Source organism: Oncorhynchus nerka, linkage group LG9b, assembly GCF_034236695.1.
Source record: "Oncorhynchus nerka isolate Pitt River linkage group LG9b, Oner_Uvic_2.0, whole genome shotgun sequence".
Classification (NCBI taxonomy): Eukaryota; Metazoa; Chordata; class Actinopteri; order Salmoniformes; family Salmonidae; genus Oncorhynchus; species Oncorhynchus nerka.
The window spans coordinates 8,826,111-8,937,472 of record NC_088424.1 but is presented as its reverse complement, the minus strand read 5'-3'; the positions used below and the strand labels follow the sequence as shown (position 1 = coordinate 8,937,472).

Below are 111,362 nucleotides of genomic sequence, written 5' to 3'. Positions count from 1 at the left end.
TCACTGCACCCACAGTTGAAGTCAGAAGTTTACATACACCTTAACTAAATACATTTAAACAGTTCCTGACATCTAGTCCTAGTAAAACATTCCCTGTCTCAGGTCAGTTAGGATCACCACTTTATTTTAAGAATGTGAAATGTCAGAATAATAGTAGAGAATTATTTATTTCAGCTTTTATTTGGAACATCACATTCCCAGTGGGTCAGAAGTTTACATACCCTCAATTAGTATTTGGTAGAATTGCCTTTAAATTGTTTAACTTGGGTCAAACGTTTAAGGTAACCTTCCACAAGCTTCCCACAATAAGTTGGGTGAATTCTGTCCCATTCCTCCTGAAACAGCTGGTGTAACTGAGTCAGGTTTGTAAGCCCTCCTTGCTCGCACACACCTTTTCAGTATGCTTGGGGTCATTGTCCATTGTCCTGCCTCATGATGCCATCTATTTTGTGAAGTGCACCAGTACTTGCGTACTATTTTTTGTACAGATGAACGTGGTACTTTCAGGCGTTTGGAAATTGCTCCCAAGGATAAACCACACTTGTAGAGGGCTACACATTTTTACTGAGGTCTTGGCTGATTTTTGATTTTCCCATGACGGCAAGCAAAGAGGCACTGAGTTTGAAGGTAGGCCTTGAAATACATCCACAGGTACACCTCCAATTGACTCAAATTATGTCAATTAGCCTGTCAGAAGCTTCTGAAGCCATGACATCATTTTCTGGAATTTTCCAAGCTGTTTAAAGGCACAGTCAACTTAGTGTATGTAAACTTCTGACCCACTGGAATTGTGAATAAGTGAAATAATCTGTCTGTAAACAATTGTTGGAAAAATTACTTGTCATGCCCAAAGTAGATGTCCTAACCAACTTGCCAAAACTATAGTTTGTTAACAAGAAATTTGTGGAGTGGTTGAAAAACAAGTTAATGACTCCAACCTAAGTGTATGTAAACTTCCAACTTCAACTGTGTGTGTGTGTGTGTAATATATATATATATATTTGTTGGCTGGTACCGCAGTTACACATCTGAATCACAGGTTCACAGTCAATCGTAGTGCGATGTCATTTATCAACATTGGTTTGAATCCCAACCTATAAGACTATTACTATGTGTTGTAATGATCAATCCAATTTTAAGCAATAGAATATTCATTGTGGCGTGACTCCTAACTTCAGTTTAAATAACATTTTCACTTAGTCATGCATTGATGTCAATGGGAGACTAAGAGACAATTTTACTTAAAGTAGAAGTTAGAAACTTGCAGAAATGTTAATACAAATAGATTTATTTACAAATAAAATATTTCTCAATGTATTTCTTTTGATTGCTTTTATATATTGTTCTCTCAAAAATTAATGTGACGTGACCCATGCAAGTGTGCAGTTTTATGTTTAAGAAATGTTTTTTTTTTTAAGTCGCTCTGGATAAGAGCGTCTGCTAAATGACTTAAATGTAAATGTAAATGTAAAAACATATTAGTGAGGGAGTTGGTAGGTGAAGTTCCTTTAGCTTACTCATGATAAAAAAAATATATATATATATATAATATCTACTATAGATGTTAAATTAAAAGAGGAAATCTGTCTTAACCCCAGCTACCTTTTCTTCCAGGCTGGAGTCTTTAAACATCAGTGAGAAAGGCTTGATATGCTCTCTTCTCAACTTATCACCACTCCGTAAGTCGATGGCACTCTCTATTCCCTTGTTAATTTCCTCAGGACCAGAGTGGATATGCAAAGCTTGTGCGAGATGGTTTGGAAGCAGATTTATAGAATTTCTTGTTAGGGCAGCCAGAGTCTAGGGGAAAGCACATGCAAATATAATACATCTACCTGTCCTGTTTAAATTTGGTTACAAAAATAAGAAAACATACATACACAAATTATAAAAACTCAAGCTAAATCAAAAATGCAATAGTCTCGATTAAATAGACAGGCTCAGAAGTGAATGCATCTCAAACCCGTTCATTTAAATATTTCTGTGACGGCAACAGTTGTGACAACAACAAAAAAGTTAACGTATACACAGGTAGAATACAGTTGTCTAGAATACTTAATGATCAGTATATAACAACACAGGTAGAATACAGTTGTCTAGAATACTTAATGATCAGTATATAACAACACAGGTAGAATACAGTTGTCTAGAATACTTAATGATCAGTATATTGCACATAACAATACAACAGAAACAACAACAAAAAACGAATCTTACCAAATTAACAAAAACATTGTGAAAAAATTTTGAGTGACAAACATGGAGATAGCATACACATCATTTCCTAATTATTATCAAAAATATTCAAAACTCCACAACATTCTTTAACAAAGCTTCTACTGACAATGACTCAATTCCTACTGACACTGACTCAACATGCTGAAAAAACTCCTACTGACACTGAAACAACGTCTACTGAGAATGACTCAACTCCTAACCCTTACTGAGACCGACTTAACTCCTACGGGCACTGACTCAACTCCTACTGGGAATGACTCAACTCCTACTGAGACTAACTCAACTATTACTAACATTGACTCAACTCCTATTGACAATGACTCAACTCATACTGAGAATAACTAACAACAATGCAATTCTTACTGTGACTGAGAGTGTCCTAATTTGCAATCTCCACCAGCCCATAGATAAGGAACTTGTCAGGACGAGACAGACAGCTTTTCTGGTACTGGTGAAATTATGCATCAGCATAATTTTTATGGATACACTGTATATATAAACCCAGCAAAAAAATAAATGTCTCTTTTTCAGAACCCTGTCTTTCAAATATAATTAGTAAAACTACAAATAACTTCACAGATCTTCATTGTAAAGGGTTTAAACACTGTTTCCCATGCTTGTTCAATGAACCATAAACAATTCATGAACATGCACCTGTGGAACAGCTTACAGATGGTAGGTAATTAACTTCTCTAGGATAGGGGACAGTATTCGGAATTTTAGATGAAAAGCATGCCCAAATTAAACTGCCTGCTACTCATGCCCAGAAGCTGAGATATGCATAGTATTAGTAGATTTGGATAGAAAACACTCTGCAGTTTCTAAAACTGTTTGAATCATGTCTGTGACTATAACATAACTTATTTGGCAGGCAAAACCCCGAGGACAAACCAGGTCCCATTGAAAACCAGGTCCCATTGAAAAGGTCACAATCTTTTCAATGGGCTTTCATTGGGAATCCAGATTTCTAAGGGACCTTCTTGCAGGTCCTATCGCTTCCACTGGATGTCAACAGTCTTTAGAAATTGGTTGAGGTTTTTCCTTTGAGACATGAAGTAATACTGTTCAGAATGAGGGTAGAGGGAAGTGTACTCTTTGTTAGAGACTCGTGACCTGAAAGCTAGCTAAACTTTGTTTTCCTCCGGTATTGAACAGATCATCCGGTCTTCAATTTTAATGCTTATTTACATTACAAAATACCTAAAGTTGTATTACAAAAGTAGTTTGAAATGTTTGGACAAAGCTTACAGGTAACTTTGTAGTCATGTTTCGAGAGTTGGAACCGGGATTTTTCTTGATCAAACACACCAAATAAAAATGGACATTTTGGATATATTTCGACGGAATTAATCAAACAAAAATGACCATTTGTGATGTTTATGGGACATATTGAAGTGCCTTCATAGGTAAGGCATGAATTATATCTTTATTTCTGCGCTTTGTGTTGCGCCAGGAGGGTTGAAATTTGATGGTCTGATGGTTTGTTTGTTCGCTTGGGTGCTATCCTCAGATAATAGCATAGTTTGCTTTCGCCGTAAAGCATTTTTGAAATCTGACACGTTGGCTGGATTCACAACAAGTGTAGCTTTAATTTGGTATATTGAATGTGTGATTTCATGGAGTTAAATTTTTATAGTCATTTATTTGAAATTGGCGCTCTGCATTTTCACAGGATGTTGGCCAGTTGGGTCGCTACCGTCCCACATATCCCAGAGAAGTTAAGGTCACAGTTATGCTCATCTGCATGGACGTGCCTTAGGCATGCTGCAAGGAGGCATGATGACTGCAGATGTGGCCAGGGCAATAAATTGCAATGTCCGTACTGTGAGATGCCTAAGGCAGCGCTACAGGGAGACAGGACGGACAGCTGAATGTCCTCGCAGTGGCAGACCACGTGTAACAACACCTGCACAGGATCGGTACATCCGAACATCACACCTGCGGGACAGGTACAGGATGGAAACAACAACGCACAATCCGTCCATCAGTGCTTAGACTGTCCGCAATAGGCCTGTTGTAAGGCAGGTCCTCACCGGCAACAACGTCGCCAATGGGCACAAACCCACCGTTGCTGGACCAGACTGGACCGGTCAAAAAGTGCTCTTCACTGACACGCACGGATTTGTCTCACCAGGGGTGACGGTCGGATTCGAGTTTGTCACCGAAAGGAATGAGCGTTACAACGAGGCCTGTACTCTGGAGCGGGATCGATTTGGAGGTGGAGGGCCCATCATGGTCTGGGGCGGTATGTCACAGCATCATCGGACTGAGCTTGTTGTCATTGCAGGCAATCTCAGCGCTGTGTGTTACAGGGAATAAATCCTCCTCATGTGGTACCCTTCCTGCAGGCTCATCCTGGCATGACTCTCCAGCATGACACATTTTATGTGCGTGATTAGCTGCAAGACAGGAATGGCAGTGTTCTGCCATGGCCAGCGAAGAGCCCGGATCTCAATCCCATTGAGCACGTCTGGGAACTGTTGGGAACTGTTGGATGGGAGGGTGAGGGTGAAGGCCATTCCCCCCAGAAATGTACAGGAACTTTCAGGTGCCTTGCTGGAAGAGTGGGATAACATCTCACAGGAGGAGATGCACTGCAGTACTTAACCTTTTGCGTGTAGGGGGCAGTATTTTCGTTTTTGGCAAAAAAACGTACCCATTTGAAACTGCCTATTTCTCTGCCCCAGAAACTAGAATATGCATATATACAGATTAGGATAGAAAACTCTAAAGTTTTCAAAACTGTAAAAATATTGTCTGTGTGTATAACAGAACTGATATTGCAGGCAAAAACCTGAGGAAAATCCAATCAGGAAGTGCCTCTTATTTTGAAACCTCTCTGTTCCTATGCATGCCTATCCTCCATTTAAAGGGATATCAACCAGATTCCCTTTTCTATGGCTTCCCTAAGGTGTCAGTCTTTAGAACAACCTGAGGATTGATTATAAAAAACGTTTGACATGTTTCTGTGGACATTATGGATATTATTTGGAATATACGTCTGCGTTGTCGTGACCGCTCTTTCCTGTGGATTTCTGAACATAACGCGACAAACAAACGGAGGTATTTTGGGTATAAAAATCATCTTTATGGAACAAAAGGAAAATTTGTTGAGTAACTGGGAGTCTCGTGAGTGAAAACATCCGAAGATCAAAGGTAAACTATTAATTTGATTGCTTTTCTGATTTTCGTGACCTAGCTACTTAATGCTTAGTGTACATAATGTTATGATATGCTATCGATAAACTTACAAACGCTATGATTGCTTTCGCTGTAAAGCATAATTTCAAAATCTGAGACAACAGGATTAACAAAAGGCTAAGCTGTGTTTTGCAATATTGCACTCTTGATTTCATGAATATGAATATTTTTTAGTAATATTATTTGTCTGTGGCGCTATGCTATTCAGCGGTTGCTGATGAAAATGATCCCGCTAACGGAATGGGTAGCGTCAAGAAGTTAATGCAGCTGGTGGCCAAACCAGAAACTGACTGTTACTTTTTGATTTTAACCCCCCTTTGTTCAGGGACACATTATTCCAGTTCTGTTAGTCACATGTCTGTGGAACGAACTTGTTCAGTTTATGTCTCAGTTGCTGAATCTTATGTTCATACAAATATTTAAACAACTTAAGTGTGCTGAAAATAAACGCAGTTGACAGTGAGAAGACGTTTCTTTTTTTGCTGAGTTTAGATCTTTAGTGCTTGCTTTTTGGGATTTTAGGCTGGGTTGCTGTATAAGCACTTTGTGACATCTGCTGATGTAAAAAGGGCTTTATAAATATAAAAAAATAAGAAAATAAATGTGATTTGATTTGAGTCAATCTCAGTAAGAGTTGAGTCATTGTCAGTAGAGGTAAAGTCGTTCTCATTAACTTCTTATGGTATAGGGGACGCTTGCGTCCCACTTGAAAAAAAAACAGGGAAAATGCAAGCGCGGCAAGTTCAAATAATGATTTAAATATCAAACATTCATTAAATCACCCATGTAAGATACTCAAAGCTATACTCGTTGTGAATCCAGCCAACATGTCCGATTTTAAAAAGCTTTTTGGCGAAAGCATAAGAAGCTATTATTTGATGATAGCACAATGTCAACAAAGAGAGTAGCATATTTCAACCCTGCAGGCGCTACACAAAACGGTGAAATAAAATATAAAATATGCATTACCTTTGACGAGCTTCTTTTGTTGGCACTCCAATATGTCCCATAAACATCACAATTGGTCCTTTTGTTCGATTAATTCCGTCCATATATATCCAAATGTCCATTTATTTGACGCGTTTGATCCAGAAAAAAACAGCTGCCAAAAAACGCAACGTCACTACAAAACATTTCAAAAGTTGCCTATAAACTTTGCCAAAATATTTCAAACTACTTTTGTAAACACAACTTTAGGTATATTTAAACGTTAATAATCGATCAAATTGTAGACGGGGCTATCTGTGTTCAATACAGCAAGTAAACAAACCATGCTCCTTTTTAAGTCTTGCGCAACTCTCAATAGTGTAATGTTGTTCCAGGATGTGCTTCTTCTTCATTGCACAAATGAATAACCTCAACCAAATTCCAAAGACTGGTGACATCCAGTGGAAGCGGTAGGAACTGAAAACAGGTTCCTATGAAATATCCCTTGGCAAAGACAATTCAGGGAACATTCAGAGGCAAAAAAATCAATATTCTGAACAGTTAGTCCTCGGGGTTTTGCCTGCTACATAAGTTCTGTTATACTCAGACATGATTCAAACAGTTTTAGAAACTTCAGTGTTTTCTATCCACATCTACTAATAATATGCATATCTTTAATTCCTGGCATGAGTAGCAGGAAGTTGAAATTGGGCACGCTATTTATCCAAAAGTGAAAATGCTGCCCCCTATACGTTAAGAGGTTTAAAGAGGAGTTATTTTCAGTAGGAGTTGAGTCAGTAGAAGTTGAGTCGATCTCAGTGAGTTTTGCATCAGCCTCAGTCTGAATCCATTCACTCTCCAAGATCCCTTCTATTCTTTCCTCCTATACAAGATCCCCTAATTCATCCTTTCCTTGCTTCGTTTCCTTTCCTGCTTTCCTAGATCCCTTTCTATCCTCACTCTGTTTCTTCACCCCCCCCCCCCCGCTCTTGCTGTCCTAGCGGACTTTCTTCCAATCATTTCCTGGGGTATGACAGTTAAACTAAACTCATGAGACATTTACATTCTTCAAGAATCAATGTTTAAGTGTTATAGCGATCCTCTCAAATTCAGAGGTGGAAAATTACTGTGGGAATTAACGGGAATATATGCAAATTAAAATTAATACCATTGAAATAGATGTTTTTTGCATTGGATATATTTACCATATCATATGGAGACAGAAACATAAACCTTTTAAATTATCATAAGTAGACATAATTGCAAATTATTAAATCCTTCCAATAGAAATTTAAAAAACGATTTAGTTAGTAATTGATTTGGCTCTTCACATTGGATGATTTCACTGAACAAGAAAATAAAGTGAATATTGAATGATCCCCAATGATCCATTGCATCTCCCAAAAACGTTTTCAACATACATCTGTAAATTCATACTAAAGCTTTGGTTGTCTTCCTCTCAGGCTTCCATGTCTTCTCCCTGGACCTGCTCAGATGGCTCAAATTTGCCCAGATGGCCACCAATTTGTCAACCCTTGTATTGGTCAACCTGTTGCATGCTTTGGTGTGTGTGTTCCCAAACAAGGACCAGTTGCGTTCTGAGGTTGCTGACGTTGGTGGGATTTGGAGGATGATGGAGGCAACAGGGGAAAGAGCCTCAGATCCACAAAGTCCCTTCCACCAGGTGGCTGATGAGATATGTTGGCACGACTGCCATATTGCATCTCCATCCCAAAGCTCTTGCTTGGAAGTGTATTTCACCAGACTGTCAAGAACCTTGTCCTTATCCAGGCCAAGGTGGCGAGACACGGTAGTGATGACACCATAGGCCTTGTTTTCTGAACCAGACAGGATGATCTTGCCAGCATACTTGGGGTCCAACATGTACGCTGTGGCATGTATGGGCTTCAGGCAGAAGTCTTCACACTTTTTGATGTATTTCATAACTGCAGTTTCCTCTGCTTGGAGCAGCAGTGAAGTGGGCAGGGCAGTACGGATTTCTTCTCTTACATCTGCAAGCAGAGTCTGAACATCAGGCAGGATGGCATTGTCTCCCTCAATCCGTGCAATGGCTACTGCTATAGGCTTCAGGCTGCTTACCAATCTCTCCCAAAATACATAATTCAGAAGGATCCTCTTGATGGGGCTGTCCATATCGGTAGACTGTGATATGGCAATTTCTTGGAGAGACTCCTTCCCCTCCAGGAAACTGTCAAACATGATGACAACACCACCCCAACGGGTGTTGCTGGGCAGCTTCAATGTGGTGCTCTTATTCTTTTCACTTTGCTTGGTAAGGTAGATTTCTGCTATAACTTGATGACCCTTCACATACCTAACCATTTCCTTGTCTCTCTTGTAGAGTGTATCCATTGTTTTCAGTGCCATGATGTCCTTGAGGAGTAGATTCAATGCATGAGCAGCACAGCCAATGGGTGTGATGTGAGGGTAGGACTTCTCCACTTTAGACCAAGCAGCCTTCATGTTTGCAGCATTGTCACCAGTGCAAATACCTTCTGTGGTCCAAGGTCATTGACTGCCTTCAGCTCATTCGCAATATAGAGACCGGTGTGTCCGTTGTCCCTTGTGTCTGTGCTCTTGTAGAATACTGGTTGAGGGATGGAGACGATGTCGTTAATTATTCCTTGCCCACAAGCATTCGACAACCCATCAGAGATGATTGCAATACAGTCTGCTTTCTCTACGATTTGCTTGACCATCACTTGAACTCTGTTGAACTCCAGAAAATGTGTAGATAAAGCATGTCTGGTTGGAGGGGTGTATGCTGGGTGAAGAACATTCAGAAATCTCTTCCATTACACATTGCCTGTGAGCATCAGAGGTAAACCAGTTGCATACACAGCTCGAGCAAGACATTCATCAGCATTTCTCTGACTAGGTTCCTCCATTGAGTAAAACGTCTGATTCCAGGAGGACCATGAGCTGTTGCTATCGATAAAGTGTCTGAGTCATCATTTTCACCTCAAATAGAAGTAGAGGGGCTTTTGTCAAAGGTTGTTGTGAGTGCTGAGGGAACTTTATGCACCTGGCTGCATTCTTCACATATGATTTGGCACATTATTTGCAAATGTACACAGCTTTTCCATCTACATTAGCTGCAGTGAAATGTCTCCACATATCAGATAGTGCCCATGGCATTTTCCTGTAAAGGTTAGAAGTAAATGAGTTTTAAAAAACAAATACAATTCCATGTACAGATAAATAGTTAAGTAGTTAGATTAAACAACTCCTTTGTAAGATAAATGTTTTAAAATTAAACAAAATTAACGCTCCTCAAAATTAACGCAGGCTCAAGCAAGCTAAAACCCACATGGTAGCAAAAACTAACTAGCAGAAATTGTTAACAAGTTAGAATTGGTTTAAACACACTTTGCTTTAGGCTACTATTTACTAGTTCACAAAAAATAATCTATGTAATATAAAATCTATTCACCCCACCCAGTATTATAATCAAAACTTACCAGAAAGCATGTAGTCCTTGGCTCAGACAGTGTAGTAGTGTGGGATCAATAGCATCTCATTAGTGTGCAAGATCTTGAGAATCAGCTGTACATGTGATGGAAAAGTGCACTGCACATGTGACGGAAGAATGCACTGTGCATGCAGAGGGTTGCAATTCTATTGAATTGGGGATAGTTTAACCAAAATATGCCACAAGATCTAGAATTTCCTTATGTGTATCCCACAAAAAGGTTAAATGTTTTAAGCGAACGTTTTTGATGAATTTAAGCCAAATTCCCCAAATTCCCGGGCTTAACTTCCCATTGAAAATTTCCGGGAAAATTCAGGAAATTTACCCGAAAGTTTCCCACACTTTGCAACCCTACTTGCTCTACCAGCTGATCTACTTGGGAACTTTCATAAGGCTGCATTGAGACAATGACTTATCATTGACCAAAGCCCAGATCATTTAATATCTACCATTGTGTCGCTGAGTTGTCATAATGCTTCAGCAAATGTACATTATCCCAGGGGAGCTGGAAGACAATGTAAGTAACCTAATTAATGTCCCTCTTACTGTCCTGAATGCCTCTGCTGATCCTACAGCTATTGTACGCAGAAATCATTTGCATATGAACCAGAGTTATACTGTTAGCACAGAGGCAGTGTGCCATATCAGGAAGTCCACTGTGTGCAGCTCACCCTGCACTAACATTTTTTTATTTATAGTTTTTATTTAACTAGGCAAGTCAGCTAAGAACAAATTCTTATTTACAATGACTGCCTACCAAAAGGCAAAAGGCCTCCTGTGGGGACGGGGCATGGATTAGAAATAGAATACAAATATAGAACAAAACACACATCACGACAAGAGAGACACCACAACACTAGATAAAGAGAGACCTAAGAAAACAAGATAGCATGGCAGCAATACATGACAACACAGCATGGTAGCAACACAACATGACAACATGGTAGGAACACAACATGGCAGCAGCACAAAACATGGTACAAACATTATTGGGAACAGACAACAGCACAAAGGGAAAGAAGGTAGAGACAACAATACATCACACAAAGTAGCCACAACTGTCAGTAAGAGTGTTCATCATTGAGTCTTTGAAGAGATGGAGATAAAACGGTCCAGTTTGAGTGTTTTTTACAGTTCGTTCCAGTCGCTAGCAGCAGCGAACTGAAAAGAGGAACGACCCAGGGCTAAATAACCTGAGCATGTCTACATCTGCTAAGATTCCCAGTAAAGCAACAAAAACAATCAAGCATCCCAGAAAGTGCAAAAAATATCCCACGATAACATATGTATCTTAAGAAACAAGATTCATGAAATCAATAATTTGCTAGTAACAGATCACATTCATATCTCTGAAACTCTCTTATATGATATCTTTGATGATACAGTGGTAGCAATACATGGTTATAAGATCTACAGGAAATACAAAAATGCCTAAGGTGGAGGTGTGGCCATTTTATATTCAAAGACACATTCCTATAAAGCTTAGAGAGGATCTCATGTTATAAGACTTCCAGCGCCGAGAGAGATGGCCGCCTCGCTTCGCGTTCCTAGGAAACTATGCAGTTTTTATTTTTTTTATGTGATATTTCTTACATTGGTACCCCAGGTCATCTTAAGTTTCATTACATACAGTCGGGAAGAACTACTGGATATAAGAGCAATGTCAACTCACCATCAGTATGACCAGGAATATGACTTTCCCGGAGCGGATCCTGTGTTCTGCCTTTCACCCAGGACAACAGATTGGATCCCAGCCTGCGACCCAAAACAAAGACGTCGTAAAAGAGGGAAACGTAGCGGTCTTCTGGTCAGACTCCGGAGACGGGCACATCGCGCACCACTCCCTAGCATACTCCTCGCCAATGTCCAGTCTCTTGACAACAAGGTTGATGAAATCCGAGCAAGGGTAGCATTCCAGAGGGACAGAGACCAACGTTCTTTGCTTCACGGAAACATGGCTCACTTGAGAGACGCTAACGGAATCGGTGCAGATAGCTGGTTTCTCCACGCATCGCGCCGACAGAAACAAACATCTTTCTGGTAAGAAGAGGGGCGTGGGCGTATGCCTTATGGTTAACGAGACGTGGTGTGGTCACAACAACATACAGGAACTCAAATCCTTCTGTTCACCTGATTTAGAATTCCTCACAATCAAATGTCGACCGCATTATCTACCAAGGGAATTCTCTTCGATTATAATCACAGCGGTATATATTCCCCCCCAAGCAGACACATCGATGGCTCTGAACAAACTTTATTTGACTCTTTGCAAACTGGAATCCACATATCCTGAGGCTGCATTCATTGTAGCTGGGGATTTTGACAAGGCTAATCTGAAAACAAGACTCCCTAAATTGTATCAGCATATCGATTGCGCAACCAGGGCTGGTAAAATCTTGGATCATTGCTATTCTAACTTCTGCGACGCATATAAGGCCCTCCCCGGCCCTCCTTTCGGAAAAGCTGACCACGACATTTTGTTGCTCCCTGCCTACAGACAGAAGCTAAACCAAGAAGCTCCCGGGCTGAGGTCTGTTCAACGCTGCTCCGACCAATCTGATTCCACGCTCCAAGACTGCTTCCATCACGTGGACTGGGATATGTTCCGCAGTGCGGCGAACAACAACATTGACGAATACGCTGATTCGGTGTGTGAGTTCATTAGAACGTGCATTGAAGATGTCGTTCCCATAGCAACGATTAAAACATTCCCAAACCAGAAACCGTGGATTGATGGCAGCATTCGCGTGAAACTGAAAGGGCGAACCACTGCTTTTAATCAGGGCAAGGTGACTGGAAAAATGACCGAATACAAACAGTGTAACTATTCCCTCCGCAAGGCAATCAAACAAGCTAAGCGTCAGTATAGAGACAAAGTAGAGTCGCAATTCAATGGCTCAGACACAAGAGGTATGTGGCAGGGTCTACAGTCAATCACGGATTACAAAAAGAAAACCAGCCCCGTCACGGTCCAGGATGTCTTGCTCCCAGGCAGACTAAATAACTTTTTTGCCCGCTTTGAAGACAATACAGTACCACTGACACGGCCCGCTACCAAAACATGCGGACTCTCCTTCACTGCAGCCGACGTGAGTAAAACATTTAAATGTGGTAACCCTCGCAAGGCTGCAGGCCCAGACGGCATCCCCAGCCGCGCCCTCAGAGCATGCGCAGACCAGCTGGTTGGTGTGTTTACGGACATATTCAATCAATCCTTATCCCAGTCTGCTGTTCCCACATGCTTCAAGAGCTCCACCATTGTTCCTGTTCCCAAGAAAGCTAAGGTAACTGAGCTAAACGACTACCGCCCCGTAGCACTCACTTCCGTCATCATGAAGTGCTTTGAGAGACTAGTCAAGGACCATATCACCTCCACCCTACCTGACACCCTAGACCCACTCCAATTTGCTCACCGCCCAAATAGGTCCACAGACGATGCAATCTCAACCACACTGCCCTAACCCATCTGGACAAGAGGAATACCTATGTGAGAATGCTGTTCATCGACTACCATAGTACCCTCCAAACTCGTCATCAAGCTCGAGACCCTGGGTCTCGACCCCGCCCTGTGCAACTGGGTACTGGACTTCCTGGCGGGCCGCCCCCAGGTGGTGAGTGTAGATAACAACATCTCCACCCCGCTGATCTTCAGCACTGGAGGCTGAAGAAATTCGGCTTGTCACCAAAAACACTCACAACCTTCTACAGATGCACAATCGAGAGCATCCTGTCAGGCTGTATCACCGCCTGGTACGGCAACTGCTCCGCCCACAACCGTAAGGCTCTCCAGAGGGTAGTGAGGTCTGCACAACGCATCACCGGGGGCAAACTACCTGCCCTCCAGGACACCTACACCACCCGATGTTACAGGAAGGCCATAAAGATCATCAAGGACAACAACCACCCGAGCCACTGCCTGTTCACCTCGCTATCATCCAGAAGGCGAGGTAAGTACAGGTGCATCAAAGCTGGGACCGAGAGTCTGAAAAACAGCTTCTATCTCAAGGCCATCAGACTGTTAAACAGCCACCACTAACATTGAGTGGCTGCTGCCAACACACTGACTCAACTCCAGCCACTGTACTCTATCATCTACTGCATCTTTATGTAATACATGTATCACTAGCCACTTTAAACTATGCCACTTTGTTTACATACCCTATATTACTCATCTCATATGTATATACTGTACTCGATACCATCTACTGCATCTTGCCTATGCCGTTGTGTACCATCACTCATTCATATATCTTTATGTACATATTCTTTATCCCTTTACAATTGTGTGTATAAGGTAGTAGTTTTGGAATTGTTAGGTTAGATTACTTGTTGGTTATTACTGCATTGTCGGAACTAGAAGGACAAGCATTTCGCTACACTCGCATTAACATCTGCTACCCATGTTTATGTGACAAATACATTTGATTTGATTTTGATGTTAAATACTATTGAAGTAATATGGCTACATGTCCAACTGCCCCACCCAAAAGGAAGCTGCTCTAGACCACCAAGTGCTAACAGTCAGCATCTGAATAATGTGTGAAATGCTTGATACTGTATATTATCTGGGTGATTTAAATATTGACTGGCTTTCTTCAGGCTGCCCACTCAAGAGAATATTTCAGATCGTAACTAGTGCCTGCAACCTGGTTCAGGTCATCAGTCAACCTACCAGGGTAGTTAAACAGCACAGGAATGAAACCATCAACATGTATTGATCACATCTTTACTAATGCTGCAGAAATTTGCTTGAATGCAGTATCCAAATCCATCGGATGTAGTGATCACAATACAGTAGTTCCAAAGGCCAGGCCTAATATAGTGTATGAGGTCATACAAAAAGTTTTGTAGTGATTCGTATGTTGTTGATGTAAATTTGTTGGTCTGTGGCATGTAATGAGAAGCAACCAGATGCTGCACTGGACATATTTATGAAATGGTCATGCCCTGATCTGTTTCACCTGTTCCTGTCTCCACCCCCTCTAGGTGTTGCTTATTTTCCATAGTGTATTTATCTTTGTGTTTCCTGTCTCTCTGTGCCAGTTTGTCTTGTATGTTAGTCAAGTCAACTAGTGTGTTTATTCTCTTCTTGATAATCTTCCCGGTTTTGACCCCTGCCTGACTCTGGACTACTTTCCCGCCTGCCTGATCATCCTGCCTGCCCTGACCTTGATTTTGCCTGCCCTTCGGTACCATTTGGACTCTGAACTGGGTTTGACCCCTGCCTGACTCTGGACTACTTTCCCGCCTGCCTGATCATCCTGCCTGCCCTGACCTTGATTCTGCCTGCCCTTCGGTACCCTTTGGACTCTGAACTGGGTTTGACCCCTTTGCCTGTCCACAACCATTCTATTGCCTCCATACAATATTTATTAATCCAATAGGGCAAGACTCAATCTGCATCCATCTGCCTCCTGTGCCTGCATCTGGGTCTCGCCTTGTGTCATGATAGAAATTGCTTATCCCAGCATGCACCCATTAAGAAAATTACTGTAAAAATGATTAAATCTCCGTGGATTGATGAGGAATTTAAAAATTGTATGTTTGAGAGGGATGAGGCAAAAGGAATGGCAAATAAGTCTGACAGCACAACCGATTGGAAAATGTACTGCAAATCATGTGACTAAACTGAATAAAAAGAAACTACACTATGAAACAAAGACACATGACATAAAGAATGATAGTAAAAAGGCAAACTCCGCTCCATCATTCATTGAATCAGATAGTTCATTCATTACAAAACCCACTGATATTGCCAACTACTTTAGTCATTTTTTTCATTGGCAAGATTAGCAAACTCACGTATTACATGCCAGCAACAAACGCTGACACTACACATCCAAGTATATCTGACCAAATGATGAAAGACAAGCAAGCGTTGTACTTTTGAATTCCGTAAAGTGAGTGTGAAAGAGGTGAAAAAAATTGTCTATCAACAATGACAAGGCACCGGGGTCCAACTTGGATGGAAAATTACTGAGGATCATAATGGACGATATTGCCACTCCTATTTGCCATATCCTCAATTAAGCCTACAAGAAAGTGTGCCCTCAGGCCTTGAGGGAAGCAGAAGTAATTCCCCTACCTATGAATAGTAAAGCCACCTTTACTGGCTCAAATAGCCGACCAATCAGCCTGTTACCAATCCTTAGTAAACTTTGACAACATTTTGTTTAACCAGATGCAATGCTATTTTATGGTAAACAAATTGGCAACAGACATTCAGCACGCTTATAGGGAAGAGCATTCAACAAGCACGGCACTTGCACAAATGACTGATGATAAAAAGATTGTGGGAGCTGTTTTGTTAGACTTCAGTGAGGTTTTTCACATTATCAATCATAGTCTGCCACCGGAAAACATGCGTTATGGCTTTACACCACCAGCTATAATGTGGATGAAGAGTTAACTGTCTAACAGTACACAGAGGGTGTTCTATAATGGAAGCCTCTCCAACATAATCCAGGTAGAATCAGGAATTGCCCCTTACTTTTTTCAATCTTTATTAATGACATGACACGGTTTGAGTAAAGCCAGTGTGTCTATGTATGAGGATGACTCGACACTACACACATCATTACTAAAGTGAGTGCAAACAGTGCAACACTTAAAGAGACTACTTGGGACAAATCATTCACTAAACCCTAAACATCAACAAAATCTTGTAAGAAATAATGTGGGAATTAGCAAGTTGAGGTGACTAAACTGCTTGTGGACTGGGATGGTGGATGGACGTGAGCATGTGCCTCTGGTACGAATCCAGCAACAGAAATATGTTTTGGAGGGGCCTCGCAGTGCTAGCTGTGCCACTAGAGATCCTGGTTCGAGTCCAGGCTCTGTCGAAGCCGGCCAGAAACCGGGAGACCCACAATTGGCCCAGCGTCATCCAGGTAAGGGGAGGGTTTGGCCGGCAGGGATGTTCTTGTGCCATTGCGCGCAAGTGACTCCTGTGTCATGCCGGGCTCAATGCACGCTGACACGTCGCCAGGTGTACGGTGCTTCCTTTGTCACATTGGTGCGGCTGGCTTCCAGCTTAAGAGAACATTGTTTCAAGAAGAAGTAAGGCTTGGCTGGGTTGTGTTTCAGAGGACGCACGGCTCAACCTCTTAAAGATCGGGTCTTTTTTTTCAACTTTTTTTTTTTTTAAATCGCGCAAAATTTCAACGTCCTGCTACTCATGCCAGGAATATAGTACATGCATATGATTAGTATGTGTGGATAGAAAACACTCTGAAGTTTCTAAAACTAGTTACATCATGTCTATAACAGAACGTGTGTAGCAGGCAAAACCCCAAGGAAAACTTTTCACCCCAAAAATAAAAAATATCCCTCCGCCAGTTGTCTGTATTGTCTATGGCAAGGGAAAATAGATAGCGACCAGTTTACAATGCCTACAGCTTCCACACGATGTCGCCAGTCTTGACAATTGGGTTGAAGTTAATCCTTGGTGAAATGAAGAATAAGCACTTCCTGTCATCGGGTACACAGGAGGAAGTTTTGAAAGAGAGAATGTCGACCAAGATTTCAAGACCTGCTGCTATTGAATACAGATCGCCCCGTGATCAATTTGATCGATTATTAACCTGTTAAGACTCTAGGGGCAGTATTTCATTTTTGGATAAAAAGACGTGCCCGTTTTAAGCGCAATATTTTGTCACGAAAAGATGCTCGAATATGCTTGGAATTGATAGTTTTGGAAAGAAGACAGTCTTACGTTTCCAGAAATGCAAAGATTTTCACTGTGAGTCCCTTAGAACAAATGCTTCGGGCAAAACCAAGATGTATGACCGACTAGGAAATGCACAGGATTTCTGAGGCTACGTTTTCCATGATCGCCTTATATGGCTGTGAATGCGACAGGAATGAACGGACTCTTTCTCTTGTTTCCCCAAGGTCTTTGCAGCATTGTGATGTATTTGTAGGGATATCCTTGGAAGATTGACCATAAGGGACTACATTTACCAGGTGTCCCGCTTGGTGTCTGCGTGGCAATCGGTGCGCAAAAGTCAGGTCCCGGTATTTTTCCATTCAAATCTCTGAACAAACCAGGCTACAAGGACGGTTCTTTCAATGGAGAGAAATATGACAAACCACCTTCAGGATTGATTCAAACAACGTTTTCCATGTTTCAGTCGATATTATGGAGTTAATTCGGAAAAAAGTTCGACATGTAGGTGACTGAATTTTCGGTTAGTTTCGGTAGCCATATGCATAGTAACAAAAGGTAACGATGTGTCCTACACAAGAATCTTTCAGGAAAAACTGGACATCTGCTATGTAACTGAGAGTCTCCTCATTGAAACATCTGAAGTTCTTCAAAGGTAAATTATTTTATTTGATTCCTTGGCTGGTTTTTGTGAATATGTTGCGTGCTAAATGCTAACGCTAATGCTAAGCTAGCTATCACCACTCTTACACAAATTAGTGATTTTCTCTGGTTCTAAAGCATATTTTGAAAATCTGAGACGACAGGATTGTTAAGAAAAGGATAAGCTTGAGAACAGGCATATTTATTTCATTTCATTTGCGATTTTTAGAAATCGCTAACGTTGCGTTATGCTAATGAGCTTGAGGCTGTAGTTACGCTACCGCATACGGGTTTGGTCGGACTATGAGGTTAACGTTTACTAATACCTAAAGTTGGTTTACAAAAGTAGTTTGATGTGTTTTTTCAAAGTTTATAGGAAACTTTTATTTTAAAAAATGACGTTGCGTTTTGGAAAGGTGCCTTTTCCTGGATCAGACGGGCTTCATAAATGGACATTTTGGGTATACATGGACGGATTTAATCGAAAAAAAAAAACCCAATTGTGATGTTTATGGGACATATAGGAGTGCCAACAAAGAAGCTCATCAAAGGTAATGAATGTTTTATATTTTTTTTCTGCGTTTTGTGTAGCGCCGGCTACGCTAATTATTTTGTTCAGGTATTTCGGGGTGTTGCATGCTATCAGATAATAGCTTCTCATGCTTTCGCCGAAAAGCATTTTAAAAATCTGACTTGTTGGCTAGATTCACAATGAGTGTAGCTTTAATTGAGTACCCTGCATGTGTGTTTTAATGAAAGTTTGAGTTTTAGCGAGTACTATTAGCATTTGGCGTTGCGCATTTGCATTTCCTGTTGGCTAACGTCTCACCTAGCTCTAAGAGGTTTTAACCTTCACCTCTCCCGAATATGTCCCAGAGTTGCAGCATTGGGACAAAACCGTAACTTCCAATTGGATACCACGAAATTGGGGAGAATATAACAAATAAGTTGTTTTGGGCTCCCGAGTGGTGTAGCGGTCTAAGGTACTTAAATGAACACGGATAGATAATATGAATAATATGCGTGTACATTTCTCATGGTTTAAAGTGGAGGAGAGATTGACTTCATCACTACTTGTTTTTGTGTTGACATGCTGAATGCACTGAGGTGTCTTTAACCTACTGTCACACAGCTCAGACACCCATGCATACCCCACAAGACATGCCACCAGAGGTCTCTTAACAATCCCCAAGTCAAGAACAGACTATGAGCGGTGCACAGTACTATATAGAGCCATTGCTTCATGGAACCCTATTCCACATCAGATATCTGATGCAAGCAGTAGAATGAGATTATTATTTTTATTCTTTAAATACACCTTATTGAACAGCGGGGGACTGTGAAGAAACACAGACACAAGCTTACACATACATGATAAGACAGGCACTCTACACACGTACAAATGGGTTTTGTATTGTAGATAACGTTGAAGTCGGAAGTTTACATACACTTAGGTTGGAGTCGTTAAAAGTCACTCAACAAATTTCTTGTTAACAAACTATAGTTTGGGCAAATCAGTCAGGAATCTACTTTGTGCATGACACAAGTCATTTTTCCAACATTTGTTTACAGACAGATTATTTCACTGTATCACAATTCCAGTGGGTCAGAAGTTTATATACACTAAGTTGACTGTGCCATTAAACAGTTTAGACAATTCCACAAAATGATGTCATGGCGTTAGAAGCTTCTGATAGACTAATTGACATCATTTGAGTGAATTGGAGGTGTACCTGTGGGTATATTTCAAGGCCTACCTTCAAACTCAGTGCCTCTTTGCTTGTCATCATGGGAAAATCAAAAGAAATCAGCCAAGGCCTCAGAAAAAAATTGTAGACCTCCACAAGTCTGGTTCATCCTTGGGAGCAATTTCGAAACGTCTGAAGGTGCCATGTTCATCTGTACAAACAATAGTGTGCAAATATAAACACCATGGGATCACACAGCTGTCATACTGCTCAGGAAGTAAACACGTTCTGTCTCTTAGAGATGAACATACTTTGATGCGAAAAGTGCAAATCAATCCCAGAACAACAGCAAAGGACCTTGTGAAGATGCTGGAAAAGGCACAAAAGGTATCTATATCCACAGTAAAACTGGTCCTATAGCGACATAACCTGAAGGCCGCTCAGCAAGGAAGAAGCCACTGCTCCAAAACAGCCACTGTCCTCTGGTCTGATGAAACAAAAATAGAACTGTTTGGCCATAATGACCATTGTTATGTTAGGAGGAAAAAGGGGGAGGCTTGCAAGCTGAAGAACACCATCCCAACCGTGAAGCACAGCGGTGGCAGCATCATGTTGTGGGGGTGCTTTGCTGCAAGAGGGACTGGTGCACTTCACAAAATAGATGGCATCATGAGAAAATGATGTGGATATATTGAAGCAACATCTCAAGACATCAGTCAGGAAGTTAAAGCTTGGGTCTTCCAAATGGACAATGACCCCAAGCATACTTCCAAAGTTGTGGCAAAATGGCTTAAGGACCACAAAGTCAAGGTATTTGAGTGGCCATCACAAAGGTCTGACCTCCATCCTATAGAAAATTAGTGGGCAGAACTGAAAAAGAGGGTACGAGCATAGAGGCCTACAAACCTGACTCAGTTACTGTGGGGAGAACAAGTATTTGATACACTGCAGGTTCTCCTACTTACAAAGCATGTACAGGTCTGTAATTTTTATCATAGGGACACTTCAATTGTGAGAGACGGAATTTAAAACAAAAATCACATTGTATGATTTTTAAGTAATTAATTTGCATTTTATTGCATGACATAAGTATTTGATCACCTACCAATCAGTAAGAATTGCAGCTCTCACAGACCTGTTCGTTTTTCTTTAAGAAGCCCTCCTGTTCTCCACTCATTACCTGTTAACTGCACTTGTTTGAACTCGTTACCTGTATAAAAGTCACCTGTCCACACACTCAATCAGCATTGAAGATGGGTGGTGGCTTGGTCTTCCAGCATGACAACGACCCGAAACACACAGCCAGGGCAACTAAGGAGTGGCTCCGTAAGAAGCATCTCAAGGTCCTGGAGTGGCCTAGCCAGTCTCCAGACCTGAACCCAATAGAAAATCTTTGGAGGGAGCTGAAAGTCCGTATTGCCCAGTGACAGCCCCGAGACCTGAAGGATCTGGAGAAGGTCTGTATGGAGGAGTGGGCCAAAATCCCTGCTGCAGTGTGTGCAAACCTGGTCAAGAACGACAGGAAACATATGATCTCTGTAATTGCAAACAAAGGTTTCTGTACCAAATATTAAGTTCTGCTTTTCTGATGTATCAAATACTTATGTCATGCAATAAATGCAAATGAATTACTTAAAAATCATAAAATGTGATTTTCTGGATTTTTGTTTTAGATTCTGCCTCTCACAGTTGAAGGGTACCTATGATAAAAATTACAGACCTCTACATGCTTTGTAAGTAGGAAAACCTGCAAAATTGGAAGTGTATCAAATACTTGTTCTCCCCACTGTACACCAGCTCTGTCAGGAGGAATGGGCCAAAATTCACCCAACTTATTGTGGGAAGCTTGTTGAAGGCTACCCGAAACGTAGCCGAAACAATAGCCGTACTGATCCGGCCTCTGCCGTGTCTCGAAGCTGACTGCGGGGCCAGAGCCACAGAACTCGCCTGAGAAGAGGGCTGCTGAGACGCCGGCTGCGTGCAGGCCACAACAGCCAAAGGGACAGAACTCTGATTCTGAGAGCACGACCCAGCGGAGGTGGGCCGCCATGGTCCAGGCTGTGCCCAGGCAGTTGATTGATTAGGACAGGGAGAGGTAGCTGGAGGAACATCCACATCCAACCCTGAGAGTCTTTCTTGGGACTGGAAATATATGTCTATTGCGCTGCACACGATTTAAATGATGCATGCCAGGCTATACCAGAGATAAGGGATTGTTGATATTCTCTTTTGTTGGTGCATTGGGACGGGGGCTTGGGGACGCTGTCTTCAGGGTGGGGACTTGGGGGGGGACTTGGAGAGCTGGTGGCCTGGCGTTTGGGAGCGTCAGCCGCTGGCTGATGGATCACTGGCTGATGGATCACTGGCTCGTTCGGGTGTCCATTTTAACCTTGTGGGAGATCTGTCGACGTGCCCTTGAGCAGGGTGTTTGAGCCTGGTTGCTTCTGTGTGTCGCTCTGGATGTAGTTGAGTGGCTTCACTGCAAGTATATCTCATATATTTTGGAATGTTACATTTTTTAAAATATAAATAAAAGAAGATATGAGGGGCCTCCCGAGTGGCGCAGCACCGCGGTTCTTTTTAGTTATTTAACCAGGCAAATCAGTTAAGAACAAATTCTTATTTACAATGACAGCCTACTGGGGATCAGGGGGTTAACTGCTTTGTTCAGGGGCAGAATGACAGATTTACACCTTGTCAACTCTGGGATTCGATCCAGCAACTTTTCGGTTACTGGCCCAACGCTCTACACACTAGGCTACCTGCCCCCCCAACTGAGAAGAGGGCTGTTGTGGCATCGCTACAGCCTGGGGTTAGATCCCAGGTTGTGTCACACAGGCCGTGACCGGGAGTCCCATAGGGTGGCACACAATTGTCCCAGCGTAGCCCGGGTTAGCGAAGGGTTTGGCCGGGGGGGGGCTTTAATTGGCTTATCGCGCTCTAGCGACTCCTTGTGGTGGGCCGAGCGCCTGCAGGCTGACCCGGTCATCAGTTGAGCGGTGTTTCCTCCGACATATTGGTGGGGCAGTTAATGGGGATCCTTAATATATATGAATACAAATACCAACCCATTGTGGAATAAAGTTTTAACCATTTTGAAACGTCAGCCAGTTGTCATTGGTTAAAGAAACAGATATGAAATGCAACATGACTGCTAACCAGGGACAGACTGGGACCAGGCCCCCCCATTAGACAGGCCCACTGGGCTAAAGATGAGCTATCTTGCATTTGCCTGAATTGCCCTATGGCCAGTCTGTTTCTGATGCCAACTGCTAAAATGCTTTCTACTAACTGCTGGGTGGCTCAGTAAACTACATCTGTTCTGGTAGAAAGAGATGATTTATGTGAAGTTCAATATTTATGACTCACTTAACTTCTCTAAGCACCGCACATTAGCTTTCCATCATTAGCTATCTAGAAAACCAGACAACGGATGACACCCATGAACAAATTACCTTTTGTGAAGCCATTAACGTGGTTGACATGTAGTCATCTGAGTTTGTGTGTGTGTATGTGCACGTGTGTGTGTGTGTGTGAGTGCTTGTTTGAGTGTACGTGCATGTGTGTGTGTCTGTAGGTGTGTGTTCAGTGAAATGTCTGACCAATTGATCTTCATATTGCAACAAATCCCTCATGCCATCACCGCACTTCAACCGAGTACTTGATGTGGCTATGGAAATCCATTACATTGAGAGCCTATTAAAAGTTCATTCCTGGAGGCTGTCTATTGCTGTGTGTTCTAATGGGCACCATTTATTTCATAGTACCTGACGATTCTTCTAGTGACAATCATTGGCGATCATTACAAAAGGATTGAATGCATATCAGGCTTAGCTCATGATCTAAACGGCACAGACTGCATGGTCGCGTAGCTGTTTAGCTATACCCGAAATGGCGTTAAATGATAGTGCTTTGAAACTTTATCACAAAGGTGAAGATATTATTTGACTTTTTGAGACATCCAGACACAATTCTACAATCATTATGCACCCATTCAATTCATATAATTCATTAATCGAGTCATACATTTTACAAGGTCTAACTTTACCAGTCGTGGCCAAAATGTTTGAGAGTGACACAAATATTAATTTTCACAAAGTCTGCTGCCTCAGTTTGTATGATGGCAATTTGCATATACTCCAGAATGTTATGAAGAGGGATCAGATGAATTGCAATTAATTTCAAAGTCCCTCTTTGCCATGCAAATGAACTGAATCCCCAAAATACATTTCCACTGCCTTTCAGCCCTGCCACAACAGGACCAGCTGACATCATGTCAGTGATTCTCTCGTTAACACAGGTGTGAGTGTTGACGAGGACAATGCTGGAGATCACTCGGTCATGCTGATTGAGTTCGAATAACAGACTGGAAGCTTCAAAAGGAGGGTGGTGCTTGGAATCATTGTTCTTCCTCTGTTAACCATGGTTACCTGCAAGGAAACACGTGCCGTCATCATTGCTTTACACAAAAAGGCAAAGATGTTGCTGCAGTAAGATTGCACCTAAATCAACAATTTATCGGATCATCAAGAACTTCAAGGAGAGCGGTTCAATTGTTGTGAAGCCTTCAGGCCGCCCAAGAAAGTCCAGACTTTGAGGATGCAAAGAAGAAGCAAAGAAGCCTCATCTCTCCAGGAAAAACATCATGGACAGAGTGATATTCTGCAAAAGGTACAGGGATTGGACTGCTGAGGAACGGGGTAAAGTCATTTTCTCGGATGAATCCCCTCTCCGATTGTTTGGGGCCTCCGAAAATAGCTTGTCCAGAGAAGACAAGGTGAGCGCTACCATCAGTCCTGTGTCATGCCAACAGTAAAGCATCCTGAGACCAATCATATGTGGGGTTGCTTCTCAGCCAAGGGAGTGTGCTCACTCACAATTTTGCCAAAGAACACAGCCATGAATAAAGAAGGGTATCAACACATCTTCCGAGAGCAACTTCTTCCAACCATCCAGGAACAGCTTGGTGACGAACAATGCAGCATGATGGAGCACCTTGCCAAAACTAAGTGGCTCGGGGAACAAAACATCGATATTTTGGGTCCATGGCCAGGAAACTCCCCAGACCTTAATCCTCAATCCTCAAGAGGTGGGTGGACAAACAAAACCCCACAAATTCTGACAAACTCTAAGCATTGATTATGCAAGAATGGGCTGCCATCAGTCAAGATGTGGTCCAGAAGTTAATTGACAGCATGCCAGGGCAGATTGCAGAGGTCTTGAAAAAGAAGGGTCAACACTGCAAATATTGACTCTTTGCATCAACTTCATGTAATTGTCAATAAAAGCCTTTGACACATATGAAATGCTTGTAATTATACTTCAGTATTCCATAGTAACATCTGACAAAAAAATCTAAAGACACTGAAGCAGCAAACTTTGTGGAAATTAATATTAATATAGAAATTAATATGCCTGTTTTTGACTCAGACACATTGCCCTAGGCCTAGACATACAAAAAAAATAAAGAAAACCTACATTTATGTAAATGACCAGCTTCAGAAGACCGTTTAGATCAAAACAACCAAAACCTGTATGATAGCAGCAGCATACTGTATCTTCTACCACAAAATAGGTAATACTTTGTCACTAAGTTAGATCTCTCACAACGATCAATGTGAGCAAAATAACAAGAGTTCTATGACCAACAAAAATGTGTTAAATCAAGGGAAGCTGTTTTGTGAGGCCTGGCAGATGAAAATGTAAGTCTCTAAAGTGAGAGGGATGAAGGGAGCCGAGTGAGGATGGGAAAGGAGAGAACAAATGAACAAATGAATAATGACTTCTCAGTGGCACAGTGGCACATGATGGGTAGCCTCCTGATGGCTTCTCTTTGATGACATTGGAAGCAAAGATGTGTTTTTCAGAATACTACTCCCTAGTGTTCTTATCTCTATCTGTGCAGGGCTGCTCCAACAACTAGGCCTACACCACATCCTGTAGAACACAACGCCCGTCAGGGAAGAGCCAATCAGACTGCAATGCACACTATAGCTGTCAAAAGCAATCCAATCAGCCAAATAACTGTCAAAGACCAGCCAATCAAAAGAAAAAAGACAACAATATCAGTCCAATAAACTAGCAGAGCCTGCAAATAAATCTCAACATTCAGCAAAAATGGAAATAGAATAATGCCTGTCGATGACGTGTCAAATAAATGTAGAGCATACTAACAATAGTTTCAGTCACTGAGCACAAGCATGACAGCCCAATTCTGATATTTTTTTTTCTTCACTAATTGGCCTTTTGACCAATCAGATCAGCTCTGAAAAAGATCCCCTTCACTATTGATGCATTATATCAACAACATCAAAAGAGCATTTCCAGACACTGAAGTCAGGAGGACTTCGAGTTCGATATCAGCCAGACTACTGTTAGTCAGCACCTCTATTCAGAACACTATCTTCATTTGATTTCATGATTCAGCTCCTAACATTTGTTTGTCTTTCTATCCCAGGTTATGTTACCATGGTTGTAAATAGCTTCCCTTCATGTCTTCTTTCATTCACAACCACAGATCTGAGCAAACGTGGTTGGTGGCAACATTATGCTGCAAATGCATCCTGTCCTTCCTATCGAAGGCCATGAGGTAAATAAGAAAGGCAGGCAGGAAAACTCAATGTAAAGCACTACCACAACAACACATCCACTATTGCATTGTTTCTCAGCACAAAACAAAGAACTAGACAATTAGTAACCAACTGGTAAACATGTGTGTGTTGGTGCGCTTCTCACCGATGTGGCGGGAAACACTGGCCACCTCAGTTTGCAGTGGTGAATAGCAGGTTGTGTCCCACAAAATGCAAGCTCTTTAAGGTGAAAGCCTTGTGGCAGTGGCTTTCGTCATGAAGAGCCAATAGAGAGGGCGAGGCATGAAATAGGGTGTGGAGAGTCAGAGTCGCTCAGACGACATCGGTAGACAGTGAAAGGGGAAAGGAATCTTATTTCACAACTTGGGGACATTCTTGTAGCTATAGATACGGAGTTGTGGTATGGTATGCTTTGTGTGGAGAAGCAAATGAGATTGAACGTAGACAAACAAAATGTCAGGACAGCCTTATAAATCTAACAATTGTTATCAGCAAATATCCGTAAATGGTCAGTAAATATTACAAGCATTTCGTTACACCCGCAATAACAACATCTGCTAACCATGTGTATATGGCCAATAAAATGTGATATTTCAGAAGTATGAAAAACTATTTATGTGCTGCCACTCCATAAGGGCGGGGATAGTAGAGATCTTGATCATTATCGTCCCATCTCCTGGCTTTCACGTCTAACCAAGATTCTCAAATCCTTGGTAAATAAGCAACTTGGCTCTTTTTTTTATCTAAGCATGGTATTTTGAATATAAACCAATCAGGGTTTAGGCCAGGGCACAGCACTATCACAGCAACCACATCAGTTGTTAATGATCTTGTCAATGCTTCGGACATTAAAATTAATTGTGCTGCCTTGTTTATGGACCTGTCGAAAGTGTTTGATGCTCTCGATCATGTTATTGTATTGAACAAGTTATCCTCGATTGGCCTTGGGCTCTGACACCTCTTCTTGGTTTCCCTATTATCTGAGTGACAGAACTCAGGCCATCGTGATTGATGGGTTTAAGTCCATATTTCTTGAAGAAAATAAAGGTGTTCCACAGGGGTCCAATACTAGGACCTGTTCTCTTCACTATTTACATAAATGCTATTGGTCAATCTGTAAGAAAAAAAAATCTATATGTGAATGATGCTATTACGTACTGTGGTGTACAGCAGGTCAGCCACCAGGGGGAGACTCGTCGAGGCAGATGGAGTATACATCACAAGACAATGGCTCCCTCTGCTGGACGTGCCAGGTCTCGACCGGCTCTCCGGCCAGGACTAAATTGGGGTTAGTGAGTATTCAAGGGCTGATTTCTCACCAGCTGTACGAGTCCCATAAATCTGCCAGAAGGGCAGCACACAGGGGAGACATTAAGGGGAGGAAAGGACTCCCGTATAGTTGGGGACGGTACCAGAGGTAACAGGAGGGAGTTCCGTTTTTGATCCCCACAAGATACAGCAAGACCCGGAGCCCAGAAGACGGTATCCCTGTATATATTTATGTTTGTCTGTGCAATATGTGTTGTGCTGTATTTTGTTTTATATTGTATTAGATTGATGTATTTTATATGCAGGGCTCCCTGCAAGAGACACTCAGTGGTGATCCTTGATTAAATAAAAATGTAAATACAAATTGAAACGGCTCCAAGCCATTTCTTAAAACTGACGCCAACAGCGTGCTCATAATGTATGCCAAGGCAGTGAGTGATATTGAGATTTGTTTCCTGGATTTTTTTAAGACAACCTACTGTGTCTTGTGTACAAAATGGCATCGGTGACATGACAAGCATGTAATTGCACTGTCGCAATAAGGCAGGGTGTCGGAGAGTAGCCATTTAAACTACTCTTGTATGTATAACAAGTACAGAAACAAGAGAACATGTACTTTTGCGTGCGCACACACACACACACGTTCTTACCCCAGCAGCATGTTCAGCCAGCTCAGACTCTCAACCACGCTGAAAACAGACAAACTAACAGAGGAAGAGGGGGTGAGAGCCCGGAGGGTAAAAATCACACGAGGGAAAACTTCAGCCCACAGCGAGAGACGTGGCAACATAAAAGACACATCAAGTTGCAGCAGAAGAGCCTTTGATATGCAAAGACAGAGCCTTTTCAAATGACTGTTCCTGACAGCATCTCATTGTGTGAGAAACAAAGGAGTCAGATCTTAGCTGGAATAACATTCCATTGAATTGAAACGCAGCCATGATGGCTACATCATGAAAACCATCTCCACAGAGGTACAGTACAGTAAAGTCAAGTCACTGTTGAATAATATAATATTCTGCATAGAACTTGTACATTCAATGTGCAAAGTGGAATACTTGACACTTGATGTTCTCTCCTATTATGACAGTATGGGGTCGTTCTGTATTCTCACCATGCGTCATTCTGTTCAATTGAGCTTAAGGCTGGTCTAGTGTGTAATGCCGCCTGCAGCACATAGCCATCAACATTAGCGTGGGTAGGAATCCCAGCCTCACCGCTACTCTACATCTCCCTCCCTCTGTCTCCCTTTTCTTTTCAATCTATCAATAAAATAGAGAATAGAGATCTCCTTATAGTTGGTAGTTCTTACATACTGGCCCCATCAGCATAGAATGTGTGTGACATATCTCTAACAAGTGACCACCTGTATGCTAAGACCGATATGTATGATAATGATAATATAAGCCTTTAATGCATGATGTAATAGTAGATTATATGGGGGATATGAGCAGGTGGCAACAGCTAGATCTACTGTAGATCAGATTCAATTGCTGTTTAGCTGCTGAACAGACAGAACGGCCCGACGCAGATGTGCAAGAGCCAGTAAACTGCCGGTGTGTGCACGCGCGTGCTTGGGTGTACACTGAGGAGTAGCTGGATTACATTTTTGCAATCTTCTTCATTATTCATGCAACAAATGGGCCAGTCAAGCGAAACCATGACATACTAGAACCCCAGCATTGAGTTACAGCCAGGTGAACCTCCATAGGGTACTAGAGCACTACACATTTAACATGACATACTGGAACCCCAGCATTGAGTTACAGCCAGGTGAACCTCCATAGGGTACTAGAGCACTACACGTTTAACATAACATACTGGAACCCCAACATTGAGTTACAGCCAGGTGAACCTCCATAGGGTATTACAGGACTACACATTTAACATGACATACTGGAACCCCAGCATTGAGTTACAGCCAGGTGAACCTCCATAGGGTATTACAGGACTACACATTTAACATGACATACTGGAACCCCAGCATTGAGTTACAGCCAGGTGAACCTCCATAGGGTACTAGAGCACTACACATTTAACATGACATACTGGAACCCCAACATTGAGTTACAGCCAGGTGAACCTCCATAGGGTACTAGAGCACTACACATTTAACATGACATACTGGAACCCCAGCATTGAGTTACAGCCAGGTGAACCTCCATAGGGTACTAGAGCACTACACGTTTAACATGACATACTGGAACCCCGGCATTGAGTTACAGCCAGGTGAACCTCCATAGGGTACTAGAGCACTACACATTTAACATGACATACTGGAACCCCAGCATTGAGTTACAGCCAGGTGAACCTCCATAGGGTACTACAGGACTACACATTTAACATGACATACTGGAACCCCAGCATTGAGTTACAGCCAGGTGAACCTCCATAGGGTACTACAGGACTACACGTTTAACATGACATACTGGAACCCCAACATTGAGTTACAGCCAGGTGAACCTCCATAGGGTATTACAGGACTACACGTTTAACATGACATACTGGAACCCCAGCATTGAGTTACAGCCAGGTGAACCTCCATAGGGTATTACAGGACTACACGTTTAACATGACATACTGGAACCCCAGCATTGAGTTACAGCCAGGTGTAAATGTGTAGAACGTGCCGTCCTTGGCCAGCTCTCCCGCTATCTCTCTCAGAATGACCTTCTTGATCCAAATCAGTCAGGTTTCAAGACTAGTCATTCAACTGAGACTGCTCTTCTCTGTATCACGGAGGCGCTCCGCACTGCTAAAGCTAACTCTCTCTCCTCTGCTCTCATCCTTCTAGACCTATCGGCTGCCTTCGATACTGTGAACCATCAGATCCTCCTCTCCACCCTCTCCGAGTTGGGCATCTCCGGCGCGGCCCACGCTTGGATTGCGTCCTACCTGACAGGTCGCTCCTACCAGGTGGCGTGGCGAGAATCCGTCTCCTCACCACGTGCTCTCACCACTGGTGTCCCCCAGGGCTCTGTTCTAGGCCCTCTCCTATTCTCGCTATACACCAAGTCACTTGGCTCTGTCATAACCTCACATGGTCTCTCCTATCATTGCTATGCAGACGACACACAATTAATCTTCTCCTTTCCCCCTTCTGACGACCAGGTGGCGAATCGCATCTCTGCATGTCTGGCAGACATATCAGTGTGGATGACGGATCATCACCTCAAGCTGAACCTCGGCAAGACGGAGCTGCTCTTCCTCCCGGGAAGGACTGCCCGTTCCATGATCTCGCCATCACGGTTGACAACTCCATTGTGTCCTCGTCCCAGAGCGCTAAGAACCTTGGCGTGATCCTGGACAACACCCTGTCGTTCTCAAATAACATCAAGGCGGTGGCCCGTTCCTGTAGGTTCATGCTCTACAACATCCGCAGAGTACGACCCTGCCTCACACAGGAAGCGGCGCAGGTCCTAATCCAGGCACTTGTCATCTCCCCCGTCTGGATTACTGCAACTCGCTGTTGGCTGGGCTCCTGCCTGTGCCATTAAACCCCTACAACTCATCCAGAACGCCGCAGCCCGTCTGGTGTTCAACCTTCCCAAGTTCTCTCACGTCACCCCGCTCCTCCGCTCTCTCCACTGGCTTCCAGTTGAAGCTCGCATCCGCTACAAGACCATGGTGCTTGCCTACGGAGCTGTGAGGGGAACGGCACCTCAGTACCTCCAGGCTCTGATCAGGCCCTACACCCAAACAAGGGCACTGCGTTCATCCACCTCTGGCCTGCTCGCCTCCCTACCACTGAGGAAGTACAGTTCCCGCTCAGCCCAGTCAAAACTGTTCGCTGCTCTGGCCCCCAATGGTGGAACAAACTCCTCACGACGCCAGGACAGCGGAGTCAATCACCACCTTCCGGAGACACCTGAAACCCCACCTCTTTAAGGAATACCTAGGATAGGATAAAGTAATCCTTCTCACCCCCCCTTAAAAGACCTAGATGCACTATTGTAAAGTGGCTGTTCCACTGGATGTCATAAGGTGAAAGCACCAATTTGTAAGTCGCTCTGGATAAGAGCGTCTGCTAAATGACTTAAATGTAATGTAAATGTAGGTGAACCTCCATAGGGTATTACAGGACTACACGTTTAACATGACATACTGGAACCCCAGCATTGAGTTACAGCCAGGTGAACCTCCATAGGGTACTACAGGACTACACGTTTAACATGACATACTGGAACCCCAGCATTGAGTTACAGCCAGGTGAACCTCCATAGGGTATTACAGGACTACACGTTTAACATGACATACTGGAACCCCAGCATTGAGTTACAGCCAGGTAAACCTCCATAGGGTACTACAGGACTACACGTTTAACATGACATACTGGAACCCCAGCATTGAGTTACAGCCAGGTGAACCTCCATAGGGTACTACAGGACTACACGTTTAACATGAGTTTTTTTTTTAAACTGCCTGGAACGATCCAATCAGACAGAGCACCCTCCGGGACCAACAAGACAGTGCCACAGATTTATTACCGGCACTCCTTTCTGGTTCGACTGAATTCAACACTTATTCTAATATTCAAATCTGGATACATAACGAGCTGAGACTGATTGTAACATTGTGGACCATATTCTGAGGCAAAAAAATGACTGATTCAGACCACAATAACACACAATCAAAATACACTGCCAAAATGGTCAAAGGTTGTGGTTAAATCACATTTCCTCGCCTGTTAACGCTCACAATGATATGGTCACTTACGTACTGGTGATTCATATACACACACACATACGATGTAGTTCATGGCTAAAGCCACACGGTACAGCAGTTCACTTTCTGTCCATTCTCACAAACAAGTTCCCACAATACATGGCTAGCACCGCATGGTCATGTGTACCACCACATATAACTTCTTCCACATTTTGTTGTGTTGTAGCCTGAATGTAAAATAGATTGAGACTTTGTGTCACTGGCCTACACAGGTCCCATAATGTCAAAGTGGAATTATGTTTTTAGAAAATTTTACAAATTAAGCTGAAATGTCTTGTCAATAAGTATTCAACCCCTTTGTTAAGGAAGCCTAAATAAGTTCCATAGTGCAAATGTGCTTAACAAGTCAAATCAAATTGTATTTGTCACATGCTCCGAATACAACAGGTAGACCTTACCGTGAAATCCTTACAAGCAAGAAATAAAAGTAACAAATAATTAAAGAGCAGCAGTAAAAACAACAATATCAGTACTGTAATGAATACTAATTAATAACTGGTTCTCACAAATGAGCTAGGTAAAAGGCTTAGTAGAGTCAAAACAAACAATACCTCACAAACAGAATGAATTGAACTAAATACTCACCTGGTTTCATCAGGTGAGTATCTAACACAGGTGAAATCAATGAACAAAAATGAAAGCTCCCCCACACACTGCGGGTTGAGACTGGAAGATAAAGAGGACTGTAGGTGACCGGTTTTAACAGAGACGCATGGAAGGACGAGGATATATTATACTGACGGGGTAACTGGAGGCGGTCTTGAAAGGACAGAGCTTTTTGCAGAGGAGGCGGAGCCGGATGCCTCTGGTAGAGAGCCACACACGCTGTCCGGGGTGAAAGATTGGCGTAGGTCGGCGGCATTTGTCGGCAAAGCGTTTCTGGGTATTAGAGACTTCCTGCAGATGCATGTGAGCGGTCTCCCATACCCGCTCACTACGCCGAAGTCAGTCGTTGATCGGTGGGACAGTACCAGGCTCGGCCTCTCAGGGAAACATGGGGGGTTGGTTACCAAGTCACACTGAAACGGAGTAAGGCGGAGGGATGAATGCATGAGTGAGTTCTGAGTGTATATTCGGCCCAGGCCATATACCGACTCCAGTTGTGTGGAGAGGCAGAACATTGTTGGCGAAGGTACTTCCCTATTTCTTGGTTCAGGCGTTCCGTCTTCCCGTTGGTCTGGGGATGGTACCCGGAAGAGCGGCTGAGGGTAACCCCCAGTCTTTCACCGAAGGCTCGCCACACCCGGGAGACAAACTGGGGCCCGCGGTCAGAGATGATGCCCTCTGGAATCCCATACAGATGAAACACCTGCTGGAACATACACTCAGCCAATTCCATGGCGTTAGGTAAATGAGGAAGAGGAACCAGACACATTTCTGAAAAACGGTCTACTATGACAAGGATGGTGGTGTTACCAGGGGATTCAGGAATGTCTGTGATGAAGTCAACAGCTATGTGGAACCGGCAAAGTTTGATGACCGGAAGGGAGATGAAGAGTGCTTTTGGTTTGGGTACAGATTGGCCAGGAGAGTATGTAATCTCGGATGCCAGTAAGGTCCACCAGAACTTACGGGCTAGAAGTTCGTGTAATGCCCAGATGTCCTGACCCCAAGGATGTGTGACACCATTGCATCAGTTGGGGTCTAACAGCTGCTGGTACGTACCTCCTCCCAACAGGTGTCTCAGGAGGAGCCGGGTCTGAGGCTAGGGCTTCTTGTATGGCAGAGTGAACCTCCCACTGTACCAGTCCCATAAAGCAAGAGGAAGGAAGAATGGGTGTAGGGTCTGAGTTACTGGTCGGAAGGTCAAACTGGCTAAAAGGTCAAAAAGAGAGCATCAGCTTTTTTTTTCTTTCCAGTGATGTAAATAACATGAAAATGGAAGCGTGTGGAGAGAGCCAAGCTGGCTTGTCTGGAGTTTAACCTCTTGGCCTCTCTAATATCTTCCATATTACGATCATCTGTTAGGATGAGAAAGGGATGTTGTGCGCCCTCCAACCAGTTTCACCACTCCAAGAGGGCCAGCTTGATGGCGAGGAGTTCTCTGTTCCCCACATCGTAATTCCTCTCAGCGGAGGATAACTTCCTGGAGAAGAAGTCACAGGGATGTGATTTGGGAGGTGTTCCCACCCACTGAGAGTATTGCACCTACTTCGGAGGCATCCACCTCCAGGGTAAAAGGAAGGGTCGGATCAGGTTGGCGAAGGACAGGAGCTGAGGTGAAGAGGCGTTTCAAGTTGTTGAAAGCAGTCAGGGCAGTATCAGTCCGGGTTTTTTGGCTGGTAAGGGCAGTGAGGGGATCGACTGTAGAACTGAAGTTCCAAATGAACCGCCAAAAGTAGTTGGAGAACCCAATGAAACATTGGTGTTCCTTAACCTTTCTGGCGCAGGCGTTCCGCTAGTGACCCACCTTGAGAACATCTGGTGAAATTGCAGAGCGCCAAATTCAAAAATAGTCATTATAAACATTCATGAAAAATACAAGTGTGATACATAGTCTTAAAGATTAACTTCTTCTTAATCCAGGAGCTTTGTCAGATTTCAAAAAGGCTTTACGGCGAAAGCATACCATGCGATTATCTGAGGACAGCGCCCCGCTTAAAAAAGCATACAAACATTTTACAACCAAGTAAAGGAATTACAAAAGTCAGAAATAGCGATACAATTAATCACTTACCTTTGAAGATATTCATATGGTTGCAGTCACAAGAGTCCCAGCTACACAATAAATGTTTGTTTTGTTTGAAAAAAGTCCCTCTTATATCCCAAAAACTCAGTTTTGTTGGCGCGTTCCTTCAGGGAGTAAATCAGGATGTCATCAATGTAGACGATGAGAAAGGGTTTGATCGTATCCTGGAAAGCCTTGTTCATAAAGGATTGGAAGACGGCGGGGGCGTTAGTAAGGCATGACCAGGTATTCGTAGTGCCCTCGTGCGGTGATAAAGGCCATCTTCCATTTGTCGCCTTCACTTATACGGACAAGGTTATATGCACTTCACAGGTCGAGTTTTATATAGATGTTGGTGCGGCCTATTTGTTCAAGGGTCGCTGGGATCAGAGGAAAAGTTGTTGACCGTGATGTCATCCGGGGAACAGTAATCAATGGGGCGGCAGGGTAGCCTAGTGGTTAGAGCGTTGGACTAGTTACCTCAAGGTTGCAAGTTCAAACCCTTGAGCTGACAAGGTACAAATCTGTCGTTCTGCCCCTGAACAGGCAGTTAACCCACTGTTCCTAGGCCGTCATTGAAAATAAGAATTTGTTCTTAACTGACTTGCCTAGTTAAATAAATGTAAAAAAAAATAAATTAAATACATGGTCGGAGACCACTGTCCTTTTTTCCAACAAAGAAGAAGCTGGACTCAGTCTGGGAACAAGGACTAATTAAACCGTTTGAGTGTTTCATCAATGTAGTTCATTGCCTCATGTTCCAGGATAGATAGGGGGTAAAGACGGCCCTTCAGTGGGGAGTCCCCTAGGCGATGTGGTGGCAGAGGGGAGGCCTTGATTTTGCTGAAGACATTGCAGTACTGGGCATATTCAGATGGTATGGTGGGTGCCACTGCAGGGGCAGAGTCCTCAATGGTGGTGGCTCTGCAGGGTAGGTTGAGACAACTAGTGAAGCAGGTGGAAGACCAGGACAGTAGTTCACCATGTAGATGGCAGGGTCATGACGACGTAGACAGGGGTGTCTGAGGATGAGTGGCTGTTTGGGGGATGAGAGTTCCATGAGTTGAATGTTTTTGGTGTGGAAGACTCCAATCTGGAGGTTGATGCTCTGTGTCAGGTGTGTAATGAAGCCCATGCCCAATGGCTGCCCGTCCAGGGTGTTAATCCTTAAGGGAGGGGTGACAGGTGTTAGAGCAATGTCAAGCCTTTGTACTAGCTGGTGATCGATACAATTACATGCTGCTCCCGAATCTATCAAGCCCTCTAAGTATTTAGTAACCCCCTTCACGGTTATCAAAACTGGGATGGAGAATTGCTTCTGGGAGATATTTAGAAATAAGGACACGCCTACCTGCATGGCAGTGGAGGGACCCTTCTCATATCTCCATTGGGGAGAACAGGGCAATGGCTGAGTAGATGATCTTTCCCTCCACAGTATAGGCAGAACACTTCTTGGATCCGTCTTTGATGTTTGATACACGGGAGGGTAGCATTGCCCAACTGCATCGCCTCTGGCAGACTCGGAAGGAATGACGGAATCATGGAAAGAAGGTTTCAGGTTCCTGGGTTACAGAGTTCTTTGGCGATGAGGTGGTCGATGGAGATGGACGTAAGAATGTATTGATTTAAATCCTGAAGGTCACCTCTACAGGCCAGCTCCGCCTGAGGTTCTATGTTGAGCCCTCTTCGGTAGACGGTAAGTAAAGCAGCCTCTCTCCATCGACTCCCTGCAGACATGGTGCGGAACTTGAGGGCATACTCGGCAGCTGAATTGCATCCTTGTTGAAGTTCTATGAGAAGGTCTCCTTTAGGACGACCAGAGGGAGAGTGATGGAATACCTCTTTGAAGAGGGTGTGGAAATGGGTCTCGGATCCAAGTTCTGTGCTGTTTCAGTCCATATGGCGGTGGCCCAATCCAGGGCTTCGCCTGTGAGTAGAGACAACACAATCCACCCTGTTCTTGTCAGTGGCGAAGTAAATGGGGTTGTGCTCAATGTAATTGCTGCATAGCATCAGAAATCCCAGGTGAATCGTCAAATTTTTCAGGCACGGATATGAATGAAGGAGGGAATTGGAGGGGTAGGGATAGGCTGGTGGAGAAGATGGCAAATTTCCTTCATACACGTCTCTTGCTGGGTTAGGCACCGCTGAATCCATTCCGGTTTTTGGGTGAGGTATTCTGTAATGAATACTCAGGGAGAAAAGGTGTAGATTCACCTGCAGAGCGCGGCAGGTGTTTATTTCGCCTTCTCAGAAGGCAGGAATCGTGATCACAGGCAGGCAATGGTCATACACAGGTAGGCAAACAGGCAGGTGAATCAAAACTAGGATTGAAGGCTATAACTGGGTCTCACAAACGAGCTAGGAAAAGGCTTTGTAGAGACAAAACGAACGATACCTCACAAAGGCACAAACAGAATGAACTGAACTAAATATGGAGCTGATGAGACCAGGTGATTAACACAGGTGAAACCAATGGCTACGTTCAAGAACACAAAGAAACAGAACACAAGGTTGACTAAGAAAATAAATACAGAACCCTACAGGTAGAGTCTCCTCAGTGGGAATAGGCGTTGTTGAATAGGCGTTGTCGTGCCCTCTTCACGACGGTATTGGTGTGTTTGGACCATGATAGCTTGTTGATGATGTGGACACCAAGGAACTTGAAGTTCTCAACCTGCTCCCCTACAGCCCCGTCGATGAGAATGGGGGCGTGCTCGGCCCGCCTTTTCCTGTAGTCCACAATCATCTTGTTTGTCTTGATCACGTTGAAAGAGAGGTTGTTGTCCTTGCAACACAGTAGGCTGTCTCATCGTTGTCGGTGATCAGGCTTACCACCGTTGTGTCATCGGCAAACTTAATGGTGTTGCAGGGACTTTTAGTTGTATGGACTGATAGTGTTTAACTTGATTTTTGAATGACTACCTCATCTCTGTACCCCCACATATCTGTAGGTCCCTCAGTCAAGGAGTGAATTTCAAACACAGATACAACCACAAAGACAAATACGGGCATCTAATTTGAAGATGGGTAAAAGAAAATGTAAAAAACAGACAAGACATTGAATATCCCTGTGAACATGACGTTATTAATTACACATTGGATTGTGTATCAATACAACCAGTTACAACAAAGATACAGGCGTTCTTCCTAACTCAGGAAGGACACTTTAATGTTATGAAAGGAGAAAACTGAGGATGGATCAACAACATTGTAGTTACTCCACAATAATAACCTAATTGAAAGAGTGAAAAGAAGGAAGCATGTACAGAATAAAAAATAGTCCAAAACATGCATCCTGTTTTCAACAAGGAACTAAAGTAATACTGAAAAAAATGTGGCAAAGCAATTAACTTTTTGTCCTGAATACAAAGTGCTATGTGTCACGTTAGTATGAAGGATTTGGAGACAGGCACAGGAATACACAATCTGGGTTTTTAATACACCCCAAACAAAAGAGCGAGGGAAACCTCGAAGACGACAAGGGACGAGACCCGTAACAGACAAAACACGCAGCACAGGCTGAGACAACGCACACTCACACGACCAAAGGACATGGGAACAATAATCGACAGTCCGATGGGGAAACAAGGGGCACATTTATACAAACACAATCAGTGAGTAATTGGACGCAGGTGTGCGTAATGACACAGTTCAGTGCAACCTAGAAGACCGGTGACTTCGAACTCAAACAGGTGAGCAGAATAAGCAGCAGTACTGGGGGGGATCCGTGACATTATGTTTGGGGCAAATCCAATACAACACATTACTGAACTCCACACTCCATATTTTTAAGCATAGGAGTTTTTCAGCATAAAATAGAAACAGGCAAATCGTAGAGGAAAACCTGGTTCAGTCTGCTTTCCACCAGAGACTGGGAGATGAATTCACCTTTGATAAGGACAATAACCGTGGTACAGTTTTGACATAAATCTGCTTGAAAATCTATGACAAGACTTTAAAAAAATGTTTGTCTAGCAATGATCAACAAGCAATTTGGCAGAGCTTAAATATTTTTTTAAAGAATACTGTACAATTCAGATGTGCAATGCTCTTTCAGACTTACCCAGAAAAACAGCAGTAATCGTTGCCAAAGGTGATTCTAACAGGTGTGTGAATACTTATGTAAAGTAGATATTTCTGCATTTCATTTTCAATAAATTATGTTTTAACTTTGTCATTATGGCTATTGTGTGTAGGCGGGTGACAAAAATAATACATTTAATCCAGTTTGAATGCAGGCTGTAAGACAACGATGTGGAATAAATCAAGGGGTATGAATACTTTCTGAAGGCACTCTACATTCTGGTTGTCCATTCTCAAAAACATACAGGCAAATGAGACACATTACAAACTTACCACAATGCATGGCTCCTAGGGGTGCGAACGTTTAAACATTTGAACAACATTAGGTATTTTTTCTAAACGTTAACAATCCCTAACTGAAAAACATTTATTTTTCACTTTTAACAAATTAAAATCATAGTGGTAGTTTTGTGATAAGTGCACTAACAAGCCTTTATCATCATAAAGAGAAACATTTTAAGTAAACAAATACCTAATGCAACAATGCATTAACATTAGTTGGAGGAGATATGCAGTACAGGTACAATGCTGAAAGGAATGACCCAACCCGCTGCTGGCAGGACGGAGCGCTGATTACAGAAATGATTGAAGTTGATATGCAGCCATTGTCAATGGTAGAGGATGTTGTCTTCAATACCCATATCTAGAACCAGATGGGTTGTCTATGAAGACACGTAGTAGTCAAGAACACGGTCAATTGAACTGCATTGCCCCCTAGCAGTCATACACAGAACCACATCTGAATTGTGAACTTGAGTCAATTTATAGTTGTTTTTAAAACGTTTGGAAAAAAACTATATGGCAGTTTAAACATTAAGAGGAATTTGACATTTGTCACATCCCTACCACCATGGCTACCACCACATACATTCTGCTTGCTCACTCTCACAAAAAAAAGGCAGACAAATCAATTGATCCAGTAATACCCACAGACAGCTAACCACATGAACACGGTTAGGGAACGATCAGGACTTACATTCTGCTTGCCCACGATGTTGTCGAAGGGCAGCTCGGGACTCCAGGAGCCCTGGTTGAAGGTGGCGCTGCTGACTCGTCGGTCGGTGCTGGTCGCCTCCTTCATGATGTCCTCGGGCAGCGTGAGTAGGCTCTCTTCGGGCTGCTTGATCAGGTACGTCTCGATGTTGTGGCGGCGCAAGAATTCGTTGCGGTCCTTGCCATGGCCTTCCTCTACCTCGTAGTCACCATTCAGGCAGTCCAGGGACGCCTTGGAGATGTGGATTCGTCTGAGGATGAGGTTTTCATTAGATGGCCAGTAAGTACACTTTACTTTTATTTTGATATGATCTATGCTGCTCAAATTGTCAACAAACTATCAACTGAACATCTGTTGATATGAAATTGTTTGCAAGGGTTACAGTTAGGGTGAAGGTAAGGGTAAAGGTTAAGGCTAGGGTTAGGGTTAGTGGATAGATACTGTAGGGGACATTTTGTTGACAGAACATCTACAAATCATCAATTTGGGACTATCAAAATAGTGTGATACCGATGACCATGCTGTCAAGTCACACTTGCCTCTATCGTTACATTTAATGAGCAATTCAATTGCATAGGTTGTTTACAATAAACGTAACAGTAACTCCAGAATGTTTGATTTGTCTGCTGGAGGCAAGGAAAACACATTTGACCATTATTTGGTTGTAAAATGAACAGCTCCTGAACAATAGTCAAAACGACTAATTTCCAATTATTCCATTCAAAACAATTTCACACATTTAAGTGCATCATCGTAGATGTCACTCCCTGATCTGTTTCACCTGTCCTTGTGCTTGTCTCCACCCCCCTCCAGGTGTCGCTCATCTACCCCACTTATCCCCTAGGTATTCATACCTGTGTTCTCTGTCTGTCTGTGCCAGTTCGACCAGCATTTTCTCAGCACCTGTTTTTCCCCAGTCTCTCTTTCTTGTCCTCCTGGTTTTGACCCTTGCCTGACCACTCTGCCTTCCCCTGAGCCTGCCTGCTGTCCTGTACCTTTGCCGCTACTCTAGATTGTCGACCCTTGCCTGCCTTGAGCTGTCATTTGCCTGCCCTTAACATTGTTACTTCAACACGAGTGTTTGGCCACCCTTGATAAAAAAAAGCATAAAATAATAGCCAATCAGTGTTGAGCTAAATTGCGTGAGCTCAATTGTGAATGGTCCTGGTGCCCCCCAAAAAGTTGAATTGTTGCATTTCGTTGTGTCGTTGTCCTCCGGTGGCTAGCTAGCAAGCTAAAATTGCCCCTTTCCCAAATCTGTACTTGTGGTTTTACTTAATTCCCTGTACTGGCCATGAATTATAATGCAGATTTGGATCCAACCATAAATTCATACATTGTGCCCTGGGCCTGAGAGGGTAGAAGTTCAACATGAAGCTAAACTATATAAACAAAAGTATGTGGACAACTGCTCGTCGTAAATCTCATTCCAAAATCATGGGAACTAATATGGTGTTGTTTCCCACTTTTCTGCTATAACAGCCTCCACTCTTCTGGGAAGGCTTTCCACTAGATGTTGGAACATTGCTGAGGGGACTTTCAGCCATAAGAGCATTAGTGAGGTCGGCACGGATGTTGGGTGATTAGGCCTGGCTCTCAGTTCGGTATTCCAATTCAGGGCTCTGTGCCGACCACTCAAGTTCTTCCACACCGATCTCGACAAACCATTTCAGTATGGATCTCGCTTTGTGCACGGGGGCATTGTCATGCTGAAACAGGAAAGGGCCTTCCCCAAACTGATGCCACAAAGTTGGAAGCACAGAATCATCTAGAATGTCATTGTATGCTGTCGTGTTACGATTTCCCTTCACTGGAACTAAGCGGCACAGCCAGAACAATGAAAAACAGCCTCAGACCATTATTCCTCCTCCACCAAACTTTACAGTTGCCACTATGCATTGGGGCAGGTAGCGTTTTCCTGGCATCCACCAAACCCAGATTTGTACGTCAGACTGGTGAAGAGTGATTCATCACTCCAGAGAACGCATTTCCACTGCTCCAGAGTCTACACCATTCCACCCGATGCTTGGCATTGCGCATGGTGATCTTAGGTTTGTGTTAGGCTGCTCTGCCAATGGAACCCATTTCATGAAGCTCCCGAAGAACAGTTTTTGTGCTGACGTTGCTTTCAGAGGTAGTTTGGAACTCGGTAGTGAGTGTTGCAACTGTGGACAGACAATGTTTAGTTTACGCGCTACGTGCTTCAGCACCCGGCAGACCCGTTCTGTGAGCTTGTGTGGCCTACCACTTCACGGCTGAGACATTGTTGCTTCTAGACGTTTCCACTTCACAATGACAACAATTACAGTTGACCGGGGCAGCTCTAGCAAGGCATACATTTGATAAACTGACTTGTTAGAAAGGTGGCATCATGTGGCAGTGCCACGTTGAAAGTCACTGAGCTCTTCAGTAAGTCCATTCTACTGCCAAATGTTTGTCTATGGAGATTGCATGGCGGTGTGCTCGATTTTATACACCTGTCGGCAATGGGTGTGACTGAAATAGCCAAATCCACTAATTTGATAGGGTGTTCACATAGTAGCCTAGGCTAACGTTAACTAGCTGTCTCATCGTTCCCCATGAAAGGAAGTTAGGCAAGCAAGTATTTTAGTCAGGTAACCTAGTCTAGGACAACAAAAACTAAAAGAGTGTGACCAGAGTATGACCAGACTGATCACTAGGAATAGACAGCGATTTTGGACGTTTGAAAAGGTCCCCAGAACGTCAATATATGCCTTCCTCAGTGCTCACAAAATAAAAACTATTGCCCAACACTGGGAGCTAACTTGTGATGCTCGGAGCTGGAGAGCACTGCTTATACCACTCCATTAGGAAATCCTGGCCAGCTAAACTCTTCTGATGCTGGGCCAATTGTACACCACCTCACAGGTCACGGCCGGTTGTCGCACTGCCTGGGATCAAACCCAGGTCTGTAGTGATGCAGTGCCTTAGACCGCTGTGCAACTAAGTAGGTCAAACCACGAGAATACTTGATGATACTTGAGGGTAATTGTTTTTTTTAAGCCTTCTCCAAACCATAGCCCTAACCTAACCACTCAGAATGAATACCTTCATTTAACCCTTTGAGTTGGTTCTGTTTTAATCCTGTAACCACACAGAGTGAATGCATAAAAAACAGATGTTCATCCATGATACGTCAAATTTCGAAAGGAAACTATGAAAATGTGTCGGTATGACAGTTTTGGCAACATGGCATGCCGTTCTTCTACCGGTAGGGTGACTCGACATGTTTTTTTCTACTTACAAACACACACACACACACACACATAAAATGAGTGTCATGGACAGACAAATTATATTTAGCTTAGGTTGATTAAACAAAATCGTTTTTGATATCTTTAAGTTGTCACTGTATTAGACTAAGCATAAGTGATTTGATGACTTTAAAATGTTGAACTTTAAATGGTGCTGGAATAGGCAGATTCTGTTTCCTTCGCCACTTGCGGTAAATCTCTGTGGTTCTAAATCATTAGTTGTTTAGCAATCCGAAAATGTCGGAAACATGAACTTGACCATGCTGTAGGTCATCTAAATGCAATATGTTTTGTGGACTTCATCCGACAGATGTTGCACTCCGGTTTTGTATTCTGCCACTGTGTGTCTGTTGTCTTCTTGTTGTCTCTGCCTTATGACAGTGGCATATAAACTGACGCGTTATAGATAAAACAACGCAATAATTACAACACCCGTTCCATTTTTTTCCTGGCTTGGCTTCCCCATTGATTTGACCCATGCATCAATACTGGGTTTGAGACAGAACGCTGTTTTCTAGAATGTAGTAGCAAAACAATGTTTAACCTAATAGACAGATCAACTACAGGCCCTCACCTAAGAGTCTAAAGCCATATAACCATGTATCTAACCACTCCCCCTTTTGCATTTTATATTTAGTCCTGTATCTCCGCAGCGCAACGATACATAGAATGTTTTGAGGAATAATCCTCATTATAAACATATTACGCAATTGAATTACATTAAGCGCAGAGGAAGGATCATAACCCACTGTCATCATAAATTCCAACAGCAGATGTTGCCTGAAGCTTTAGATTCAACAACGATAAGTATAGCCGCATCACATTTCCTTGAGGTGAGGAGCAAAATGTCACAATATAACCCTCGGCTTGACTTCCCCTTTAAATTGTAGATTTCATCCCCCAAAAAAACAAAAGCCAATCACATCCAATGTTCCTTTGCTGGTAAACCAATCGCGGTAATAGTCTTTCTAAAGGGCACATGGATTTCATCCCCACTGTAGGACACTCATTTGCTGATGGACTTTCTCAGGGGTTGGGATAATCGCACACTGCAGGGAATTCCCTCGAGGCCGGCCAAAAGGGATGCACTGTATATAGAGTTTTCGCAGAAAAAGGTTACCTGGTATTTACCATGAAATAACTTGGCAAAAAATTATACTTTGGACTCATACTGACATTAGAACACTTTGAGACATTAGACCTTTGAGACCCCCCCCCCCCCACACACACACACACATTCTATGATGCATAGAACCTAATATGATGTCGGACAATAGGCCACAGAGACTTTGAATATGTGAAAATGTAAATGTGTGACTTGTGTACTTTCCAGTTTTCCGTACTGCATGTAATATATGTGTTGTATTTGTGTATTTGTATGCTGATGTCACAAAATGAATTGCCATGTAAACGGACAATAATGTATATTGTATCATATGGAATTATAGAGGGAAACTCATCTGTGGTCATGGAATAGCAGATGTCGAAATTCAATTTGAAATGCAGATTGGATATAATACTTTCATAGTTGTCATCTCACCCAGGGATCCCCCCTGACTCCAGCTTGTTGGCGATGTCCACGTCCCCACGACCACACGTCAAACTGCCACTTTCTCAGTCCCAGCACCCCACACAGGACCGATCCCGAATGGATCCCGATTCGCATGTCGATGTCATGCTTTGTGCGTGATCTTACATATCTAGAGGGAGGAAATAAACAATATGGTATCTATTTATTTGTGGACCTTCTTTACTGTTATCTTTTCCAGTAGACTATAAAGACAATATGATCCTATATAATCACAATTGCTTTCAAGTGCATTTAACAAAGTCACAACACACTTTACAGAAAAACAACACACTTTACTGAAAATATGAAATCCTAAATATAAGGTAATAAAGTAAAAACTGCAAACTATTTATCTCTGATATTTTTAATTGTGTTGTGGGTAAATATAAGAAACTAAACCTTATTTTTCCTGTATTTAGCAAACCATTTGATTTGGCACAATCACTGTGACTGAAACAACATTACTTCAAATTATCAATGGAAAAATAAGAAAAATTCATTCAGTGTTCCAGAATTCAACCGGAAATAGTCCCATTTTATGTTGTATATTGTGATAAAACTGAATAAAGTCAACAATAATCGATTTGTGCAGCATTATCTCACCTTCTAATGTCTTTGTTTATAATTTCATACGCCATATAATTCATGCTTTACTAATATTTACAGTTTCCATCACAGTGTGAAAAATAACAATATATTTCCAAACCCAAGTCTCATTTCATCCTATTTCATGCCTTATAATAACTATGATGAATGTGAGCTGACAGGCACTCAATGATATTCAGCCCAGGTGCATATAATCAATAGGTTTTGAAGTTCACCCTGCCATAGACACCGATGAAATTGTTGTAGCTGTGGCTGCTGATAGAGTTTGAAAATGCTTGGGCTGCCTCCCAAATGGCACCCCTATTCCCTATATAGTGTATGTCATTTGACCAGGGCTCATAATGCACTACTTTTGACAGAGCCCAATGTAGGGAATAGGGAGCCATTTGGGATGCAGTGTCACCAGTGGCACTGATGCTGCAGTAAAGGGGCCATCAGCCAAGAGGCTCTTAGCGAGCGACCTGCTTCTTGTTTGCCCTCCATTCTCTAAAAGGATGGTTGGCGGATTCATTCTAATGGTCTACTACATCACTCTAGTAGCTTAGCTCACACACACAGACACACGCACATACATGCGGACACATACTGTGCATATCTCTCTCTCCATTTCTTTCTTTCCTCTCTCTCGCCATCTCTTCTGTTTCAAACACTATCTATTTTCACATATGCTCTGGCAGGACAATATCAAACAAGAGGACAAACAAACTGCCTATTTACCAGAAGAAAATACCATCACCCTTAAATGTATATACAGTGGCCATCGTTATCCATTATATACGCATAGTCAACAAAAATGTTGTAAAAGCCTTTGAAAATACTTTTACCACGATGTGACAATCATTGTAAGACTCAGTATTATATATTTTTCATTACAAATACAAACATACACTTACAGATGTACACACATTTTTACGTTTACATAAAAAATCATTAAATGTTATCTTTGTGGTAATTATGGCAGATTAATTGATTTCCAAGTATACTTTTTTTTCAAGATGAGTGATGAGAAGAGAATCGTCCAGCCCATTAGGATTTTTTCTTTAATGAGTTGGACGAGAGGGATTTACTCCAGACATCCGAACAGGCCATCATCCCCGTCATTACCAGGTGAAAGAGACAGAGGATTCGCGGAAGGAGATCGGGGTGCCTTGTAAGGATCAGGCAACAAGTGGCTAATCTGCCTTTGCCATTGGTACTATTGGCCAACGTACAATCGCTGGATAATAAAATGGACAAGGTTTCTCTCTCGGTTTCTTCCTAGGTTCTGGCCTTTGTAGGTGCTTCTACGCTTGCTGTTTGCGGTTTTAGGCTGGGTTTCTGTACAGCACTTTGTGACATCAGCTGATGTAAAAGGGTTTTATAAATACATTTGATTTGAGTTGCTGACTCCAAGGAGCGGGACACTAAGCCGGAAGCTTATAAGAAATCCCGCTATGCCCTCCGACGAAACATCAAACAGGCAAAGCGTTAATACAGGACTGAGATCCAATCGTATAACACCGGCTCTGACACTCGTCGGATGTGGCAGGGCTTACAAACTATTACAGGCTACAAAGGGAAGCACAGCCGAGAGCTGCCCAGTGACACGAACCTACCAGACGAGCTAAATTACTTCTATGCTCACTTCGAGGCAAGTAACACAGAAACATGCATGAGAGCATCAGCTGTTCCGGGTAGACTGTATGCTCACACTCTCCGCAGCCGATGTGAGTAAGACCTTTAAACAGGTCAACGGATTACCAGGACATGTACTCCGAGCATGCGCTGACCAACTGGCAAGTGTCTTCACTGACATTTTCAAACTGTCCCTGACGGAGTCAGTAATACCAACATGTTTCAAGCAGACCACCATAGTCCCTGTGCCCAAGAAATCTAAGGTAACCTGCCTAAATGACTACCGACCCGTAGCACTCACGTCTGTAGCCATGAAGTGCTTTGAAAGGCTGGTCATGGCTCACATCAACACCATTATCACAGAAACCCTAAACCCACTCCAATTTGCATACCTCCCAAACAGATTCACAGATGATGCAATATCCATTGCACTCCACACTGCACTTTCCCACCTGGACAAAAGGAACATCTATATGATAATGCTATTCATTGCATTCACTACAGCTCAGCGTTCAACACCGTAGTGCCCTCAAAGCTCATCATTAAGCTAAGGACCCTGGGACTAAACACCTCCCTCTGCAACTGGATCCTGGACTTCCTGACGGGCCGCCCCCAGGTGGTAACGGTAGGTAACAACACATCCGCCACTGTGCTCTTCAACAAAGGGGCCCCTCAAGGGTGCGCACTCAGTCCCCTACTGTACTCCCTGTTCACTCATGACTGCATGGCCAGGTACAAATCCAACACCATCATTAATTTTGCAGATGACACAACAGAGGTATGCCTGATCACCGACAACGACGAGACATACTATAGGGAGGAGGTCAGAGACCTGGCCGTGTGATGCCAGGACAACAACCTCTCCCTCAACGTGATCAAGACAAAGGAGAAGATTGTGGACTACAGGAAAAGGAGGACCGAGCACGCCCCCATTCTCATCGACGGGGCTGTAGTGGAGTAGCTTGAGAGCTTCAAGCTCCTTGGTGTCCACATCACCAACAAACTAACATGATCCAAGCACACCAAGACAGTCATGAAGAAGGCATGACAAAACCTAATCCCCCTCAGGAGACTGAATAGATTTGGCATAGGTTCTACAGCTGCACCATCGAGAGCGTCCTGACGGGTTGCATCACTGACTGGCCTCGGACCGCAAGGCACTACAGAGGGTAATGCGTACGGCTCAGTACATCACTGGGGCCAAGCTTCCTGCCATCCAGGACCTCTATACCAGGTGATGTCAGAGGAAGGCCCTAAAAATGGTCAAAGACTCCAGCCACCCTAGTCATAGCCAGTTCTCTCTGCTGCTGCATGGCAAGCAGTACCAGAGCGCCAAGTCCAAGAGACTTCTAAACAGCTTCTACCCCAAGGCATAAGACTACTGAACATCTAATCAAATGGCTCCCCCCCCCTTTTACACTGCTGCTACTCTCTGTTATTATCTATGCTTAGTCAAACTAAAAACTCTACCTTCATGTACATAAACTTAGCAAAAAAAGAAACGTCCCTTTTTCAGGACCCTATAATTCATAAAAATGCAAATTACTTCACAGATCTTCATTGTAAAGGGTTTAAACACTGTTTCCCATGCTTGATCAATGAACCAAAAACAATTAATGAACATGCACCCGTGGAACGGTCGATCTAAACACTAACAGCTTACAGACGGTAGGCAATTAAGTTCACATTTATGAAAACTTAGGACACTAAAGAGGTCTTTCTACTGACTCTGAAAAACAGCAAAAGAAAGATTCCCAGGGTCCCTGCTCATCTGCGTGAACGTGTCTTAGGCATGAGGACTGCAGATGTGGTCAGGATGCAATGTCCATACTGTGAGACGCCTAAGACAGCGCTACAGGACGGACAGCTGATTGTCCTCGCAATGGCAAACCATGTGTAACAACACCTGCACAGGATCGGTACTTCCGAACATCACACCGACGGGACAGGTAAAGGATGGCAACAACAACTACCCGATTTTACACCAGGAACAATCCCTCCATCAGTGCTCAGACTGTCCGCAATAGGCAGAGAGAGGCTGGACTGAGGGCTTGTAGGCCTGTTGTAAGGCAGGTCCTCACCAGACATCACCACCACAAACACACCCTCGCTGGACCAGATAGGACTGGCAAAAAGTGCTCTTCACTGATGAGTCGCGGTTTTGTCTCACCAGGGGTGATGGTCGGATTTGCGTTTATCGTCGAAAGAATGGGTGTTACACCGAGGCCTTTACTCTGGAGCGGGATTGATTTGAAGGTGGAGGGTCCGTCATGGTCTGGGGCGGTGTGTCACAGCATCATCAGACTGAGCTTGTTGTCATTGCAGGCAATCTCAACTCTGTGCATTACAGGGAATACATCCTCCTCCCTCATGTGGTATCCTTCCTGCAGGCTTATCCTGACATGACCCTCCAGCATGACAATGCCACCAGCCATACTGCTCGTTCTGTGTGTGATTTCCTGCAAGACAGGAATGTCAGTGCTCTGCCATGGCCAGCAAAGAGCCCGGATCTCAATCCCATTGAGCACATCTAGGACCTGTTGGATCGGAGGGTTGAACGCTTGGGCCATTCCCCACCCAGAAATGTCCGGGAACTTGCAGGTTCCTTGGTGGAAGAGTTGGGTAACATCTCACAGCAAGAACTGGCAAATCTGGTGCAGTCCATGAGGAGAAGATGCACCGCAGTACTTAATGCAGCTGTTGGCCACACCAGATACGGACTGTTACTTTTGATTTTGACCCCTCCTTTGTTCAGGGACACATTATTCCATTTCTGTTAGACACATGTCTGTGGAACTTGTTCAGTTTATACCTCAGTTGTTGAGTCTTATGTTCCTACAAATATTTACACATGTTAAGTTTGCTGAAAATAAACACAGTTGACAGTGAGAGGACGTTTATTATTTTGCTGAGTTTAGCTAGCTTAGCTATATTCCTAACTAGCTAACGGTAGCTAGGTGTCTAGCTAGCTTGTTGGCTACAAATAATCCGCACAGACAAAAATTATCTTTGCTATTGTAAATATCAGGCTTGTAACGTTAACAATATTTGTCATGGGCATACACTACACGATTTCACCACGTTGTTGCCGTCCCAGACACATTCTCATGATCAGGGTGAAATCCTAGCTATGAACTTGGGCTACTTATTAAGCATCGTTAAGTATTTCATATTTTTTGTGGTCCACTTAAAGGATGGCTGTAGATTATTATTTTTATTTTTCCCACTGTCATTATTTGGGGGGGGGGGTTCCACATTAATTTATATCCTGAGATTTTAGAGTATTCAGATTTCATTTTTTTTTAAGCGGTGGTCATTGAGTTTTCAATACTGGTCTGGTGTATCAGGAGATTATCTGAAAATGAATTTTGTTTATATGCATGTTTACCAATATCTGTTACATTTGGGTCCTGTCTTTCTGCAAACTGTTCAATTGCCAGTGTCTTGTGTCCTTTCTAAAGCAATTTCATCAGATAATGTATTATTTGTTTTTTATTTGCTTTAGGACATTTACACCAGATTTTTATGACATTTTTATTTCAGCTGGAAAGTTGAAAGCTTCCATTGTTTTGAATAGAAAAGGCCATTCAAGATGGTGGAACGCATTTTCAGCATCAACAGACATTATTGATAAAACTATATCTATTTTTTGCATATTGTATTAAACTGAAACCCTGTTTTATTGATACATATCACGTCTGGTAAGTCTTTTGCCATTCTATTGCTTATAATCTTTATTATTTTAGTATTCAGTATCTAATATTCCTTCTTGGGAGGACCTCTGTTTTTAGTGATTATTTTTTTGTCTGCTGATAATTGCCTCAGATTATTACAGTATTATCAAGGGTTTTTTATAGCACACAAGCCTACGGTGTATCAGGAACCATTATGTTACAGATCCAAACAGCTTCAAGACAACTAGAAACGTCAACCCAGCGTGCTAGAACACAATAATTGCCACACATTCAACTGAAAAATCCTATAGGTTACTCAAACCTTTGCACGGCAACAAGTGTAGCAAGGCCTAAAAGTGGGCGTTTTTTTTACCTGATTGTCTTAATCATGCTGAGGCCCATCTCTACACAGCAATGAGCGTGGTCCTGTCGGGGTTCAGGAAGACCGGACACACAGTAGTAGCAGTCTCCTAAAATCTTAATCCTCAGACAATGGTGCTCCTAGAAAAGAGTGAGAGTGAGAGAGAATGGAGTTAGACTGGAATCCAGGGGAAAACTCTGAAGGATCTTGATTTGATCAACACCTCTTGCTCCATGAGAATGCTTGAATAATCATTGAATTGTACAGGAATGTACAGTATACTCATGCATGCATTTGTTCACGGCAATGAGCAAGTTGTTTTGTCTTGCACCAGAAATGTCTGGACAACAACTTTGACTTTATAATAAAGAGAAATTATAGGCCAAGCAGACTCTGTGCGTCATGCACAAGGACATTGACTCAACTCTGAATTAATTCCCTGAATTACGTTAAAATAACAGACATTCACGTAAACATTACGCTTGTCCATTAAACTGCACTCTATCTGACCTGTTTTTCAATCCAGTCATTGGACTTAATTACGGGTATTACCCTTTGAAAGCATGTTCCATTTAAATTCAGCTTTCTACACTGCATTTGTATCATTAATGACAGCTCTGGGGCTTGAAAATGACACCTTAGTCAGATGTCCAAAACACATTTCTATAATTGCATAGCACCATACCTGCAAGCCTGTCATTCATTCATGCTATCAATATAAATTGGGACCCAAGAGTATTACTGCATTTGCATTCTTCTGTAGTATCTTAGCAAATTCTAGGACAAAGCATGATTATTCATGTCTCCTTGCACGCAGATTTTTCCCTAAATGTCAGTTCTTGCCATCATAAAGTCACGTTTGAAAATGAAATTAGCATAAGCATAAAGTAAACTCACATGGGCTAGACGGTCGAAGCGTGCAAAGAGCTCGTTCAACATTCGCACCAGCTCTTGTGCCGATAGCGTCGTCGAGAGGTTTGTGAATCCTTTAACGTCTGCAAAGAGAATGCTGTAGAGAATATGGAGAAGTCACATTGTCACCATTACACTTCAAAATATACAGATCATTTAGTGAGAAAATAGTCAAAAGGTTTTAATTGATGTAAATCCAGATCAAAATGGTCCAACGTGGTCCCTCCTCGCTTTTGGATGAAACGTTAAGACAAATCTAAACGGAATCTCTGCCCCTCCCGAACTCCAGTGTATGCTCAAACCCTACACCCCGACCCAAGTACTCCATTCTGCCAGCTCTGGTCTCTTGGCCCTCCCACCCTCAGCTCCCGCTCATCCAAACCTTACACCCTGACCCAAGTACTCCATTCTGCCAGCTCTGGTCTCTTGGCCCTCCCACCCTCCAGCTCATCCAAGTAAAAAGCTCTTCTCTGTCCTGGTGGAACCAATTTCCCTCTGAAGTTAGGACAGCGTAGTCCCTGCCCATCTCCCGAAAACATCTAAAACCCTACCTTTTTATCACCCCTGCCTCGTAATTTAAAAAAATCTATATATATGCCCTTTGTGAACTAACACTCACACTTGATTTTTTTCCCTCCAGCACTGACTTTATTGAGGAAAAATGTACTTACCATGACTGAGATATAAGGTTGTCTCACCTAGCTATCTTAAGATGATTGCATTAACTGTAAGTCACTCTGGATAAGAGCATCTGCTAAATGACTAAATTGTAAATGATATCACATTATAAACTACAACCAAGATCACATTTATATGATCCCATGTTTATATGATTGACTTGGTTGAGATATTGCCTTCCTGCTTCTTTAAAAAAATGAAGGGAAACTGATTCTAACTGGAAACATAATTGAGACAACACAGGAGCATTATGGAACTGACAGCATTTTAATTATACTGAACAAAAATATAAACGCAACAGGTAAAGTGTTGGTCCCATGTTTCATGAGCTGAAAAAAAGGATCCCAGAAATGTTCCATATGCACAAAAAGCTTATTTCTCTCAAATGTTGTTCACAAATTTGTTTACATTGCTGTAAGTGAGCATTTCTCCTTTGCCAAGATAATCCATCCACCTAACAGTTGTGACATATCAAGAAGCTGATTAAACGTCACGATCACTACACAGGTGCACCTTGTGCTGTGGATAATAAAAGGCCACTAAAATGTGCAGTTTTGTCACCCAACACAATGCCACAGATGTCTCAAGTTTTGAGGGAGCGTGCAATTGGCATGCTGACTGCAGGAATGCCAGAATTTTTGCCAGGGAATTGAATGTTAATTTCTCTACCATAAGCCACCACCAAATTCGTTTTAAAGAATTTGGCTGTATGTCCAACCTGCCTCACAACCACAGATGACGTGTAACCACACCAGCCCACGTCCTCCACATCCGGCTTCTTCACCTGCAGGATCGTCTGAGACCACACAACGGGACAGCTGATGAAACTGTGGGTTTGCACAACTGAAGAATTTCTCGACAAACTGTCAGAAACCATCTCAGGGAAGCTCATCTGCTTGCTCGTCGTCCTCACCAGGATCTTGATCTGACTGTAGTTTGCTTCATGGAGGATTCCCGGTTTCAACTGTGCTGGGCAGATTGGAGTATGACATGCGTTGTGTGGGCGAGCGGTTAGCTGATGTCAACGTTGTGAACAGAGTGCCCCATGGTGGCGGTGGGGTTATGGTATGGGCAGGTATTAGCTACAGACAACGAACACAATTGCATTTTATCGATTGCAATTTGAATGCACAGAGATACCGTGAAGAGATCCTGAGGCCCATTGTCGTGCCTTTCTTCTTCTGCCTCATTTTTCAGCATCACAATGCATGGTCCCACGGTCCCACAGTTCCTGTCACCCCATTGTCACCCCATTGAGTACGTTTGGGATGCTTTGGGTCGACGTGTACGACAGCATGTTCCAGGTCCCGCCAATATCCAGCAACTTCGCACAGCCATTGAAGAGCAGTGGAACAACATTACACAGGCCACAATCAAACAGCCTGATCAACCCTACGCGAAGGAAATGTGTCGTGCTGCAAATGGTGGTCACAACAGATATTGACTGGTTTTCTGATCCACACCTAGTATCTGTAACCGACAGATGCATATCTGTATTCCCAGTCAAGTGAAATCCATAGATTATGGCCTAATATATTTATTTCAATTTACTGATTTCCTTATACGAATTGTAACTCAGTAAAATCTTGAAATTGTTGCATGTTGCGTTTATATTTTTGTTTAGCGTACTTTGCAAACTTCCCAACTTATAAGAGGTTTTAGAAATCTATTCTATTTGACTCAAAATTCCATGACGTACAGTAAGGCATTGTTGGATGCTGTTCAAAATGGACGACTGTAACTAAGGCTGAAAATGTCAATACAATCAAACTAACATAAACAAGGTGGTTATGATGTGGCTAATAGGCTAGCGCACATGTGTCAAACACAAGGCTTGAGGGCCGAATCGGACACACAAGCGAGTAAACTGTAAATTAATCAACAGTTGAGTCATCTACTGCATGAAATTACAGTCTGATGTGCTTGCATCATTGAATTCAACTTCAATTGCACTGCTTTTATGTGTCCCATTTACAGCACGCAGCGGAGGTAAAGTGTACAGACTCATGCCACAGTCTAGGTTAAGTTTTTAAAGCTTGACAATGAATAACCAAAAAACAAAACCTGCAACAAAACGCCATTCAAAGGAGAAACATGTAGGCCAATTTTAGCAACCTTTGAGCAATAGACTACAGTACATTTTGAGTGCACCACACAGCAATGCTGTGAGTGCCCCATGGTGGCGGTGGGGTTGTGGTATGGGCAGGCATAAGTTAAGTTTAAATGTTACACCAACATTTAGCTACATTTTTGTTATTTGGAGTTATTTAAAAACTTTTTGATTAAGGTCACATCGTATTATTCACATGTGCAATCGTAGTGGCAAAGGCTGGATAACTATTTTTGTTTTAATATGTGAAAATGCTATATACAGCATAAGTGGACATACGTGGATATCAAATAAAATAATGGCCAGTTTGGGTCGCAGTTGCAAGTTATTTTTATTTATTAAAATGCATTGTGTTTTTAAATATGGCCTGTGTGCTGATTGAGTTTGACACCACTGGGCTTAGCATATCAATTTATGTAGCTAGCTAATTATTTAGCAAGCTAAAAACACAGAGCCTAAAATGAGCTAGTTAGCCAGATGCTGGGAGAATGTCATGTCATTGGAAGAGTGGGTGGGTGACAGACTTTTCCCCCTCATATCGTTTTTAGGTGGCTACAGCTAGAGATGCTTGAACGAATGTTATCCACATTTAGCATATTTCTTAGTGAATGTATTTTGGGTGGACAGGAATGCAAGTTCCCATTTAGTTGTCAAAATGTGGGTTCCCATTTAGTTGTCAAAATGTGGCAAGCTGCAGAAGGACGAGCAGTCTACTATTCCCCATGGTTTATCAGTGCAATTGTTACGGACAACTAGCTGAAAAAGTTTAGAGGGTTTATCTAATGTTCCCACATTAGATTTTAGCTCATCTCGCTCTGGCTAGCGTTAATTGTTGTTGATGTGCATAGGCAACTGAACTGAGGGAGAGATAGCCTACCTTTTCATTGTTGTTTGAACAATAGGACTGAAGTTCCAAAATATGAGGACTCCCGTGGTATTTACATATTTGCAGAAATCCATCCAGGTATATTTTGTGGCTTTTGGCCAATGCGTTTTAATGATCTAGTCGCACTGTTGCTACTGATCTAGTCGCACTGTTGCTACATACCTCTTATTTATACACATTTTTGTAATATTTATGAAATGCATAATGATATATTTGGTAGCACTTATTTGTTTTTCCCTTTACCTTCAACCCCATTCGATGTATGGAACGGATGTGGGAGGGACTAAGAAATGTTCATAAGCTCTGACGAAGGCCGATACATAAGCTTATTAAATATCAGTGATACTATCAAGAGCAGTGTGCGGTTTCCTTTTTCCTTATTGCAGTTTCTTTTAATTGTCCAAATCCACGGCCGCTTCCCCACTCTATATTTCTATATAATTTTCACAAATTACTGTACTTCATTCCCAAAAATTCTATGAATTTGTTGTGACGTGACTTTCATTAATCTGATGACTGTTACATATCGAATCAACTAAATATGTTTAATTGTTACTTGATTAAATGAATCATGTAACAATTAACTCATTAGGATTTGTGGCACCACGGAATACATTGGTTAACAAGTTACCATCTTCCGAATTAAACTCTAGATGATATATAAGATATATATTGATAACAGTAATTTATTACCTCATATCAGTCTCATACCCCTTGCATCTGCACAAACCCAAACTTTATTGGTAATTCTGTACCACACAAATTGATTTATTTGTTTATTTACTAACTAATTGATAACACAGGATACACACACACATGGTATGGGTTATTGATTAGAAACTTAATATGATGGAAACAGGTCCCTTGTGCACTAATGACAACATGACTGCTTAATTATCAAAAGAGGGAGGAGTAGAGAGGGGTAAAGGGAGAAAGAGAGACAACACTTGTAACTATGCTCACAGTAATCCTAATACTTTGGCCTGAACCACCACTCGTTTGTGGTAAAGAAATAATGAATGTATTTACGAGTTTGAATATCTTCCTTCGTAGTGTATCTCTGTTGGAACCAGGCCTTCGTGAAAAGGGTTCCGTTGGGCCTTCTCTCAAATTAAGAGTAAGGCTTTAATTGTCCACAAGAGGTCACAATGTCCTTCTTCTTAGTTGTCCATGGCTTCACTGCCTTGTCCTGTTGTCTTAAGAAGGACTAACAGGATGGTGTTTACTTTCACCCATTCTGGAGTCCTCTGAAGACATCTAATCAGCCATGTTGATGAGAGCAGTCAACGACGATTTAAAGAGAGTAACAGGATGGTCCTACTTAAATGTATTTTCTTAGATACTGTACTTAGAATAGCTACTCAGCCGTAACATCGATTGTTAGAGAGGCTACTTTGTCATCCTCACCTCGTGTTGATTTTCAGGGTCATAACCAATCGAGATCTAAGCTGCAGCTTGAGTCCTTCTGGTCTGATATGTTCATTCTCAACTCATCCCTTATATACTCTGGTAAAAAGGGATGTTTCTATTATGCTGACACGCTATCTGCGGTCCCTCGGGCATGGCTACTTACTGGGCAAAGTATCATCAAAACGTGCTTTTAGTTTTCTATCTTAGCAAGGGGGCACTATTTTTATGTTTGGAAAAATGACATTCCCAAAGTAAACAGCCTATTTCTCATGACCAGATGCTAGAATATGCATATAATTGACAGATTAGGATAGAAAACACTCTAAAGTTTCCTATACTGTAAAAATATTGTCTGTGGGTATAACATAACTGATATTGCAGGCGAAAGCCTGAGGATAATCCAATCAGGAAGAGCCTCTTATTTTGAAACGTCTGTGTTCCTATGCATGCCTGTCCTCCATTTAAAGGGATATCAACCAGATTCCTTTTTCTGTGGCATCCCTAAGGTGTCAACAGTCTTTAGACATAGTTTCAGGCTTTTATTTTGAAAAATGAGCGTGAAGGATCACATTGCGTAAGTGGAGAGGTGGGGGCTCTCAGAGTGAGTTGGTGCGCAATTGAGTAAACCGGCCATTGTTCCTCCCGCTGTTATGGAAAAAGCTACACACTCGGTTGATATATTATCGAATATATATTTTAAAAACTAACTGAGGAATGATTATAAAAAACTTTTGACGTTTCTGTGGACATTATGAAGACTATTTGGAATTTCCGTCTGCGCTGTCGTGACCGTTCATTCCTGTGGATTTCTGAACATAACGCGACAAACAAGCGTCGGTATTTTGGGTATAAAAATAATCTTTATGGAACAAAAGGAACATTTGCTGTGTAACTGGGAGTCTTGTGAGTGAAAACATCTGAAGATCATCAAAGGTAAACGGTTCATTTGATTGCTTTTCTGATTTTCGTGACCAAGCTTACTGATGCTAAGTGTACATAATGCTATGCTAGGATTGCTTTCACTGTACAGCATAATTTCAAAATCTGAGACGACAGGGTGATTAACAAAAGGCTAAGCTGTGTTTCAAAATATTGCACTTGTGATTTCATGAATATGAATATTTTCTAGTAATATTATTTGACTGTTGCGCTATGCTATTCAGCGGTTGCAGACGGAAATGATCCCGCTACTGGGATTGGTAGTTAATTAAGATAAGTATTCTCATCATCATTGACATTTCCTACACAACATAAAGGATAAAAACCTGACATATACCGTGTGTATACTGTTCAAGTTACAATATTTTATACCATCACAAAATCAACATTACTTTTCCATAGATCATTCCCCACATCCGGATGCTAGAAATATTGTCCCAGTTTTCACTTTTGGGGCAGCAAAATGTCTCTGTAACTAAGAAACAATCCAATCACCACTGCTAAAGAGCAGAAAAAGTCCTCTGCTGCATACAATTTATGACCGGGCGTGAGGTGTCACAAAACACCCCACATCAATCCCTCCTCCCCTCTGTGGGTGAAAGGGATCTGGTAGACGATGATGATCCATTGTAACCGGATCTTCGAATCCTCACAGGAGAGTCATGACAAATTTATAGTGTACGCTTGACAAACAAAATTCAAATAAAAGAGTCATATTCTTCCTGGGGGTGTATATAAACAGATTCTAATAAGATGTAATGTTGCTAAAATGCTGTCACTTCCACTTAAAATCATATGACAAATGCAGGGCCCAGAGCATTTAAGATTCACAGAGACAAGGTTCAAAACTATAAGGAAATCATTTTCTTCCCTTTAGTGTAAAATGTGTAATTGATACACATGCAACAATGATCTACACATACCGTGACACACCTGGTGATATTAGGGTGGTTGGTTAATCAAAACTCTATTTGTAGAACTGTTTTTCTGGATATGAGCAGAAGGCACAGACCTTTTACAATGTTCAAAATCTTACAATGTATTATTATTCTTTATATTAGACTTTAGGCAATGAAATTCTGCAAATTCTCCAAAATATGTCCTTGTTTAATGGCGTAAATTGTGAGTGATAGTTTGAAGTTTTGATGTCAAATGCAGAATAATACTGAAATGCCATTCTTGCACGCTCTCAACACAACAATGCAGTAACCAATATCAATGTAAAATAAAAATAAAATAAGATAAGGTAGAGTAAAAACGACAAATAAAATTAAGAAATAAGTACATGAGAAAGTAAGAGTAGTTCAGTTCCAATACCATATTTACAATGTGCAGGGATCCCGGAATGATAGAATTAGATAAAGCACTCACACCCATTGACTTTTTTCACATTTTGTTTTGTTATAGCTAGGGTTGCAATTTTTTCGGAAATGTTCCATGGGAATTTGGTAATTTTGCTTAAATTCGTTCAAAAAGTTAGCTTATAACAGTGAATATTTTTTTGTGGGATTCACATATTACAATTCTAGGTCTTGTGGCATATTTTGGTTAAACTATCCCCAATTCAATGGAATTGCAACCCTCTGCATGAACAGTGCATTCTTCCATCACATGTACAGCTTATTCTCAAGATCTTGCACACTAACGAGATGCTATTGAGCCCACACTACTGAGCCAAGGACTACAATACTGGGTGGGGTGAATATATTTTATATGACATACATGATTTTTTGTTAACTAGTAAATAGTTGCCGACAACAAAGTGTGTTTAAATCGTTTTTAACTTATTAACCATTTATGCTAGTTAGATTTTGCTACCATGTGGGTTTTAGCTTGCTTGAGCCTTCTAACTGAGGAGTGTGAATTCACCTGTTTCCATACATGTTTCATTAAAAAAAATGTTTCTTACAAAGGGGTTGTTTAATCTAACTGCTTAACTATTTATCTGTACATGGAGTTGTATTTGTTTGTTTTTTACAAAACAAATTCTAATCTTTACAGGAAAATGCCACGGGCACTATCTGATGTGTGGAGACATTTTACTGCAGCTAATGTAAAAGGAAAAGCTGTGTACATTTGCAAATACTGTGCCAAATCATATGTGAAGAATGAAACAAAGATGCAGAATCATCTGGCCAAGTGCCAGATGACAAAAGTCCCTCTGGTTCTATTCGAGTTGAAAATGATGAATCAGACACCTTATCGATAGCAACAGCTCATGGTCCTCCTGGAATCAGCTTTTTATTTTAACTCAATGGACGAACGTAGTCAGAGAAATGGTTCACCTCTGATGCCCACAGGCAATGTGTAATGAAAGAGATTTCTGAATGTTCTTCACCCAGCATATACCCCTCCAACCAGAGACGTGTTTTATTTACTCATTTGCTAGAGTTCAAGTGAAGGTCAAGCAAATCGTAGAGAAAGCAGACTGTATTGCAATCATCTCTGATGGGTGGTTGAATATTCATGGGCAAGGAATAATTAACTACATCATCTCCATCCCTCAACCAGTATTCTACAAGAGCACAGACACAAGGGACAACAGACACACCGGTCTCTACATTGCAGATGAGCTGAAGGCAGTCAATGGCCTTGGACCACAGAAGGTATTTGCACTGGTGACAGACAATGCTGCAAACATGAAGGCTGCTTGGTCTAAAGTGGAGGAGTCCTACCCTCACATCACACCCATTGGCTGTGCTGCTCATGCATTGAATCTACTCCTCAAGGACATCATGGCACTGAAAACAATGGATACACTCTACAAGAGAGCCAAGGAAATGGTTAGGTATGTGAAGGGTCATCAAGTTATAGCAGAAATCTACCTCACCAAGCAAAGTGAGAAGAATAAGAGCACCACATTGAAGCTGCCCAGCAACACTCGTTGGGGTGGTGTTGTCATCATGTTTGACAGTTTCATGGAGGGGAATGAGTCTCTCCAAGAAATGGCCATATCAGAGTCTGCCGATATAGACAGCCCCATCAAGAGGATCCTCCTTGATGATGTATTTCGGGAGAGAGTGGTAAGCAGCCTGAAACTCCTGAAACCTATAGCAGTAGCCATTGCACGGATTGAGGGAGACAATGCCATCCTGTCTGATGTTCAGACTCTGCTTGCAGATGTAAGAGAAGAAATCCATACTGCCCTGCCCACTTCACTGCTGCTCCAAGCAGAGGAAACTGCAGTTCTGAAATACATCAAAAAGCATGAAGACTTCTGCCTGAAGCCCATACACGCCGCAGCGTACATTTTGGACCCCAAGTATGCTGGCAAGAGCATCCTATCTGGTGCAGAGATCAACAAGGCCTATGGTGTCATCACTATCGTGTCTCGCCACCTTTGCCTGGATAAGGGCAAGGTTGTGAACAATCTGGCGATGTACACTTCCAAGCAAGGGCTTTGGGATGGAGATGCAATATGCAATATGGCAGCTGTGTCAAAATATCTCATCAGCCAACTGGTGGAAGGGACTTTGTCGATCTGAGGCTCTTGCCCCTGTTGCCTCCATCATCCCCCAAATCCCAACAAAATCATCCCGCCTCAGAGCGCAACTGGTCCTTGTTTGGAAACACCCATCATTTTACAGATGTATGTTAAAAATGTTTTTGGGAGATGCGATGGATCATTGGGGATCATTCAATATTCCCTTTCTTTTGTTGTTCACTGAAATCATCCCATGTGAAGAGTCAACTCATTTAATTCAAGTTTGATTTGTAACTAAATTGTTTGTTTTTATTTCTATTGGAATAATTTATTCATTTGCAATTATGTCTACTTATGATAAGGTAACAGGTTTCTGTTTCCATATGATATGGTAAAGATATCCAACAAAAAACAAAAAAAAACATCTACATTTAAATTGTATTAATATTAATTTGCATATATTTCCATTAATTCCTGTTAATTCCCACGGGAAGTTTCCACCTCTGAATATTCCCCAAAATGTGCAACCCTAGGTACAGCCTGTATTTAGAATGGATTAAATTCAGATTTTTTTGGTCACTGACCTACAAATTGTAATTTTTGGGACAAATCCAATACAACATATTACTGAGTACCACTCCATATTTTCAAGCATCGTGGTGGCTGCATAATGGTATGGGTATATGCTTGTAATCTTGTAAACTGGGGAGTTTTTCAGGATAAAAAACAACTGAATGGCGCTAAGCACAGGCAAAATCCTATCGGAAAACCTGTTTGTCTGCTTTCCACCAGACACTGGGATATTAATTCACATTTCAGCAGGACAATAACCTAAAATGGAGTTGCTTACCAAGAAGACAGTGAATGTTCCTGAGTGACCGAATTACAGTTTTGACTTAAATTAAAAATCTATGGCATGGCTTGAAAATGGTTGTCTAGCGATGATCAACAACCAATTTGACAGAACTTGAAGAATTCTGAAAATAATCATGGGCAAATATTGTACAATCCAGGTTTGCAAAGCTCATACAGAGTTACCCTGAAAGAGGTAACTTTAACATGTATTCCTATATAAATGAGATATTTATGTATTTCATTTTCAATACAATTGCAAGCATTTCTAAAAACATGTTTTCACTTTGTCATTATGGGGTATTGTGTGTAGATGCGTGAGAGAAAACATATTTCATCCATTTTGAATTCAGCCTTTAACACAACAAAAATGTGGAATAAGTCAAGGGGTTTGAATACTTTCTGAAGGAACTGTTTGTACAGTATAAGGGAACGGTGACTAAGCATCAGGATATAAATTCAGCAAAAAAAGAAACGTCCCTTTATCAGGACCCTGTTATTCAAAGATAATTAGTTAAAATCCAAATAACTTCACAGATCTTCATTGTAAAAGGTTTAAACACTGTTTCCCATGCTTGTTCAATGAACCATAAACAAATAATGAACATGCACCTGTGGAACGGTCATTAAGACACTAACAGCTTACAGACGGTAGGCAATTAAGGTCACAGTTATGAAAACTTCTGACTCATCTGCGTGAACGTGCCTTAGGCATGAGGACTGCAGATGTGGAAATAAATTCCAATGTCTGTACTGTGAGACAGCGCTACAGGGAGACAGGACGGACAGCTGATAGTCCTCGCAGGGGCAAACCATGTGTAACAACACCTGCACAGGGATGGGTACATCCGAACATCACAGCAGCGGGACAGGTACAGGATGGCAACAGCAACTGCCCGAGTTTCCACCAGGAACGCTCAGACTGTCCACAATAGGCTTAGAGAGGCTGGACTGAGGGCTTGTAAGCCTGTTGTAAGGAAGGTTTCTAAACATCACCGGCAACAACATCGCCTGTGGGCACAAACAAACACACCGTCGCTAGACCAGACAGGACTGGCAAAAAGTGCTCTTCACTGATGAGTCGCGTTTTTTTCTCACCAGGGGTGATGGTCGGATTTGTGTTTATCGTCGAAGGAATGAGTGTTACACCGAGGCCTGTACTCTGGAGTGGGGTGGATTTGAAGGTGGAGGGTCCGTCATGGTCTGGAGTGGTGTGTCACAGCATCATCAGACTGAGCTTGTTGTCATTGCAGGCAATCTCAACTCTGTGCGTTACAGGGAATACATCCTCCTCCCTCATGTGTTACCCTTCCTGCAGGCTTATCCTGACATGACCCTCCAGCATGACAATGCCACCAGCCAAACTGCTCGTTCTGTGTGTGATTTCCTGCAAGACAGGAATGTCAGTGTTCTGCCATGGCCAACAAAGAGCCCGGATCTCAATCCCATTGAGCACATCTGGGACCTGTTGGATCGGAGGGTTGAACGCTAGGGCCATTCCCCCCCAGAAATGTCAGGGAAATTGCAGGTGCCTTGGTGGAAGAGTTGGGTAACATCTCACAGCAAGAGCTGGCAAATCTGGTGCAGTCCATGAGGAGGAGATGCACTGCAGTACTTTAATGCAGCTGGTGGCCACACCAGATACTGACTGTTACTTTTGATTTTGACCCCCCCTTTGTTCAGGGATACATTATTCAATTTCTGTTAGTCACATGTCGTTATGTTCATACAAATATTTACACGTTAAGTTTGCTGAAAATAAACGCAGTTGACAGTGAGAGGACATTTCTTTCTTTTTTTTTTTTTGAGTTTATGATAAACAGAGTAGCAGCAGCATAAATTATGACTGTATGTGTGCGGAGTCAGTATAAATGTGTGTGCATGTTTTTCTGTGTCAGTGTGTGTGAGTGAGAGAGTAGAGTCATGTGCGTGTGCATAGACACAGTAAAAAAATAATGTACAAGAGTCTACTCAGATAGTCCATGTAGCTATTTAACAGTTGTATGGCTTGGGGATAGAATCTGTTGAGGAAACTGTTGGTGTCAGACTTGATGCACCAGTATCTCTTGTTGTGAGGAAGCAGAGAGAACAGTCTATGGGTGGCCAGAGGCTTTCCTTTCACACCGCCTGATATAGTTCCTGGATGTCAGGGTCCTCGGCCCCAGTGATGTACTAGGCTGTTAGTATCACCCTCCATAGTGCCATGCGATCGAGGACAGTGCTGTTGTCATACCAAGCAGTGATGCAGACAGTCAAAATGGTCTCAATAGTGCATCTGTATAACTTTTTGAGGATTTGAGAGCCCATACCAAACCTTTTCAGCCTCCTGAGGGGGAAAAGGAACTGTCGCTGACCTCCTCCCTGTAGGCTGTCTCATCGTCGCCGGTGATCAGGCCTACCACCGCTGTGCTGTCAGCAAATTTGATGATGGTGTTGGAGCCATGCGTGGCCACGCAGTCTTGGGTGAACAAGGAGTGCAGGAGGAGACTAAGCACAGACCCCTGTGGGGCCCCTGTGTTGATTGTCAGCGGGGTGGATGAGATGTTGTCCTAACCTCACTACCTGGGTTTGGCTTGTCATGAAGTCCAGGATCCAGTTGCAGAAGGAGGTGTTCAGTGCCAGGATCCTAAGCTTGGTGACGATGGTGTTGAATGCTGAGCTGTAGTCAATGAACATAATTCTCACCAAGTATTCCTCTTATCTAGGTGGGTGCAATTAAAATTGCGTTGTCTATGGATCTCTAGGGGCAGTTTACAAAATAAAGAATTAGAGTTCTTGGGAACAGGATTGATGGAAGTAATCTTAAAACACTTGGGGATTACAGACTAGGACAAAGACAGTTTGAAAATTACCGTGAATATGCCTGCCATCTGATATGCGCATGCTCTGAGAATGCACCATGGAATATCGTCCAGCCCAACAGCATGTTGATCTCAGAGAGCGAGATCACCCAGTCCTCTGGGTCGTTTAGGGCCCTCATGCATGGTACGGTGTTGTTATTATCGAAGCGTGCAGAATAGGCATTGAGTTCGTCTAGAGGAGATGCATTGTTGGGCAATGCGGGGGCGTCGTAATAACAAATGCTGTCCCCAGTCCACCTGGCCATGCTGCTGCTCCAGTTTCAACTTCCACCTGACTGTGCTGCTGCTCCAGTTTCAGCTGTTCTGCCTTATTATTATTCGACCATGCTGGTCATTTATGAACATTTGAACATCTTGGCCATGTTCTGTTATAATCTCCACCCGGCACAGCCAGAAGAGGACTGGCCACCCCACATAGCCTGGTTCCTCTCTAGGTTTCTTCCTAGGTTTTGGCCTTTCTAGGGAGTTTTTCCTAGCCACCGTGCTTCTACACCTGCATTGCTTGCTGTTTGGGGTTTTAGGCTGGGTTTCTGTACAGCACTTTGAGATATCAGCTGATGTACGAAGGGCTATATAAATAAATTTGATTTGATTTGATGTGAGTGAAATTAATGTGGAAGAAATTAAGTTTGATCCAAATAGGCCTCATCTGATATTCAATTGTCATCACAGTCCTACACTTTCAGGATGAACAACGGCTGTCCTAGTCTACAGTTGAAGTTGGAAGTTTTTCATCCATTCCACAAATGTCTTGTTAACAAACTTTAGACTTGGCAAGTCAGTTAGGACATCTACTTTGTGCATGACACAAGTAATTTTCCAACAATTGTTTACAGACAGATTATTTCACTGTGTCAGAAGTTTACATACACTAAGTTAACTGTGCCTTTAAACAGCTTGGAAAATTCCAGAAAAGTATGTCATGGCTTTAAAAGCTTCTGATAGGCTAATCGACATAATTTGAGTCAATTGGAGGTGTACCTGTGGATGTATTCCAAGGCCTACCTTCAAACTCAGTGCCTCTTTGCTTGACATCATGTGAAAATCAAAAGAAATCATCCAAGACCTCAGAAAGAAATTTGTAGACCTCCACAAGTCTGGTTCATCCTTGGGAGCAATTTCCAAATGCCTGAAGGTACCACGTTCATCTGTACACACCATGGGACCACGCAGCCATCATACCTCTCAGGAAGGAGATGCGTTCTGTCTCCTAGAGATGAACATACTGTGGTGCGAAAAGTGCAAATCAATCCCAAAACAACAGCAAAGGACCTTGTGAAGATGCTGGAGGAAACAGGTACAAAAGCATCTATATCCACATTAAAACGAGTCTTAAATCGACATAACCTGACAGGCCGCTCAGCAAGGAAGAAGCCACTGCTCCAAAACCGCCACAAAGATGCCAAACTACGGTTTGCAACTGCACATGGGGACAAAGATCATAATTTTGGGAGAAATGTCCCCTAGTCTGATGACACAAAAATAGAATTGTTTGGCCATAATGACCATCATTATGTTTGGAGGAAAAAGGGGAGTTTTGCAAGCCGAAGAACATCATCCCAACCGTGAAGCATTGGAGTGGTAGCATCATATTGTGCGGTGCTTTGCTGCAGCAGGGACTGGTGCACTTCACAAAATAGATGGCATCATGATGATGGAAAATTGAAGCAACATGTCAAGACATCAGTTAAAGTTTGGTCGCAAATGGGTCTTTCAAATGGACAATGACCCCAAGCATACTTCCAAAGTTGTGGCACAATGGCTTAAGGACAACAAGGTATTGGAGTGGTCATCACAAGGCCTTGACCTCAATCATACAGAAAATGTGTGGGCAGAACTGAAAAAGTGTGTGCGAGCAAGGAGGCCTACAAACCTGACTCAGTTACACAAACTCTGTCAGGAGGAATGGGCCAAAATTCACCAAACTTATTGTGGGAAGCTTGTGGAAGGCTACCCAAAACATTTGACACAAGTTAAACAATTTAAAGGCAATGCAAATACTAATTGAATATATGTAAACTTCTGAAAAATGTATTTGGCTAAGGTGTATGTAAAACTTCTGACTTCAACTGTATATCCCAAATGGCACCCGTATACCCTATGTAGTGCACTACTTTTGACCAGGGCCCACAGGATAGAATTGACCTGTTAGCTGCCAATTAGGAATTCCCCATGGCAGCTGTCTATGCCCCTTACTGATGACATGCCACTGGCTTTGAGTAACGCCAGTGTGTCTATGTATGAGGATGACTCAACACTATACATGTCAGCTACTACAGCGATTGAAATGCCTGCAACATTTAACAAAGAGTTGTAGTTAGTTTCAGACTGGGTGACAAGGAATAAATTAGTACTAAATATTTAAAAAACTAAATGCATTGTTTTTGGGAAAAATCTTTCACTAAACCCTGAAATAAATAATGTGGAAATTTAGCAATACTAAACTGCTGGAGTAACTCTGGATTGTAAACTGTCATGGTCAAAACATATTGATACAACAGTAGCTAAGATGGTGAGAAGTATGTCCATAATAAAGACCTACGGTACCTTCTTAACACTATCAACAAGACAGGTCCTACAGGCCCTAGTTTCTACCTTCTTAACAAAATCAACTAGGCAGGACCTACAGGCCCTAGTTTCTACCTTCTTAACACTATCAACAAGGCAGGTCCTACAGGCCCTAGTTTCTACCATCTTAACACTAACAACAAGGCAGGTCCTGCAGGCCCTAGATTTGTCACACCTGGACTACAGTTTAGTCAAGTGGTCACGTACCACAAAAAGGGACTTAGGAAAATTGTGATTGGCTCAGAACAGGGCAGCACGGCTGGCCCTTTGATGTACACAGAGAGCTATTTTTAACTACTGGCACACAAATCGGACACCCATGCGTACCCCACAAGACATGCCAAAAGAGGTCTCTTCACCGTCCCCAAGTCCAGAACAAACGATGGGAGGCACACAGTACTATATAGGTCCATGACTACATGGAACTCTATTCCACATCAAGTAACTGATGCAGGCAGTAGAATCAGATTTAAAAAACAGATAAAAATACACCTTATGGAACCGCAGAGACTGTGAAGCAACACAAACACAGGCACAGACACATGCAAACACACACATACGATAACATACGCACGTACACATGGATTTTGTACTGTAGATATGTGGTAGTGGTGCAGCCCAAAACTGATCTATTCCCATAATGTTGAAAAGCACCAATTTAAGCCAGAATAGCCACAGCCTTACCTGACATTCTCATAGCGATGGATATAGATTCTGTGAAACTGGTGCTGGAGGTGCTCGTCATCCACATTTGTCATGTCGTTGATCATCTCCAATACCACAAACCGGGGTAAAACGGACAACACCAGCCTTTCCTGCAAAGAAAAGGAGCATCCTGGTAAATATTTGTAGCTTTTTGGGCATAACCGGGGGAGAAATGTAACCACTCAAAAAAAACTCAAAAAACAGAGCTACAGATGCAGGGACTGACCTTCCATGATGTTAAAATTATAGTTTTAACCATGGTTTCAGGCTATACAGTGTTTCTTTACAAACATCGGAGTAAAAAAAGGTTATATTTGGGGTTTAGATAGGGTACAAGAGTTGAACTACGATCATGCGGTATTTATAAGTTATATTCTTCAAGAATTAATGGGTGTATGTAATTAATTTATACGTTTTTTTTTAAAAATGTAGCGATGGCTGATTTCCCTTTTAAAAAACATCATCCAAATAAAAAATAAAACATCTAATAGCCTTATAAATGCCATAAGCATGTATGCATTTAAGTATGCTCTCATAAGAAACCATAGGCCTTTAATATATGTTTAAAAATACATGCATCATACATTTTTCATAATGTACTTTCATACAGGTGTGTGATGCATTATGATTAATGGATTTATAGCATTCATATGCAATTAAAAGAGACATTGAGCTTTTATGAATGCTTATAGCAAGTCTTATAACACTACGGCGTGATATATTTTCATATCACCTCCACCTTACCTGTCACCCTAGACCCGCTTCAATTTGCATACCACCCCAATAGATCCACAGACGATGAAACCGCCATCACACTGCCCTATCCCATCTGGACAAGAGGAATACCTATGTCAGAATGCTGTTCATTGACTACAGCTCAGCCTTCAACACCATAGTACCATAGCACCATAGTGAAGGTAAGAATCAACATCTCCACTTCGCTAACCCTCAACACTGGGGCCCCACAAGGGTGCGTGATCAGCCCCCTCCTGCACTCCCTGTTCACCCACAACTGCGTGGATAGTAGGCCTGATTACCAACAATAATGAGACAGCCTACAGGGAGGAGGTGAGGGCCCTGGCGGAGTGGTGCCATCAACAAAATGAAGTAGCTCATTGTGAACTTCAGGAAACAGCAGAGGGAACACAACCCTATCCACATCGACGGGACGGCAGTGGAGAAGGTGGAAAACTTCAAGTTCCTCGGCGCACACATCACTGACGATCTGGTGAAAAAGGCGCAACAGCGCCTCTTCAACCTAAGGTGGCTGAATACATTTGGCTTGGCCCCTAAGACCCTCAGAAACCTTTACAGATGACCAATTGAGAGCATCCTGCCTGGTATGGAAACTGCACAGCCTGCAACCACAGGGCTCTTCAGAGGGTGGTACGGTCTGCCCAATGTATCACCGGGGGCACACTGTCGGCCCTCCAGGACACCTACAGCAACCGATGTCATAGGAAGGCCAAAAATATCATCAAGCACATCAACCACCGGAGCCACGGCCTGTTCACCCCGCTATCTTCCAAAAGGCGAGGTCAATACAGGTGCATCAAAGTTGAGACTGAAAAACAGCTTCCATCTTAAGGCCATCAGACTGTTAAATAGCCATCACTAGCTGGCTACCACCTGGCTACTCAACCCTGCACCTTAGAGGCTGCTGCCCTATATACATATACATGGATTCACTGGTCACTTTAATAATGTTTACATACTGCTTTTCTCATCTCACATGTATATACTATATTCTATTCTACTGTATTTTAGTCAGTGCCACTCCGACGTTGCTCATACTAATATTTATATATTATTATTTTACTTTTATTGTTGTGAATTGTTAGATACTACTGCAGTGTTGGAGCTAGGAACACTAGCATTTCGCTACACCCGCAATAACTGCTAAATATGTTGTGATTTTATTACATTCATAAAGCAATATAAATGAATGCTTCTTAGAAAGCATAACCAAAAGCATTTCTCTGCTACAGACCTAAGAAAATAGCAAAATAATAATGATTGTTATGAATTCCCTGCCTGTGACTATTATCAGCACCTCACAGCCCTGAGCTGAACTCCACTCCCCACCCCCCATCACTAGAGCCTGAGAGTCTAGGGGGTACCATAAACCTGCCTCTCTAACTCTCTCTGACCTGTGTGACCTGGGCCCTGATAGGTTGCTAAGGGGAAAGTTGTTAGGGGAAGGACACCTGACAGCTGTTCTGACTGTGTAAGCCAGTGTCTCTTCACTTGGACTTGTGGGATGGAGTGTGTACAAAAGTGAGTTGTTGTTATTGTGTGTTTACGATTTACTGTTCGTAGTTAATGATAATTGCCTAGTTAAATAAAAAAAATAAAAATGTCTGCTTGTCTACCCTTGATCTATACAGTCCTTACCAGTGCTCTTGTATTGGATTCATGCTCATGCTATGCTAATTGTGTACAGCCTATTCATTACTGTTTATCTCCTGTATTACAGAACCACATCCTTCCCACATCTATTCCCTGTGTGTATGGCAATACAGTTTTCTTGTGTGTAACTATGAGGTTGCCTTATTCCCCTCTTAACAGGGGAGGTGCTAGCGGGTCACAGATCAGTTCTAACAGAGTCACTCTCTTTCAATGCTTCTTTGTGCCGTTGCATCAATTCATTTACAACACAATATAAACGGGTGGTTCATTGAACGTGTCACCATTCTAAAAGCATGTGTATGCTACAGACCTTAGCAAATTGTGCTTCTTTTATGGCGTCATTTCCGTCTCACAATTCGAATGCATGTTGAGCACAGGTGGAGAGAGTTCAGATAAAAAGTCTTGAGGGTGCAGAGGATCATGTTGAGGAGCTGAGAGAGAGCAAAGAGCTCAGACAACAATGTTGCGTGCTACGAAAGTGGAATTGAGTGCAAGAAATGAAGTGTCGAGCACAGCATCTCCCTGTTCATGGTATACTTGCCTGCGCTTTCTCAAAATGCAGCAGCTGTAAGCTGTGCTACGCGGTATGATTTCTGTGTGCTCGCAAATCTACAATGACATGCTGGCTTGCTATAATAAGCAGCTCTAGATGAGGGGAAAACAAATATATTTCTATTATCTATAAAGATGATAAAAAAAAGATCATTAGGTACAGTAGCTAGCTAGCTTAAATGCAATAGGTTCATGGTCTGGGTCAGGCTGGTCTGGGAAACTCAAGGACATTCAGTAACTTCAGTAAAAATCCAGTAACTTCCCCAAAATCCCCAGGTTTTCCAGAACTCATAGTTGTAGGAGTCCAGAGTTCCTGCTTATTCCAGGAATATTCCAACCGAGATTTCTGGAAAGTTACTTGATTTTTGAAAACCTAGTCCCAGGGGACGGAACTCTGTGCACGTTTTTCTTCCTTGCGAAAGTTAACAGATTTTTGCATCTACATGGGACAGAAATCATCCACGTTTGTATTATAGAACAAAATCACTAAGTAAGAATGAGATGACAATTCTGCATGATATAGACAATAACATGTGTGGATCTACAGGTAATTGCAAAAGTAAAGGAAACACCAACATGAAGTGTCTTAATGGAGCCTTGGGTCACGACGAGCCAGAACAGCTTCAATGATGCATAGATTCTAAAAGTGTCTGAACTCTATTGGAGGGATGTGACACCATTCGTACATGAGAAATTCCATTCCATGGTTTACATTGTGTTCATGTTCATCATACTATTTAGGCACCCGTGCCCTGTGGATTGGGACATTGTCATCCTATGGGGGGGGGCATCCTATGGCCTGCCCAGCATTTTAGTACATGACCCTAATCATGATGGGATGTTAAAACTTCTTTGGGATAGGGGGCAGCATTTTCACTTTTGGATGAATAGCGTGCCCAGAGTAAACTGCCTCCTACTCGGTCCAAGATGCTAATATATGCAAATTATTATTAGTATTGGATATAAAACACTCTGAAGTTTCTAAAACTGTTTGAATGATGTCTGTGAGTATAACAGAACTCATATGGCAGGCAAAAACATGAGAAAAAATCCAAACAGGAAGTGGGAAATCTGAGGTTTGTAGTTTTTGAACTCAGCCCCTATCGAATTCACAGTGGGATATGGGTTATTTTCCACTAGATGCTAACCGTCTTTAGAATGTTGTTTCAGGCTTCTCCTGTGAAGGGAGGCCAGATGAGAGCTGTTTGACTAAGGGGTCTGGCAGCAGCCTCGTTCTCAGTCACGCGCATTTCACATGAGAGGTATCTCTCGTTCCATTGCTTTTCTACAAACAATGGAATTCTCCGGTTGGAACATTATTGAACATTTATGATAAAAACATCCTAGAGATTGATTCTATACTTAGTTTGACAAGTTTCTTCGACTTATAATCTAACTTTTTGAACTTTTCGTCCGACTGGACTTAAACGCACTTTTGGATTTGTTTACCAAACGCCCTAACAAAAGAAGCTATTTGGACATAAATGGACATAAATGATGGACATTATCGAACAAAACAAACATTTATTGTGGAACTGCGATTCCTGGGAGTGCATTCTGATGAAGATCATCAAAGGCAAGTTAATATTTATAATGCTATTTATGACTGATGTTGACTGCGCAACATGGCGGATATTTATTTTGGCTGTTTTGGGCTCTGAGCGCCATACTCAGATTATGCTTTTTCCGTAAAGTAAAAAAAAAATCTGACACAGCGGTTGCATTAAGGAGAAGTGTATCTATATTTCAATGTATCATGCATGTATTTTCATCAACATTTATAATGACTATTTCTGTAAATTCATGTGGATCTCTGCAATATCACTGCATGTTTTGGAACTACTGAACATAACACGCCAATGTAAAATATGATTTTTGGATATACAGTGCCTTGCGAAAGTATTCGGCCCCCTTGAACATTGCAACCTTTTGCCACATTTCAGGCTTCAAACATAAAGATATATAACTGTATTTTTTTGTGAAGAATCAACAACAAGTGGGACACAATCATGAAGTGGAACGACATTTATTGGATATTTCAAACTTTTTTAACAAATCAAAAACTGAAAAATTGGGCGTGCAAAATTATTCAGCCCCTTTACTTTCAGTGCAGCAAACTCTCTCCAGAAGTTCAGTGAGGATCTCTGAATGATCCAATGTTGACCTAAATGACTAATGATGATAAATACAATCCACCTGTGTGTAATCAAGTCTCCGTATAAATGCACCTGCACTGTGATAGTCTCAGAGGTCCGTTAAAAGCGCAGAGAGCATCATAAAGAACAAGGAACACACCAGGCAGGTCCGAGATACTGTTGTGAAGAAGTTTAAAGCCGGATTTGGATACAAAAATATTTCCCAAGCTTTAAACATCCCAAGGAGCACTGTGCAAGCGATAATATTGAAATGGAAGGAGTATCAGACCACTGCAAATCTACCAAGACCTGGCCGTCCCTCTAAACTTTCAGCTCATACAAGGAGAAGACTGATCAGAGATGCAGCCAAGAGGCCCATGATCACTCTGGATGAACTGCAGAGATCTACAGCTGAGGTGGGAGACTCTGTCCATAGGACAACAATCAGTCGTATATTGTACAAATCTGGCCTTTATGGAAGAGTGGCAAGAAGAAAGCCATTTCTTAAAGATATCCATAAAAAGTGTTGTTTAAAGTTTGCCACAAGCCACCTGGGAGACACACCAAACATGTGGAAGAAGGTGCTCTGGTCAGATGAAACCAAAATTGAACTTTTTGGCAACAATGCAAAAAGTTATGTTTGGCGTAAAAGCAACACAGCTCATCACACTGAACACACCATCCCCACTGTCAAACATGGTGGTGGCAGCATCATGGTTTGGGCCTGCTTTGCTTCAGCAGGGACAGGGAAGATGGTTAAAATTGATGGGAAGATGGATGGAGCCAAATACAGGACCATTTTGGAAGAAAACCTGATGGAGTCTGCAAGAGACCTGAGACTGGGACTGAGATTTGTCTTCCAACAAGACAATGATCCAAAACATAAAGCAAAATCTACAATGGAATGGTTCAAAAATAAACATATCCAGGTGTTAGAATGGCCAAGTCAAAGTCCAGACCTGAATCCAATCGAGAATCTGTGGAAAGAACTGAAAACTGCTGTTCACAAATGCTCTCCATCCAACCTCACTGAGCTCGAGCTGTTTTGCAAGGAGGAATGGGAAAAAAAATTCAGTCTCTCGATGTGCAAAACTGATAGACATACCCCAAGCGACTTACAGCTGTAATCTAGGGCGGTAGGTAAGAGCGCTGGGCCAGTAACCAAAAGTTCGCTTGGTCAAATCCCTGAACCGACCAGGTGAAAAATCTTCACTTGAGCAAAGCATTTAACCCTAATTGCTCCTGTAAGTCGCTCTGGATAAGAGCATCTGCTAAAATTCTGTCTGAGAATTATGTGCTTAAACCTTTAAAATATAACTAGCAAATATATTGTTTATTTTCTAGAAACCTATCATTAGCTATATTAATGTACTCAGCTGATGGTGGGAGTTAGTTAGCTAGCAAACTAGATTAGCTAGCACTTCCCTAGGAGTTTCCAACCTAGCTAGCTAGCTACCTAATTTATGGACTTTTTAAAACCTTTATAGATAATATAAAAATATACATTTTGCACTCGTATCTAGAGCTGGCTAATATAGCCAGCCAGATGATAGTACCGTAGCTAGGATGAATACAATGTGTGACAGTAGGTATATGGTAGACATTTGCTAGATAATTGAGTGATGAAATCCAAAGGAAGGACATCACACCAGAAAACGGTTTATAGCTGAATTGGAAATTACTGAGTGTACCATTACAGGTATCCAGTGGCAAATCTTTAAATAATGAGATCATCAAAAACCTACTGAAATAGCATTAGGTGGAATTAGCGATCTAGCTCTTACCTGAGAAGAAGCGACTTCCTGGGAGTCCACCATGTTGCAAATGGCTAGGTACCAACCTGGGGATGTAAACATCATGTTGTATGGGTCCTGCCTTCCATTTAGCTAGCCAATCAATGTATAACACAAAACAGCACTATGATTGGTCAATAAGTGTGCCTATCATATTTTGGTAACGTGAGAGCAGAGCAGGTAGATGTGTGCTCGACATTTAATTTTTTGCTCTCAATTCCACTTTTTGGGCACGCAACATTTTTCTCTGAGCTCGTTGACATGATCCTCTGTGACCTTGAATTTTTTTTTATTTCAACTCTCTCCATGCACGTTCCACCAATTTCTCCATGCTTCCTTTGAATTATGAGACGGAAATTACGGCATATTCTTTGCAGTGCACCTGTGTCACATTTGATGAACTATAACACTGTAATGAATTTCCTCCTCTTCTTCCGAAGAGGAGAGGCGAAACGGATCAGAGGACCAATATGCGGCGTGGTAAGTGTCCATGGTTCTTTTTTAATACGTTAAGATACACATGAACAACTGACTACAACAAACAAGAAATGTGAAACTCAAACCAGTCCTATCTGGTGCAAACACAGAGACAGGAATAATCACCCACAAACACACAGTGAAACCCAGGCTACCTAAGTATGATTCTCAATCAGAGACAACTAATGACACCTGCCTCTGATTGAGAACCATACTAGGCCGAAACATAGAAATACTCAAATCATAGAAAAACAAACATAGACTGCCCACCCAACTCACGCCCTGACCATACTAACTAATACAAAACACAGGAAATAAAGGTCAGAACGTGACAAACACAAGGCTATTGAAAGACAAAACGCAGCACAATATTAAAACATTAAGTATTCCTCTCATCGTGATGACTGAGTCCCTTTCTCTAAAACTCAGTATCCACTTGAATTGCCATAAACTCTACTGATACAGTCTTAGTGTTTCCAGTAAAGGAGCTAAAACTCAGTCTCCACTTGCATTGCCATAAACTGCTGACACGGCCTGAGTGTTTTACTGTAGTCGCAAAGAGCTCTCAAAACAGAGAGCACCTGCAGAGAGGCGGAGAGATGGGAGAACGAGAGGAGGGGAGATTCTATGGAAAAGAGAGCTATGGTTTTGTTTAATTGATTAGGATCCCCATTAGCTACTGCCCATGTGCAGTGGTATATAGAAGATAGCCCTATTTGGTAAAAGACCAAGTCCATATTATGGCAAGAACTGCTCAAATAAATCTTAAAGTGCAGTCGCAAAACCATCAAGTGCTATGATGAAACTGGGTCTCATGAGGACCACCACAGGAAAGGAAGACCCAGAGTTACCTCTGTTGCAGAGGGCAAGTGCATTATAGTTACCGGCCTCGGAAATTGCAGCCCAAATTGTAAGGATAGACGATGGGAGACGAGAAGCACCAGGGATGGGGGTCGGTTGCTTCACAGTGTTCAAGTAACAGACACATCTCAACATCAACTGTTCAATGGAGACTGCATGCTCGAATTGCTGCAACTACTAAAATATACCAATAAGAAGAAGAGACTTGCCTGGGCCAAGAAACACGAGCAATGTACATTAGATCGGTGGAAATCTGTCCTTTGGTCTGATGAGTCCAAATGAGAGATTTTTGGTTCCAACCGCTGTGTCTTTGTGAGACGCAGAGTAGGTGAACGGATGATCTCCACATGTGTGGTTCCCATGTGGAGGAGGAAGTGTGGTGGTGCTTTGCTGGTGACACTGTCTGTGATTTATTTAGAATTCAAGGCACACTTAACCAGCATGGCTACTACAGCATTCTACAGCGATACGCCATCCCATCTGGTTTGCGCTTAGTGGGACTATCATTTGTTTTCCAACAGGACAATGACCCAAAACACGCCTCCAGGCTGTGTAAGGGCCATTTGGCCAAGACGGATAGTGATGGAGTGCTGCATCAGATGGCCTGGCCTCCACAATCACCCGACCTCAACCCAGTTGAGATGGTTTGGGATGAGTTGGACCACAGAGTGGACGAAAAGAGGCCAACAAGTGCTCAGCATATGTGGGAACTCCTTCAAGACTGTTGGAAAATCATTCCAGGCAAAGCTGGTTGAGAGATTGCCAAGAGTGTGCAAAGCTGTCATCAAGGCAAAGGGTGGCAACTTTGAAGAATCTCAAAATATATTTTGATTACTACATGATTCCATATGCGTTATTTCATAGTGTTGCTGCCTTCACTATTATTCTACAATGTAGAATAAAAAAAAAAGAAAAACCCTTGAATGAGTAGGTGTGTCCAAACTTTTGACGGGTACTGTATATTACAGGAGGTTAACTTGCCACTGAGCTGCCTGTAAATTACTGTCATGGTAAACCCTTTAAACTGTAGAGAAGACACGTAGAGACAGAGGGAGAGGAACAGTGAGGGAGAGGAAGTAAGGAAAGATGGCTGTGGTGGATGAGACAGTGGAAGTGGGAGAGAGACAGACAGACAGTGAGAGGGAGGTTGCTATAGTTAGAGTGCAAGTAGAGAGAGAGAGAGAGGGGGATGGTGACTTGGCTTTTAGTGGCAAAATTAGAGATGATGTCCACTAGAGCGCACACGGAGCTTACTTCTCCAACCCAACCCCTGCCCCCAAACCCTGGAGCATTGGTTACAATGCAGATGCAGTGGACCAAACATTAGCAATGGTTCATTGCTAAAATGCCTAGCTGTCTAGACCAGTGGTTCTGAAACTGTGGGTCACGGCAAAGGTCCAGGTGGGTAGCGGGTTGACATTTCTTGTGCATTTTCATATTTTTTTGTGTGCTTACCACTCAACTCTTATGGTGGGTCACGACTCAAAAGACACCTCAATTGGATGTTACTGTGTTACTGTTTTCATTTGCACATTTCTTACTTTTTAACTCTGCATTGTTGTAAACGGGCTCATAAGTAAGCATTTCACTGTAAAGTCTACACATTCATTTGATTTGATTTCCATGGTTGCTATGTTAATGGTAAAAATGAATGTCACAAGCAAGAGTGGGAAAGAGTCGCCAGAGTAAAATTAAACCAATCAGTCCAGCGAGATTTAAGTGACAAATGGATTTTGCACCCCTCAAACACAGGAAATGGATGACTGAAAAGTAGAGGTCGTCAGGTGGGCAGGGCATGCACATTGCTAGCCCTTGTGTCCTTAAGATTACATTCACACAGATGAGACACTTATTTGTTCACATTATCTGTGGCTGCTTCCAAGGATGGCTTTGTTTTGCTCCATTAAAAGATCCAGTGGTTTATCTTTGGCAGCGTAGTTCTAGGAAATACTATGCCTTAAAAGCTTTCTGCGGCTATCTCTGACCAAGCAATGATAGATCCACTCTCTGTACAGTAAACAATAATCGGAATATGTGTGTATATGTGTGTGTGTGTTTATGCATAATGTGAGCGAGTGTGTGTGCATGTATCTTGGTAACTGCTTTTACACAGTGGGTGTGTAGACATGGATCATTAGAGAGCTACTACTCCCATTGTATGTGCTGTATTCTATGTAAAATCAAATCAAATTTTATTTGTCACATACACATGGTTAGCAGATGTTAATGCGAGTGTAGCGAAATGCTTGTGCTTCTAGTTCCGACAATGCAGTGATAACCAACAAGTAATCTAACTAACAATTCCAAAACTACTGTCTTATACACAGTGTAAGGGGATAAGGAATATGTACATAAGGATATATGAATGAGTGATGGTACAGAGCAGCATACAGTAGATGGTATCGAGTACAGTATATACATATGAGATGAGTATGTAGACAAAGTAAACAAAGTGGCATAGTTAAAGTGGCTAGTGACATAAGAATGCAGTCGATGATCTAGAGTACAGTATATACATATGCATATGAGATGAATAGTGTAGGGTAAGTAACATTATATAAGGTAGCATTGTTTAAAGTGGCTAGTGATATATTTACATCATTTCCCATCAATTCCCATTTTTAAAGTGGCTGGAGTTGGGTCAGTGTCAATGACAGTGTGTTGGCAGCAGCCACTCAATGTTAGTGATTGCTGTTTAACAGTCTGATGGCCTTGAGATAGAAGCTGTTTTTCAGTCTCTCGGTCCCAGCTTTGATGCACCTGTACTGACCTCGCCTTCTGGATGATAGCGGGGTGAACAGGCAGTGGTTTGGGTGGTTGATGTCCTTGATGATCTTTATGGCCTTCCTGTAACATCGGGTGGTGTAGGTGTCCTGGAGGGCAGGTAGTTTGCCCCGGTGATGCGTTGTGCAGACCTCACTACCCTCTGGAGAGCCTTACGGTTGAGGGCGGAGCAGTTGCCGTACCAGGCGGTGATACAGCCCGCCAGGATGCTCTCGATTGTGCATCTGTAGAAGTTTGTGAGTGCTTTTGGTGACAAGCCGAATTTCTTCAGCCTCCTGAGGTTGAAGAGGCGCTGCTGCGCCTTCTTCACGACGCTGTCAGTGTGAGTGGACCAATTCAGTTTGTCTGTGATGTGTATGCCGAGGAACTTAAAACTTGCTACCCTCTCCACTACTGATCCATCGATGTGGATAGGGGGGTGTTCCCTCTGCTGTTTCCTGAAGTCCACAATCATCTCCTTAGTTTTGTTGACGTTGAGTGTGAGGTTATTTTCCTGACACCACACTCCGAGGGCCCTCACCTCCTCCCTGTAGGCCGTCTCGTCGTTGTTGGTAATCAAGCCTACCACTGTTGTGTCGTCCGCAAACTTGATGATTGAGTTGGAGGCGTGCATGGCCACGCAGTCGTGGGTGAACAGGGAGTACAGGAGAGGGCTCAGAACGCACCCTTGTGGGGCCCCCGTGTTGAGGATCAGCGGGGAGGAGATGTTGTTGCCTACCCTCACCACCTGTAGGTAGGGGCTTACAGAGCAGGGAAGCATACATTCTAGTTTTCTAGTATGACCCTGTCACAATTTAAGTACTGAACTATAATTGATTGCGTTCCAAGTTCGTAGTTATCAACAGCTCTCTAATCGTTCCAGATTAATCTATCTGCACTCTCCAGTCTCTGCCTCTGGTTTTCCAGCCTGTCTGGTTATAGTTCCCTGTTTATCTTGTTCTCATTTCCTGCTTGTCTAGTATCCAGACAATATTCTCATGGGTCTTCCCTGTCTCTGGTTCTGGCTCTATCTTTAATGATTTCAGTGGACTTACCTGTCTCTGGTTCTCTCTCTATCTTGACTGTTCTCCAATGGACTAATTATCTTTGGCTCCTATCCAACAGTCTGAATGGTCTCCAGTTTACATTTGACTCATTTAGCAGACACTCTTATATATTTCAAGTTAGTGCATTCATCTTAAGACCACCACAACCACTCGTCCCCGGCATGCCGGCATGCGCCAGGTAGGTATAAAAGTTGTATGCAGGAAAGAATCTGGTAAAAATGGGCCTATTTGTAAGGGGGTCATATAAACATTGACAACAAAAACCCACACCCACACGTACAATACAGCATTTCTCAACCATTTCTGTACCAGTGACTGGTGAGAGATGGACTTCATCTTTTTTTAACCAGCTCATGTTTAAAACAAATGCAATATGTAAAAACCCCACTACATCTGTAGCCGTATATGTTATAAAAGCAATGCCAACGACATAGGCAATAGTGCCTGTCGTATGTGTTGCTCTGAATCAACTCTTACCCTAAGTGTTAATTCCCACAATGCTCCAAACTAACATCGTCCCAAGATCTCACTGGTGCCACTAACTTTTACAGTTTGTGGCAGTAGCGCATGATTTGGTAAGATGATTTGGTCTGACCCAAATCATGAGTATTCATCGTATTAAGTTATTCATAGTAATAAATAGAGGACTGAGGTACTCAATAAATAAGTGGTTTCATCCAATCAGGAATGCATGACTCAAAATATTTTAACCAGTGACTGACATACATTTTGGGTTGATAATTAGACTACAGTTGCTATATTTTACTGTCAAAATAGGACTCCAGAATTTCCAGATTTGTTGTTGTTGTTCAATAGAGATTAATGAAATACATCTAACTAATATCATAGGCTAATTAATTGAATTTGATTCACAAGTGATAGGCTAATATTGTCACCTATCAGTCTATTCTTGATTTAATCTAGTTTTTACTAGTTCGTTTTTTAGTTTTAGTTTTTGAAATATCCTTTCTATTTTATTCAACTATGTTCAATTCGATTATTCATACTATAAAATAATGCCACAAATTCTAAGCTGCTAAATGAACTAGTGTAGTCCACTGCTATATGGAATAGCTAGATCAGGGCTAACATAAGGACAACACAAAGCTATTCTGAAATAGATGAACTTGTCTTTATATCATCTTTCTTTAGACCTGTCTAAAATAAATCATGGATTCATTGTGACGGTGTGGGCTATATTACATGAATTTATTATGAACATTAAATTCTCTGGCAACAGCTCTGGTGGACATTCCCGCAGTCCGCATGCCATTTGCATGCTCCCTCAGCACTTGAAACATCTGTGGCATTGTGTTGTACGACAATTTAAGGTGTTGTGAGACATTTTAGAGTGTATTTTTATTGTCCCCAGCACAAGGTACACCTGTGTAATGATTATTCTCTTTAATCAGCTTCTTGATATCCTACGCCTGTCAGGTGGATGGATTATTTTGGCCAAAGGAGAAATGCTTACCAAAAGGGATATAAACAAATTTACGCACAATATTTAAGAGAAATAAGCTTTTTGTGCGTATTGAACATTTCTGTGATCTTTTATTTCAACTCATGAAACATGGGACCAACACTTTACATATTGTATTTATATTTTTGTTCACTGTATTTAACTATTTAGCAGGCATAGTGTAACGATTTTCTTTAGGTGAAGTAGAGGCGGACCAAAATGCAGCGTGGTTATTCATTGTACTTTAATAAAGAAACTGTACACGAATAAACTAACAAAACAACAAACGTGCGAAAACCTAAAACAGTCCTATCTGGTGCAAAACACAGAGACAGGAACAATCACCCACAAACACATAGTGAAACCCAGGCTACCTAAATATGGTTCCTAATCAGAGACAATGACTAACACCTGCCTCTGATTGAGAACCATATCAGGCCAGACATAGAAATAGACAAACAAGACATCCAACATAGAATGCCCACTCAGATCACACCCTGACCAACCAAAACATAGAAACATACAAAGCAAACTATGGTCAGGGTGTGACACATAGTTTCTGGGTAGAAGATGGTCAGGGTCCTGTTGGTTCCAGACTTAGTGCATATCTCTGCTGTGCGGTAGCAGAGAGAACAGTCTTTGACCATTTTTAGGGCCTTCCCCTGACTGCCTGGTATAGAGGTCCTGGATGGCAGGAGCTGGGCCCCAGTGATGTGCTTGTCCATACGCACTACCATCTGTAAAGCCTTGCGGTCAGATGCCAGACAGTTGCCATACCAAGCAGTGACTTGTATTTGGCAGCAGCTACTCTTCCTGGGGTCCATTAAGGCAGCTACATTACATATAAAACAACTTCTTATGGATCGGTGTCCCGTCCACGGGACAGTTGTTGCTCAATATGCATAATGTGACTAGAATACCAATTTCCCGGTACATAGAAGTGTCTTATATTGGCAGAAAGATTACATTCTGGTTAATATAACTGCATTGTCCAATTTACAGTAGTTATTACAGCGAAATAACACCATGCTATTGTTTGAGGAGTGCACAACAACAAAACACTTTTATCACGGCGACAGGTTTGATACATTCGCATCTGAAGGTTAATCATTTACTTGCATTGTGAAATCTTTCTCTGATTTATCATCCCTAAGGGTCCCAGAGATAAAATGTAGTGTAGTTTTCTTTGATAAAATCCTTTTTCATATCCTAAAAAGGTCCATATAGCATGCGCGATCGGTTATTTATTTCCACTCGTTCAACTTGCAAAGAAAGAAATCTGTGAAAACTGAATGCTAAACGTTGTTTCAACCAGTCAAATTAGGTTTGTATTTATTCCTCAGACACTCTAAAAAGTAACCAGCCTTTGCTATATCATTCTGCATTCAGTATATCCACCGGAAAGACAATTTTAGCCAGGAAGACACAACATCATTGCGTGAAGATTAGACGGGCAGTGTTCACTTGACTGACTGTATCTTTGTACAATGACCACCTATCCTTTTGAAACCTAGTTAGCTAGATAGCCAATGAGCTGTGCTTTACATGAGTATGTGGAAACCCCTCGTGTAAAGAAAAACCTTTGAGCTTACGAGTGACCATTGGAAATCTATGCCAGAACATGTCGCAGCTCGTTAGTTTTCATAACCCACAGATATGCCTAAGTGTTTTGCAAATGTTGAACTTGCAATATGGCTACTAATACTGGAAAAGGTAAATCAAAGTCCAAGTATACACATTTTTGATGATATTCCAGCCGAACTCTACCGGGAAAGTGTCACGGACTCAGTTAGTTAATATACACTGCTCAAAAAAATAAAGGGAACACTAAAATAACACATCCTAGATCTGAATGAATGAAATATTCTTATTAAATACTTTTTTCTTTACATAGTTGAATGTGCTGACAACAAAATCACACAAAAATGATCAATGGAAATCAAATGTATCAACCCATGGAGGTCTGGATTTGGAGTCACACTCAAAATTAAAGTGGAAAACCACACTACAGGCTGATCCAACTTTGATGTAATGTCCTTAAAACAAGTCAAAATGAGGCTCAGTAGTGTGTGTGGCCTCCACGTGCCTGTATGACCTCCCTACAACGCCTGGGCATGCTCCTGATGAGGTGGCAGATGGTCTCCTGAGGGATCTCCTCCCAAACCTGGACTAAAGCATCCTCCAACTCCTGGACAGTCTGTGGTGCAACGTGGCGTTGGTGGATGGAGTGAGACATGATGTCCCAAATGTGCTCAATTGGATTCAGGTCTGGGAAACGGGCGGGCCAGTCCATAGCATCAATGCCTTCCTCTTTCAGGAACTGCTGACACACTCCAGCCACATGAGGTCTAGTATTGTCTTGTATTAGGAGGAACCCAGGGCCAACCGCACCAGCATATGGTCTCACAAGGGGTCTGAGGATCTCATCTCGGTACCTAATGGCAGTCAGGCTACCTCTGGCGAACACATGGAGGGCTGTGCGGCCCCCCAAAGAAATGCCACCCCACACCATGACTGACCCAACGCCAAACCGGTCATGCTGGAGGATGTTGCAGGCAGCAGAACCTTCTCCACGGTGTCTCCAGACTCTGTCACGTCTGTCACATGTGCTCAGTGTGAACCTGCTTCTATCTGTGAAGACCACAGGGCGCCAGTGGCGAATTTGCTAATCTTGGTGTTCTCTGGCAAATGCCAAACATCCTGCACGGTGTTGGGCTGTAAGCACAACCCCCACCTGGCCCTCATACCACCCTCATGGAGTCTGTTTCTGACTGTTTGAGCTGATACATGCACATTTGTGGCCTGCTGGAGGTCATTTTGCAGGGCTCTGGCAGTGCTCCTCCTTGCACAAAGGCGGAGGTAGCGGTCCTGCTCCTGGGTTGTTGCCCTCCTACGGCCTCCTCCACGTCTGCTGATGTACTGGCCTGTCTCCTGGTAGCGCCTCCATGCTCTGGACACTACGCTGACAGACACAGCAAACCTTCTTGCCACAGCTCGCATTGATCTGCCATCCTGGATGAGCTGCACTACCTGAGCCACTTGTGTGGGTTGTAGACTCCGTCTCATGCTACCACTAGAGTGAAAGCACCGCCAGCATTCAAAAGTGACCAAAACATCAGCCAGGAAGCATAGGAACTGAGAAGTGGTCTGTGGTCACCACCTGTAGAACCACTCCTTTATTGGGGGTGTCTTGCTAATTGCCTATAATTTCCACCTGTTGTCTATTCTATTTGCACAACAGCATGTGAAATGTATTGTCAATCAATGTTGCTTCCTAAGTGGACAGTTTGATTTCACAGAAGTGTGATTGACTTGTAGTTACATTTTGTTGTTTAAGTGTTCCCTTTATTTTTTGGAGCAGTGTAGTTTAGACAACAGCTAAAGGAGAGGACACGACCTTAAAATAGTAAGTGAAATACGTTTAAAAAATATATATTCTCATGCTAATGCAGTTGTTTGAATGGTTGCATAGAGATTTTTGAAATACTTGCATTGTTTGTTTTATATATATATATATATATATACAGTACATATAAACTCAGCAAATAAATAATCGTCCTCTCACTGTCAACTGCGTTTATTTTCAGCAAACTTAACATATGTAAATATTTGTGTGACCATAACAAGATTCAACAACTGAGACATAAACTGAACAAGTTCCACAGACATGTAACTAACAGAAATGGAATAATGCGTCCCTGAACAAAGGGGGGGTCAAAATCAAAAGTAACAGTCAGTATCTGGTGTGGCCACCAGCTGCATTAAAGTACTGCAGTGCATCTCCTCCTCATGGACTGCACCAGATTTGCCAGTTCTTGCTGTGAGATGTTACCCCACTCTTCCACCAAGGCACCTGCAATTTCCCTGACATTTCTGGGGGGGAATGGCCCCAGCGTTCAACCCTCCGATCCAACAGGTCCCAGATGTGCTCAATGGGACTGAGATCCGGGCTCTTCGCTGGCCATGGCAGAACACTGACATTCCTGTCTTGTAGGAAATCACACACAGAACGAGTAGTATGGCTGGTATTGTCATGCTGGAGGGTCATGTCAGGATGAGCCTGCAGGAAGGGTACGTCTTCCCTGTAACGCACAGAGTTGAGATTGCCTGCAATGACAACAAGCTCAGTCCGATGATGCTGTGACACACCGTGACGGACCCTCCACCTCCAAATTGATCCCACTCCAGAGTACTGGCCTTGGTGTAACGGTCATTCCTTCGACGATAAACGCCAATCTGACCATCACCCCTGGTGAGACAAAACCACGACTCGTCAGTGAAGAGCACTTTTTGCCAGTCCTGTCTGGTCCAGCGACGGTGGGTTTGTGCCCATAGGTGATGTTGTTGCCGGTGATGTCTGGTGAGGACCTACCTTACAACAGGCCTACAAGCACTCAGTCCAACCTTTCTCAGCCTATTGCGGACAGTCTGCGCACTGATGGAGAGATTGTGTATTCCTGGTGTAACTTAGGCAGTTGTTGTTGCCATCCTGTACCTGTCCCGCAGGTGTGATGTTCGGATGTACCGATCATCCTGTGCAGGTGTTGTTAGACACAGTCTGCCACTGCGAGATAGATCAGCTGTCCGTCCTGTCTCCCTGTAGTGCTGTCTTAGGCGTCTCATAGTATGGACATTGCAATTTATTGCCCTGGCCACATCTGCAGTCCTCATGCCTCCTTGTACCTAAGGCACATTCACGCAGATGAGCAGGGACCCTGGGCATCTTTCTTTTGGTGGTTTTCAGAGGCAGTAGAACGGCCTTTTTGGTGTCCTAAGTTTTCATAACTGTGACCTTAATTGCCTACCGTCTGTAAGCTGTTAGTGTCGTTGTTTCCCATGGTTGTTCAATGAACAGCAGTGTTTAAACCCTTTACAATGAAGATCTGTGAAGTTATTTGGATTTGAACTAATTATCTTTGAAAGACAGGGTCCTGAAAAAGGGATGTTTCTTTTTTTATGATTTTATATATATATAATCCATAATGAAATGTGTATGAATAGCAAACAAGGCACTCGAACACCACAACATGTCAACATACAATACACATTGGGCTCCCGAGTGGCACAGTCGTCTAACACCTGGTTCGATTCCAGACTGCAACACGCCGTGAATGGGTGTCCCATAGGGCAGTGCACAATTGGCCCAGCTTCATCGGGTTTGGCCGGGGTAGGCTTCATTGTAAATAAGAATTTGTACTGACTTGACTATGTTTAATAAAGGTCAATTTAAAGAAATTGGTACACACACTTCACCACAGTGTTTCCCTACTCTATATAAGTTTATAGACATGTTGTTTAATTGATGTATTGTTAAAATATAGGTTCAATAAAGTAAGTAATAAACTTGAGTTCTTACTGATTTTTTTATTATTTATTATCTTCAATAGCGGTAAAGACTGACTTCAAAGAGACCACATTCAAGTCCTCCATCCCCTACTTAGTCTGACTGCTGCTCTATGGCTCCACAACAAACCCCCAGCCTACAAGTAGAGGACGGTACGTGCTTTACAGCAGAAAGAAACTTGGGATTTGGGACCAACAGCACAATCTTGTGAAGAGGGTGTTCCAAATACTGTAATTGTAAATTCAATTTACCAATTCGGAAACTTGGGAGGCCACTTGGGTACATTTGGGCAAATCGTGAGGGACACCTGGATGACTTCATACTAAATGTCATGTAGCTTGCACATACACTGTGGACACCATGTAAACCACATCTAGCTTCCTAGCTTCTTTTTCTTTTTCATGTCAAAGATGATGCAACAAAAATAGAACTAGAAAACAGATGCTTTTTTCTTTGTATTATCTTTTACCAGATCTATTGTGTAATGTGCTGCTACATTAATTTCACATTTCCTCAAACGGTATCAAGAATATGCATATCCTTGCTTCAGGTCCTGAGCTATAGGCAGTTAGATTTGGGAATGTCATTTTAGGCGGAAATTGAAAAGAGGGCAGCTTCAAGGGCAGCTACATTACATATGAAACTAAATATAAAACAGAACATTATTAAGCCACTACATCTACAATACAATATAGGTGTCAGGCCCTGGCCATAGAGAGGCTTTTATTCTCTATTTTGGTTAGGCCAGGGTGTGACTAGTGTGGGCATTCTATGTTAATATTCTATGTTTTGGATTTTCTGTGTTGTTTGGCCGGGTGTGGTTCTCAATCAGAGGCAGCTGTCTATCGTTGTCTCTGATTGAGAACCATACTTAGGTAGCCTTTTCCCACCTGTGTGGTGTGGGTAGTTTTTTCTTGTTTGGTGTGGTTTGCACCTGACAGAGCTGTTTCGGTTGTTCTTTTGTTACTTGTTGTATTTAGTGTTCAGTTTAATAAATAACATGAACACGTACCATGCTGCACCTTGATCCTCACCTTCTTCCACCAACGGCCGTTACAGAACTACCCACCACCAATGGACCAAGCAGCGTGGTAAAAAGGAAAAATGAACATGGGAGGAGATCCTGGCTTGAAGGGATCGCCTCCCATGGGAACAGGTGGAGGCAGCCAGGAGAGCGGAGGCAGCTGGAGAGAGGGGCCAGCGATACGAGGGAACACGGCCGGCAAGGAAGCCCGAGAGGCAGCCCCAAAAATGTATTGGGGGGAAGGCACACAGGGAGTGTGCGAAGCCAGGTAGGAGACCTGCGCCAACTTCCTGTGCTTACCGGAGAGAGGGACCGGGCAGGCACCGTGTTATGCGGTGGAGTGCGTGTACATAGCCCGGTGCGGTACATTCCAGCTCCTCGTATTGGCCGGGCTAGAGTGGGCATCGAGCCAGGTGCCATGAAGCCGGCTTTACGCATCTGGTCTCCAGTGCGTCTCATCGGGCCGGCATACATGGCACCAGCCTTACGCATGGTGTCCCCGGTTCGCCAGCGGCCTATTCCACCTCGCCGCACTGGTCGGGCTACTGGGAGCATTCAACCAGGTAAGGTTGGGGAGGCTCGGTGCTCAAGAGCTCCAGTGCGCCTGCACGGTCTGGTCTATCCAGTGCCACCTGCATGCACCAGCCCTCCGGGGGCAGTCCCCCACACCAGGCTGTCTCTCCGTTTTCTGCCTACAGGGTCTCCCGCCTGTCCAGCTCTGCCAGAGCCTTCCTCCTCTCCAGCGTTGCCAGAGCCTCCCGTCTGTCCTGAGCCGCCAGCCAGCCATGAGCTGCCAGAGCCGCCAGCCAGCCAGGCGATGCCAGAATCGCCCTTCACTCCGGAGCTGCCGGAGTCTCCCGCCTGTCCGGCAATGCCGGAGTCTCCCGCCTATTCAGGACCCATTTCTAGGGTCGGTGGCGAGGGTTGCCGCTTTAAAGAGGCCACGGAGGCGGGCGAAGAGGCGCACTAGAACTATGGTGAAGTGAGGTCCACGTCCCGCGCCAGAACCGCCACCGAGGACAGACGCCCACCCAGACCCTCCCCCATAGGTTCAGGTTTTTTTTTTTTTGGGGGGGGGGGGTACTACTGTCACGTTCTGACCTTTATTTCCTTTGATTTTACTTTATTTAGTATGGTCAGGGCGCGAGTTAGGGTGGGCAGTCTGTTTGTGTTTCTATGTTTTTTCTTTTTTTCTATTTCTGTGTTTGGCCTGATTATTGTTCTTAGAGGCAGCTGTTCATCGTTGTCCCTGATTGAGAACCATATTTAGGTAGCCTGGGTTTCCCTGTTGGTTTGTGGGTGTTTGTTTCCTGTGTCAGTGTTTGTGCCACACGGGACTGTTTCGGTTAGTTTATATTCACTTTATTGTTTTTGTATTTCATAGTGTTCAGTCTTTTCTATTACAACATGGGCACTTACCACGCTGCGTATTGGTCTGATCCTTGCTACACCTCTTCAGACAAAGAAATCTGCCGTTACAGTTACGTTTTTTTGTATTATCTTGCGTTGGCGGCTAGCTAACGTCTCATGTGCATTTCTCTGTTAGAGAGTGATAAAACTGTAATGGTGCTCTACTGTAACGTTAGCAGCTGTAATGGTGCAAGGCAATACATGCGTCGCCTTTTTGAGACTTCCAAGTGACTAGCGTTATTACAGAACATTACTGAAAACATGTTAGTTAGCTAGCTAACATTGTGTACTTGGTGGAGAGTTGACAAGCAAGATCACTAGGTAGGTTTTGTGAAGTAGCTAGCTAGTATTCACAAAACCTAGCTAGCTAGCCAGATATAATAATGGGACATGCGCAAAATGTAATATCTCCTCGTCTAGTTATGGAAAGGCCCCAACACAATCCGCTCTAAGGGAAGTGTTACCTCTGCCTGCTTTATCAAGCATTGGAGTGGCATCCATGCTGTCAGATGAGTGAGAACACATGCTTAATTTCAATAGGATTAGCTAGACACCCTGTTCCTATTCCTTTCAATGATGGCTATTGAGTAGTGTGAACTTTCTTGCGTGTGCATCATTCATGGTTGGTTTCTGTGTTATGTCCCTATCTTTGTGCCTGCCTTCTTTGAGTAGCCTATGTGGGGGTGTATCTCTTTTGTACTGTCATGTCTCTCTCTCTACTATTCAACATGTTTACCATTAATGAAGATAATATATGATTAGAGTATAAACAACTGTATTTTTCTGAACAAGGGGTGAGTTTCTGGAGGAGCCTGGAGTAGTTGAGCTAGATGGGAGCACCATGAAGGTAACAAAAGGCGAAAACAGGCTACACAAGTTTTTTTTACCCGTTAACTATTCCCAGACATTATCACCCTATGTGTATTGCCAATGTTGTACAGATGTTATTCAGTGAATTTACTTTTTTGTTATGTTCTATCACTTCTATTTAGTCTGATAAATATGAGCGTCTCTGAAGAGACCATAGGTCAATGACCTAATGAATAAGAATGAGTAAGATTGTTCTTAGTATTTGTGATGTGCTAGTGTTCTTACTTTTGTTGTTTGTATTTACAATTTGCCATTATATTATTATTCTGTCTTGTGATTGCATCGATTGGGATGATGAAATTGGTGAAGACAAGAGTGGTGCTGATGAGACCTGGAGTCCCTCAAAGGATTCACAGGTGAATGAAGATTCTGACGAGTTTGAAGATTCTTGGGACAGTAGCTCGAACAAAGAATACATTCCTTCACTTTGTGTGCGGCATGTTTATCATTCTAAGCCTTTAGCCATGTATACATTTAAATGTGCATCTACATTTTCTAAGTGTTAAAACAGAATGGTTGGATCTCTCCATCCACAGCTGCACACTGATAGACTACAGGTCATCAGTGTGAAAGAGACAGTGCATGACTCCATCCTTTTATAAGAGTCTTCTGCTACAGACGCACCTCTATCCACAGAAACGCCTGACCCACATCAAGTGATTTGCGAGGATGACATCATTGTCAAGCATGCTTCCATCACTAATGAAGTCAGTTTAATACATCTGACAAACCTTCATGTGCTACCTGTGGATCGGTGCCCATTCCACAACCAGGGATCAGGTGAAGATTTCCATCCCCTTCCATCCTTTGAGGTCCACATCAGTTCGAGAGGCACAGCAAGCATCCTTGAATGGGTGAGTTAACCCAATGCTAGCATGGGTTTCTTGTACTTCTCTACATGCATGCAATGAAGGATGTCATAGACTTGTATCTTTGAACTTCCTATGCTATTTAGACACTGGTTGGCATCCACCCAAGTAAGGATGCTTGCACAAATGTATTTGTATCTTTTTATATTTTATTTTAGATATAAAAAATATATTTGATATTATTTTTAGTATATATTTTTTATCTAGATTGTCTCATCTATTTTATTTTACTCAAAATTCATTTTTTTCGCAGAAAGGCCTTCTGGAACTTGTGAACTTTCATGTGCCTTAATAACAAACTTGTATGCCATCTGTAAATATGAATACAATTATTAAATTACGAGCCTAGTTGGTTTAGCCACAGAAAAACACCGCAAACTTCCTGCTAGCCGGGACTGGGCTGGACATGCCGAGAGAAGTTCGGATTGGTCTGCCATATAGCACACTTCTGTCTATTTGAGCTGGTTAGTATGTGTAGGTAATCCTGTTTAACGCAGCTTTTAAAAAATATATATTGCTCTCCACTTTATGGAGGACCGAGTTTTGAAATCCGTGGAATTAGAGTATGATAGGAGACAGAGAAAACACCGATTCCCGGATTACATCTTCAAACTAAGGGCAACCATGGCAAGCGTCCAACCATGATGTATGCGGGTAAGATAGTCTAGCTACAGTTGAATTGGGAAGTTTACATACATTTTTAGGTTGGAGTCATTACAACTCATTTTTCACCCATTCCACAAATTTCGTGTTACTAAACTATAGTTTTGGAAAGTCGGTTAGGACATCTACTTTGTGCATGACAAGTCATTTTTTCCAACAATTGGTTACAGGCAGATTATGGTTGGTTAGCTAGTTTATCAACTTTCAAAGCAGAATTACTTTCCCATTGTTCCTCAACTGTAGTGTATGATATACAATTTTCTAGCTCTGAGTCTCTACTTTAATCCAATGTAAAAAAACAGAATTTCAAATTTTGCTATATAACATCGATTTGAGCCGGTTGGTCACATATTGCATGCTGTCTTTATCATATAGATCTGTTCAAAAAGGTCAATGAGTCTGGAATAGGAAGTCACAGCCCACAATGAAGCATGGGACTTTTTGTTGGCCACAAACATTTTGCTGTCTGAAAATAATGACAAAAAATTGGTCTCCTTGACTTGGTTGACTTGCACAGAGCCAAAGGAGGATTACAATTTAGTTGATTTCATGACGCATTCATTATGACTTCTCTTTGTTCTTTTTTTTGTGATTTTTTTAGAGATCAACAGCTGATCTTGAGTGCTACCAGAACCATACTCTAATGTACGCCAGCAAGCGTTTTTCCTATCAGTCTGAGGCCAGAACACTGCTGGCAGCACTAGATTACAACTTCCACCAGGACAGACCAGCCAGGCAGAACGCAGATGTAAGTCCCCATTCTATTTGAAATCGATAGGGTAGAGAAGGAAGTTTTGAAAAACAGAACTTTTCAAGTCTGCCCCACGCACCTGTTCGAACTCACACATTGGCCAAACACATTTCCTGAATTGCGTACATCCTCTCTCTCTCATTGCCTCCTTTTCAAAACGTATATTGGAGAAGACGGTCAGAGGGGAGTGGCCCTGGACCTTCTATCATATACAATTGAGAAGTAGGCAAGGACATGGGATGCAAGACAAATGTTGTCATTGAATATAAACAGGTACTTCTAAGTGTATTTACAGTATATTGTAAACCATCCTATGTCCTTTCTCTAAACCATTGAGGGAGGAGATGCACAACCGTATTTGTTCTGTTGTACTCAGATTGCAAGATCTGTGACCTTACAAATTGTCCTGATTTATATCTATAGAAGACTGTATTAATAACGACCCACATACATACAAACCATTTTACACCAAGTACATTACAATGACAGAATTTGAAAGAAGCAGTTTCATTTAGTTTTTGCACTACAGAATTCTTTGCCCCTCATAGTAACAATTATATTTCTTCTGACTTATCTGTTGGAATACATCTCTAGATTAACAGTAAAGGCCCTGATGGACCAAGACCCCTGCTGCTGGACCTCTCTAAAGACCCCTCTCCTCCACTATCAAGCAACTAGGGGGCGACCTCCCTGCCTGCCTCCCAGTCCCAACACCAAAACTGATGCAGCACTTTCTCCATGTACCAGGCCACACACAAAGACTGATGACAGGAACATACACACGGACAGCTTAAACTCTATGTCTGGCTGGCATAGCGAAGGAATGGGAATTGATCTAATGCTGTGCAGAGGGCCTACAATGCCAGACCATTTTCATAGGTTTAATTTGCTCTGTAAACATGGCATTACTTTTGAGAGTACATTTTTCATTAAAGGCCCACCGTCATCACATGATCACCCCATTCAATTTGCCAAAGGCTCGTCACAAAATCTGACATCACAACTTGCAAACAAATGATTGGTTTAGGAGTGATATGATTATAGCCTATTGAAACACAGAGCAGACCATCCCCATCCTCAAACCCCTTGCTGTACACCTGAACCTTATTTTGATTTAGATGGTGTACATGTGAGGTCATTTGAATGGGGTGATCAGGTGATGACAGTGGGCCTTTAAACAGTTAGTTCAGATTAAATCTATAGAGGTCTTTACACACCTAGATCCATCTATCTATGCTGCTATGTCTTACCTGGACCACCTGTCAGCCATATCTCTATTATAAGATGTTGTTGGCCTCTTTACCCTCCTCTAATCCTCCCATCCCTGTGTTCATGGGGCTATACCTGCCTCTAGGGGTGTATATTATGTCTGGGCTGACACACGGTTCTGGATCATAGGTGTTTTTCGATCTGGTTATATTCTGAATTTCTGTTGTAGCCAAGGGTTAACTTGCATTTGATCACGTTCACATTGCATCTGAACTCCTGGAATCAGCGAGTCGACTGCGACCCCCCCAGGACGCACCTCTTTTGTTATTTAATTTGTAACGAAACCCAACACTGACCTCTTTTTGGGTCGAGTTGATCCAGATCCAATACTAATGATGCTTGTTCAGTAGAACCTTTCTGAAAACATTGTCCCTGCTACCACTAGCTAGCAGCTGACTACTCTGTTGTTTACATTCAAGCTCTCTCACGCACGCTCCCTCATGCCCAAGCGCTCTCTCGCATCTATGCACCCTCCCACAAACATAGACTGTTTATAAATAAACCACACAAGAAGCGGAGGGTCATGAACGACTCACTGATTACCACTTTAAATATGTTATTGTGTTTATTTGTAGTTACGTGTTTTATATCCCAGTAAATTCTCGACATAGACAAACCTTGTCTAAAAGTGTTCCTTTTGAAACTTTATCTCCGGAAAAAAACATATGCAAACAAATGAATGTGAACTATGTATTTATTCAAGCACACTCATATTTATATATATATAAATAAAATTTCCCCATTTAAACTTTGTTGTGTAGTGATGACACTTTTGGGTGAGAAATAAACTAAGAACCTTTACAATGTTTGATATGACGACATGGTGTGCCCAGTAAGAACGTTCTTGATGTCCTGAAGATGCACCTGCCAGGTGTTTGTGTGTGGAGAATGCAAACTGAGGGAGAGGTTGTGTTTACAGCAAGTGACATGATGCCAATAAATTTCTTGCAACAGACACTCTGAGAATTCTTGCGCGCAGGGTGGAACCCAGTGTACTTTGAATCGGGATTTCTTAATTTTTTTAACCTAAATTTAACGATCAGGGAAAGTGTCCCTGATTCTCCAAATACAGCAACTGGGGATGACAACTCAGTTTCCTGCACCAAAGGCGCCATGCTGCCACATCACAAACTGTGTTTATCATCATGCCGGTACACCCGGGCTTCATCTCCATGCTCTGCTGCATGAGACACTGTCAACCCTATACCGCCTGTGAAAACGTAAATATCCCTTTTCTAGGCAGTAATGGGCGAAATGTGGCAACTGGTTTACACAGAGGTCTGCTCTCTGACCACAACACATCCTCTCTCTGACTATAGTCATCTCCCTGCAGTTGCCCCTTGTGTGCAGGTGGTGGCTCACCATTCCGCCACCGGTAAATCTCTAGGACATCAAAAAACAAACCTGGCTCTCTGCGAAACATCAGCCTCACCCACCTCCCTGTAGTCTGCATCATCCAACTCCCTGATAAGGAATTTCTGAATGAACAGATGCGTTTATCGTCGTTTACCATTTCTGTTAATCAAAAGTCGGTGGAACTTGTTCAGTTTATGGCTCAGTTGTTGAATCTTGTTATGTTCATACAAATATTTACACATGTTAAGTTTACTGAAAATAAATGCATTTGACAGTGAGAGGACTTTTCTTTTTTTGCTGAGTTTAGTATGTATAGTGTGGAGAAATCCCAAAAACATATAATCAGTAAGGCAGAATGATGTTTCTCTCCACACCCAACTAAAGGTATTTCTCATATGTATGGTCAAGGTTTACGATTAATTCAAAGCCAATTCAAACACTACTTTCTATTGCAAATTTGTTGAAAGTAGTATGTGTGGAGAAATATCAAAAACCTAAATTTATTCAGCTCATGCATGAACTATTCAAGGATAAATACTTTATTTTTGTTAAATATATAGGCACTTTCAACATAATATAAACTTGTGTGGCAGCCATTCTATCATGTCGGAGAGCAAAAAGCCTCTCCTCATCCTCATTTCTGTCTCTCTGCCTGTCCGTCCTCTGCCCCTGGCTCTCCCTCTAGCCCTGCCTCTTGCCCTGTAGGTCGGACTGCCATCAACATTGTCCAACGCAACCTGCGCATACAACAAATGACATTAACTAGATGTTAGATGTCCTGCTATGTGAAATACTTTCTTACATACATTGGCTATTACAAAACAATTTCACAAGCTTGAAACTATTGCGGCTAGCTGTAGCTGCAATTGTGTCAAACTAGCTTTGGTTTAGCAAATGTTAGTAAGGGAACCGACAGAACACATCACAGAAACTTGACAAATTGCTCAACGTTACCATACATTATTTCAATACAAATACTTTTTGGAGTTTAACGTTATATTTCACCCCATCATTCGACATTCTGTGTGTCCATTGGTTAGCTAGTAGACTGCTGCAGTAGCTGTATGAAATGGCTGGCTAGCTAGCTAGCTATGCAAACAAATCCACATGTCTTAGAATGAAAGGGAGAGAGCATTCAAATGGCGAGTGACTCTAGGCTTGTTGAGAAAGGGGGCGGGGTGGGGAGGGGGGAGAGTGTTTGAAAATAGCCTAATTACAAGGAACCCAAACCGGCCATCGTGCATAAATGTATTTTGTCCCCCCACACAAAACGTGATCATGACACACAGGTTAAAATATCAAAACAAACTCTGATTCAATTATATTCATTTGGGGACAGGTCGAAAAGCATTAAACATTTATGGAAATTAGGTAGCTAGTTTGCTGTTGCTAGCTAATTTATCCTGGGATATAAACATTGTTGTTATTTTACCTGAAATGCGCTAGGTCCTCTACACCGCTAGTTAATCCACACAAAACGGTAAACCGAATAGTTTCTAGTCATCTCTCCTCCTTCCAGTCTTTTTCTTCTCTTGACTTTATATTGCGATTGGCAACATTCATAAATTAGGTGCATTACCGCCACTGACCTTGTTTGTCTTTGTCACCCACGTGGGTATAACCAATTCGGAGATGGCATGTGGGTATCTGCTTCTATAAACCAATAAGGAGATGGGAGAGGCAGGACTAGCAGCGCGATCTGCGTCACAAATAGAACTGACTTCTATTTTAGCGCTTGGCAATACAGACACTCGTTGGCGCGCGCGAGCAGTGTGGGGGCAATCATTTAATAATTTAGATTTCTACAATTATTTGCAGCGCACACGACACGAACGATATAGTCAGCCTGTTGTTGTTGACGTGGGAGAAAAATAGGGATATCTCCTATAAATTGAAAATATGGCAAATAGGAGTGGCAATATCATCCACTATTATCCTCAGTAATTTTACATCCTGGTTGTCAGACCCCGGTGGCTTGATGATAGACAACAATATTTGTTTAATCTCTTCCACACTCACTTTACGGAATTCAAAAGTACAATTCTTGTCTTTCATAATTTGGTCAGATATACTTGGATGTGGTGTCAGCATTTGTTGCTGGCATGTCATGCCTAAATTTGCTAATATTGCCAATGAAAAACAAATTAAAGTAGTTGGCAATATCAGTGGGTTTTGTGATGAATGAGCCATTTGATTCAATTAATTGAGTTTGCCTTTTTCCCAAAATGTAATTTATGGTGCCCCAAAGCTTTTTAATGTCACGCCCTGGCCTTAGTATTTTGTGTTTTCTTTATTATTGTGGTTAGGCCAGGGTGTGACATGGGTGATTATGTGTTTGTCTTGTCTATGGGTTTTGTAGATTGATGGGGTTGTGTTTAGTATAGTATTCTAGGTAAGTCTATGGTTGCCTAGAGTGGTTCTCAATCAGAGGCAGGTGTTTATCGTTGTCTCTGATTGGGAACCATATTTAGGCAGCCATATTCTTTGGGTATTTCGTGGGTGATTGTTCCTGTCTCTGTGTTTTGCACCAGTTAGGACTGTTTCGGGTTTCCTCCTCTCTTTCACCAGAGGAAAACCGTAACATTTAATATCATTCTTTATATCATTTATTTTTGTTTCTTCAGCTTAGTCACATGATTTCTCAATTTGCAAAACGTTTGCCAATCGGTTGGGTCATACCTTTTTCCACATCCCTCTCAACCATATCATTTTTAAATTCCTCATCAATCCAATGGGATGAACTGTTTTTATTCATTTTCTTAATGGGTGCATGCTTATTAGTAACTGGAAAAAGCTATTTCACAAATGTGTTAAGTACAGCGTCTGACTGCTCCTCATTACACACCACAGACCAGCAAATATGATTTACATCATCAACATAAGAATTACAACAAAACGTATAGTTTGACCTCTTATACACTATATTAGGCCCCATCGTTGGATTTCCTAGATATGGCTACAATATAGGGTTGCAAAGGGTCGGAAACTTTCCGGTACATTTCCTGAATTCATAAAAAATAGTTAGCTTATAACAGTGAACCTTTGTGGGATACACATAAAGCAATTCTAGGTCTTGTGGCATATTTTGGTTAAACTATCCCCAATTTAAATGGAATTGCAACACACTGCATGCACAGCTGATTCTCAAGATCTTGCACACAATGAGATACTATTGAGCCCACACTACTACACTGTCTGAGCCAAGGACTACATGCTTTCAGTTAAGTATTGATTACAATAGTGGGTGGGGTGAATATATTTTATCGGACATTACATGATTTTCTGTTAATTAACTAGTAAATAGTAGCCTACAACAAAGTGTGTTTAAATAATTTCAACTTGTTAACAATATCTGCTAGTTCGTTTTTGCTAACTGAGGAGCGTTAACTCACCTGTTTCCATACATGTTTTATTTTTAAAAGTTTCATACAATGAAGTTGATTAATCTAACTGCTTAACTATTTATCTGTACATGGAATTGTATTTGTTTATTTTTTACTCATTTTTTTTCTAATCTTTACAGGAAAATGCCATGGGCAGTATCTAATGTGTGGAGACATTTCACTGCAGCTAATGTAGAAGTAAAAGATTGTACATTTGCAAATACTGTGCCAAATCATATGTGAAGAATGCAACAAAGATGCAGAATCATCTGGCCAAGTGCATAAAGTTCCCTCAGCGCTCACAACAAGCAACCTCTGACAAAAGTCCCTCTACTTCTATTTGAGGTGAAAATGATGAATCAGACACTTTATTGATAGCAACAGCTCATGGTCCTCCTGGAATCAGATGATTTATGACTCAATGGAGGAACGTAGTCAGGGAAATGCTGATGAATGTCATGCTCGATCTGTGTATGAAACTGGTTCACATCTGATGCTCACAGGCAATGTGTATTGGAAAATATTTCTGAATGTTCTTCGCCCAGCATACAGTCCTCCAACCAGACATGCCTTATCTACACATTTGCTGGATGCAGAGTTTAACAGAGTTCAAGTGAAGGTCAAGCAAATCATAGAGAAAGCAGACTGTATTGCAATCATCTCTGATGGGTGATCGAATGTTTGTCGGAAAGGAATAATTAACTACATCATCTCTATCCCTCAACCAGTATTCTACAAGAGCACAGACACAAGGGACAACAGACACACCAGTCTCTACATTGCAGATGAGCTGAAGGCAGTCAATGACCTTGGACCACAAAAGGCATTTGCACTGGTGACAATGCTGCGAACTTGAAGGCTGCTTGGTCTAAAGTGGAAGAGTCCTGCCCTCACATCACACCCATTGGCTGTGCTGCTCGTGCATTTAATCTGCTCCTCAAGGACATCATGGCACTGAAAACAATGCATACACTCTACATGAAAGCCAAGGGTAATCAAGTTATAGCAGCAGTCTACCTTACCAAGCAAAGTGAGAAGAATAAGAGCACCAAATTGAAGCTGCCCATCAACATCCATTGGGGTGGTGTTGTCATCATGTTTGACATTCTCCTGGAGGGGAAGGTGTCTCTGGCCATATCACAGTCTGCTGATATGGACAGCCCCATCAAGAGGATCCTCCTGCATGATGTATTTGGTGAGAGATTGGTAAGCAGCCTGAAACCTATAGCAGTAGCCGTTGCACGGATTGAGGGAGACAAATCCGTACTGCCCTGCCCACTTCACTGTTGCTCCAAGCAGATGAAACTGCAGTACTGAAATACATCAAAAAGCATGACGACTTCTGCCTGAAGCCCATATGTTGGACGCCAAGTATGCTGGCAAGAGCATCCTGTCTGTGGCAGAGATCAACAAGGCCTAGGGTGTCATCACTATCGTGTCTCGCCACCTTAACCTGGATGAGGGCAAGGTTCTTGGCAGTCTGGCGAAGTACACTTCCAAGCAAGGGCTTTGGGATGGAGATGAGATATGTTGGCACGACTTCCATATTGCATCAGCCACCTGGTGGAAGGGACTTTGTGGATCTGAGGCTCTTTCCCCTGTTGCCTCCAAATCCCACCAACATCAGCCACCTCAGAGTGAAACTGGTCCTTGTTTGGAAACACACACACCAAAGCACGCAACAGGCTGACCAATACAAGGGTTGAAAAATGGGTAGCCATTCAGGCAAATTTGAGGCTTTTTGAGCCTGGCAACGAGCCATCCTCAACAAGGCTGGAAAGTGACAGTGAAGATGAGGCCTCAGAGTCTGATGTTCAAGAGGTGGACATTGAGGAGGTCTAGGGAGAAGACATGAACGCCTGAGAGGAAGACAACCAAAGCTTTAGTATCATTTTACAGATGTATGTTGAAAACATTTTTGGGGGATGCGATGGATCATTGGGGATCATTCATTATCCCTTACTTTTGTTGTTCAGTGAAATCATCCCATGTGAAGAGTCAACTCATTTAATTAAAGTTCAATTCGTAACTAACATTTTTATTTTTTTCTATTGGAAGGATTTAATCTTTGAAATGATGTTGACTTATGATAAGGTAAAAGGTTTATGTTTCTTTCTCCATATGATATATATCCAATATATTGCATATATTTCCGTTAATTCCCACATAAGGTTTCCACCTCTGAATAGTCCCCAAAATGTGCAATCCTACTACCCTATTGTGATCACTGCTTAAAAGCACATTGCTGCAACATCAGTAAAGATGTGATCAATACATGTTGATTTAATTCCTCCAACTACCCTGGTAGGTTGACTGATAACCTGAAACAGGTTGCAGGCACTAGTTAGGGTTTGAATTTTTTTCTTGAGTGGGCAGCTTTATGAAAGCCAGTCAATATTTAAAATCACCCAGAAAATATACTTCTCTGTTGATATCACATACTGTACATTATCAAGCATTTCACAGATACTGACTGTTAGCACTTGGTAGTCTATAGCAGTATCCCACAAGAATGAGCTTGAACCTGTAGCCATATTACTTCAACAGTATTTAACATGAGATCCTCTCTCAGCTTTACAGGAATGTGGTTCTGAATATAGACCGCAACACCGCCCTTGTTGGCATTTCTGTCTTTTCGGTAGATGCTATAACCATGTATTGCTACCACTGTATCATCGAAAGTATTATCTGAGTGAGTTTCAGAGATAGTCAGAATATGAATGTCATCTGCTGCAAGCAAGTTATTGACTTCATGGACCTTGTTTCTTAGGCTACATATGTTAATATGGGCTATTTTTAGCACTTTTCTGGGTTGCTTGATTGTTTTTAATGCTTTGCTGGGAAGCTTATGTCGTTGTAATTATTCTAATCAAAGGAGAGACTTTGACATTTCTTCAAAACAATTGAACTGTATTCATTCCTGCAGTAACGGAGTGTTAACGGTCAGCCAATGGTGTGGAGTTAAAGCCCAAAGAAAACAGAACTCTTTATAGTATTCCTGGGTCCTTGTGATGAACAACAGATACGTGAAATTATACAAAGGTACATTGTGTTCTCATGCAACAGACATCAACATTTACATGGCGCCAAATATATGTCTCTAGTTCATTTACTTCTTGTTTATACAAAAATACTAATGCAACATAGGATACTAAGCCCTTCCCTTAGAATGATGGAGTCCAGTTTTCATCTGCCATATAGGATAAATAAACTGGAGATTTGGTCTCCCTTGCACTGACAGACAGGCACACAGACACTAATCATGGAATGGAATGTTGACTTATCACCAAGCCATCGTAAATCGACTGTCAGCGTTAAATCTCAGTCACATGAGAGTTCTAAGACTCCTATTCTGTTGCCTCTAAGAAAAACAGACAGTGTGTGAATGTACTGATACTTCCTGTTTAAGTTTTTGCTTGTAAGTAGGCATTAGGAGGATAGAGTAATGGTCAGATTTGCCAGATGGAGGCGAGCTTGGAGGCGAGCTTTGTATGCATCTCTGTGTGGAGTAAAGGTTATCTAGAGATTTTTTTGCCTCTAGTTGCACAAGTGACATGCTGGTAGAAATGAGGTAAAACGGATTTCAGTTTTCCTGCATTAAAGTCACCGGTCACTAGAAGTTTCTGGGTGAGCATTTTCTTGTTTGCTTATGGCCCTATACAGCTCGTTGAGCATGGTTGTAGTGCAAGCATCGGTTTGTGGTGGCAAATAGACAGCTACGAAACTCTCTTGGTAAATAGCGTGTTCTACATCTTATCATGAGGTATTCGAACTCAGGCGATCAGAACCTCAAGACTTCCTTAATATTAGAGATCGTGCACCAGTTGTTGTTCATAAAAAGACACACCCCCTCCTCTGAACTTCCCCGACGCAGCCGTTCTGTCATGCAGATGTATAGAAAAACCAGCTAGATTTATATGTACCATGTCCTTGTTTAGCCACGACTCGGAGAAACATAAGATATAACAGTTCTTCAGATCACATTGATAGGAAAGTCTTGAACGGAGCTCATCCATTTTATTCTCCAGTGATTGCACGTTTGTCAATAGAATGGAGGGTAAAGGCGATTTATCCACTCTCCGACGTAGTCTCATCAGGTATCCCACAAGCCAGGCTCTATAGTTTCAGGGATTTGGGCCTGGTCTGGATGCTAGTCTTTTGCCTCCGACTCATTGAAGTAGAAATTCTCATCCAAATGTAGCTGTTCCGTTGTTCAGAAGCTCTTTTCAGTCATAGGAAACGATGGCGGAAATATTACGTACAAGAAAAGTTAAGATCACCGCCCAAAAATACACAAAATAGCACAAATGATCAGGAGCCCGTAAAATGGACGGCTTTCCTTCTGGCGCCATTATATAAGAACAGGTGCCCTTCTTTCCAAAGCATTGGAAAACCTCCTTGGGCACTGCTCGATGAGGGACCTAATCGATAATTGTATGTGTGGGGTTACAAAGATGAGGTAGTCATTCAGAAAATGTTAAACACAGTCCATGTAACTTATTATGTGACTTGTTAAGCACATTTTTACCCCTGAACGTATTTAGGCTTGCCATAACAAAGGGGTTGAATACTTAAGACATTTCAGCTTTTCATTTTTAATTAACATTACAAAAAACATAATTCCACTTCGATATTATGAGGTATTGTGTGTAGGCCAGTGACAAAAAGATTAAATAAAACATTTGCAAATCAACCCATTTAAAATCCAGGCTGTAACACAACAAAATGTGGAAAAAGTCAAGGGTATGAATACTTTTTGAAGGCAGTGTAGATGCCAAAGCTACAAAAGAGCAAAATGAGATCATCTGAAAATAACTAGGTAAGATACTCAAGTGAGAGAGTGGAGTGGAGCCTTCCTCTCTTTCCTTCCTCAAACAACTCCACAGAACCGTCTTTGTTTTGGCGACGGTTTTAGTTTTGCGACGAGACTGCCGCTGAGAAAGCAGGGGAGACTGAAGAACTAACACTAATTGCTAATTGTCTTGCAGAGGTGAAGAGCACACCTCCCAGTACTAATTGCCGATTGCCTAAGAGAGGAGAATCCATTCCCCCTCCAATACAGCCACTGATTACGAAGACAACAACAGTCGTAAATTGAAAAGAAAAGTGTGATAAATAAAAACATATACCAATTTCATTTAAGGACCAAAAAACTGACAGCTGTGCCATATAAATTGCTAAATAGTTGGGAAGAGATTTTCGATGTACCCATTTCATGGCACATGGTTTATGAATTGATACGCAAAACAACGCCGGATGCAAATCTTCAAATTTTTCAATTTAAATTACTATACAAAATTCTTGCAACTAATAGAATGTTATATACATGGGGGATACAATCTTCCCAGCTCTGCAGATTCTGCTGTGAGGAGGCAGAGTCAATAGATCATTTATTTTGGTATTGTTCATATGTAGCTCATTTTTGGTCACAGGTCCAGGAATGGCTGAAGAATTGCAACATTTGCCTAGAACTAACGCTGCAGACAGCAATACTGGATGATTTGAAAAGCCATAGTCAATCAATCAATAATATAATAATTGTTTCAGCAAAAAAATGTATTTTTAATTTACAATCTGTAGAAGCTATGAGAATAGAACGATTCAATTTGTTTGTGAAGCATCACAGCACAGTTGAAAAATATATGGCAAATCCAAATCCAAAATGGATGACGTTGAGAGATAGATGGGAGAGGTTGAATGGAGTGGGACTAATAGCAAGATAAACCATGTAAAACATACGGGTTCTGTAAAATGAATATATGTTCAGAACTTTTGTGAAATAGCATAGTTACAAATAGAAATCAAACTGGATGGACATCAGAAATAGAGGAAGGACTAAAAAACATAAAAAATTATGATTGTAACATGTGTATTAAGATGTATAAATTGAAGGTAAAAGCCAAAGTGTTTGAAGTTTACTCCAATTGGGGGATCGGTGGTAGGGTTTGCGGGGAATAATAATAAAGGTATATTCTTTTAAAAAGTATGTATGTCTATATAGGTATGTTTATGGATATAGATATATATTTACCCCAAAAATATTTGGGGGATTGGAAATGATGCAGACAATTACATTGATGGAACCAATATTCTTTCCGCAATATTTACCTGATCCACCCCTTTTTACAGTCGTAAATTGCCCTGCCCCTTAATCCTGGTTAATGTGTCAACAATCATCTGCAAATTATGAGCAGTCAGCAGTTCATCCACCAAGTAGGCTACTTGGAAGGCAGGCAGCACGTAAAGTAGATTTCCCTAGCTAGCAGAAAGACAGTACTAGACGACAACAGATAAAGACAAAAGAAGTATACTTCTCACTCCTGGAGATAGGTTAACCCAAAAGGATTCTACCTGGAACCAAAAAGGTTTCTTCAAAAGGTTCTCCTATGGGGACAGCCGAAGAACCTTTTAAGGTTCTAGATAGCACCTTTCCTTCTAAGACTGTATGGTTGTATGTCTTACAGTGACTGTTTTCTTTCAGTCACTTGTTACATACATAATCCTTTCGGTGGACCAAGACCAATGGTCTTACCTGTCTCTGGTTCTCTGTCTCCAGACGTAGCCTGGCCTCGATGCACCTCCTGGTCTCCAGGAAGGCCTGGCGCTGGGCGCGGTCTGACAGGTAGCTGATAAAGATCCCAGCCGTGTTCATACACATGAACAACACTGCCTGGGCCACCACCTGAGGGAGACATAGAGAATAACATTGAACATGGCTCAACAGGCTTATTAGTTGTAACACACATCACTTTTCATGGGTTATAAAAATCCATGTAATGATGAAGTACACACTCATTGTTGGTTGACAATACAGGCTTCTGATGTTGATCTACGTGCGATCAAAATGTTTTTAACCAATAAAGGTATTTGTTGGAGCATATGAGCATTTACTTCCAACACTGAAGAAGGCACCATTGTTGCAGTATATGTGCGTATGGGGTCCCGAGTGGCGCAGCAGTCTTAGGCATTGCATCTAAATGCTAGAGGCATCACTACAGACCCTGGTTTGATCCTGGGCTGTATCACAACCGGCTGTGATCGGGAGTCATAGGTTAGGGGAAGGTTTGGCTGGGGTAGTAAAATAAGAATTTGTTCTTAACTACCTTGCCTAGTTAAACAAAGGTTAAAATTACACTGGTCACAATAAGAAAAAAAAGTATTAGATTAGGTACTGCAAAAATACTTTACTAATGACTACTAAATTGTTTATTAATGTGGGAGTACCACACCAGTTGGTGTTTACCCCTGACCATAGGCCCTTGGACAGGAAGAGCCATCATGGACACCGGGTCATCAATGAGAAGCTATGGGAGGAGGTGAGAACGGTCCACAAGACAACATGAAGCCCTGGACAGAAGGTCCATTGTATCTGGCTGATGATGAGGCTAAATGACCACACGGATGGAGTAAAGTTGAGTGCCGCCTGTTTAACCACTCCTATAGGATTCCTTCTGTTATTATGCCTTCCAAGACCCTTTCTTTTCCTGTCATGTTGGGAATAGATTTAATGTTCAGTGGTGTCCAGATTGACAGAGCTCACCCAAAACTGACTTCCCCATCTCTGATGAGGCCATGTGGAAGGCCCAAAAGGATGATCCAGAAGTATAGGCTCTGTACCAGACCATCCTGGAAGATGTAGAACATGCTGCAACATTTCCATGAAGACCCGTTAGCTGGTCATTCCGGCAAGTTCAAAACCTACAAGTGGTTGCAAACACTATTGTACTGGCCAAATCAGAGCCTGGATGTAAAGTCACACACCCAAAACTTTCAGGTTTGTCAAATGTACAAAACAGAAGTCTGCCGGCAAGTTGCAGCAAACAGTGTTTACCCTACCTTTGTAAATGTTAAGGAGTATATTTGATGGGTCCAATTCCTAGACGCTCGAATCAGAATGTGTACATGCTTGTTTTTGTTTTTGTTGTGGAGCTATTTGTCCTTCGCCGGGCCACAGCGAGGACAATCTCTAACATCCTCACAAAAGAGATCCTGACACACTGGGGAGTGCCTAATTACATCCTGTCTGACGAAGGTTTCCAATTCCTGAAACAGAAGTTGACCACGGACTATCACCCACAGACCAACCTCAAAGAGTGGGTACATCGAACCTTGAAGACGATGGTTGTAGGGACCCAGCACAAACACTGGGTCAAGCACCTTCACGAGTTCTGAGTTCTTGCTGTGCAAGAGTCCACTGGAGAGCTCAAACTGAGTTGTCCCCTCCGAGGACCCTTGGACATGATGATACAGCCCCAAAAAGTTACTTCGGACTTGGCTATGACCGGATCCAATAACAATTCATAGGATTACCATTCAAAACCAAGTCTCCGTTGTTCTGTGCTGTTTTTCTCAACTGGAGTTTTAGTGACAGACTAAACTGAATGACAACTTTTACCATAGGTTATTTCATTTATTTTCCTTGTGATTTACACTGTATCGTGTGGGGTTTTATCAATTTGATGTTATAGTAGGCCTATTGTGAATCCAAATAATGTGTATTGTAGTGTGGCCAGGAGTGTTTATGGTGCTAGGTTTGGTATGGTACCTGTTTTACACACTGTTAATTGAGGACAATTGCGTGACTGAGGTCACCTGGGGTACACTCAACCATTTACCAGGCTGGGACATTTACAAGTGAACCTATTCCTTAAATTTGCTAAATGCTAATTATGACAACAACAAAAAAATCAAAGTGCTTTAAAATAGACAACATTTTTATAAATGAACTGTAATGAAAAAACAGACTGACCAATAAAGACTCAACTTAAGAAATACCTGTGGTCTAAAGTACACGAAGAGAACGTACATAAACCACAAATCAGCTGACAGGAACGGACGTCACAGCGAGACTGTAAGGGGAGTGGCCAGTTCAATTCTCTGTTCCAAGAGAATGCCAAACATCAATTTGAAATACAAAACAATAATGATATAACGTTTCGATATACTGATCCGCTTTTTAAATTCAAAGCATTATTTTAGCATTAACAGCACACAATATTAATGTATACCATTTACTTGGCTATTTTAAACTTGGCAAGGGAAAAATATTTTCCCTGGCGGTGAACATTTTAAAACTCCAGAACCATATTTTAACATTGGGAATCAGGCCGGACCTCCTTTACGAGAACACAGCGGCATCCATGCTGCAGACATGGTTCGGGAAACTCTCCTGAGTTTAATGAACACGAGGGGAGAAAGAGAGCTGGTTTCAAGCGCAGGGTGCAGCAGGTGTTTGTGGGTAAAGGACCACAGGGGGAAGCAGGTAGCTGGGTCCAGGGGCAGGCAGAAGGTCATACACAGGGGGTCCAGAGAAAAGGCTAGTAACGTCATCCGGGAGATCAGGCAATAGGTTGATAACAGGAAATACAATAGGCTAAAGTACAGGCAGGGAAAAGGCAAAAGGCGTTGTTAGTGAGGCCAAAGCAATCATACAAGGGAGGATTACATTTTAAAAAATGTTACCTTTATTTATTCAGGTTTTTCTCATTGAGATAATATCTCTTTACCAAGACAGACCTGGTCCAATAGCAGCAGGGGGAACAACGTTTCAGACAAAACAACTTACATACACTAACACAACATTAAACACAACTATAAACACACATACAGTACAACAACAAGACAGACCTGGTCCAATAGCAGCAGGGGGAACAACGTTTCAGACAAAACAACTTACATACACTAACACAACATTAAACACAACTATAAACACACATACAGTACAACAAACACATTTGACATTAAAAACATTACGGGACAACCACCGCTCCGACTAGAAGTGTGTCACATAACAAACAATACCTCACAGTGATGGGGTGCAAAGAACTGAACTAAATAGTGTGTGATGATGACATATAGGTGTGTGAACAGGTGATCAGTATTCAGGTGATTGGTATCTGGAGAGTGAGCTGCGTTCAGGGGATCTACATGTTTGAGAGTGTGAGTTGGAAGCAGACGTTACACTGAGACACAGAGGTGAATTATACCAGTCACTGTTACTACATATACAACGGGTGGTTCTAATCTTGAATGCTGATTTCATTAAAACCGCATTCCAGCCGGTGTCTATTCCACAAGTTACCACCGGCTAAATCTATGACGTTAAAATTCCTATTTACTCTGTTCCATCAGACTGCGCAATCTACTGTCAGCCAGGCAATTTATAAACTTGATCTCCACTATAAAAAGCATCTAAACATTATCTCACATTTCTTTTAAAATAACATTTAGTTTTCAACAGAAGAGATGTGTTGAACCTTGTCAGGCTTTCCAACTTCAGTTTAAAGTGATTGTGTTAGCTGTGTTGTTGGCTAGCTCCTCTGAACAACAGTGTCCTGATGAGAGAACACATTTTCTACACCAGGTGAAATCGCGCCTCATTAGCTCATTGTTAAGGATGTTCCAAATAAATGTCACTGGAAAACAGCTTAAACAAATGCAAATGCAGCTACTGTTGTGTGACGTGACTGTAACTTAGCTGTAGTTGGCTAGCTACAGTGGTTCCTCCTTTAAAAATTGCAAGCTTACACCACGGGACTTAGATGTCATTTGTAGTTTAGTACGGTACCCTGCGTCACCACTTCATTGCTCCAGACCAGCACAAGGGGGAGTTAAAGCACTGATTATGCTTTTGGGTCCTACTGTGTCTCTAACTGACAATGAATGGGCGACATAAACCTACATATAAACTGATAATTGTGTACAACTTCAGTATTACTTACTAAAACTGGTGTTACACTGAGATTTTTACTATTTTATTTTGATAGGGTTATTTTGCTCTTACTGTAGTAGTGTAGCCCACTCCCGACCGGTCACATTATACAGTGCCTGAGTGGTGCAATGGTCTTAGACACTGCATATTTTATTTTTTTACCTTTATTTAACTAGGCAAGTCAGTTAAGAACAAATTCATATTTTCAGCAAACATGACCACACGGATCAGTACAAGCTGTGTTGCTACAGATGCTGGTTCAATACCTGTGCTGACCTCGACTGGGAGACCCATGAGATGACTGTAGGTTTTTGGTTTCTCTTCCTCTAAAAACATAAATAAATCATTCTAAATAACAAACTGGCTTTATTTACAAATTACTAACAATGTCTCACCCCATGTTCAAGAATGGTATTTTTCTTGCTAATTTTATGTTATTAGTCCACCTGTGACCAAACTAGAGCCTGTAGGTCCTGCCTTGTTGATAGTGTTGTATTCTGAAAATAGCCTAATGTTATATTCTGTACGTAAAACCAAGACACTCAATTTAGTATATGTTACGTTTGGTGTGGTTAGGTAACACAGATTTCTATTTCTATTTATTATGGATCTCCATTAGTTCCTGCCAAGGCAGCAGCCATTCTTCCTGGGATCCAGCTAAATAAAAGCAGTTATATAATTTTAAAAACAATAAAATACATTCACAACACATTAAGTGTGTGACCCCTACTCTACTACCACGTCTTCAACACAAAATCCATGTGTGTGTGCATGTGTCTGTGCCAATGTTCGTGTTGCTTCACAGTCCCCGCTGTTCCATAAGGTGTATTATTATGTTTTATCTTATTTTACTGCATGAAATAGTTACGAAAGGTTGGTTGGCCAGGGTGGATTGGTAGTCGTTTAACCTCTTCAACCTATGGGGGCCCTATGTCATTATTGGATAAAAAGACGTGCCCGTTTTAAGCACAATATTTTTTCACGAAAAGATGCTCGACTATGCATGGAATTGACAGCCTTGGAAAGACAAAACTCTGACGTTTCCAAAACTGCAAAGATATTATCTGTGAGTGCCCCAGAACTAATGCTACAGGCGAAACCAAGATGAAGTTTCATGCAGGAAATGCCCCAGATTCTGAAGGCGCTGTGTTCCAATGTCTCCTTATATGGCTGTGAATGCGCCAGGAATGAGCTTGCGCTTTCTGTCGTTTCCCCGAGGTGTCTGCAGCATTGTGACGTGTTTGTAGGCATATCATTGGAAGATTGACCATAAGAGACTACATTTACCTGGTGTCCTGCCCGATGTCCTGTGTCGAAATTATTGCGTAATCTGTAGGTCCATGCGCGTTCCATTTCTTCAGAAGAGAAAGTAAACTGCCACGATGGATTTTATCGTCGATAGATATGTGAAAAACACCTTGATTCTAAACATCGGTTTGCCATGTTTCTGTCGATATTATGGAGTTAATTTGGAAAAAAGTTCGCGTTTTAATGACTTATTTATTTTCCTTACCCAAACGTGATGAACAAAACGGAGCGATTAGTCGACACAAATAATATT

The 111,362-nt window shown here is 42.2% G+C and overlaps 1 pseudogene; it reads right to left on the bottom strand.

The window, feature by feature from the left end:
* Positions 1-36,661: 36,661 nt before the first annotated feature.
* LOC135565653 (adenylate cyclase type 8-like) lies at positions 36,662-105,762 on the bottom strand (annotated as a pseudogene).
* Between the last annotated feature and the right edge of the window lie 5,600 nt (positions 105,763-111,362).